Source organism: Gymnogyps californianus, chromosome Z, assembly GCF_018139145.2.
Source record: "Gymnogyps californianus isolate 813 chromosome Z, ASM1813914v2, whole genome shotgun sequence".
Taxonomy (NCBI): domain Eukaryota; kingdom Metazoa; phylum Chordata; class Aves; order Accipitriformes; family Cathartidae; genus Gymnogyps; species Gymnogyps californianus.
In genome coordinates, this window is record NC_059500.1 from 11,622,233 (window position 1) to 11,766,411 (window position 144,179).

At 42.7% G+C, this 144,179-nt stretch overlaps 3 protein-coding genes across 5 annotated transcripts; 2 read left to right on the forward strand and 1 right to left on the reverse strand.

Moving 5' to 3' along the window:
- The first annotated feature begins 8,145 nt into the window (after positions 1-8,145).
- Positions 8,146-51,684, forward strand: LOC127027225 (atrial natriuretic peptide receptor 2-like). The gene is made up of 23 exons (XM_050912817.1): positions 8,146-8,292; positions 17,026-17,122; positions 19,833-19,965; positions 22,389-22,512; positions 25,090-25,194; positions 25,820-25,922; positions 27,488-27,633; positions 30,241-30,313; positions 32,567-32,714; positions 34,186-34,272; positions 34,540-34,683; positions 35,553-35,674; positions 37,337-37,478; positions 41,039-41,087; positions 42,247-42,351; positions 43,323-43,442; positions 44,317-44,410; positions 45,220-45,307; positions 46,069-46,208; positions 47,350-47,502; positions 48,421-48,519; positions 50,882-50,973; positions 51,520-51,684. The coding sequence occupies exons 1-23, from the start codon at positions 8,146-8,148 to the stop codon at positions 51,682-51,684; spliced, it is 2,676 nt and encodes an 891-aa protein (XP_050768774.1).
- A 10,907-nt stretch (positions 51,685-62,591) lies between these two features.
- Positions 62,592-63,343, reverse strand: TMEM215 (transmembrane protein 215). Its single transcript, XM_050913569.1, has one exon. It carries the CDS (start codon positions 63,309-63,311, stop codon positions 62,592-62,594), a length of 720 nt encoding a protein of 239 aa, XP_050769526.1. The 5' UTR covers positions 63,312-63,343.
- A 41,112-nt stretch (positions 63,344-104,455) lies between these two features.
- On the forward strand, positions 104,456-109,861 carry TOPORS (TOP1 binding arginine/serine rich protein, E3 ubiquitin ligase). Of its 3 annotated transcripts, none has more exons than XM_050913648.1 (2): positions 104,456-104,644; positions 106,301-109,861. In XM_050913648.1, the coding sequence occupies exons 1-2, from the start codon at positions 104,456-104,458 to the stop codon at positions 109,304-109,306; spliced, it is 3,195 nt and encodes a 1,064-aa protein (XP_050769605.1). In that variant the 3' UTR covers positions 109,307-109,861. The 3 variants fall into 3 exon arrangements, with proteins under 3 accessions (XP_050769605.1, XP_050769606.1, XP_050769608.1); XM_050913649.1 differs by having other exon boundaries at positions 104,456-104,617; XM_050913651.1 differs by lacking the exon at positions 104,456-104,644 and adding an exon at positions 104,877-104,914.
- The last annotated feature ends 34,318 nt before the right edge of the window (positions 109,862-144,179 follow it).

Consider the following 144,179-nt stretch of genomic DNA (forward strand, 5'->3'; position numbering starts at 1 on the left):
TTAAGCATTGTCCTTGTTAGACTATTTTGAATCATATCACAGAGCCAGTGTTCAAGAAGACATTCTCAAAATGTTACCTCATGTATAGATATGCAGAACATTAATAAACGTCTTAGGATGGACACAGATGTCATATAGGTACTACAGTGGCTGAGCAGTGGTTAGCAAGCATGGCTTAATATAATGATATTGCCTTATAAAGCAGAAAGTATCCTGTTTGAAGGACAAACTCTATCATCTTGTGCACCACTAAGTCAACTGCGTACTCTAGAGAGTTATGATCTGGAGCCACCTAATTTAAAATAGAAGGGATTATCAAAGCAGGCACACCAGCCAAGAATTTGAAAGGCGGGATAAGTTGCCCTTAACTGATATTTTCAATTGTTTATGAAGGAACTTCTGCTTTCTTCCAAAATAGATAACTGGGGCCTTGCTATTTTGTATCTTTAAAGGAGACAGTGACACTAAAGCCATTATTAGAAGGCTGAAAAAGGTTACAGGTAAAGCCCTATAAAATGCAAGGAAGAGAGTTTATTCTTAATTCAGCACTGCTCACAATGTATCATGTCTTCTTAAAAAGCAAGAACCAGAACTGATATGAAATTACTAAAATAATCCTGAGGAAAGCAGGTTTTCGAATGGGGCTCTTGGAAAATGTCTAGGGCTGCAGCTTGACTCCTTGTGGGGAAAAAAGGGGTGTTTCCCAGGCACTAAAAATTGGCTTCTAAGAAGGAGTGAAAATAGATGAGAACAAACACTTGGTATCTATGTTAATGATAGCCTAGTTGGAAGCAGAAACACCTGAATTAAAACCAATATTGGGATCCTAGAAGTTGAAAATTGTGTTCAGAATCTCTGGCATTTGAGCTCATTTTTAGAAAAGATGCCAAGAGTTTATATTGGATACTGAATTTTATTTAGTGTCAGCTTGCAACCACTGTCTATAAACACACACGCACACACCTGTAAGGAGTTCCTTTATAGCATTATGAATTCATAATGCAGTTACAAATAGTTTCTGGAGAGCCAATCAAGAGTCAAATACGTAGCCATTTTTTACAATTCATGAGGATTTCTTACCTGAACATTTTCCTGCAGGACTTATGTTGAACACTAAAGTTTTCATATGAATTTTAAAAATTTCAGTGTGCAAATACATATTATAGTTATATACCATATCTCACCTTAGTTCAGAACTGAAAAGCCAGTACAGCTCAGCAGCAATCAACCTTTCACCTTTGTAAAGCGTTTGTTCTCTAGGTTGTTATTTAGTCAGTTACTTGCAGCCTTGTTTCAAAAATAGGAAAGCTGAAGACGAGCAAAGTTCAACAAATTACACTAACAAAGAGCAGGTCGACGGCAGAGTTGGAACTGTTCCTTACGTCTGCTGGCCCATAATGTTATACTAGCACAATGCCATCTACATTTTTGAGCTAGTGTGGTGGGTTGACCCTGGCTGGATGCCAGGTGCTCACCAAAGCTGCTTTATCACTGCCCCTCCTCAACTGGACAGGGGAGAGAAAATATAAAAAAAGCTCTGTGGGTCGAGATAAGGAGAGTTTAATAAAGCAAAAGTAAAGGTCACACGCAAAAGCAAAGAAAAGCAAAAGATTTTATTCTCTACTTCCCATCAGTAGGCGATGTCCGGCCACTTCCTAGGAAGCAGGGCTTCAGTACGCATAGCAGTTGCTCCAGAAGACAAACATAAATAACGAATGCCCCCCCTTCCTCCTCCTCCTCCTAGCTTTTATTGCTGAGCAGATGTCATATGGTATGGAATATCCCTTTGGTCAGTTTGGGTCAGCTGTCCCGGCTCTGTCCCCTCCCGAGATCTTGCCCACCCCCAGCCTGCTAGTGGGGGGAGAATGTTGGAGAGACAGCCCTGATGCTGTGCCAGCACTGCTCAGCAGTAGCCAAAACACTGGTGTGTCATCCACCCCTTTCTAGGTACCGATACAGAGCACAGCACTATGATGAGGGCTGCTATGGTGAAAATCAACTCCATCTCAGCCAGACCCAATACGGCTAGATAAAGTCACGGAAGTAGTGCACCAGGCCATTCAAAATCTGTTTATATAAGGATAGCAATCTCCTTTAGGTTTTCACTGGCAACGGCATCCTTGGAGCATTTTAGTTTCAATCTCCTGAATCAGTGGTAACAGCCTGTGGACTGACATGCCATTCCCCACCTCTGTTTCTTTCCTCTAAGGAGTTTTGGTCTGTCCACAATTAAAGACTTCCCTTGGTTATCAACTGTGACAGACCCCTCAACTGAGACCAGGATACGAAATTTTTAAGACTTGGGCTTTTGAAATGGCAGCTCTAGGGATCGAAATACCTGGATCGTTTAGTTAGAAAGAAAAACTCAAATGTGTATGCATGGATTAAAAAATACCTCGCTTTGAAAGAGCATTGAGTAGGTCTCCTACTTGTGGTAAATCAGGATCCATTAATTACGAGGCATTTAAGAGTCCTATTTTAAGCAACCATTGTAAGTAAGTGTATGTTAAATGTCTGCATGAGTGCTGTAAACTGCCTCCTTGGCATCAGGAGGGATTCAGTAAAAGTGTACTGCTATCACTCAACTGTGCTTATAGGGAGGTAACACAGTTTCAATAGCAGCCAAATTATTAACCCCTCCAAGTACTGTTGTTTTCTGTAATTAAATGTGATGAGCCTGGGTTTGTTTTTTTCCTCTGGGACAAAGGATTTTGTCTGTTTGTTTGTTTTCACTCTGATGCCCTAGGAGCTTCAAAGCAGATAATAGAGTCACCACCTTCCTGCCTCTTCTAGTTACTGACAATGCCCTCAGTTTTTTAGGTACCCCAGCACTTCTGAGGTCCTCTGTAAATTCACTTTCCGTTAAAAAGAAAGTCAGACAAATATGTCCCTTCCACTAGTCCCCATCTCCTAGAACTCATTTTCCTCTTTTCTGGAGAAAATGGGTCTTAGAGGAAGTGCTGCTGACGATCTTTTAAGCAGGTTACAAATCTCTCTCTCCCTGCCTGCCCCCCCTCCCCAGCTTTAAATGAAACAGTTAAAAAACAAGATGTAAGTGAAATTCATAAGACCTAAGCTGAAAACTGAGGTCTTTTAAAAATATATGACGTCCTCCAAAGAAAAGGCATTTAAGCTAGAGATAGAAAAATACTAGCAAATGAATTTTACAAGTATTTTTTTACCAAATTTTAAATGAAGGTGAAAACAATGCTGAGAAGAAAATTGAGTTAATCCTGGGAATTGAGATAGGCTATGTTTTCCCCATAATTTAGCAGACTAATAAAGTCCAACTGCCAATAAAAAAGAAGTTAGAAAGTCCTGAAATAATTATAGTGGCACAATGATGCATTCTGGGACAGCTTTGACAAAACTGATTAGCTCATGGAATCGGAAACAATTCTGAAGGAAATTGTGTGAAATATTTTTTGGTGTGCTGAATGCTTAATGCAGTCTAGGGAGGGAGAAATTCAAGTTACAGTTCTGCAGCCAATGCTAACTCAAGGCTTGTGAACCCAATAGAAAGATATAAAAACTTAGTTAGAAGTTTCTCCATTCTGATCTATCCGCATCTTATAAATCTACTGCTGTAATAGAAATTTGTTGTTTATATCTATTTCCTTTCATTCAACACTGTGACAAAGCCAGAATAAAAAACTTGTTTGTAAAGAATTCACCTTCTTGGTGGTGTTTCTTTGTATGGCTCTAACCATCAGTATTGTTACCTCTAACAAGTGAGACACGATTTGCCACTGAGGCAGAACTGAGATTCTCCAGTAACAGTAAATGAATGTCACATATACAGAATTATGTTTGTGATTCCTGCTGTCCTAGGACTAAAGGAGTTAAATGAGTGTATTCTTGAACTACCTAAAAGTAAGTATTAATAGAAAAGCAACATCTTGGCTAATGAAAACAGCACAAAAAAAAGAGAGTGTGTTAAGAATAGTAACATTTACCCTAGCTAAATTCAAGTTAGTGGGCTTTCAAAAAATTATTACAGAAAATTGATGAAGATATATCTGTGTCCTGGTTTCGGCAGGGACAGAGTTAACTCTCTTCTTAGTAGCTGGTACAGTGCTGGGTTTTGGATTTAGTGTGAGAATGATGTTGATAACATGCTGATGTTTTAGTTGTTGCTAAGTAGCGCTTATCTTAAGCCAAGGACTTTTCAGTTTCCCATGCTCTGCCAGCAAGCAGCTGTGCAAGAAGCTGGGAGGGAGCAGAGCCGGGGCAGCTGACCTGAACTAGCCAAAGGGCTATTCCATACCATGGAACGTCATGCCCAGTATATAAACAGGGGGGAGTTGGCTGGGAGGTGCGGATCGCGGCTCGGGAACTAACTGGGCATCGGTCAGCGGGTGGTGAGCAATTGCATCACTGTTTTTTTTTCCCTTTTTTCCCCCCTTCTTTTTTTGTTATATTCCTTTTCATTACTATTATTATTATTATATCTCATTATTATTATTGTTAGTATTATGTTTTACTTTAGTTATTAAACTGTTCTTATCTCAACCCATAAGTTCTACCTTCTTTCCTGACTCTCCTCCCCATCCCACTGGGAGCCGGGGGGGGGGGGAAGTGAGGGAGCAGTGGGGGCAGTGAGGGAGCGGCTGCGTGGTGCTTGGCTGCTGACTAGGGCTAAACCACGACAATCTGTAAAAATGTTGCATTACCAGAGTTCCCCACTGTGACACATTAATCACACATGGTCATTATCATCTTTATTTACAGTTTTGATTTTTCTTTACAGATCAGGTAGAAACTTGCATTGCTCTTTTGCTGTTGTGTCTAAATGTCCCTGGTGTGAATCTGGATCTTTCTCTTCCATTCTAAAAGCAAATCCCTTAGTAAGAATACAAGGCACAGGCAGAGCCAGAGATTTGTAAACACAGGTGAAAAATCTATATTAAGTACGTGACTAGAATTTCATTTACCCATAAGAAAACAATTTGCATGGCATTGCTTAAAACACATTTAAATAATACAGGCTGCTTGCTTGGATTCTGGCAGTTCGCCCTGAGAGCTGAGACTTCTGTTGTATCAACAAGTGTCTTTTTCACTAGTTCTTGTAGATCTCAGACAAGCCAATTCTTTCAGCACACCCTAAAGAAAAATGGTGACTCTGCATTCACTACAGAAGGCAGCAGTAACAAATATTGATGACAGTTCTTATGTGAGACAGAGAAGATACCCTCAATGGCATCACAAGGTAAGTCCAGACATGCTTGGCTCTTGTCGTTGTTCATTTCATATGTCTAATGAAGAGTAAATACATAATTCTGAATAGCACTTCCCCATTCCTCCCTAGCAACTGAGACTCATTCTTCCTTTAAGATCCTCTTGTCCCTCTCAACTAAATCAGGCCAAAATGGTTATTGACACCCTTTGTCAGGGAGGGCCAGTAAACCCTGCACCTCTACCTACTTCCTTGCTTGCCTGTCAAGTGTCATTCTGCATGAATTCTCATTGCCATCTCCCAGTACTTATGAAATCACAGGGCCATCTTGCAGTCTCTGCTGTGCCAGTGGCCAGCATTCAGCAAATCTGTTGTCTCTCAGCTAGTTTCATCTAGCAATCAGGGCTTCCAGTCAGGAAAAAGGGGACAGCATAACAGAGCAATTGGAGTATGTCTGCATCCCATCAAGGTCACTTTCAGCCCAGAAATCCAGTGAAACACATTTGGTCAACACAGAGGTACAAGCACTTCCTCACTGTGTGATGCCAGGCACATGTAAACCTTTGTCCTCAACAGCTCTGGTCTTTGATCCTGCCTGCTACTCTTTACTTTGCTTGCTGTCCTGGATGCTCCTTTCTCCGTTAACCACAAACATTTTGGCTATTTAAGTTCTTTTCAAATGCGTATAGCCTGTAGGACTCCACACAGTCCTATTGTTCATACAAGTCCAGGCCACTCTGAAATAAATTTTGTTTCCCTCTTTCTTCTTCCCAGACTTTAACATTTATACCCCAAAACTTTTACTTGGGCAGACTTACCAAAGCTGGTTAATCCAGGTTTCTGTGCACAGTTACAATACATACATTGCAATACTCCATATATTTGTGGGTATATTATATCATTCTCTTACATATCATGACTTCTTTTTTAAACAAAAGTGCCTCCCAAGCACACAAGAATGGAGTGAGAAGTGTTGCTTCTTGAGAAAGTCAGAGTCTGGCCCACTGGCTGCATGCTGTGAACATAGAGTAATGCAGTGAAATGGTGCTGCTAATGATAGGTCATGTTCATTCCATGGTTGGAAGTGAAAGTGATCTCAGACTGCTTTTAAGAGAGAAGAGAATCCTCTTTGTGGGACCACAAAGATCAGATTTTAAATATATCCTAGTCATAATACACAGTGATGTAGCTGTTTCACAAAAGCTCACTAACTCAGTTAGATTTGTGGGGGTTTTTTGGAACAGAAGAAGGTGTAAGTTGGTTTAAGAACCAAACTTACGCTCTGGGTATTTATCGAACCACTGGTACATCAGAGGGAACAAAAATAACCACTGAGTTATTTAAGAGAATGATCCACTTGTGTTTAACCAAAGCCACACAAGTAATCTTCTCTTCACCTTTATGCTAGCCACAGCTCCCCAATGGAATTTCAATTTATATCTCTTACATAATCAGAGCACACTTTCAGGGGAGAATTTGACCCTGAGGGAGGCAGGAGGACTGGAGAGACTTGCTAATAGTCATGTGGTAAAAATAGTCTTTTCATAAGCCCTGCATGAAGCACGGAGAATGCCTTGAAACATGCCCTAGCTAGTATCAGAAATAGCCGAGCTAGAGATGAAAAGCATCCTTCTGCTCAAATGTAAGGGGAAAAAAAACCCCTAAGATATTCTATAATAGTCCTCATGAGTCACTCCAATGTGCTAATGAGTTCATCACAAGCCACCATTAAAAATGGCATCCGTTTCTCACCAGCACAGAAGCATACCAGTTCCCTGGACATTCAGGTTCTCATGTAGCCCTTCTCTCCTTAAATGCGGAATATACTAACATTGGTCTCATTTCAGGGTCAATAGAAATCAGTCCTCACAGCGCAGGTGTTTATTCACAAAAAGAAAAGTGAATAAGCCTCATGATCCCTGGGAAGCAGCACTTTCTCCAGGAGTTGGGAGAAGAGCTATTTCTTTCCTGGTTTTGCCTATACAGCATATCTAGTTTCCCTACCCTTTCTGCAGGTAGCCTGGCTCTTTAATCCCCTGTTGTCTGACAATGGTAGGAGATTTGTCCTACGTCATGCTTGGAGGGCTAAGGATTTTGTGTATCGTTCTTCCAAATGAATTACTTGCATCTCTGAACTTTCCAATCAAGTATAGAGCTGCTTATCCAGCTTCCATGGGATATAAAGAAGGCACTAATAAGGTGGGGTTTTTTATTCCCACTGAAGTACAGAGAACAAAATATATACAAGTTAAAAGTCATCTCCTATTAATGGGATAAGCACCAGGAGCATGAGGAGAGGACATGCCTAGTTGTTTTTATGACTAGGGAAGGAGTGAAATTATGAACCAATGCAACAATTGGTGGTCAAGCATTAAGAAAAAGCTGTCATTGTTAAGAAACTAAAATGCCTGTATAAATTTTATAAAAATCTCTAAAACCACAGCCAGTCTGAAGCAGATATTTTGAAGTAGGAGTGTGCCTGGAAAAAAAACTAAATCAGTGATAATACTGTTCATTTAAACATATTATAGAAACCCCAGAAAATCCCAAGATACTGATAACGTCTGTGTTTGAAGTTAACTATGCATAGAATTCTGTCCTGATAATTACTTACTTACTGTGAAAACAACATCTTGTTTGTTTGTAAAGAGTAAGTCCTTTACAATAATCCATACCTGCAATTAGAAACAGTTTAGCAAAAGATGCTGTGGAGAGGTATCTCTGAGGTTTTGAGCAAAGCGTTTACATTTTCCTTTCTGGGTAGAATTTTGCTTTATTGCATATTTACTTGTGAACTTTTTTTTTCTTTTTTTTTTTTTCACTGCAGCATTACAGCTGAGGTGTCCTTGTCAGCAAGCAGCAAGGGCAGAGTGCTCCACAAGGGAGAGAGATCCAGGGTGACAGCAAGGCAGGCAGAGTCGTGTCACCCCAAACAGAGCCCAGGTCTACAGTGCCTGAAGAGGGCAAGCATGGCAGGTCTGGAGACAGTAAACAGCGTCAGCCAAAAGTGGACATTGACAGACAAGTCCATGGTGATGAGAGAATCCCGAGGTCAAGCCAGGAAGTCAAATCCATGTGTCAGGGTCAGGATTCAGATCAACAGGGTGGCTGGCCAGGTATGGGCATAGGTGCAACATAGCTCTGGCAGAAAACAAGTGTGAGAGCCCAGCCTAAAAGCATCTCCTAGAGAAAGATGGAGAGCCCCTGCAAGGGCTTCTCAGGCAGCTTTCCCTCACCTAACCTCAAGGCTGGAGAGCTGCACTGTCTGTGTTGGCCCTCAGACCAGGCAGCATAGCTTCCAGGAGAGGCAGGTATGCTCAGGGCCCTGATAGCCTGTGTCAGGTTGGTGAGTTCCTTTTATTACTCACTGTACACATACTTACACAAAAAATAGAGGACATTTTTCCAAGAAGTAAGTGGCAGTAAATCATGGGGAGATTCAGTGGGCATCAGGCCTCTGGCTGCTATTTATGCCTTTGAGAAATTCCTGCTTTTGGAAGTTTTAAAAACAGGAAATTGTTATATAGGAATTAAATTATAAGGGAAGTGAGGGTTCTGGAGGGAAGTATAAGATGAGAAGACACAGCTCAACTCTTAAGTAATATTTGTCAGAGCAGAGCAATGAAATACTTCATGGCAGAATCATACTGACACCCCATGCTTCTTGTTAATCAGACTGCACTAGAAACCATTAAGGATAGCATGCTGGAGTGTGCTCCCTGAAGGGAGAGAGATATCAAAAGACAGAAGAAAAAGCTAATTAGCTAGTAGCCCTAGGCAATACAAAAGTGAAATAATGGAAAATAAAAATCTTCTTTATAAATACTGACTTATGCCTACATTTCTCCTTGCAGTGTGTTCTCAAGTTCTCCATTCTGGGACTAGCATACCATTGGAAAAAGCAGAGACATGTGCCAGGGATTTCAGTCAAAGTGAGGCTGAGCCCTAAATCAGATGATAGCGGCATGTGGCTACAAAAGGATACCTTATTTTATCCCAACAGGTAAGTCACATCAAGTATTTGGGTTTCAAATTTTTCTTTTCTGTCTCTTCTTCTCTGTCAGCAATTGAGCCACTGTTTCTTGTGTCAAAGCTACAGTGCAAATCGTAGATTGATCTCTGTTTGGATGCTAAATGTGACAGGAAAAGAAGTTGCTGGCTCCCCAGTGTTCTCTGGCAGAAGGAAAGCATGTCTGACTTCAGCAGAGAAAGTAATGTACCAAAGAACCAGAGAATCCTGAATGGCAGAGAAATCTTTTCAGTTTCAGTTGCATCTGATAATCCTGAGCTTCTCCCACTAGACTAGCTCTCACAACTAGTCAGTCACAAAACAGTCTACAAAATGGCATTATGCCAAACTGGCCATTTACCAAGCTCACTCCACTTGAGGCACAGATTTAAAAAGCTTATTGAGACAAAGCCTCCATCAGCAGAAAGACTAGGATGTTAAACAAGGACTGTTTTTTACTTCTTTCTGGAAATGTGGCATTTATTTTAATTACCGTATGAGACTGGCCTTGTGATTATGATCCTGGGCTGCATTTGGGGTCACTTGCTTGCATCCAAAGATCCAAGGAGAAAGTGCTCATTCCTACTGTTGAAATATCTGTTCTACTTAGACTTACGCATTTGCTTTAATCACTCTTTATTCCTGTCTTATTTTGCTGAAAATAGGATAATCCTTTTTCCCTGTGAAGAAATGTAAGAATACATTTGTGTAAGGCATCTTGATATGTAGTAGCTGGCAGAAGCCAGAATGGTGAAGACTTCAAGCATGTAAAAAATATACAGAACATGCTAACTGTTCTCTGTGTAGCTGGGATAAGTACTGAGCTGAAATGATAGCAAGATAGAAGCAGGTGGGACCATAGAGAAAACTTTCTAACAAGGAAGGGTAGTGAAGCATTGGACTACACCACAAAGGAAGGGATAGAGGCTCCACTACTGAAGGTTATTAAAAATAGGTTAGACAAACATCTCTCTAGCCTGACATATGCAGAAATGATCATGACTTGAGGAAAGGAAATAGTTTGGACCTCTGTTTCATTTTGGGGCTGGTCCAAAGAGATGATCCAAAAGGCTAAATGATCCTTCAGTTACAAAAGTCCAAGATACCCCCTGTCTCAGTGACCTCTCAGTGTCTCTTAGGAATTCCTCATCATGGGAGACCCTAGAGATGTGGATGCAATTGTGGCTTATGAGGGTGTCTTTTTGAGGGGGAGAAAGGGTGTATGCAATGTCAATAAATGTGCAGTGCTAATGTGCATAAAAATATGGGCAGAAAATAATTCAAGAATTCTGAAAACAGAAATGAGTCATGCAATGAGAAGTGAGGAGAGGAAAAACCCATTAAGGCAAAATGCAGATTTCAATTGAACGCTGCTACAACCAGTGGAGTGACCAGTGGATCTTAGGAGCATGACATAGGTAAGAACAGAAATGTCCGTCAGCTGCCATCTGTCACTGATACCCAGATCCTCCACAGTAGATTTTAAGAGCAGCCAAGTTTGCTGTTCTTAAGCTCTGCAGACATCTATAACATTTCTGCCTGTGTGGGAGGACTGAAAGATGGGAGGCATTTGAGAACATCAGTGATGTTCTGCTCAGTTTCTTCCCAAACAGAAAACTCAAATTGTTCTGTGCTGAACTGGGACCAACTCTTGTTAAGCCTCTCAGGCAGTCATCCTATCAAATTGAGATTCATTCTCACATTCTCAGACTTGCTGAATGCCTTTTGAACAACTACAGCATTGACATGCTGCATTGTAGTAACAGAAACCCAATGATTTATTCAAGCAAATCCCTTGATGCAGAAATCTCTTTTAAGTTATGTACTTAGGCTAGGATTTTCTAAAGGTTAACCTGGATCACTTTGAAAGTGAACTTCCTGTTGGCTTCTCTGAGAACTGTGAGTTCAATTTTTCTTATCCAGTCTCTTTAGAGGTTTTCAGTCATATGTTATATCAAATTATTAAGACCAACAGCATTTTCAGCTAGAGAGATAATCATTGTTACCTGTTAGTTTTCTAGCTGTGAGTATTCTCCTTGCAAAATTCCAGATGTCATAATGCTTTCCACCTTCTCTTTAGAAGAAGAAAAATTACAGATTGTTTTACATGATGAAAATCCTGGAATGTTGTTTTTCTTCCACAACAGCTCATGTACTGGTCAATCCTCTAAAGAGAGAATAGTGCATATTCTTAGAGAGAAATATTTCTTCTTCCAGTCTGTGAAATATCCCAGATGACAGTCTTCATACAACCTGCAGGGAGTATACATGATACTTTTTGTTTCAAATTTTGATATGTTTTCTAACATTTTTGAAATTAATTAAATATTTAAGCTTGTTTAGTGCTGCAGATCAAACCCAAAGTGCAGCAACAGAACAAGCCTTCCTGTGATGCCCCATGAACTAGAGTGGTCCTGAGGAATGCACCTATAAAAGCATAAATTTGTTCAGCATTCCCAGTAACTTGAGAGTCCAGTGAAGACTACCTGCCACCTTACCAATGAATACCATTTGCATTTTTGAGGTTTCTGTGAGTTTGTGAGGTATGCATAACATCGTAGGTGGTAGTCAGAAGAAGCAGTTTCTTAGCTGTAGTTTTCAATGTCCCTAATTACCTTTTTAGAAAACTCTCTGATCTGTCATGCTTTCATACTGCCTCCCAGCTCTGTTCCTTTGTGTAAACTATGTAACTGTTTGCTCCTTCTGCTGCAATTGAGTTAAACTGTCATCAAAGATTAATCATCTAACATTAACCTTTCAGATCTTTAGTAACAAATATGTCATTACTTCTTTTTTATTTTATGATTACCATTCTTTTAGCCCAAGGCCTCTTTTGTTGGAATTCTCTCAAATTTCCAATATTTGGGAGAGCGTGTGAGAGAAATGGAGATATACTACAAAGTTAAGGGATGGTGGGTGTGCAAGGCTCAGGAGCTTGCTTACTGCTCTCCAGCATTTCACCTGACCCACACCTGTTGCCTGTTCAGCACTCCCAGCAAACTGAGGGCAGTCAGTACTTCTGAAGCTACTGATCTACTACAAAATTTATGACAATGTTTAGTCTTTTAATTAAATTATCAACAATTCTGGAGAAAATCAGATGTTGTTTTTTAATCTTGCTAATCCAGGCTCAGCTGAGGTCTGAGTCTCACTGAACCACATGAACATACATGTGTGTTACTTGAACAAGAGTTTGCACCCAGAACAGATAAGAGAAGACAAAGAGTGGGAGGAAAAAACACTGACCCAGTTAAAATTAATGCAGCAGAATAGTAATAATAATAATAAAAAGAGCAATTGTAACCAGATCAGACTTTTGATCCAATTGTCCAGTTCATCTCATAAGCAGCAGAAAGCTTGGAAGACCAACATCACAGGGAGAGCACACAAGAAGCCCACGCTGGAAGGCCTCTTTTGACACATATACTTGTTTGTGTCATCGTGGAATTACAAGACAAGGTTAGCACCCTTTGTCTGTGGGGCTGCATTACATAGCACAGCAAAGCACTTTCTGCAGGCTAAAAATGCGTAAACATATGGTTACGGCAACCCAGTGGAGATGTGATCATGTGCTGGGCTGCGGTAACATGGCCATACACCAGAGCCCTGGGAATTTCTTGCGGCTGTCCAGTGCATCACACTGCTCTTGGGAAGGGGAGGGGTAGAAGGCCACCAGCTGCTGCCACCAACCTCCCAGGTGAGAACCTGAGATCAGGCAGGTTCTCTTCACACTGCTCCTAAGCACTCCATTTGTGGCAGCTTGTGCATCGAGAGGAGGCTATCCTTAAACCAAACTGCGCACAGGGGAGAACCTGTCTGCCGTTGTTCTGCAACGAAACCACTAGAGGGAAGTGTCAGAGTGCTCTGGCCATGCCTGCTCACCACCTCTGCAAACACGGTGACTGTCGGAAGCTTTGCTGGTCTGTTGTCATCCCCGTAAGAACGGCACTCAGACTCTGTGTCATTTAAAATGCTTTTAATTAGAGCTAACACTATGAAATACGAATAGGATAGATAATCCTACATCCCTTTAGATGCTAGGAGCCCGGAGCAGTGTAGCATTGAGCAGGATGCCAACCCATGTGCAGCATGAACATACTCTGCATAGTGGAGTTTTATATTTCAAGAATTTAAGTTTTAACTACTGCTTTCACAAATGACAACACAGTTCTGATAAGTGGTATCTTTGGAATCCCATCATTTTGAAATGTCAAATGAGCTGTGGTAGTGATTTTTTGAGATTGTTTTTTGTTGAAACTAAGTGTCTTGCTAGAAAATTTAATCTAATTAAAAATGAAGTAGTTTAAACATCTCTATTTGAACTTCAGCTTGTTATCAAGATGAACCATCTGGAAAGATGGTTAATAATAAATAATCACCAGAATAAAAAAATATTTTCAAGGATATTTGAAGCTTTCATCACAGTAATTTTTGTTTTGGTATATTGCTGGAAATTGCTTTCCTAAAATACTTAGGAAATACTTAGCACATAATTAGCAAGTTTTATTCAGCAATATTTTAACCATCGTTATTATTTTCTACAAATATTGCATATTTATATTCTAGTTATAAGATTATTATCAAAACAGTAATAAAAATGCATGTTTTTACCAATATCTACAGTGATATTGCTCCTAAAACTTTGAAATATCTTTATTTTCCCTCTGTTTGGTAGTAGAAGTTATTATTGAATTAACAAATTAAATGGAAACCATGTAGCTTAAGGGACCATCTGAATACAGCCAACACAACCTAAATAAATCTGTAAACATGAAGTTATTTGATAAACTTCATTTCAATCAGTAGAAATTACCTATTTTTTTCAGATTAAGAGATCCTCCCAAAAGAAGAAGCCAAAGAACTGTGTTATTGCGCTAAGCCAGTCAAGTGGCAGTAGGCAGAATTCAGTTAATCTATGCTAGACTGAGTCTGACTGTGTTAATAAACTCATTTGTAGTGTGATGCAATGTTAAGATGTTAATGCATATTATGTGACTACATATAACTTACAAACAGAAAAAGGAGCAAATGTAAAGCAAAGATTACTAGGTTTGAGGTGACCATCTCACTTTATTCAAATCTGATCCTGATTTCCTTTATATACAGAGAGTTGTAGATAGACCTAACAAATGTATCACTCACTAAGCTGTCAATCCTTTCTTTTTACCAAGGTTCATATATTTATATTGCAAAACAGTCCTCACTGGTTTTCTTTTTAAAATTTCCAGTGCTTAAATGCAGTGGTGGGAATGTGCTTCTCAAATAGCTGGAATAGATTGTTAAATCAGATAATCACCAGCCATTCCGATCCATCCATCTTTAATTCAGGATTCCCAGACCAGCTCCTTGTACATGGCCACTCTCCAGGAATTCTGAACTTGGTGATAGACAAGTAGCTATAAAGGTAAAGTATGATCTTTACAGTCCTTGAATCATGATATTAATGTCATGTGAATATTTGACAGTCCTATTAAAGAAAATAGGATCAGTCTGGTAATCTTTTGGCTGCTGTAGGGTCTAACAAGTTGTAATCCTTAGCTTCCCTGCCAGCAAATTCCTCATTAAGCACAAGATATCCTAAAACAAATCACCAGTAAAACCCCTCCAAGATGTTGATATATGTAGAGTTCTTTTAAGCAGATAATTATAGCCCCCAAAAAAGCGTTTTTTTCTCTTCTCTTTGTACCATGTAGCCAAGCTGAAATACTCTAAAGGTTTCCATATATCGAAACCTATGATTTGGGTGAAATGGTCATAATGCAGCACAGGAAGACACAATACAAATGAGGTTTAGGATTTCACTACAAACATAAAATTCCAACCTAAAATGTTTGTATTACTTTATACAAATATGTCTTTTATGAATGAATCCAAACAGATCTTTTAATTGATCTACAACTCCTTTCAAGATGAACTGGGCACACATTGCATTTTTTTCATGCAATTTTGATGCAACAAATAGTGAAGTCCAACCATTTTGATTAAGATTCTTAATGTCAGTTTGGGCTGAGAGCCAGAATTCCAGAGAAAACACAGGGAAATATTCAGGAGAGCTGAATCACAACTGTTGTTCTGTGTTGGCAGTGACTTCAGAAAACAGAAATAGTCATGGAGACATCTATGTCTTTATCATACCAGCATGGCTAGGCAGAGGTCTTGTTTCACCTGTGTATGTAGCAGGACACTTCTCAGGTAGAAGTTGTCCTACACCTCCAGGGACTGAGAAATTGAAGTCATAGAGTTTAATACAATTCAGGTTGGAAGGAACCTCAGGAGATCACCTAGTCCAACCTCTAGTCTTACAGTTTATCTTACATAGGTGACCTTTTCTTGCCTTGGAGTTCATGCACCTCTCCTCCCCCAGGCCCAGCTATGTCTCTGTGTTTATTTCCACAGTTTCGATCCATCTGCCTAAGGGTCAGATGCTGCCCAAGTTTGACAAGGCAGTGAAATAAAATCCTCCCATTGCTTTTCCAGCTTTAAGCTGACAGGGGCACAAACTTCAATGGTGTGAGAGCAGGGCTGCCCCTAAGACAAGTGATGATTTTTCAGAGAGGTTCAGCAGAGGTGCACAGGGGTGTTTCCACCCTGCACTGAGAAGAAGTGGGGTAGGGGAGAAGAGGGAAGGAGGAGGCAGAACAGCTGCAGCAGCTGGAGTCGCCAGGATCAGCTTGCCTAGCAACCCCCCCTTCTTAGGCAAGGGCATCTGATTCAGTAACAACAGCAACATCAGAAGCAGCCCTGGCACTTGGTGAGCTGGGTGCATGTTAGGGAGCATGAGAGCTGTCAAAACACCAGCCTTAGGGCTCCGAAGCCTCCTCAGTTTATTGGTAGGTAAACTATATAGGTACGCTTACCAGAACTTATTCCTGTGGTCTGTGCATACAGAACGAACTGTGTATGGCTTATTGCAGTGAGACAGCTATTTATACCAGGCAATTGTTGAATGTTATTTTAGTAACGTAGAAAACAAGAGTAATAGAAGAATATATTGGAAAAATCAGTTGTATAATTCTATCGTATTCCATGAATACTGTGATAAGTAATTGTATAATCCAGTAGATGATTATCCTCCAATAATATATAGAAAAATAATAGCAGATTATATGAATAGAAACTATTATCTTTTACTAGAATTGGAATAAGACAAGGGTGCATTATCATAACATATTCTGTTCTGTTCGTATGTACCCTAGAGTGTATGTTTTAATACACGATTAATATATCTATTATAATATATAATATATATACAGGTATAATGTATATTCTGCTACTGTTGCAATTCAACCTGTATGCTATTATGAAGCTGTATTCTACCTGCAATAGGCTTATGCAATCTTAATATTATCTATAATTACATATTTTAACATTTATATAATTAACGGTTGTATTGTGTTATTAAAGGTATAACAAAAAATGACTCATTCAAAGAGTTAAGGTGTGAAAGATTAAAAGAAACTGAGCAGTTTGGAGTGTGGGGGGTGCCATTTTAAAAGCAAGCAAAAAACCTCTTTAAATCAAATGTCTCTGCATATAGTCCTAGAACCACCTGCTCTTTGTAGAGAAAACCTTCTGCAAGAGAAGGATTAGTTAAGTCTCCTCATTGTTTCATGGCTAATTTCTGGATAGATCATAATAATATACTGATCAAGTTTGTATACCCCTAGGAAGCTGTCATTTTTTGCTCCACAAGTTGAAGAGAGTGAAATATGCCAGGCTGTGTTTCTGCATTTGGTTTGATTTCTCTAGAAGAAATATAAACTTTGGAGATGGAGCTCATCCTTCCCCTGTTCCCATACTGTCTTTTTTGGAGTCTAGTCATATGCTTTTTTTCTGGCAGGTGATATTAGTGGAGGGGTGGCATGATTTAGATAACAAAGACTATGACTGTTGGCCCCTGGAAAAACCAGATGAGTATAACATGCTGGACTGTGGAGGTGAGTGAGTCTTAAAGCTGCTCAAGAAAGATCATCTCTTGCTTGGGGAATGGCTGAAAACCCAAAATTGAAGTACTCAGAATAATACCTAACTCATGACAAATGTTATGCATGGTGGAAAGCATCTGAATCAGTGACAATCTCTCTTTCTAGAGAAGTAAGTGAAAGAAAACAACCAAAAGATACTTCAGAGCAATTATTTGTCCAATATTCGTTGATTCCAAAAGAAGAAGTAATAGCAACAGCTGAATCCCTTCCCCCAGAAAGAAACTGATAACATTTTTTTTCTCATTAGAAAACCAAATGCAACTTAATCCAAACAAACCAGGCAGGCAGCTCTGCATTGCAGCAAATTCTATTGAGTCATTGCTGAAATTTTGTAGTGTCAGTTCAAAAGTGGACTGTGTTTAAATCCTCCAGCCAGTAAGCAAAATCACTGATTCTACATGTCATGCTTTTCTACCTTGCTCAAAACTGTGTTCCATGAGTACTTAAAAAAACATCTGAGATGTTTAACCACTTATTCCAGTCAGTTTCAAAAATGAATTTATGTGATGAGATAATAAAAAATAGAATAATTTTTTATGTTGGAAATTGATTGTTTGAGATTGAAAAATAATTAAAGAGCAACTGAAATATGGGAAATTCAATTTAAATACCAGAAAAATCTTTTATACTGTAAGGGTGATCAAACAGTAGAACAGGTTGCTCAGAAATGTTGTGGTTTCTCCCTCCTTGGAGATTTTCAAAACCCAACTAGACAAAATCTAGAGCAACCTGCTTTAGGTGACCCTGCCTTGAGCAAAACAGGGTTGGACCAAGTGATTTCCAGAGGTGTCTTCCAATTTCAACTATTCTGTGATTTTGTGACTCTATAACTGATAAATAACTGATGTAAAAGAACACTTTTGTTTATGTTGTAGAAGATCAAGACCAGAGACAATGTGTTTCAATAGAGTTTTTAGAAAAAACAAGAACACCTGAGAAACTAATACTGATAAAACACTCCAGGAAATATATTGCTGGGTCACACTCTGAGCTCAGTATTACAGTTAAACATTTTCCAGAGAGTTCCATTGGAACAGTGAAATTCAAAGACTATCTAGATGATTGTCAGCTTAGACTTGTATCCCTGTATGAATTTACTATTGCTTTAACATTGAAACAACTATTTATCAGAACAGATGACTTATTTAAAGCTATTCCTACTAATAATCAAAATGTGAACTGAGTACAAGGGAAATTAATATGAGTAGGTTGTTTAATTAACATATACCCTTTACAACCAGTTTTAGAGTGAACTCCAGGCTCTATCCTGCCTTTCTCTGTGGTTCTTCCTTGTCATCTTCTGGGCATTGCTAAAAGCAAAGCAAGAGGCATATACTGTAACCTCATTGCTGTGGATTTAACACAAGATCTTCAAAGCATTTAGATGTGGGAGTTTCTGTCGTTGAAAGAAGAGCTTTGCTTATCTTTGTGAGACCTTTAAAGGGAAATAGAAAGTAATTTAACTGAAATTTATGCTGACCTTTTGCCTTCATTCTCACACATTCTCTGAAGCTCAGCTCCCTCTTACCTTTTAGTGCAAATCACACCAGGGTTTTTTTTGTAAATGTTTGTGTTGTAGTTTCTCTCATAGTGTTAGCATTTATAATGAGTGTTTACTTTTTAAGGGAGATGTGAAATCAAGAGGTTATTTTACAATTTGCTTCTTTATATCTGAAAGGGAATTATTTTTAGGGGAAAAATAGCAGCTTCACTAACAGTGCAAGTGAAGAATACACTTGTAAAAACAACTCCAGTGTAATAAAGGAGTTTATAATTGAACAACAACAACAAAAAAGTGAGGATCTCTTGAAGGGCAGGTTTACCCATCCTCTGCAGAAGGGATTTAAACTTCCTGACAAACTGGGAGCTACATACTTGCATGATGTAAGTAATTTGATGTGTGCGAATTAAAACCTTCATCCAACAATATGGAAAGAGGTAGGTGGAGTGGCAAGATTTTGATAGTGTTGTTTAAGAATATGGATTAAAAAATTCTCCCACCTCTTATCTCACTCCATTCCCAGGCTCAGAGCAGGTAATATGGTGTCCCAGGAACAAGAGAGTTGACTGGGATAAATCACCTTTCCCAGTAAGAGTGTGGAAATGGAAAATGACAGATGTCTGAGTAGCACTCCTTCCACTGTCTTCTGTTGTACATGTGATACAGTTTTGTAAAATAAGAATGCTTTCTTAAATATATAATTATTAGTATATATAATTTATGTCTCATGAGATTAAGGGTTTTGACTGAATTTCATGTGTGCTGGAGTTATCTGTTCTTCTTCCATAATGAGATGTGCCTCAGTGAAAGCAGGCAAGAATGAAGAGCAGTGTTTATTGCCTGATCAAAGAGGAAAGCCAATATATCAGGACAAGCAGCACTGCATTATACTGGGAGCAAAGTTACTTTAGATAAGATGACCAGATTTTTTGTCATGTTTCTCCAGTTGGTTGATCTTTTCTAAGTGAGTGTCAGAATTGTTCAATTAATGTGCATTTGTGTTTACTTATACAGCCACTAAAATGGATGACTGGTTTGGGCTCATAAAAAGCAATAGAAACAATAGAAGAAAATCACTACAGAGAAAGTTTTACATTTGTATGCATCTGTAAAGTAGAAAAGTATAGCAAATATGTTGGCCCGTGATTGTGTTGTTTCTAGGCCTGGAGATGGCATGGGTGCAAAGGCCTCCAGAAAAGGCTGTGAGTGGGGAATTCTTCAACGTGACCTATGCAGTCTTTGCTTCAGACAGCTTTTATCAATATGCAGTGCAAAATGGAATCCTTTCTCACAGGTATTACCTCCTATAAAAATGCTTTCATGGTCATGAGTATACGGGGATTCTGTGTATACATTTTCAGTGACATAATTGGAACGCATACGCTGGGGCTCCTCGCTAATTCCTTGCATCTCTTGAGGTCTCTTATAGCTCTGTTTGCCCTGATATTTTCCCCTCTGCGATGGCTTTGCTGTCAGAGCAACCATCATGGCATGCTGGCCCACATGGTCAAGGATAGGGCTCATCATCCTGTATCTGCATTTCTGTCTCAGTGCAACTCTGAACATCACAAGGAATTTACAACTGAAGTTTAAGCACGAGTCCCAAACTAACTGTGTCTTAGACTCATTTTAATCATAGTGTGTTTGAAGTGCACAACAGGGATATGAAAAAGAGGCTGGCCCAACCCTGAATCTACTGAATTCAGTGATGAAATTCTTTTGATTTCTGTGGGATTGAAATCAGTTCAAAAGCTTACATATCAACTCAGAGACTGTGTTGGTAACTGTAGACAACAGAGGTTAAATACAGAATGTTTATGTGTACAACTCCAGATCAGGAGGCTAATACACCCTGATTTTACACTTTTGTCTGTACATAGCATTTCTCCATCCATATACAGCAATGTCTGGGACAGAGGCTGCAGCTGTATTTCCCCACTTTCTGTGCTGTACTTGGTTAGTGTAAGAGATGTTTATGGAGAACCTCACATTATTCTCTGCCAGTCTGAATGTTCACATTGCAAAGTTCAGATTGGAAAAGCTGTTATCCAGAGATATTTTTTTTCATATTGAAAGATGACCTATTCAATTTGCAATGGCAAAAAGTTGATTTTGTATTTTGATCATCTGTGTACTATAGTTACACAGTTTTGCAAAATTTGTTTATCACATTTTCTGAAATTCATAGCTAGTTCCAAGAACTTAACCATAAAGCAGTTTTTTCCACTGCTTGGAAATGAATCTGTTTTTCTAGTCTTTCCAGGGAGACCCACTCCCTTAAATCAGAAAGGAATTTGGAAAATTCTGCTCTTTGTGTACTTATATGTATCTTGCACATAGAAACAAATGGCAAATGTTTTAAAAGAGAGAAATCTATGCTGCAGTTTTTCAAAGGGATCAAATTTCCACCTCATTTTAACTAGAAGACTATCTGGTTGACTCTTAAGCTTACACTGGCTGACTCAAATATGGCTGAGGCTGGCAAGTCAACGTATGGGCGTCAGCATAATTGGGTGAAGCCACGATGAAGATATTGAATAGAAAATACAGAATACAGGATAAATTTAAAAAGCAGCTGTAAAGATGGAATGAGACACCAACTTGCTTAAGTATTTTTTTAACTCCCAGCATGGGCTTAAAGGCCAATAGATTTTAATATTTTATCTGTTTAGATGTCTTGGGGATTGACAAATTTGCTTATCTCAGGTTTCAGGTATGTCTATGCCTTTGTAAATCTGGCCATGAATATAATCTATGTCAACCTGATCGCCTATATTTGTGTTTATTTCTTACAATACAGTCTTCTGTCTTAAATCTACTCATTACTGGCTAGTTCTTCTTTCATTGAAAACAAACTGAAAAATAAATCCTGGTGTTCTGACATTGCTTTATAGAGATCCATCACAAGTGCATAACATTTAAACTAAACCCTACAACTAAGTCTGGCTGTATCTACTGAGTAAACCATGTTTGCGGAAAATGATTTTATTTTAAAGCCAAATTCATTAGGGTGATAACAAACTGAAAGTGTAACTGTGGAAACGGTGGGGAAAAGTGTTGCATCACACATTTCCAGGTAACTACATTCATCTTTCAGGGGTGGTTTCAAAAGGCCCACCTTGTTTTGCAGAACAGTCTATTCATAAAGTCCACTTTTTGCTCTAAATTTTTGGTTTGGGGAATTGTATCTGATATTAGTGTCCAATATAGTTATTTTCCTTGGCTGTTTGGGTTGTGGAGCAAAGACTGGAGCTGAATGATATGTATGAATCACATGCATAGATGAAGGTATATAATTGAAAACACTGAGAATGAAAGTAGCCAGGGACACATATTTCTGATAGTGGAAGTAGAGTAATAGTATCTTCTGTGCCAGGTGTAGCGGTGCCAAGTAATCCCATCTGGTCATGAAGTCAGTCTGGGGAGAGAAGTGGAGGTTGGTACCTGCTTGTGGCATAGTATCTGCCAGAAGTCCTTACCGCATGGCAGTAGACAGTGGTCCCGTTAACAGCAAACATCTTCATTGCTCTAGGAGCGCTTCAGCCAGAAGCAAAACAAAAGAGAAAGAAATGGTGTAATAGTGTTTACTTCACTGCATATGTTTTTGCTGCTAATTTTTCTGTGCAGGATAAAGAACAGGCTCTCATGTGCTTGTTGCAATTTTGGGGAATGAGGAATGAATATAAAAGTTTCTCTCTCTCTTTGCTGCTTGGCTAGCAATGCTACTGCTGCAAAGGAATTCTGTGAGGAGCATGAATGCCCTGCCAGCTGGAAAGATGCAAACGCGGAGAACTGCTGTGTCTACCACGCCAACATTCACTCCTGTCCTTTGGCCTTCATGGTTAGTATAGTGGTGCAGCATCATGTGCTCTGTTCTTGCTACTGGATGAGACATCATTGTAATAACCAGGTTCATGTTTATGAAGTCTTTCTGTGATTATAATTAGACCAAATCTATAGTTCATTACAACCACTCTGGGGATATCTGTCAGGTTTGGAATTTTTTGCTCTGGATGCTGAGGCTGTGTCCTGGTTTTGGCTGGGATAGACTTAATTTTCTTCTTAGTAGTTGATACAGTGCTGTGGTTTGGATTTAGTGTGAGAATAATGTTCATAACACACTGATGTTTTAGTTGTTGCTAAGTAGCGCTTATCCTAAGTTAAGGATTTTTCAGTTTCCCGTGCTCTGCCAGCAAGAAGGTGTGCAAGAAGCTGGGAGGGAGCAGAGCCGGGGCAGCTGACCTGAACTAGCCAAAGGGCTATTCCATACCATAGAACATCATGCTCAGTATATAAATGGGGGGCAGTTGGCCAGGAGGGGTGGATCGCTGGTCGGGCATCAGTCAGCGGGTGGTGAGGAATTGCATTGTGCATCACTTGTCTTTTCTTGGGTTTTATTTCTCTCTTTTTTAATATACATTTCTTTTCATTACTGTTATTATATTATTATTATTATTGTTAGTATATTCTATTTTACTTTAGTTATTAAACTGCTCTTATCTCAACCCACGAGTTTTATTTTTTTCCCGATTCTCCTCCCCATCCCACTGGGAGGGGGAAGGGGGTAGTGACTGCGTGGTGCTTAGTTGCTGGTTGGAGCTAAACCACGACAGGCTCCAAAGCAAATGGTTGGATTTTTGGACAAGGCAGTGTTCAGAGTCTCTCATTATGTTTAGTGGGGCCAGTTTCATCTCTTTGCGATTACTTGACTCAGATCTCTGTGCAGTCAATAGAGAAAGACAGACAGATCATTTCATTCTAAAGCAAGCAGGGCAAATTGTCGGTTGGAGGTGTTACTATCCCTGCAGCTCATAGAGAGACCCTGAATGATTTGTTTGAATTACTGAAGTTGAGTGGGGTGAGTATCACTGGCTGTGACTTGTAGAACTGAAGTCTGTATACACATGTCCTGAGATAGAATGATTTTTCTGTATTAGATCAGAGCAAAAAAAGGAATCCAAATACAGGATTACAAAATTTGTTCATGCAATGTAAGCAAGATCCATTCTTAACTTGTCTGCTTGGCTGTCCCTCTTTGAATGAATATTTAAAGTTCTAACTCTAACAATACAGTTTGGGACACCTTTTTTTTTTTCTTTTTTTATCTGTGAGGTAAGCCTTACCCTGCATAATAACCTTCATGAAGTTGCCCAGTCTTTCTAGTTGATCTCCCTTCTGGCAATCTGGCACATTCTTCATGATCAAAGATGGTGTAATAGAAAACCTAGTCTGCACGTCTTGTGGCTATTTCATGTACCCTTCTTTGTGAAGGTTTAATGTCTCCACAAGAGCTCTAGCTTATTTCTTGGCAGTCCCTTCTTAAGGAGCTGTTTTATTAATGACTCCCTGGGGGCCTTAGCTGATAGCAGGACTTTGGTTTAAAAGAGGAATCCCTGCTGGAACCATCACATCAAAACTTTTGTCTAGAACCATAGTAAAGAACTTCAACATCCCACCACTGCAGTGACCTCTCCATTATTTCTTACTTTCACAATTAGTTGTGCTTGGAATTAAGGGTACAGAAAAGGTGAAAGCATGTAGCCAACAAGCATCATCTGGCTTCCTTGTAATACTGCAAATAGTTCCTGCTTAGAAGAAGTCTAAGCAGGTTGGCTGTCATACAGCAAAAAGACCATGAGTATCATTGCATAAGATTGAACATACACTTCAAAGCAAGCTTTTTCTGTTATTCAAGAGGAGGTTTTGTTGGGGTTTTTTTTGCAGTGTCATGACTTTTAAAACATTTTGTCTCAGTTAACATGAACTCCATTTCTTTTGATTTGGTCTATGTCGTACAATGCATTGAAGGAAGTGTCTGAAGAAATATCTCAAGTTAGGAGACAGACTTAATCCTTTCAAACAAATAAAAAAATGCAAGATCTTCAGACAGCCAAAATAATCCTCTATGGTTACAATTGCTGGGAGGTTTACATCTTAACAGCTTTACTGAGAAATGCTCTGCAAACAGGCACAGAAGAGATGCCTTCCTTCCTCATTAAAGAAAAAAAACCCTGCCATATCAAAAGTGAAACTGCAATAAAACCCCTTTAGAAAAATATAAGAAGTGGGATATGATTCTGTTTCTGGTTCTAATACAGCAAATCCTGAAAAAGTGTATTAGCTTCATAGAATTACTGCGGTTAAAATTTGGGACCACATTTTGGCTTATGTATTTTAAAAAATAACAATATTTATGAGATTTTAACTCAGTGTAGGCACAATTGCTTCTCTCTTATTTTATCTTTTATTTTATCACAGAACAGTGTTGCTTGTGCTTTGGAATTTTAATAGATTTGGTTATAAAATATCACTTTATTTGCTGTTAAGGAACACAAGTCATTCTAAGAAAGTAAAAGGGGAGGAGCTAGGATTTTCATTGTGTCGTGGTTTACTGACATAACTAATATGTCTGATAAAGGGTAAAGGAGGAATATGTGGTCCATGGATCCCAGATGATGGCCAGATATTTACTCACACTTTGTCTACAGCTGGCAAAATGAGCCAAAGAAACTGGACTGCCAAGGTAAGGTATATTTATTGTATACAGTATTTTACCTGGTTTGCTCTTTTCAGAGCTTACTTGCTAGTAGTTTAGTGCAGTTCATGTACATGTTCCCCATCTAATTTAGTTGTCAGTGTTATGTGTGTAAGTGATGCATGTGGCTAAGTAATATCAATTCCCAACTGACTTGACTTGGAAGTAACAGCTTTTCACACTACTACTCCTTAGGTAGTAAGTAGAAGTAATGGGGATGGGAGGGAAGAGAATAACCTGATCTATCCATTTAAGGCCTACACTAACAATATATTGCACTACTGACTGGACTGTGTTGCAAGTTAATATGGTCATTAGGGAGCTTCTACCCAGCAGAAGTAACAGGGAAGCAAACATGGCAGAATGCATAGGCTGATAGCCCTGCTTGGTGAAAAGAATACACACCAGGAGGGGAATCAGACCTGCCTTCCCCACAAGAGTTGTCTCTCCTGCTTCTGTTTGTCTCCCCAGTCAAGGACACCTGTCCTTCCTGATTCTGAAAAAATGCACGCATTCTTTCACAAGACACCACAATTGGACAATTGTTGTTATAATAGCCTACTGTATGCACGTGAAGTTTTGATGCTTGCTGCTTTGTTCACTTGTTTGGCAGGTTGTTTTAGTTCATGTGGGTGTGACTTCTCTCATCGCACATATCAGAGTTGGGAGAATGCAAGTTGCTCTGGAAGCAAAAACCACAGTCCTTCCTGCAGTAGGTATGATATAAAATGAAGATGTGAGGGAATTGCTTACTGACTGGAGATCTCAATGCTTTTATCATTCATGTATGGTTACCAAGAGCAAAAGGGACTCCTACCCCCCACTTACTATTGAAAATACACAAAAGTCTTCCTAAAATTCTTCTTCATGGAACACTGAACATCTGAAAAAGTGTTTGAGCTTCTAACCTGTGTATGAATCTAGAACAGTAGGAAGCCACTCTTGTCAAATAGGTAAAGTCAAATGCCATGGCCAACAGCTTCAGGTAGTACAAGGCTTGTCTACAGTTGATGGGGATGTGAAAATATTCTTCCAGCTAGTAAGTTGTGAGGATCGGGACACTCTTCATCTGAAGAGGAGCAGACTAGCCTTAAGCATATTGGAAAGGTAGAAACCCATCTTGGTTCCCTTGTTCACATTAAAATTCAGTTGCTCCCAAAGGCATCAGTCTTTCATTCACGCTAGTATAGCTGTATGCAGGGAAGCAGAAATAACAGTAACAAGTCTCTTAGCAACGTAAAATTCAACAAGTGGACTTTATTTCATAAATTAAACACACAACCTGAAGAAAAATATTGGGTAAAATAGGAATGTCATCACAGTACCCTTGTTAGCTACCCTTCTGGAAGTTTGAGAATGTATTTCCCAATGTTATGGAAAAAAAAAGAACCAAAACAACTCCAGTGTGGATGGAAGTATTTAGCTATAGAATTTGCTATTCTTTTCAAGACAGCTGCAGCTGAGTTTTCCAGGAAACTTACAATTTATCAGAAATTTTAAAGATGCAGCTCTACCCGTGAGGCAGAAAGTGACTTCTGTGATTATCCTGGTATTATACTGGAATCAAATGAACTGAGGCAGAATTATTACTGAGCAGTGGATTTTGTTTTGTTGAGGCTTTTTAAAAAAAAACATATTACATGGTGACAGAATAATACCTTCAGCTCATCTCAGAAGACTGAAGTACAGCATGATATTAGTTTAGTCATAGAGGTAAAATTGAAACACCATTCAGGACACGGGAGAACGAGTTTTGTCCTTTGGGGCTTTTGTTTTAAATCACATCTGATACTGCTGATAATTTTCATAAGACCTTGGCGAAAAAGAAATCTTTGAAGTATGGGGTGCAAGGTTTCATTCTGCAGTACCCAGTGTCTTCTGCTGCTGCTGAGGAAGGGTCACTGGCTTCTGAGGATCTCAACGGCTGGATTAAGTACAAAGAATACAAAAGACAATGCCTGCCTTGAGGAGCTTTAAGTCTAGGAAAAAACAGATGGACAATGAGAAACAGAGTAGTGATGAAGTGATTTATACACAAAACATGTCAAAGGCTCTGATGTCATTAACAATTTAATCTGATCAAAGAGATCCTGTATCACTTCAGAAATTCAGATTATTCTTTCAGCTGCTGGGGTGCTATCTCTGGACTCTTCAAAATTCATTCTTTCTGGTACTCTGAGGTTTCCCAGCTCAAGAACCATGTGTTTAGATCTGAATACAACCTCGTGGATGGATGAAACTGCCTTAAAATATTCTGATATGTGTTTCCTTTTCTAATCAGTCTGTGGAGATGGCTTTTGTGAGGAAGAAGAAGGCTGTTCTATCTGTCCGGCAGATTGTGGGGAATGCCCACTGTCTGCTGATGCTAGGATAGCAATTGCCTTACCAATATGTTTAGTCTGCACTGGCTTCATTTTGACAGTCATGGTAAGTATCCTTTCTCTCCTCTTGTATTTCCTTTCTTTTACTTCCATGATTTGGTTAGTTAGAGTGGAGCTCTCTCTTCATAGAGGAACAGATTTTCTTCTGCATCCAGAACCTGTGTGCTATGGGAAAAAGCAGAAGGAAGGGAAACAACCTTTTTGGCTTCTTTATGAGGGGAGGCTCAGTGGGCTAGGAATTTTCATATGGTAAGAGAGAAGACTGAAGAGCAATGTAAGAGAGGGATGGATATATAATGGTAAAGGAAGAAGAGGTTTTTCACGACATGGGAACTAGGGGGTGCCAGTAAAGTAAGAGTACTTTTCACTCAGAGTAAAACTCTGTTACTGCTTCAAAACCCTGTGGAGGCCAGAAGTATAAATGAATTAAAAAACGAATTAGGTAAATTCGTAAAGGGATTAGCTCCACCAGAGGCCATTAAATCTCAGAGTCCAAATACAACTTATAATGGAAAACATTCAACTTGGGATATTCTCAAAAGAAATAATGAGAAGAGGATCTTTCTTTTTTTTCTGGTGGTTGTTTGTTTGGTTTTTTTAATAGCCTCATTTTCTTAGTGTAACTGAACCAGATTGGTTCAGTTCAAAGTGATTAATTTTCCATAATAGTTATCAATTATTATAACAGACTCATGGAGGAAAAGCAAAAAGGGAGTGAGGAGAGAGGAGTGTAAGAATATGGGAGAAGTAGTTTTGGATACCTTTGAATGAAAATGTCTGTATAAAGAGGAGACAGCATGCCATTATGGCTTATTACTTCACAGTGCTTCTGGGAAAGAGGATCTACGTTTCTTATGTGTCTGTATCTTGAAAAAAAATACATTTCTGAATTTCATAACAAGGTTTTAGCAGGTGAATATGGCAGTTGTAGAGTAATTATATTGACTATGTATGTAACATAATTTATTTGGGGTTTGGCTTATAAATCCTGTAAATCGATAGGCTTCTCTTTCCTCAGGGATTCCTTCTCTTTCCATCTTGTACTGCAGTTGCAGTGAGCATCTGAGGTAGGCAAGTGCCCTGAGAGGGAATGAGCAGGAGAAGGCTGATGGCCCACCGAGTAAGGTACTACAGGAGGCCTGAATCACAATTAATTTTTTTCTCTATTCTGTGCCTCTCTGTGTGGCTTTGAGTTAGGAATGGAAGCACTGTTGAAAACTATTTGAGCATTTATAATCCACAGGGCAGTTGTGACAATGTGTTTATAGTAACTGTCCTGTAAAACCATATGATCTGATAGAAATGTATAATTGGACAAATGAGAAGTTCAGACAGTTTTAAACAATCGGCATTTTAGAAAGAGCAATAGAGTTTCTTGGCCTTGCATAGGTTTGTCTAAAGGTCTTGTAGCAAAATTTACCTATTATTTCTGCTAATATTTTTGTAGGTTTTGAGGTTTATTTTTTTCTTCTTGCATTTCTGTATACTTATTCCTGCTAACTTCTGCAGTAGCATCTTCTTTTTTTTTAATGTTTGTTTAGGTGATAAGTAAACAAGATAGGAAAGATCCTTTTACCCAATTCAATAATTAATATAATGTAAAAAGGACCGTCTGGGAAACTAATGCTTTCTTTAATCATTCAAGTTGAGGAGAGGATTCCTTTGATATCAGTGTCTGTAGCAAGCCTAGTGGTCACTTCTAGCTAATATTTCTTTGTTCAGTCATACCTCTGCAAGATAAAATGTAGATGTCTTTTCTCAGAAGCCTTTTGAAATAAATGGGATGACTTAATTTTGATTCAGTGAGCTCTATATTTGTCATAAATTTCTACCAAAATATTGACACAATCTCCACACCATGTTCCTTGCATGTTATCGGGCTTTTGTTACCTGTTTCAGCGAATGCATAATTCCTAATATTAAATTCCACACTATAGAAAATGGTATAATGATGGTAAAATGCTGCTTTGGTTTGACATTTTGTCATTAACTGTGGCTATAACAGCTGTATAATTTAATCTGCTGCTTCTCTTTTGAAAGCATGTGTTTACACTTTCTATGTTAGTTTTCCATGTTGGCTCTACAGAAAATCAGCTATTAGATCGATGCCTTCTTTACAAAGTAGCCACAGATTCCCTACCTAATATTCTTTGTGCTAGAGTATTTGACATAATATGACCTCATTTGTGGATCAGAGGCTAATTCTATTACAGGGTATAAGATGTACTGCTCCTTATCTTGAGGTTGGGATGCAGTGTGTTCTTGTCATGTGCTTACATACCATAGGACATTTCCATGACATGAGGTGATGTAAACCACTCATCTGATGTCCAAGCTGAGATGTAAATAAGTAGTGCATAAGAAGTATTGACAATAATGGAGAGTTCGTAGCCAATGCAAAATATGACATGTAATTAGATTCTAGAATATAGACTGTACAGTTTTTAAGATATTTATTAGATGCTGTTTTCTTCTAAGCCTGTTATTAATACTCTTGGTTCTAATGTTACTCATAAGATATATGTTGGATGCTTAAACATCAGATTTTGTTTGGATACTTATAAACTTTCATATTTGAAAAAAATAGTCTCTGGTTTAATTCCTTCAAAAACAGTAGGGCTACATCAGGAATGAATCTGATTTATTTTTGTAGTGGTTTCAATATCAGAAACAAAAGATGTTTTGGGATGAAAGCTGGATTATAGACTTCACCTGCATCAAACAAGGTTAGTAACTTGTCATTTTGATACTATGATCAGTTTCCTTAATATAATTTTGAGAAATAATCTCAATCATAAATACATCTTCATGTTTTAAGGGTCTTACAAAACGTAAACCAATTTGTGAAACACATATCCAAAGTTTCATCCCTGTGACCTCTGTGAGCTGATCACTGATATTTTTGTTTATTGAAACTTTAGATGTCAATGTTATTTAAAATAGTTTCCTTCTTTTTTATGGTGATTTGTCAATTAAAAAAGACAGGCCTATCCCAAAATAAACAAATAACCTCTGGACTTGGGCAAAATAAATTACAGTTGCTTCAGTGGATGTATCATTCTGTATAACTGGTCTCACTAAGTTGCCCTGGATTTGCACAAATATAATGAGGGATATAATGAGATCTTAATTTCACTCAGTGAATGCTATCTGTGACAGACTTGCCGCAAAAAGTAATTCATTGTGGCCAGAGTTTTTTTCATTTTACCTTCTGGATATAAAATATGATTTAATTGGTTCTAATTAAACATGTTAAGAATAAAATCAGATGTTATTATATGCTTTACTATGCTGCACTTAAAATAGGTATAGATTATTTACTTTGCTTTTCATTGTTTTAGCATTCAGAAGGAAAGCAATGCTTAGACCCTCAGAAGGGGTAAATCTGTAGAAATCTGCTGAAGTTGACAGGTCTGTGCTGATGTACACTCATTTTCTGTCTCTGAGGAATTGCTAGAAAGATGTCTGCTTTATCTGTGTTATGTCATTGTGTTACTAGTAGAAGTGTCAAGACATTCTTGTGTTAATATATAGTAGAGATACTTTCAGAGTTGGACTTGAACATCAATTTCTATGTAGTTTTGATCTGATATCCTCGTTGCTGTAAAGAACAGATGTTGGCTTAGAAATTAATTTGAGTACATAAACAAAACCAAATTTCAATCCAGATTTGTGAAACAGAAATGGAACACTCAAGGAAAAGTGTCTTTCAATATAGCAAAAAGGAACATGAGCAAATTTTCAGCTGATAGTGAATTAGAAGAGGTCGTAAACATCACACAGGAAGAGAAATAATAGAAAGAGACTGAGTGAAATTGGAAGCATGATCAAAAAATAACACATAAAAAATTAATTTGAAAAATTCAAGATGAAAGACATAGTTCTCTTGGAGAGGAGCCTGCAAAGCAACAATACTGTTTAAGAACTAGGAGTGATAATTAACAACTTAAGAGTAATGAGGACAGATAATATGATGAGATTTGGAAACAGACAGTATGTCTCCTCTGGACAGAGCTGTCCAGAGATACCTATAGTAGCCTGAAATGTACAGTTACCTAAATGGAAACACATCAGCAGTGCTGTACCCAGGATATGTAGCCTGTACTGTGAAAAATTAGCTTTATTTTTTCAACATAACTCCTGTTTTTGGTGCATTACACCAAATATATATGTATGTACACTCTTATTCTCAAAGCTATCTCAGGGATCTCTAATATATTTCTGAGTGGAATGTGGTAGAAAGACTCCAAATGTCAATGCAATTTTGAACTGCGTATGGATAATACTACGGTGTGGGAACATGGCAGTCATGATGCAAGGTGAGACGCTGAACTTTCTCAGCAACACTTTATTGGATACTGATAGCAGCGAGAGCTGAGAGGTTTTAGCAATGCTGAGACTAATTGGCTAAATCTGGGTTTTAACTGGAGATGGTGAAATGATACGTAATTCATTAAATTTGTTTTGAAATCCATTTTGTTACCTTGAGCTGGTCAACAGAGATTAAAAAACGTAAGTTGAGATCACTGATTTTTTTTTCATCTGACTGCATTGTTGCTCTTCTCTGAATTCCCTCTGGTGTCAGAATCACTTCCCACATCCCCGTACTTTACAGTCTTCTAGGAGCCCCAAATAGACTTGTTAAAGTATGGCACAGGGCTTGCTCTTCTTCCCTGGGTTCTGTCCTTGGCATTTAACTAGTAGCAAGGGCTAATCGTCCCAAGAGCAGAGAAACAAAACTTGCATCAAATCCTGAGGATTAGTGGAAAAGATCTCTGGCAATGAATCACCTCTGGAACGTTTTTTACTTTTTATGCAGCAGTCACATTCCAAGCAATGGCTTTCTGTCTTAACTGTTAACAAGACCAGCTGAGATGCAAAGATTTGGAGAATTCCCTACATTTGTCTGCCTCTGGAGTCTCTACCTTGGCAATAATATGTATCTTCAGGTGTCTTTTCTCATCCCACATCCCATTTAGATCGCATAGTACGGACAGCAACAGGAAGCATGATGAGTGCTCCCCCAGCACCCAGTGACTCCAATGCCAGCTGTATCACTGCTCTGAGCTCCAGCACAGCAGCTGCTAACATGTCCAGGAAACAGTACTTCACCCAGACTGGGAGATAGTAAGTCAGTATATTACTCATTTATTGCAGTACCTACTATACTGTAGTTTCACCTTGCTTTCTGGTTCTTGCCACTTTACTGTTGATAGGTAGTGCAAAGGCACTACCAGTGCTCCAGTAAGTTAATACCATCATCTGACTTCTGTACCACATGCTGGCTGTGGAATATCTTATATGCCAGGCTTCTGTTTTGGTTGTCATTTCTCCTTTTCCTTCGGGGACTTGTTAAAAGGCTGTGGCTGCATAATGTGTCTTGCATTGTTAATGAATGACCCTTTCTGTTCAAATATATTTGGAACCAAGGCTTTTATGCAGCCCTTTTTTCTAAAATGCAGGCAGAGCACAGATAGGTTCTTTGCACTAAGGAGTGGCATCCTGTACAGTAGCACATTAGAAATCTTGTCATTAAACCAGCTGACGTGACTGACAATAGAGCGTTTCACCTCTGGATCACATTATAAATGTGCACATCATATAACTATATGAGCAAACAATATAGCCATATCCTGCTATCCAGAAAGCAATTTTTCCCATAAAGATAATATAAATAGGGGGTAGGGGCAGAACATGCGCAAAGATGGAAGTAATACCTACCATTTGAATACACAGGGCAGGATCTGTGATTGGCAGGGTAAAGGAGCTTACTTAGGATCATTGGCTGGGGGAGCAGCTGCCTTTTCAGCGTAGATCACTGTTCTGGAAAACCACAGCCACTTAATTGATGAGACACTGTGTCCAGCATAGATCTTTTACAGTAAGCATTTTTGCTGCTTGTTTCTGAATGTTGACATTTACGTCACCATCATCTTCCTCAGATGAATCAAGGTCAAACACATTCATCAAGGGTGAAAGATGTAAGAATGGGGCATTCAGTCTCATTGGCAAAGCACCTACATCTGCTACACCACAGACCCCGTACTCTGTATTTATATGGTGGGTATCACTTAAATTCCTGCATTATCTGTCTCCACTGGATTCCTTTATTCTTCCAAGGAAAATTGCTTTGCTGTCTATCAAACTCAGCTGCTTCATCACTGAGAATGCTTCATCCCATGAGAACAAAAGGATGTTAAATATCAGTGATGGATCTCCAAAACAGTAGACAGAAGCAACAGATAGCAGGGATGTGGCTGTATGTGTTTCACTAGCTCTGACATTTCCTTTGCTGCTACTCCATCATCCAGCTGCCTCAACTGAGTCTAACACTCTCACGTTCCAAATGTCATCCACAGATCAAGGATGCTTGAATATAATCACTCATGCTTCCCTTATCATAGAAACAGGGCCCTGTCACCTGTCATGTACTCAGATTCAGATTTACACCCACATATGGACATGCTTAAATTCTGTGCCTCATCTCTAGAGAGATGAAGCTGCCCACTGTAGAAAAAATATCCAGTCCATTTTTGTAGTCTGGCTGGCTTATGAAGTTGGCCTAAAACTCTGTGATCAGCATTTCATTTTGTTTCAGCGATGGTAGAACAGTGGCCATAAAGAAAATAATGAAGAAGGCATTCACGCTGTCCAAATCCATACGTAAAGAAGTAAAGCAAGTGAGGTAAGAAGTGAAGCCTGAGAAGTGTATATTCTTCCATTTTTACACTGTTTTTTTAGGGGTTACACTCTGTCCAAATGTGACTGTACATCCATATTCCTCTTTCTTTCAAACTTTGCTTTGACACCAGATCACAATCTCCTTATGCCTGTTTTACTTTTCTCTCTACATTGTGAGACGAGGCATTTGGTTTTCCAGTTACCCTACAAAAAGCAGGAGGGACATCCATGAAAATTGCTGATGTGCTGTGATTTCTGTTGATTTTCACAGGGAACTTGACCATCCCAATCTCTGCAAATTCATTGGAGGTTGTATAGAAGTGCCAAATGTTGCCATCGTGACAGAATACTGCCCCAAAGGCAGCCTGAGTGATGTTCTGCTCAATGAAGACATTCCTTTGAACTGGGGCTTCAGGTAGAAAAAAACTTTTGAAAAGCTAAATGACACAAACTGTGCTATGTGCTGTTTAGGACAAGATGTTAATTTTAGATAAAGTCCTTGGATAGGCAGACCTGCACTGTGATATGGAGAGAATGAAGAAGAAAGAAAGAAAGCAAATTCAAATATCCATCCCAACTTGTCTTCTGGATTTTTGAGCAATCATATGCTTAGCGCTGGTCATGCTAAGCCAATGACTTTTCAACCCACCTCTAGTTATACTGCAAAACTGTCTTTAAACCTTTTTTCCCGTATAACTTCATTTTGTTCCCAAATATCTTGGGCATCCCCATTTAATTAAAAATCACTGCTTCTCTGTTTGTGAAGACATATTGGTGAAATGATTAGCATACCTACAAACACTTTATTGTATTTATCAATACAGAAAAGTAGCTCACATTGTCAATAAAACTTCCACAAAGGCAATGACATTGTTTTTTGAGAATAATCTTGGCACACTCTTTCTACTTCTGCGTTATATTTGCCTTCAGCAAAGAAAAAGATTGTAAGGGAGGAAACCCTCCAAATAAAGTGAGAAAGTTAATAAAAAATTGTTTCTCATGTAAACATTTGAAAGCATTCTCAAGGATACAAAGGTACTGGGAATTTCTAGAAGAAACTCAACTGTCTTAAAAGAGGCTAAAGGCCTGTGGACTCAGACAACTGAGTGGGAGTTAAGGGCTTTCGGCAACCCACCTTAAGTGTTTTGGAAAAATGACCATGGGGACACAATTTTAAAGCTATTGCAGTCATAGCGAGGCTTTCTGTCAACTTCAGTAGGCTTTGGAGCCACTCTTAAGTGAAGGTTTAGTGGAAATACTAGCTCATTGATTTTTGTCTTTCAGGTTTTCTTTTGCTACTGATATTGCGCAAGGAATGGCCTATCTTCACCACCATAAAATGTATCATGGACGGTTGAAGTCTAGTAACTGTGTGATAGATGACCGATGGGTTTGTAAAATTGCAGGTAAAGAGAAGATAAGAAACAGAGTTTCAAAACTGTCCAGCTAACCCACTCATGCATATAGATTTCACACTCAACAGTCCTCCCAAGCACCTCCATGTTGACATTCATGTGGAAATGCTGACTATACCAGCCACTAGAAATGCCCTGTGCTGAAGCAAGTTTCATGTTACATTATCATGTCAAGTCATTTAACATGTGTCACTGATGCATACATCAGATCCCACAAACGATGGAGTCTAGCAACATCAGTCTGAGCAGAAACTCTGTGTCATTCTCAGTTTTAATACAGAGAGAAAATCTGAGCTATAGACAGTGCTGTAAAGACATGGAATAATGCTGACTGATTGGTAAACACAAGGTAGTTTCATGGAGAAAAGCAGACTGAACTCAGAGCTTTTCAGTCCTGTACACAAAACTGAATTGTACTCTCCCAGAGACAGAGCTACAGGTCTGGTCAGCTCCTGGTACAGGAAGACAGCCTGTGGGGACAGGAAAACCACTGGAGAGTCTAATTTAGTTTGCGGCTGCCAAAGGGAATGAAAGCAATGATCATCTCTTCTACTTCGTCCCCAAAGTAGTTATCACATTCTGTAACCCACAGCCATCTTAAAAACAGCAGTAACAGATTTGTCTGTCAATGGTCATAGTGATCCTATGACTAAGGCTCCCACGCAGGGCCATGCCTGCTTCTCCAACTCGTTTAGTATCCTGCTGCCTTCAGAACTGCCTACTTTGCTTAGAGCCTTTTCTGGAGAAAAGCATAAAAAATGGAGATAGTTGGATTACATCAACTGCATCACCTTAGCACAGCTCCTCTGAATTAAATGGGATCTCTGTGAAATTGTTCAGAAGTTAACTGGTAGCACTGCAGAGACTTCAAATATTCGTGGTTTACCTGTATGCAATTATGTTAAACAAACCTCACAAATAACCAATGTGGGACCTATTTGAAAAACTCCAATGACCTCCAACATAAAGACTGAAGCTCTAGGACCATTTTATGAGAGGTCACTCCAGGCAAAACCAGACATCTGCATCCTGCCTTCTGATACACTCAGCAGACTGCTGTTTATATCAGAAAGAAAACTGAAGTCAGTTGGTTTTTTCTCCTCTCTGATGCTGAGTCACATGCTGAGAATCTCTTCTATGTTAGGCTAAAAGTATAGCTGCAAAGATGTTTCACATTTATGCTGCCTTTGTTCTGAAGCTAGCGGTGTGCAAGTAAAGCCCACCATCTGATTTTCAGTAGTTCTAGTCTGTCTAACTTGTAATTACTCTAGCAACCTGCCACCACAGAGAAGGATCAGGGGATGAGTCGAACAGAAACCTGCATTTGCATGCTAACTCTTGCACTGAAGTGAGCCTATTCTCTGAATATAATTTTATAAAATCATAAAATAATTCTGATTGGAAGGGGCCATGTAGTTCAACTTCCCTGCTGTCACACAGTCTCACCCAAATATCTGGTTTCCAGATCCTATATTTGCAATTGGTTTAGAGGGACAAGACCACCAGGCACACACTATTTTTAGACTAAGGAAGATGTGTATTTCTAACAGGGAAAATTAATTCCTTTAGACTAGTTGTGTTACTGTCTACTAACACACATGTTTCAGAGAAGTACCCACTGAATAGTTTGCTTCCTGTTTTCTTCTGTGTTAGATTATGGTTTGCAGTCATACAGAAAAGAAGATTCTCCTGAGGAGTCAAGCTCATACCAGCAGCATTTGAAACAGATTTACACAGCTCCTGAAATCCATTCCCTTTCAGACTTTGAACCCAATTCTATGACAGACGTCTACAGGTAGTTAACTTTTCCTGTTTCTCGCACTTAATAATCTCATCTCAAGTTGAGTGTTCTTTAATCACAATTAGGCTCAGTGTAATTCTGTGATCACCCCAGGTATATGTTTGATTGTATTTTAAAAAGGATTGATCCTGGAATACAGAACAGCATAGATATCACAGGATCTTCTCTTTCAAGGTAGATAACCAAATACTGAGTTCACTGACATCATATAAATGCAGAGTTGGTCTAATGCTTTATAAGGAGTTATTCTGGACTGGTAGATAAAAAAGGTATAAAGATCTGCTATTATCTAGTAATCCTTTTTTGTTGCTGTTTCTTATGAAAAAGTAGATTATTTTCAATAATGGCAATACTTTAAAAGTTAATAGCATCAATTTTCCAGGATGTCATAAAGCACATATGCATCCCATAATTCTGTAATTAGTGTCAATACATTATTTTGCTGCATACACACAGTGACAATATTTGGTTTGCAGAGAAAAAATAGAGGTAGGAGAAGGAAGTGGATGCACTAGTGAATAGCTCCATCCCTTTCCTTTTGAAAGCCTTTATAGGAGATCACTTTGCAATGGCTTATTTGGCTGTCAGGTTTAGCCTTGCCCGTGATGGAGAGCTTCTGTCGAACCACTTTTCAGATAAGTGGGATTACAATTGAATTTTCAGAGAATAATGATCCAATGGAAAAGTCACTGAACTAGGTCTTTAAAAAAATTACCTGTATTTCTTGGTTCTTGCATTAATTTTCTGTATTAAGTAGGAAAATCACTGTGTTCTTGGTGTGGTCTATTTCATAACAATGATACTTCCTCTGTCTGCTTATTTCCAGTAGTTTGCTGAAAGCATTTGAAAGGGGAAAATGCAGAACGGTACTACAAGATGTTTTGTGGCCCTTTTCTGTTACTTTTTCTTGCCACATTCCCAGCCCAGCACAATTCTTCCATTACCTGGTGACTTTGGTAGCTAGCAGAATGTAAAGAACTGGAATTCAATTAGAGATTGAAATGCTGATAGTGCAACACAGTTGAACAGAAGAAGGCATGGTTATTAGAACTTTTTATTAACAACATTTACCAAACAGTAGCTATTATTGCCTTTTATCAAAAGCTCTGAGTTTTACTCTGGCCTGCACTAGGCCACAACAAATGCTTACTGCCTTAAGTGACTGTTGTGGGCTTTTATTGAAAATCAGTTACAGAAACAGAGAATGTTGTTTAAGTCTTCCCCTTTTTTCAATTAGGATTCATTAAAAATTATATGGACTGAAGACATGATTTTATAGATAAGATTTACTGGATTAATGCACATTATTCCCTTGTAAAGAAATGTATACCTATACAATGTGCTAGAACATTATTAATTGTAATCCATTCTATCAGATTACATACGAAAGAATTTGAGGTCTCAATAGTATTTATATCGACAGGCTTAAACAGGCCCATAGAATTTGCTTCAAAATAGCTCAGCTAAAGTCAGTTTGTCACTGTGTTGATAATTCTGGCTATTGTCATTTGTCCTGTGTCGGTCTTTTTCAACATGGACTGGTCTTAGAAAGTACTGTGCTCCAACTAAGCAGTAATTTCAGGATTGTCTTATGCATTGCAGCTGATCATTGCCCCACAGCCAAAATGCATTCCAGAAAATGTTTCCTTGGTGCTTGTCTGGTTCACAGTTTGCCCCTTGTTCAGGTTAGATATCATTACTTGACTTTGCAGGCAACCTGGCCTCCTGAAGCCATTTCTTGCCAAGGACTCCCCTTAAAATAGTGCTAAGAGCTGATTTGCTCATATCATAGAAGACTACAATGAACTTTTGTCAGATTCAGTGAATGCTTGCTCAATCTATCTTGCTGTGAGTCCACGTGTCTGCAAAATCCAAGTCTTCTTTTGTTGTACTGCAGTTAATCCTTTCTTGCTAAAAAAGAAAAAAACAGTAAGAGATGAAATCAGAAAAGGGAGAAGAGCAACGTGCAGTCGGGGCAGAAGGATAGCGATGTACCCCGTAGCATTAAAAGGGTTGTCTTTTTAACTGAGCTATTCTTCAGAACCTGCATTGTAACACAGTTTGTGTTTGATGATATGAGCAGGTGCTACGCCTTCCTGATACAAGTATGTGGGCTTGCTGGCCAAGGAGCAGTGTCCCAGTCTTGAAATCCTCAGTTTTTGTCTGTGCAAAAATTCCATTAATATTCCTGAAGGTATGGCCCAAATAAAAAATGAGTAGAAGCTGCAGGAGTGGGACTTGTAATTTTGTGTGCTTTTACAGATGAATCACTTGCTTTTAAAATTCTCCAGGGAATGTGTTGGTCAGATGGGAAAGCTAAAATGGAAATGACAACAGGAGCATGAAAGCAGCTCCTGTTTGAGCAGAAGAGGCTGTTTCCAGTCACAGTTTCTCCTAGATTGGCTCCTCTTGATTTGTAATCGTTATGTGAATTTCACTATTCACTCTGTTAGGACTTCTTTGAGCAGTGCTGCTGAAGCTGAATGAAATCAATACTGCTTCATCGGAGTTACCATCATCTAATTAGTCTCCTTGAAAATCTGTTTCAGCTTTGCTGTCTCACCAGGATTGGTATTCCTTTCTACTACCAAATCACCCGAAAATTAACATAAAAATCTCATCAGATTAATTTCTACATTATTCAGCATGGTTTATATGCATTATTTTATTTGCCAGTCCTGGTCCATGAGTGGACTGAAAGATAGATAGACATACCCCATTATACAGCTAGAATGCCCTACAGAACAGAGCAATCATTAGCAATACAACAGACTGCAATCCAACAAATAAATGTTACCAAGTAGAGATGCATGCAGGGAGTTAATTATTACACAGTTTCAATACATAAAGAAGCAAGAGCATCTTTATCAGGATTTCTGGCTGGAGGAAGTGCTAGCTTCTTAAAGATCACTGTTCTAAAAGATCTCTAGTGTGTTCAGTAAGGAGACTGAACACCCAGTTGTTACCCCATTTTCTCCATTCTTCACCCTTGATGAATGTGTTTGACCTTGGTTCATCTGAGGAAGATGATGATGAAAATATAATTCAGAAAGAATGAGCAAAAATGCTTACTGTAAAAGATCTGCTCTGGACACACTGTCTCATCCTTGACTTATGGAGATTTTCCAGAACAGTGATCTGTGCTGAAAAGAAGCCACTCCTCCAGCTGATGATCCTGATGAACCTGCTCCTGCCCCTTGATTACAGCACAGACCTGTCCTGTATGCTTAATTGGTAGGTATCATGTAAGTCCCTGCACATATCCCTTCTGGATTCCATTAATTCTTGCAGAGAAAATTGCTTTGCGGTCCATCCAACTCAAATGCTTCATCTCTGAGACTGATAACAGTGAGAAGAGACTGCTATGAAATATCAGTGACAGATCTCTGAAAACACAGAGTAGTAACAGATTGCAGAACTTTTGCAATCTTCGCTTTTAGGATACTGGGCTTTCAGTCATAGAATGCGGAAGAATAAGAAATCATGGAAAGACGAAATCACTGACTCCATTAACTGTTATTTCATTAAGATTTTGGTTTGCTTTTATTCTGCAGTTATGCCATCATTTTACTAGAAATTGCCACAAGAAGTGACCCTATGCCAGTAAGTAAACATGAACTTTGAAGTTTGCATGACAACTTTGATTCTGTTTCTGCTGAAGATACAAAACAAACTCTGAGTAACTGCATCTTTGATTTATTTTTTGAGCATGCATTTTCCTCTGTATTTTGTGGGTGCAAGTTCAGTTCCAATGGAACATGCAATCAGGGCTTCATCATGCATCTACCAGTCTTCCCTTCAGGACTTTGAAGAAGAGTGTATGACAAAAATAATGTAGCTTCAAAACTGCCTTTTGGTTACCTCTGTGGGGCTTAATGGCAGGCGGGTGGAGGAGGAAGGTATGCCATAACATCTTCCTTTTTCTCCTGTTGTTCCTTCCCTTTCCTGCCATGCACAGGCCCTTTCAGTGGAGTCTTGCAGTGGTAAGAATATGCTAGAAGAGCAAATGAGCTGCTCTCCATAAGGAAGATGTTTTCTTTGCACATGTCTTGTGATCAGTGCTAAATGGTAAACACAAAAAATGCACCTTGAAATTGAAACCGGATGTTCTGGATATGTAACCAGATATATATATATATATTTTTATATATATATATATTTATATATATAAAGCGCCTATCACCATATTGATAAACATTCTTTGGAACCACTCTGACAGCAGAGGTAAGAAGAGGAGTCAGCCTGTCAGTACCTCAGCACTTCTGTTTCCAACCAATTTAAAAAAAAAAAAAAAAAAAGCCACAAGACTTTGCTGCCAGCCTGCCTGGCTGGTGTTTAATACTGCTACTCCATCAGGGTTCGTCTGAAATAATTTGCTTAGCAAGAATTCTAACAACGAAGACCTGAAACTGCCATTCTTCCGTTTCTGACAGTTCATGATAATAGACCAATGTACGCCTTGTGGTTTCTCAAAAGTTTCCCAATATCTTGCCAGCTATTCATTTGTTTCAAAAGTTGTTGACGTCGTATAAACACTGAGATTAAAGTCTTTCAGCCATGAAAAAGCTTTTAGACAAGGCCACTCAGTTTAGACTGGGTTATATCCTTTTTTTTTTTCCTTGTACTGTCATGTAAAAAAGGTGATCTGGAAGTGACAGGGAAGACGTCATAAGAGTAACGATGATCACAGTAATATATTTTCAATGGGTGGTATGAAAAATATACCACTTGTTTCAACATCGTTTAATCACTTCTTCTCCAGAAAGATGATGTGCATTCAGCTGAATATTCTTGGTGCCCACCTTTGGCAGAATTAATTTCAGGAAAAGCTGAGAATTCTTGCCCGTGTCCCACAGATTACATAGAGGTGAGTAAGACACAATATTGTGTACAAAAATTCTTTACTGAAGTGAATTTAAGACATGTCACAGAAGTTTTATGGCAATATTACCTTTGATGAATGTAAACAACCCAGAAGTCAAGAGGTACATCTCAAACAAGGCACAATTAAATGCTTTAATATCCTTAATAAAAAAACTGTCATTCTGACAAATTGAAAGTTTCAGTTGTCCCCTCAAATTGTCAGTGTAATAAATAATTTTTTTAATATTCAATCATTGATTTTTGTGCATTTTCATTTTATTATAAAGTGTTGAATTCCATACATATTTTATATTAGTAACGTCTGTTCAGCTTACTGGCAAAGGAGTTTCAAATAGTGAACTAAGTGTCTCAGGCAAAGTATGAGTTTGGTTTGATTCTCATGCAAAAGGTCTATGTGTTCAGTAGCCTCAAACTGTCTAATAAAACAAAGTACACCCCTCCCAGTTCAGTTAAATCAGAACAAGATTGTGACATCCTTGTTTCAGCTTAAGAGCTATATAATTCACCTTTGGTGGTTTGTAGCAACCTAAATGTAACAAACTTCTCATAAGCAGCGCTGGATTTTAGTCGGCAGTTAACATTCTTAAGAAGTAGCTGAGTTTTTAATCTTTTGTGAATTTTGTGTACCGACAAGTCCTCTGAAAACAGTATGTGACTCCAACAGCATAACACTTAAAGCACAAGACAAGATCTTAAGCGGTGTTTAGCAGAAGGAACGTGAGCATCTAATTCATGATTTCCTACAGCAGCATTTTCATGAACTAATATCCTTCATTCAGCATAATCTGTAGAACTCCAGAGACCTCAGTAAAGCTCTGCCACTTTTCACCAGCTGCAGATAGGGCTTCACATGCACAGTTTGCACCAAGAAAATATTAGTATTAATTAGAAACACTTCCTGTGCTTGGAATTGCAAAAGCTATTTGCTTTTCTCACTCTCTTTCCCTGCTGCAGTTAATCAGAAGGTGCAGAAAAAATAATCCAGCCCAAAGGCCTACATTTGAACAAGTCAAGAAAATGTTGTACAAGATGAATCCTAATAAAGTTAGCCCTGTTGACATGATGATGACTCTGGTAAATTTAGTTTTTTAATCCAATCCAAGTCAATCTGCTCACTTGCAATAACTTTCACCTCTATCCTTCAGGTTTGTTTTTTGATCTCATACCCCTTGTTTGATGAGAAAATCCACAGTCATTAATTCAGCTCTGGTGGGCTGATTGTAGCTGCAGTTCTGCTTGAGACCCAGCTTTCCTTCTTATTCCATTTCTGTCAGTTTTTCTTAACTTTCTCAAATTCGTTGGGGCTGAACACTTTTGTTTCTTCAGTCAAATGTTGTTTGGTTTTTAATGCACTCGCAGGAAACTATATTCCCCTTTTCCAGTGGCTCGGTGGTGGTCTTACAGTACTGGGGGTATAGAATCCCTGCATGCTGCAAATAGCATGTTTACAGATGCATTTTGAGCAGAGTGTCTTAAGCCCATCAGCAGAGAAAAGAGACTCCTGCCTCCACAGCCTGTTGCCTCACACAGAGCAAGGATACAAAAAACATAGCATAGCATAGCATGATAGCTTACGAAACAGCATTGTGAGCTTTTGATAAAAGATTGAGACTTAGATACCTTCGGTTTTGGTAACATGTTTTAATCCATGTCTGCAGCTCAGTCTCTGCATTGGATTTGACCCCTAATGTTTACACGGACTTTGAATAGTCTGGAATTGGCTTCTGCCCTCTTACATGTAAGCAACAATCTCAAATCTAGAATCATAAGTTTACCTAGGGAGAAATCTGATCTTTGGATTTTGTAAGAAAAAATTAGCTATCTCAGACCTGAGCCTTTGCTTATCTGAATGTTTTCAAAGCAGAATCATTCAAATGCTTAAATCCTATCCAGATATGAATCTGTTTCAGTAAAAGGATTATTTTATGCAATTCTCTATATTATTTAGATGGAGAAATATAGCAAACACCTGGAGATACTGGTTTCTGAGAGAACCCAGGATTTAATGCATGAAAAACAGAAGACTGATCGTCTGTTGTATAGTAAGTTATATAGCAAAAATACTGGATATTCTTCTCAATAATAATTTGATTTTAACTGTCTAATTACAAACCGAAACCCTTTGATAGGTGATTATTTAATAGATAACATTTAGTTGGCAATGAATTAATATACTTGTTCCTTGCAAAACTGGAAAGATATTTAGCTACTTTTTATATTTTCCCCCTGAAAATCAGTGCACTCATCTGAGAGCTATGGCTCCAGAATCCATAGTGTTCTCTCTTTGATCTTGCTTGGCTGTCCTTCTGTATAGTTATAAATATTGGGGAGTTGTTTTTGGACTGAGGTTACTTTTGATGGCAGTGTATCTTCTGGAATTCTGCAAGAAAAAAGGGATAAAGGAACCGGTATAACACATAGGAGGGAAAAAGGAAAAGGCTGTGAAACTGCAAGATAGGAGAAATAAAGGAGATCAAAAAAATCAGAGAAGAGATAGTAAAGAAACCTAACACAGGAAAAAACACTAGCAAAGAGTTGACAGTGAAGGAGTTAGTGATATCCCAAGTCATACTATCAGAATCTAACCTTACTCTGACTTGGAATGTATAGTTACTGGTTTGTATGGACTAAAAGTTATGGGTTATCTGAAAAATCTGGACTTGTTATCAGTGAGATTTACTGTGAATTCTCACATTACAGCAGAACAGATTTTGATGCTAAAGAGTGCTTTCACCTTCAGAATATTTCACATTTACAAACATTGTTTTTATACCTTTAAACAAACATGTTCTGTTTATTCTGTGCTTTTATCCATGTCAAAAGAGTAACGATGCTCTTCTTTCTACAACAGGTATGTTGCCGAAGCAAGTAGCAGATGATCTCAGGCAGGGAAAACATGCACAAGCTCAAAGTTACTTAAGTGCCACCATCTTTTTCAGGTAAACAAAAATGAAAGATAGGACTAGAACTGACTCCTGCTGAAGAAACTTGTAGGGTCCTAATGGAGGTGAAGCTCCTGAGTACAGAATTTCTCTCTATCTAAACTGCCATTTATCATACCAGGTGGCAACATTTGACTCTGCAAATGAGTGTCTTTCAAAATTCTCACACCCCTCCATTTTTCATTAAAAATACTTAAATAAAAAATGAGATTACTGTGGAGCTCTAACACGCAGCAGCACATCACTTTATGTGTGATACATGCATGTATGTTTCATAAGACAGGCCTAAGTAAAGGTTGCAGCATTTAGCTGTGTAAAGGAAACATCTGTCCTTAGAGTCCACATGCATTTACAGTTTTGACTTGTTACGTGTGCGTGAAGCAACATATATTTACATATTGCCTGTCTTCACTTGTCATAAATGGACAGATATTAAGTTCCTTGTTTTCATTTGTACATAACCCAAAACTGAAGACTAAGTCTGTTGCAGATTAAAGTCTAGCTGTAAAAAATGGTTTACTGCATTGGTAAGCAAAAAGACTTAGGTCGGTCAGTCCTTTTAAATGGAAGGAGTCTGTTTTGAGTTTAAGTAAATGTTTGAAGACAAAACTATGCTGTAAGATCCTTCGTGAAAGAAATACTGAAAAAGAGAAGGTTGAGGTAGTTCCACTGAGAAATTATTACTATGTGCTTAGGATTACCAATCTGCAATGGTTAAGACAGTGGGTCAGGATGTTCTTTGTGTTGTATTTTAACAGTGACATTGTTGGCTTCACTCAGCTGTCCAGCAGCAGCACACCTTATCAAGTGGTAGATCTCTTGAACAAGCTTTATACCACTTTTGATGAAATCATAGATAACTACGATGTCTATAAGGTGGAGACAATAGGAGATGCCTGTAAGTTCCTTGAGCTGTGGACAATGATGGGGCATGGGTATATTTCATCAGGACAGAGACTGGTTTGATGACAAGGAAGAACAGATGAAGGAGATTTGGGAAGCTTATTACCACTGGGAAGACCACACAAAACAATTAGGAGAGAAGTCGTAGCAGAGCCCTAGCAAACTTTAGGAACATTTTCCTGCATACCTTTCGTCATTTCTACAATTGATGAATGTTGTGGAGGGGACAAATGAGTTGAGTAAACTACTGCTGCTGTTTATTTGCTTCCTATGACCTGTAAGGTCTGACTTTAAACATTGGCAACAGTTTAATCCCAGATGGCAACTTCTGTTTCACAGGAACACAGCTGAAAAATTTACCTTCTTCATGGGAGCATAGATGCCATTCCATAAGCTTTATCTCTGTCTTTTTTTGCAAAGACCATGACAGCCTTCTCTCTCCTAATAGTCTGTAGGGGCTTGGCTGCCTCTTCTTTTTGGATTTTTAGGAAAATTGCTTTCTATTTGCTACCATGGGAACCTGCTGGGGATTGACTACCATTAAAACTGAATTCCATCAAAAACCTAGCAGAATCTAACAGGATTTTTGGATGAGACAGACAGGAAATCCTATAAGAGATGTGGAAAAAAAAACCATGCTTTTTTTTCTGTGGCATGGTTGAGCACATTCTGGAGCATAAAATTCCTGAGCAAATGCACCCAAGGGATCCTGAAGAGACCTGTCTCTTGTCCTACACAATAAGAGTCAGTGCAGGAAGCACAGGACAGTGCCTAGTGGGAATCATTGTCTCTCTTTATAATATCTGCCCAAAGATGAAAGGTATTGAACAGCTACTTTCCCACTACCTGTCCCACTTCAAGCATCCTCAATGGAGGGAGGGAGGAAGAAAGGGTAGGAGGGAATAAATCTTATGGAAAAGTAAGAAGGAAATCCAACATTTTTCAGAGCTAGGGTAATTACACACATGAGCTGTTGCCCTATCCTTCATTTGTTTATGGCTTTCTCTGCTCAGCAGGCACAACTGTGCCACAGGATATGAAGGAATAGGGCTTTATTTTTTTCTAACTTAGGTAGCATCCTTTGGTAAATCTGTGTGTAATGCCAAAGGTTAACACAGTTGCATTGTTGTCTTAAGATATGGTGGTGTCAGGAGTACCCAAAGAGAACGGGATCCTTCATGCTGGTGAGATCGCAAGCATGGCTTTAGACCTTCTGGACGTCTGCAAGACTTTTAAGATCCCACACAAGCCCAACACCCTCCTAAAGATAAGAGCAGGAATCCATTCAGGTATGTTGAGAAGGCTGCAAAAGAGTCCTCCTCTGTTTTAACAAATGTTTCTGTAGTGGCATTTCCTCTCCATTAAAAAGGAAGTTAATTTCTTGCTGTTGGGACAGAACACCTCATAGAGGTCATCCCAACAGAATAAATTATTGGATGCCTGGAATATTGGGAACACAATGCGGAATACAACATTGGAAATGACCACATGGCCCCAGTGCCTTTGCTGATATAAGTGAGGACTGCCATTCTGTGTCTGTTACTTGTCCTTTTCAGCTGTTCTCTTCTCAAAACAGTGAGTTGCTTCTTGACTCTTTGATCTAGCCTTCACTCTCAGACTCCCAGCTCCCTGACCTAAGCTGATGTGCAATTGCAACTCCTTCTTGATAGGCAGCCAGACTTGGACATGTGCTGTGCAGCCCAGCATCTGCAAATTAAGCAGCTGACATTGTCTCAGCAAGAGAGCATATTGTGTATATTTTAAATGCCCTGGGGTTGACATGAAGGAATCAAAATGCTCATTTTCTGCCTTCAGCAGGAGCAGGTTACTTCCTGTTCCTGCTTTTCCATGTGACTAGTGGGCCTTGTGTGCACAACTCCTGTTAGCGGCATTCCTATCTCACTGCCCCTCAAAATATTCTGTTGTCGTGTTGAAACATGATTCTGCAGGTGCCTTAATTCATGCACACTACCTCCATTCCATCATCACTTTCCCCACCATTCTCCTTTGAGGCCCTTTTGCAACTCCCTCCATGGCTCTGGAAATGATCTGTAAGTCAGATGTATAACCCATATAAGACAATACCGACGCTCAGTCTTTATCTTGTTAATAAGTAAGATATAAGGTAATGTAGGAAGCGGCCATTAGGCTGTATGACTGATTGTGATTTAAAAACACAAAATATCTTGTTTTCTTTTCTTTAACAGGGGCAGTTGTAGCTGGAGTTGTTGGGACCAAAATGCCGCGGTATTGTTTATTTGGAGATACTGTGAACACAGCTTCCAGGATGGAATCCACCAGTGAAGGTAACAAGGAACAAACTGCAGATGTGATTTTGACCATCCCTTCATGAGTTCTGAAAAAATGTTATGCTGAGTTTTGAGTTCTGTCCTGTTTAAATGACTGCAAATCCTATAAGGAGGGAGTTGATTTCTGGGTCCAATTTGCCTATGGGCAATTTATGCCATGATATTCTCTACAACGTTTTTAACAAGTTCCTCTCATTCCCCAAGTGTCAGAGAGGAATTTTCATGGCTTTGAAGTTCTCTACAATAAAAAAGGGTGAGAATCAGATAAAATGAGAGGTAAGTGGGTATGTTCGCTGTTTCTATTCCTTCCTGGCACTCAGCTGAATTTATAGTAAAAACATTTTCACGACTCATCTGTTTTGCTGATAACTTCCTCTAATGGAGAACACAAAAGATGGTAGGACACCATGGGAGCTGTGTCTGTCTTTAACCAGTACAGAAGATTATATATGTGTCCTCCAGCAAAGAGATTAGACAGAAATCTCTAGAGGTTAAATCATGGAGATATCCTCACTTTCACTTCTTCCTAGGAGATAACAGAGTTCCATGTTTAGTTAGCAATCTTCATCTCTAGCCAGTACGAGCATTTGAACCTCAACTTCTGAAATATTTTAGGCTGATCTACAAGAACTGGGGAAAAAAAAAAGAATGAGGGAGTGATTCAAGGTCAAACAACCTTGATGGCTTGTTTTTGTTTCTTTCGAAACAAACGAAAGAAAATGAAATGAAGCTGAATAATGTTATGGCTCACATTGCAATGCTTTGTGAATGGATTTGAATGAGGCAAAATCCAAGGTGTTTTCAAGTTTAATTTCATGACAAAAAGAGATGCTTTCCACATCTATCATGATCCACTGAAAACAAGGCAGAAAGGCAGAGGAGTGGTCCTACACAGTGGCTGTGAAGGTTTAGCCTGGGGATTTGAGAATCAGCCAGGATCCATTACTTCTCACCATTTTATACATTTTTCCAAAGCAAATGCTAGCCTGAGTGGAACACATGCAACTTCATTTTTCTTCTGTCAGTCTCCCAGATAACTCCTTTCCTTCTCCTCCTCCTCCTTTCAGGCTCATTGTATCATCTCATCTGAACTACTTTAATGCCTTCAAAATCTGCTTCCATCATTCTTCATATTTCCTCTGTTCTGTATGTCAGTCGGTTTCTCATATGGCACATCAACACTATAAACAAGTATAAAAACAGAGCTTCTTATCTTCTAAGCCTTTCTTTTATCTCCCTCTTTCTCTGTCCATGTATGTCTGAAGATCTCAAATTACATTAACGTTTTAACCCTAAGATGGTCACTTTAAAATAGATTAATTAATTACTAGCAATGTAAATTATAATTGCTATCAGCTGGAATCTGAGTGCTAGTGTCTTGTTCCCAGGCAGGATAGCCAGTTAAAATATCATGTGTCTACTGGAAAGAATATTTCAGAGATATGTATCTGGATATGTTGAAACTTATATTTCCTGGTCTACAGGGAGTGTTTTGAGACTTTCAATAAAAAACATTTAAACAAGGAAAGAAAAAAAAAGTGGTATCACAAAACTGTCATTTCTGATATAAGAAAAATCAATAAGACAATCTTAGCCAGTCCTACTATCGTCTGGGATCTTTTTCAAACAAAGAAGCATAATGATTTACTCTGTGTCGCAGAATGTTAAAGGCAAAAAAACCCAGGGTTTTTTTTGGCAATTTTCCAAATTTTGGCAAAATTTTGCTTTCTGGCAAAAGTAGGAGTATTCAGAATTTGTTCTGTCTGTCCTCCTCCTTGATCCTTCCTCCATCATTTGCAAAAGGCAAGACAGCCAGGGTTTACATGAAGATAAATTCTCAACTAAGGAAAAATCACGTTGTTAAAAAAAAAAAAATAGTGGAGTTATGGTAATGTTGTCTCTTCCCCCTATTTTTATTTACATGTTTGGAGGCAGAGCAAGGATGGCAGTTTCTTTAATGTTTAGACTTTGCTGAAAAATGTATGTGCGAAGAAAGCTCTGGCTCTTTATTGCCCAGGAGGTAGAACTATGTATGGTTTTCTTCACAAGATGAAAGGGTGCTTGTCAGTAACTCCAGCCAGGCAGCTATGAAGAGTAGACAAATAATATTAGATGCAGGATGTGAAGAGTAGTGTTTGTTGACAGCAACGTATTTGTCCTGAGATGCTCTCACAAAAAGGCCAGGATACTGAAGCTGGTGTGCGACCATTTCAAGTAACAGAGGAAAGACAGCAAAGACATGAAAAAAGCAAGGGGGAGTTCATTAATGAATCTTGAAGTCTTTGGCACACAGAGGGGGATGGGTCTGTCTTAAACATTTAAATTGTTACGATAATGTGACAATTGTCTCTCTTTCCAGCTCTTAAAATACAGTGCAGTTCAAGTGCATACCAGCTGTTGGAGCAGATCGGAGAGTATGTGTTAGTATGCCGTGGGAATTTACAAGTCAAGGTGTGTATGCAACATTTATACTCAGCTTTTCAGAGAGGAGAGTGTGAAAGTACTTTGGAGTCCCTGAATTTTAACCCATGCAGTCCTCTATGTCTCAGAGTCCTTGCGTTAGACTATTTTCTGTCCCTGAAGAGAGCAGGCTCAAGTTTTAAACCAGGACCAGTTCCATGGGCTTGTTCATGGGACAACCCTGATAATTCAGAGATTAAAGACTTAGCCAAACTTGGAAGTACTGCATGGCACGTCACTTTGTCATAACTGCTTGAAATAAAAAAGGTCATTGAGGGACATCATAAATCATCATAAGAGTTCCATAAGAGGACTAACATACTTCTGGACCCAGTTTTGGGTGGGACTTCAAAGAATTTTTTTAATCGATAGTGCTGCCACCATCTTTTAAGGAAATGTTTTATGCCTTAGTTTTCCTGTATGTAACATGGCTGATAGGCAGATCAGTCTCCTTTTGGGACTTGCTTTGAGTTGTAATAAGATTATTACACAAATGATGGGTAGTATTATAACCCCATGACTCATTTTCTTCCTTAGGGGAAAGGAGACATGGTAACATACTGGCTTGAAGGTAAGAAAGTCTCTGCCACCCAGAAGGCAGTCACCAGCACTTCTGTGACTCTTCAAGACCCCAACAGAGCTTCGTTTAGTTTGATACCAGGTGTCCTTCCAAGTGATTCTCTCTCAAGTCCTGCTTACTAGCCACTCACTAACTCCAGCATCCATCCTGCTTTCAGTCTGTTAGGTCATCCTGCTGAATCAGAAAGTAAGAAAAGAGATCGTGTGCCCCTTTGGCCTTGTGGATGTATTAGCTCAGACTTTATTCACAGGTATCTCTCTCCCACCAGTGGCAGAAAAAATACAAAAAAGCAAAAACTCATCTTGAGGAATAATGCATGAGACTGGCCCACCAGCTACTAGGCCAGAAGGTAGCTCCTAGTGTTACTTTTGATTTGGTTTTGCTGGGTAATGCCCTGCCAGCAGCCTCCATCACTTCAAAACCAGCTGGGTGGACATTCCAGCCTGTAAGCTGCTCCCACAGGAAAGATGGAGACAGTGTAGTGTTGCTATTTAGTGGTATGATAAATTTTGTGGGTGTGATTGGTTTTGTGCTGTGAAAGGGAAAAATGAGATGTGTATTCTGTTAGAAAGCAAGGCCCATTGAAAGAGGAGGATGAAGCAGTGCAATCATAGTGGATACAAATCAAAATGAGAATTTGTGCTCCTGCTTCCGTTTCATCTCCATTGTCTGGAGCATAGAAAGAAGAATTAAGAAGAAAGTCTGGGGTATTTCCATAGAGTCAACACTTAGTGGTACCTGCCATCTTGGCACAGAGATCTGAAAATCTTGGGAGAGAAATGAAAGACATTGCATGCTGTTGTTAAACAGAAGAGAGTCCATTACGGCTATCTTGTCTTTGGCTGCTCTGGGATTTCTCTGAAAAACTGGAGTTGCTTTGACTACAGTGGCGGTGGACCTACTATTGCTGGCTAGCTGTCTGACTGTGAAATCAGGCAGCCCTCTGAGTCACTGTGTAATTTAGGACACAGTTTAGAAAAGGTCATTCCTGAGCAAGCATTTCCTGTAAAGAGAGACCCGTCACTACAAGTGGAGTAATCTGTTGATGAGCATGGGTCTGTAAGCATTGCTGGTGTTGACTTTCTTTAAAGACAAAGCATATGTACGGTGGACCCTGTTTATACTTTTTAGGGTTTTATTTGTGGCAATAAATTATCTTTCAGGGCAAATCTGTTTTGAAGAGTTTAGCCAGGTCCAGTTGAACTGCTTAACAAACAGTCTAACAGAATTAGATACGTGAAACAGAGGAAGGAAGGATACCAAGAGTCACACCAGTTCCACCATAATGTGAACTGGACTGGCCAAAGCTAACTGGGAGGAGGTAAAAAGGAAAGACTATTGAGTGACACAGCACCGTTTACTCCTCTTTATTCTGCTCCCTTACCCTCCAATCTGTCCCCAATCCTAGGTACAAGTACAAAAACACACATGTAGATGCAATTTTTATGGTATAAATTTGTGTAGCTTAAACAAGCAGCTGACTAGTTGTCCATGTTCCCATGTAGCTAGCATACTTTTAATGCTGAATATGTGCTGTGTGATAGTAATATAGGAGAGTCACACTACAGTCCTTCTTCCGCTTCTGTGGGAAGTAAATGCAGTGGTAATGTTAGATTTTTCAGAGATGCCTAATAGAGGTAGAAAGCTAAATCGTTCCAAATTATGGAAGACTTATTTGAAATCCACAGAAAAATATAGAACATTCTGAGTGAAATTCTGTCTCAGAAGTCTGTGGGAATACTGCCACTTGAATGGGACCAGAATCTCAGCAAGGGACATACACATAGCTGATCTTGTCACATGAGATCCCAACATAGAGTCCAGCCAAATTTAAAAAAAATAAAATTTTTAATTGGTTTCACATTTTTTTCTAAACTTAAAAGGTTCCTTTCTCTATTTTTGAATTTCGTATTAGTACATGCTACAGTACAGTTACCTTATTTGTAATCTTAGCAGAATAAACCTTTCAGTGATCCAGAGCCCAGATATGTCCTTTCATACAACCATTTCCTTTAACCAAATGCTACCTAGATGTTGTGAAACTCTCTGCTCTATTATAGTGCTGCATGATATATAATATAGTTTACATTATTCTTTTAATGAGTTAGCATTTTTTACATTGTTATTAGAAAGGTGCATATCATAGGGTCTTTTATCAAATTGAATGTGAAATCACGTGCTTTGTTGCATGTTCATCTGCAGCAGTACTTCAATTGTAACTCTTCTGCTTTACTTTAGTGTTGTTTTTAGAATTAAAAGCTTTAAAATTAGTGTCTTCTGAGTTTAAAGTCTTCAAAATAGAAATGAGTGATAAGTGACCATTAGCAAGCTTGTTGGATTGACAGCCTTCACCACTGACATGTCCTTGGGTAGTATTCAAATTCTGCTGAAGATAGTAGAGAGACTCTTACTGACTTCAAGAGGCTTAGAGTCTGGTGGTTATCTACAAAAGAGATACAGCTTGAAGAACACCAGTGTCAGCCTACCTCTCTGTTTTGTTGCTATCTCTTGATCCTCTCCTTGAATAGAGCATCTCCAGAATGAGAACTAGGTTATTTTCTAAGTACTGTTGAATCTGTGGTATCTCTCCTGAGACTTCAAGCAGTAGTCCTTATTAATGTCAGTTTGTCTGATGACTGTGATGATATGACTGTTCTTCCTCCAGAAGATAGAAGTACAGGGTAATGAACGTTATAGATGCAAACGGAAGTGTCCTCAGTCAACTGGCAAGTATTTAAGATTTATCTCAGGCATTTTGACAGATGTAGTCAAACACTACAGCCATATTTCATTGTCAACTACCAAAGCAATAGCCAGGTTTCAGGAACATGAGCTCTATTTGGTTACACAGATTTTTACTAGAAGTTAGATACAATGCAGCAATCATTAGAAATTGTATGACACAGCAAATTCAGCAAAGGTGGTTGCAGCATAAAGCCCGTGAGATGTGCTTTGCTTTTACCTCCTGGGGATGGCATAGCTGCAGAGATAATTTTCTTCTGCATTGTTGTGGCCACACAGGCATATGTACGTATAATAATATATCTATAGAATACATATAATATAGAGAGAATGATATATATGTAAAACATGTCTGGCTATAAATATAACTGTATAGGGAGACGTTAGTGCAAATGAATACCCTGTATAAGGACACAAAATTGTTGACAATTGTTGCCTCAGGTTTGAACTCTGCAAGCAACAGTTTTGAACCCACCAAGGGAAAGCAGAGTGGTGCTTTGCACAAAACTTCATATACAAGGGCAGACGGTCTTTGTAACACCTGCAAACCAAAACGCTGTCCCATTTCACCACTCTAAATCTATATCCTTGTGTGGGGTGGCCCTTGTGACTGATGTTACTGCAAACTCAGATCTCCAGAGAGTCCCGTTAGAGCTCCTGGTATCTCTTACTGCCCAGGAAATGCAGCAAGGAAGCTTGTTGTGGCTAACATTGTAGCTGTTGACTAAAGTCCTGACGACCTTGGCAATGCACAAAAGCATTTACCAGCTGGTAAAGCGGAAGTGTGATAACCAGCACGGTGCTCATCTGTGAGATGTTTTAAATCCACAGAGATTCACATCCCAGATGTGCAGTTAGTCAGCTAATCTAGCAAGTATTCTTTTCTAAAATGGCACTCTATACAGATAAATATGTGATGTGTTCCTCCTTTCCTAGGAGATTTCCCTACCAGAAAATAGGAAAGCAATTGTAATAATAGAGCTGAAGAACTGAAGATGATATGTACTTTATAGATCACATCAGTTCTTCACTCAGTGGCCGTTCATTGTCTACAGTCATGCAAGAAAAATGCAGAGGATACTAATACTCTATTCATGATATGGTGATTTTATGGAAAGATTGTGCATTTTGATTATTGTTTATTGCAGCTCCATCTACATACAGGTGAGGATGCAGGCAGGTACATTAAATAAATCACACAACGCAAAAATTGACTTATGAAAGTCTTTAATTAGATCGATAAACCTTCACTATATTGTTTCAGTTTGAATGTTAAGGAACAGATTGAATAACCACAATACTTAAAAAATTCCCAACAAGTAAAAAAAATGGTTAATGTATTTCCAGGTGTAAAACTTCCTAGATTTTATTCAAACCATTGGCATTGGAAAAAGACTGTGTTTTGCCACCGAAAAGTTAGTCGTTATCCCCTAGATTAGGTAGCAAACATCTTGTATTTAGCTTGTTATCGATATGTGCAGAGGGTCTTGTCTCCAGTTCCATGGTTCTTTTTGTGTAAACAGAAAAGTTACCTGCTTCTTCCTACAGCTAATTAGTCAAACCAGAAAAATGAATTTATTTAAAGAAAAGTGGAATGAAATCAGGTGTTGTTTGCAAGCAGTGCAAGGGCATAGTATGAGTGTTGAGCCTGACTGTGCAGTCAGAGGATGCAGGGTCTCTTGAAGATCTGTGTCTGAAGAAGACATTGGTATGAGGTTCTCCAGCATGTAGAACATTGCTCTTCCCCACCCCACTCAGACCCCCAAAAGTTATTAATAGCCCTTCCATCTGAATTGACCTCAATAGTAAGAGTCTTTGGTTTTTTAAGTGTCTTTCTGGGGCTGTCCTTTCAGACCAGTAAAAAGACAAGGCTATGCAAGATTATTCTGATTATTCTCCAGCTGGCTACCATCTGCTTTTCAGCTAATGAGTAGTCTGGCCTCCTAATTTCTGTCTGAATTTTCCCCTGCTTCACACCAGTCAGTGTAAAACATTGGATTGTACATTATTACATTCTAAATCGGAATTCAAGGATAAAATGATTTGCAATCCAATGTTCTCTCCAAAGAAAAGAGGGGAAAATTCCCTCTCCTCCTAATTTAAAATTTGCTAAAATGCACTTTCTGCTGTAGAGATATAAAAGAACCAGTTTGAAATGTGAGAGAGTGGGTTTTGTAGAATTTGTTTGTGTGGGAACCCTAATGACTGAAACCTTCCCATGAGCATGCATGAGTCTACATGATGCTATTTAGTTTCCCATAGTATACTAACCACGGTCCTCTGGTTCAGACGGGGAACCAAGCTACCCCATCTTCTGTATTTGTACCTCACCCTTCCACTGCACTAGGTCTTAAGCGCATATGCATCCTTTTTGGAACTAACTTCTAGTGCTGGATTTAACAGTTTGCATACAGCATTTAGGTTGACCCTGAAGCTCCACATGAAATTTTTACTGTTACACCTCTGTGAATTTTGCCTTGAATTTCAATGGCAATAGAATAGGTACTTCCTAGCCAGTGAACGCCAAATACAAAGCTACTGTAGTAGCGTCCTTATGTTCATGAGTGCACGTAATTGCTAATGATTATCACGGCATTTCATAGTAAAATACAATGGTGTGCAAATAAGTGTTTTGATGAGATGTGAAAACGAATCAGCGTTCCTGGCATCAGAACCCTACTACATGCCAGTTTTTTTCTGTAGCTCTTGCATCCTGCCTCCAGGCAGAAAAACACTCTCTGTTCCTACCTGAGGAGCCTGTTCAGGGTAAGCTACCAAAGAGAAGCTACACATATGGAAGAATGCACTAAACATATTGCCTGTGTGACCAGAATATAACACAGTTAATCTAACAAAGTAATGAAATACTGTCTGTGAAGCCTTTTTGGTCTCTTTTGCTTTCATGAATAATACCTCTTTTTCTGTTCTTGCCTCACTAGAACAAAGTACAGAGCCAGATTTTCAAAGTATTTAACCCTTTTCCACTACCTAAGTAATGAAACTGTAGGTTGAAAAAATACTAGTACTGAATCTGTCAGAATTGACCAAGGGTTCAAGGGTTTTACCAATGGTTTGGGGAAATGCTGAATGCAAAGCACTGGAAAATTTCAGTTTGTGATAGGTAACAGAGCCAGGATTTCACAGGGGTTATAATGAAACACAGTCCTGGGACATTTAAACTCTGTGTATCCTGTTGGAAGAACTGTGTGTCCTTAAAGAGTCACAATGGAGTTCTTCTTAGAAAAATTCTTTTCTCCTAAGGGACAGAAGGAATTTTAAATTGCAACGATAGGCCTGAGGCAGAAAATTTAGGTGAGGTATTGGAAAGACAGAGAGGTCCTCTGAGCAGATCTCAAATTAATGTATTGCTATGCTTGTGTTTTCTGTGACCTGCTCTTGCAAACAAATGTGTAATGTATATACACCTACGCATGGCACAGTGTTCGTAAGTAAAAACGTTAAGCATAAGCACTTCTGCGTGCATGTGACAATAGGATGGTCAGGGCTAATCCATGCAACTGTTCTGAACAGAAAATAAACTGTGATTTAAAAACCAATGATAGCTGTATCTCCTTGCCGGGTAAAGACATACAGGGTCTGGAATTCCTCCACCGAGAGGACTGATAAATTAAAGGTAATGCTTACTAATGAAAGTTTGCCAGGGAGCATTACAAGTGAATTCTAGATCCGCTGTCTGTGTTGTTTCTAAAGACCAGACATAAAAGGGCCCATAGTACCAGAGAAGTAACAAACTTGCCGACAGTTGTCCCAGTAGGGATTGCACGTTCAGGCTGGCTGCAGAGTAGAAATGGGCTCAGCATGAGCGGCTTTGCAGCTGATGCCCCATGCTGTGTGTTAAGAATGTGTTAAGAAAACTCCTCTAGTCTACATATTAGGAAACTCCTCTACAAGTTTCAATATGATTGATATTAGAAACTTACATGGAAACCTTTCAAGACTCAGAAAATCTCCCATGTGAGAACGGCATTCTCTAGCAATATGGCTTTACTGGCAACGTGTTGAGATTCAAGTTTCTGAGTGCAGCTTGTGCTCTGCATATAAATAGATCAGTCCCTAAATGCTCATGAAAATCAGGCTGGAAGTGCCTTTGAGGCCTGACAGTCACCCATCTCTACAGCACCTTTAGTGTGAAAGGTATTACATAGAGACGCAAAATCCCAGGCCTGTGCTGCAAGAACTGGCAATTGAGTTGGATGTCTCAACATAACAGATTACATAGGATGGATGATGTAGGGTCAGATTCTACCACCCTGGTCAAGAGCAGGAGTTCACTCTGCAAAAAGTCTGGTATGTATCAGGAGAGATGCTGAGAGGGGGTCATAGTGGCTGTTACTCTGCTAATTACAACATAATAAGTAGTTACTGGAGCCAGGACTGTGGAGAGGTTGAATCAGATGGGGAGGGACTGCCTGTGGAAGAACACCACATTTCTGCAGAACACAGATGAAGGATACAATACCAGTCCTGAGGGGGACACACCCTGAGCACGCTCACCTCCCACTCATTCAGTTCCAGGCAGAAAGGACCAGCTATTTTTTAGCGCTCCAGGAGCATGCTGCACTGCACACTGATTAAAACTCCCAATTTTGCGTTAAAGGCTTTGCAATGATCAGCTTGTATGACTGTAAAAATGCTATTAATGACAACAGAAATTTAAACACAGCAACACAAAATTGCCCTGTGTACAATTGATCTGTGTATCACAGTTTCTTAAAAGAAGGTAAATTCCACTGTAGCACTATGACAAATGCTGTTCTAAAACTAAATCTTATATATCTTAGGAACCCTCTCCAAATGTCCAGATCACTGGTTTTCTTCAAATGCTAATATATGCCCTGCCACCCATACTGTAGGACCAAGCAGTATGTGGCAATTGACTTCAATGAGACCAAGCGTTAAACCCACAAACAGAGCTCCACTACAACTGCATGCACTGTTTGGGGGATACCATTGAGGAGAGAAGTGGGATTTTGACCCAGACGTATTTTAAAGGTAGCAAGGACAGAAAGAAGCTCTCATCTCCGGGTCATGGCTTGGAATCACACCCCAAACTGTGGTATCCTGAAGCCAAATTCAGACCCAGGACTAGAAGCTGCCTCTGAAAAGCAACATGATTATTTCTGTTTATTCCAAGATCAGCACTGGTCCTACAAGTTCTAGAGGCCATCAGAAGAGACCACATGAGCTGAACGAAAATAAAGCCCCAGTAATTCTCTGGGCTGGGCATGGCATCTGCATAAAAAGCTTGAAGCTGCTGTCATGGCGTCTTTGATCAAATAAGCAGTAGATTTCTACTGGCAAAGCTATAGTGTCTAAAAAAGCTCACTTTAAAAAAAACAAAAAACTTTCATTTTTAAATGGACAAATTCTTATTTTTAAAATGGCCAAATTAATCCATTTCATTGTCTGCTTAACTAGCAGAAAAGAAAGGAAAAATCATAGAGAAAGAGATTTCAGAGGCAGTACTAATATATTTCTTTAACTTGAAACTCCCACATGTTCAATAAAAAACTTTAGTGGATTATAGTGGATTAGCCTAGAAATATTGCTTAAACTTGTATTTTGTTATGAAATCTTACCTCAGCTAAATGGAAGGAGGATGGACATTGCCTGTAAATATCACATTTTAAACATACTTTTTTTGTATCTCTTTCTATATTGTAGGAAATTTTCACTCCCATTAAACTTTGCTTTAATACAAACATTCTCTTGTTTTTACACTAAGAATGAAATAAAGCACATGACTCAGATCTGCGTGGATGTATCTCAAGTTATATATTTACCATTCCATTTGTCACTAGAGTTTGCTGTCTTGCCTTGTAAAACCCCCTATAACTTCTGACCGAGAATATCTAATCCTAGACAAAATGGAAAAAGTTGACCTCTTCCTATATATATGTGCAGAACTGTACAAATCTAGGTTCCCAGCGGCTGACGTTTTGCTGTCTTATGCAAGGCAAGCGATTGCTCACAACCCCGGCAAAGGCAGTATGCAGCTACCTGGCAGCCCGTTTTCTCATGGTAGGTCTGATCTTCAGGGATGCTGAGCACCCATGGGCACACTCTGAGATCCTCACCTGCTTCCCTTGGGAACAGAAAGCGATGAAAGACCCTATTCCTCATCACGTTCATCAGCAATATTTTAGCTGTTGGCTTCAGAGGTCATGAAGTAAGACTTCCCAGTGCCTTCAAAGAGCTGCTCTGTACGTTGCAGAACAAGGTCCTGCAGTGACTAAGCCTGCAGGAGACAATCTGCCTGACAACAACAGAGTGCTTTTATGTGGAAGTTGGAGTTGAACATGTCAGGGAGAGTTTTTGTGGAATTCCTTTGCTCAGTGGATAAAACTTGGGCTGTACAGAGTATAAGTGTTTGTTTATTCCCACGGTACTGTTGCTGCATGCCAGAGCAGCAAAGCTGCCTGTAACCACCTATTGAGAGGCTTTACCTGACTCAAACTAGCTAGTGTTTTTTTGAATTTATGCCAATAGCATCCTGATGCCCCACCAAAGCCTGGCCAAAGCGTTAACATCTTGTTTGGTCTGAAAGAAACTAAACTATCTTATGTAAAAAATTTTATTTCCTCCTTCTGGAAACCTCTTCAGAGACTGGTTATCTGTAACGATTTGACATAAGTTTCCAAACAAACAAACAAATAAGCGGATGCATAAAGTTTCCATTCACTTCCCAAACAATTCCATGGGCAGCAAAGAACGGCTCATTTCAGTGGAAAATTCCTTGCCACTTTCTATACGATACCTCAGGTTGCTACAAAAGAAAGGCTGTTTTTCTTCTTTCCTACCCTGGTAATTCAATACATGTCTGGTACAACTTATGGTTGACAAAAACCAGCTAAGTAAGAACACTAAGACTTCCATCACAGAGGACCTTTTTGGAGTTGTGAGAGTTTAGTTATAGGTACTGGAACTTTGTGAGATGCTAGCAAATTACTCTATGCTTTAGTAACCATTACCCTAAGAGCTTAACCCTTAGAGTAGCTGCTTAGCATGCACATTGTATTATACCACATCTCTGTTACCTACATAGTAGAGGACAGATAAGATTTTATACACAGCATGGAACACGCAATTTACTGTTGGACAGAATAGCCAGGATTTGCATTTCTATATGTAAACTGCAGGCTCAGATTTTGAATGGTTAATCCTCATTACTCACTTCATATTTCTTACTATGTATCCATAAGCTGTGAACAAAAACATCCGTCAGCCAGGTCCTCTGTTCCCTCCCCCCAGCAAAGCATGGCTTTAAGACCCCTGAGTGGACTGTAACCATTCATCACCCCTAGAGAAACATCTGGCATTTTAGAAAAGGCACATGAAAGTGACATTTTCGGAGGAGTCAGATCCAGCTCTGAGCACAACCCACAGAAGTCCATTCCCTAAGCGACTTTAGAGGTACTGAAACCTATTTTTAAGATATATATTTAAGAAATATATTTTTAAGACCTGAGTTCACTGACATCTGCTCCTAGTCTCTGCAAGAACTGTGTCATGATCATGTAATCTCCTTGTCAAGTATGCCTATAAAATCCAAAAGTGTTAGAAACATTCCAGCGAACTCAATACCAGTGGGGAATGAAGCTAAAACCTGTACATTGCATGCTATTGATGATGGATTAGCATTTGAAAACTCCCCTGAGCCTATCTGGCTCCTAGGAGACTTTCAGAAGAGCCCACAGGGTCAGCACATCAACTTCTTGAAGCAGAGGAAAATAAAATCCTGCCAGGAGGAAGAAGGAAGAGAGACAAATCACTTCTACACTCCCTAACATCAGCCAGCTATTGGAGTGCATGCTGACATCTCTCAATCCCTCCCAAAATGAAGTCACACTATTGCTAAGACCCATTCAGCCATAGAGCACCACATTCTTTCCTACAGACAGCTCCAGAGTTTTGATTCAGCTCTTGATCTCAGCTGACAGCCACTGCTGCCCTCCTACCAGTGTGTCTATGGGCTTGGGTACAATAGGCAGCAGGAAAACAAAAGGGAGGGAAAGGGAGAAAATAAAATTGAAATGTAATTTCCTTTTTCCAAAATGAAGAATTGAATTCTTTAACCTTTAAACATGCTTGTTTACTTACAGAAAGAGTATTTCAGGCACAAAAGGTTTGAGTATCAGTCACATACCAGGTTAAATTGTAATAGTATCAGGATTGTCCCATGCAGTGCAGTCAGCTATATTATCCCCTATCAAGAAGTTGAAGTTGTAGTTTTTGTATACATACATGTATATAAAGTATGCATCTTTCACACTATGGTCTCTTGGTCTGAGTTGACTCCAGTAGGGTTTATGTAACAACAGTATCTGTCATACGGGCTGTTCTCCTTGTAAGCGCAGACAATGATACTGTCTTTAGGAGCAACAAAAATGTTGTCTTCAATGTCTGGACAAGCAGCGCTGTCCCTGGTGGGAGAAGAGCTGTTCTTCTCCAAGGCACTGTATGTGGAGCCATCTCCCACGAACACATTCCCTGGCATCTCTGGGTAGCAGGTCTCCAGGTATCTCAGCATCTCCTCCTGTTCCACCTTTCTGATGAGGCTCTTGCACTCTCCCATGGTGGTGGTGGTGGTGGTAGTGCAGATGGACACGGAGTCCTCGCCCCGCAGCACTCTCCTGTCCTTCTGGTATACTTTCTTGGCCAGCTCGTCACAACTCTCCTTGCCAGATTCCAGGTCCGAGGGGGTCCTCAGCAGCTCCATGACATCCCGATCCTTGACTTGCTTGGAGCACGGACACTTGTTCTTGGGCCATTTGGTGCAGCCGTCGGTCTTTCTGGTGAGGGCGATGGCGGCGATGCCCGGCAGGCAGATGGCCGGCCCGATGGCCAGCAGCGGGATGTCCCCCAGGGTCTCTCCCTTGATGCCGGACACGGTGAACATGAAGCCGAACACCAGGAAGACGCTGACCAGAGCCACCACCAGCCCTGTCCGGGGGTTGATGTCATCGGGTCTCATGGTCCGCACCATCCTGCTGGCGTGCAAGGGACCACTTTCCTTCACCGAAGCGGGCCCTCGGGGCAGGGGCTGGATGCTCCCTGGCAAGTGGCTGAAGTTTCCCGGACAGTGAAGCGCGGAGGCCCCCGACAGCCGGCACCGCTCGGCTTCCCCTCGGCGGAGCAGCACCCGGAGGACGGGACGGGCACGGGGCCGGGGCAGGGGCCGGGCCGGGACGGCGGGCGGGAGCCGTCCTGCCTGCTCCCTCCCCCGAGCCGCTCTGAGCCGCGCTCCGCCGACCGCTCCGTTAAGGCGGGAGCGGCCCCCCCGCCGGCAGACCCGCCGCGCCCTCCCACGCGTGACGGCAGGCACGCGTGGGCACGGCCACGGGGGTGGGGGGCTCAAACCCTGCAAAAGGCCGGGGGGACGGGTCGGGGGGGAAGAGAGACGCAGGCGGTTTCTAGCAGCCGGCGGGCGGGGAGCAAGCGGCCGAAAGGGACACCTGCCCTTCCTCTTCCTCCTCCTCCTCCTTGCCCGGCCCCGCCGGAGCCCCGCAGCAGCCGTGAGTACGTGCACCGCCCACCGGTGCCGCGGCGCGGGGGTTGGGGGGTCCGGGGGGGGGGGGGGGGTGGGCTTTTATGAGCGCGGGTCGGGGAGGCTCGGGGGCGTTCCCCCCACCTGATGGCCACCGCCGCTTCGCTGGCAGCTGCTGCCGCCCCGGACAGGTTTCCCCTCCAGAAGGAGGGGAGCGGGTCTGGGAAGCCCGCGCCGGAACCCCCGACAGGCGTCCTTCCCCGGGGTGCACCGGCCCCCGCTTCGGAAAGCCGGGACTGGGCTCCCTTCGCACCGCCCCCCCCCCCCCGCCAAAGACCCTGCCTTTGTGGGGCTGGGATTTGCGGGGTAAATCCTCCTCCGGACAGAGCGCAGTCTTGCCCCAAACTCTCCTTTCCCGAGTTCGGTGCAAGCGGAGAACAAGGCTTGAGGAGATGCTGTGCTGCCGCTGAATTTCATCCCGGAGGAGGCCCTTAGAGATAACGCCTCTCCCAGTGTTATCCGCTCCCTAAGGCCCCAAGAATGAGTCCAGCTGTTGGGATGCACCTCGCAGGGTTTCCCTTGGTGTCTAAGGCTCGCCATAAATCGACTGTGATGGTGATGTTTAGCCTCTGTGTTTTCATGCACATGGGTGATGGTAATTCAAAGTAAGCCCCACCATCTGAATGAATATAGGAAAGGATCTGAAATTTGTGGGAATGTGGAAAGGCAGGAGGAGCCTTATAAGCAGCAGCATTTTCAGGCAGGTTGCTTCAACATTTAATGTGCCAGTGACATAACGGAGTACATGCTTTCACCTGGGGCAGACATACTGGGAGATAAAAAGAAGTGATACCAGAAAGCATTCAAGAGAATTAAAAGTATAAAAAAGGACATTCTGAACTACATTGTGAAACTGTGGTTTCTGTAAATTTTTTGATTAACATGATTCCTTTTCCTCGGACTAGAAATTTGGAAAGCTCAGAGAAGCCATTTTAGAAAGCACCCAAACACACCTCATCTTTCAGCCATGAAAAGGCCTGGTTTTTATTCATCCTCCCCACAGTACAACATGAACAAAGCACCTCGGTGTTGTAGATTTCCAAGTTGTCTTGCAGAGAGCAAGCCCGAGAATATCCTCTCATTAATGGGCACAACTCCTGCCTTACAGGACACTTCCTTCATGAACAGGGTGTCAGGTGATAGCCTTTGCTGTCTTAATTTGAAGGAAGAGTAAGCGTGGGAGCAGACGTACACATACTGGGGAGAGGTGTTTAAGTCGGTGGCGATGGCCTGGTTTGAGATTAAAAGTCTGTAATGGACCATGATCATCGTTTGAACTCGTCCTCCAGAAAGTTGCCCAGCAAAATCCACACTGAGCCTCTCACCTGTTGCTGAGTGGGCTGAAACAGGAGTAATTTGGACTCTGTAAGGAATACCCTCTGTCTTGACTGAAAGACTTAAAAATCAAAACCTTCCAGTTAGATTTCAGCACAAGTTAACTTCTGCTTTTGTCACTGTGCAGGATTTAGCAGGGTGAGTAACGACTGTAGCGTCTCGGCTTGTGTTTTCTGGAGTGAGACTTTGCTGCTTGTTTCCATCTGCTGTTATTCAGATATACAGCTTTTATGTCCTCACATTAGAATGAATAATGCCTTTTTTACCCGTCTGCTAAATTCTGGTTGAAGGGAAGTGATTAACCTTCAGCCAGTCTGTCTCACATAGCTAAAATGTTGTAAAGGTTATGTTATGAGCAGGGTTATGTTGGTAACTAATACCATGAAACTCACTGTTCCTGCTCCCGGGCTTTCCTTCACCTCCCCTCGTACATTTGAATAGTCTTTAAGATTTCCTGTTGGTTTGGAAATCGGTCTTTTCCTGAAAAACAAAGTATGTTGCTTGGGAATAGCAATTAGCTGTAGCTGTATTTATCAACAGTCCTTCAGAGAAAGGAAAACTGCTTCAGTAGATGACACAGAAATGTAAATATCATTAGCGGCATCAGTGGAGGGGAAAAAATACTGTAAGTACTGTAGTACATGTCAGAAGATCTAACAGAAATAAAAATGGCCCTTCAAATTTAAGCGACAGGGTTACTGAGATGGAAGAGAGAACATCTACTTTGGAATGGTAAGCTGTTAGTGGGCAGAAAAACACAGAAAATGTCAGGACAAAGGTGGAGCTAAATGCCTCCAATTTGTCCCTTTGTAAGTGGTTTCCAAGACTAACAGTATGAAGATTGTATGCTTCCTGGGGGGGATAGAAAAGGGAAACCAACCACCCCATTCTAGGAAAGCATGCTACAATTGTTAAAATTGTCTTTCCAAGGTAGAAATCAAGAGATCAGTGAGTATCCACTTACACAATTGAGGAACAATGCAAATGGTTGAATTTCTATCCTGTTCATAACTGGAGAAAAAAAATGACTCCTTTGAGGTGAAGCATGTTTCTGTTGTGGTGCCTTACACAAAAGGTTTGGATTAGCTAGCGCAACGAGTGAAAGTATTTCAGTCCAAATACATCCAAAGTATTAACTGAACAGATGATAATGGTGATTAACAATCTTTTATTGCTATTACCCATAACTCAAAGCAAAATTGGAGCTGAATTTAGGGAAAAAAATGTGTTCTTATTCTACACTGTGATTTTTTCAGCTCTTTTAGGACTGGCCTAATTGGATTAATCTCTGGAAGAGACTTTTGGGAAGATCTAGGGTTCATTAAGAGAAGGCTGTGAACGGACATCCCTTACCAGGGCAGGCAGAATGCTGATATTGGACACGGGTCATGTGTCATGCGTAAATAGGGATATTAAATGGTAAGCCGGTATGTTCTGGACTGGGACACTAATTTCAGCTTGCTCACCATGCATTTCCCCTATATACTCAGTTAGATACAAAACCCTTTTCCTGTCCCACGTAACAGTTTAGTGTAACTGATTATCAGATAGTGTATTTCATCCTCTCACGGTTTGAAATTCATAACTGAAAGTAGTGGCCACTGTTGGTAAAATATGTAAGCATTACTCAGGTTGAAAGCTGCTACAGAGGTGTCACCTACCCCAGCTCCTTATGGCTGTAGTGTGGAAGCTGGAAAACTGCAAATTAGAGCTGACTTCAAATTGAAAATAAAGATTTAAAATAAAGAGCTAATTCAAAGTACAGTGACTATTGTAGTGTTAGTCGTGTTAAATATCACGGGTGCCCAAAAGTGCTCAACCCCCTTTTTTATCATCTTGATCCATAAAACGTAAAATGTGGGACTGAGTGCACCCCCAGTGAGTTTGCCGACGACACCAAGCTGTGTGGTACGGTCGACACACTGGACAGAAGGGATGCCATCCAGAGGGACCTTGACAGGCTTGAGAGGTGGGCCTGTGTGAGCCTTATGAAGTTCAACAAGGCCAAGTGCAAGGTCCTGCACATGGGTTGGGGCAATCCCAAGCACAAATACAGGCTGGGCGATGAGTGGATTGAGAGCAGCCCTGAGGAGAAGGACTTGGCGTTGTTGGTTGATGAGAAGCTCAACATGACCTGGCAATGTGCGCTTGCAGCCCAGAAAGCCAACCATATCCTGGGCTGCATCAAAAGAATGGTGACCAGCAGGTCGAGGGAGGTGATTCTCCCCCTCTGCTCCGCTCTCGTGAGACTCCACCTGGAGTACTGCATCCAGCTCTGGGGCCCCCAACATAAGAAGGACATGGACCTGTTGGTGCGAGTCCAGAGGAGGACCATGAAGATGATCAGAAGGCTGGAGCACCTCTCCTATGAAGACAGGCTGAGACAGTTGGGGTTGTTCAGCCTGGAGAAGAGAAGGCTCCGGGGAGACCTTATTGCAGCCTTCCAGTACCTAAAGGGGCCTACAGGAAAGCTGGAGAGGGACTTTTTACAAGGGCATGTAGTGATAGGACGAGGGGTAATGGTTTTAAACTGAAAGAGAGTAGATTTAGATTAGATGTAAGGAAGAAGTTCTTTACTGTGAGGGTGGTGAGGCACTGGAACAAGTTGCCCAGAGACGTTGTGGATGCCCTCTCCCTGGAAGTGTTCAAGGCCAGGTTGGATGGGGCTTTGAGCAACCTGGTCTAGTGGAAGGTGTCCCTACCCCATGGCAGGGGTGTTGGAACTAAATGATCTTTAAGGTTGCTTCCAACCCAAACCATTCTGTGATTCTATGATAAAATATATACATTTGAATGGGTCCAAATGACTAAAACAATGTTAAGTGTTAGCTAGGAAGGTGGGAACTTTAACATGTCAAAGATCTGAGACTCTTCAGCAGCTTTGGTCTCATGCAGTGGTCTAAGCCCAGTGCATCTATATAGGAATAACTTGTCCTTCCAAAAGGGTCGGATCCCTCAGATAGGGATGACTCCATCTTCTTTTTTATCTCCACTACTTTTAGCACTTGCCACCTCAACAATGCAAATGTCCTCTAGCTTGCATTTGCTGATGAGTTGTATTGATGCTCCAATATCAAGAATCAGCCAATCGGATTGCTACTGTTTCAACTTGAAGCAATGTTTTAGCTCAATGGCAGGCTATTTCATAGAATCATAGAATCATAGAATAGTTTGGGTTGGAAGGGACCTTTAAAGGTCATCTAGTCCAACCCCCCTGCAATAAGCAGAGACATCTCCAACTAGATCAGGTTGCTCAGAGCCCCATCCAGCCTGACCTTGAACACTTCCAGGGATGGGGCATCTACCACCTCTCTGGGCAACCTGTGCCAGTGTTTCACCACCCTCATTGTAAAAAAATTTCTTCCTTATATCTAGTCTGAATCTGCCCTCTTTTAGTTTAAAACCATTACCCCTTGTCCTATCGCAACAGGCCCTGCTAAAAAGTTTGTCCCCATCTTTCTTATAAGCCCCCTTTGACTATTGAAAGGTTGCAATAAGGTCTGCCTGGAGCCTTCTCTTCTCCAGGCTGAACAACCCCACCTCCCTCAGCCTTTCTTCATAGGAGAGGTGTTCCATCCCTCTGATCATTTTTTATGGCCCTCCTCTGGACTCGCTCCAACAGGTCCATGTCTTTCCTGTGCTGAAGGCTCCAGAGCTGGACACAATACTCCAGGTGGGGTCTCATGAGAGCAGAGTAGAGGGGCAGGATCACCTCCCTTGACCTGCTAGCCACGCTTCTTTTGATGCAGCCCAGGATACGGTTGGCTTTCTGGGCTGCGAGCGCACGTTGCTGGCTCATGTCCAATTTTTCATCCACCAGCACCCCCAAGTCCTTCTCCTTGGGGCTGCTCTCCATCCCTTCATCCCCCAGCCTATCTACTGATGGGGTTGCCCCCACCCAGGTGCAGGACCTTGCACTTGGCCTTATTGAACCTCACGAGGTTCAGATGGGCCCACTTCTCGAGCTTGTTCAGGTCCTTCTGGAGGGCATCCTGTTCCTCAGGCGTGTCAACCGCACCACTCAGCTTGGTGTCATCTGCAAACTTGCTGAGAGTGCACTCGATCCCACTGTCTATGTCATTGATAAAGATACTAAACAGTACTGGTCCCAATACGGACCCCTGAGGGACAGCACTTGTCACCAATCTCCATGCGGACATTGAGCCATTGACCCTCTGGATGCAACCATCCAACCAATTCCTCATCTACTGAACAGTCCACCCATCAAATCCATCTCTCCAATTTAGAGAGAAGGATGTTGCAGGGGACCGTGTCAAAGGCATTACAGAAGTCCAGATAGATGACATCTGTAGCTCTTCCCTTGTTCACTGATGTAGTCACTCCATCATAGGCGGCCACTGGGTTGGTCAGGCAGGACTTGCCCTTGGTGAAGCCATTCTGGCTGTCTTGAATCACCTCCCTGTCCTCCATGTGCCTTGGCATAGCTTCTAGGAGGATGTGTTCCATGATCTTCCCAGGCACAGAGGTGAGGCTGACAGGTCGGTAGTTCCCAGGGTCCTCCTTCCTACCCTTTTTAAAAATGGGTGCAATGTTTCCCTTTTTCCAGTCACTGGGGACTTCACCTGACTGCCATGACTTTTCAAGTATCATGGAGAGTGGCTTGGCAACTACATCAGCCAATTCCCTCAGGACTCTGGGGTGCATCTCATCAGGTCCCATAGACTTAACGTATGTTCAGGTTCCTCAGGTAGTCACGAACCTGGTATCATCTTGCAGTGGGAGGGACTTTGCTGCCCCAGTCCCCGTCTTGTGGTCCATCCACTCGCGAGGTGTGGGAAGAGAGATTGCCAGTGAAGACTGAGGCAAAAAAGGAATACCTCAGCCTTCTCCTTGTCCATTGTTACCAGTTTGCTGGTTGTGTTTATCAGGGGGGGTATGCTTTCTTTGACCTTTCGTAATTACCATGGAGCAACCAAAACAGCTATCTAGATAAGCAACTTTAGACGTGCTACAACATTTCTTTTTAGGTAGGTTTGATGGTACAGATCAGAAAAGAATGGACCAAGATGGATGTGGTGAAAAGGGTACCAGTTGAGTGACACTTTTAGATAAATTTTTCTGGCACTTCTTTCTTAAACCCTTCTCCCTTTTGTTTTGCAGATCTGATTGTCTGCTTCAGTCAGTGGCTTTGTGTAAAAGCAAAGCCTTTCTCTGACCAGGCAGTACTGTAAAAGCCTTTCTCTGACCAGGCAGTACTGTAAAACCCATGGAAAAGTATGTGTAGCATATTTTTTAGCATCCTAAATGGAGATAGAACTGGGAGGTGGAGTTTCGAATTAATATGTTACAACTGACAGCTGGCCTATCTATAACGTCTCAGCCATACCATATGAAGACTCCACAAGTCCTTAGTAATATCACAGGTAAAATTAGACTCTCCTTTCCACCTTCCAAGCTCTATGGCAATGCTAAAACTTGACACAACTTGATACTGCTTCTGAGTATGGGATTATGTAAGTCCTACCTATAATTTGGATATTGTCCTGGTTTCGGCTGGGACAGAGTTAACTCTCTTCTTAGTAGCTGGTACAGTGCTGTGTTTTGGATTTAGTGTGAGAATGATGTTGATAACACTCTGATGTTTTAGTTGTTGCTAAGTAGCGCTTATCTTAAGCCAAGGACTTTTCAGTGTCCCATGCTCTGCCAGCAAGCAGGTGTGCAAGAAGCTGGGAGGGAGCATGGCCAGGGCAGCTGACCCGAACTAGCCAAAGGGCTATTCCATACCATGGAACGTCATGCCCAGTATATAAACAGGGGGGAGTTGGCCAGGAGGGGCAGATCGCTGCTCAGGCATTGGTCAGTGGGTGGTGAGCAATGGCATTGTGCATCACTGGGTTTTTTTCTTTTTTTTCCCCTCTTCTTTTTTTGTTATATTCCTTTTCATTACTATTATTATTATTGTTGTTATTATATTTCCTCATTATTATTGTTAGTATTATATTTTACTTTAGTTGTTAAACTGTTCTTACCTCAACCCACGAATTCTACCTTCTTTCCTGATTCTCCTCCCCATCCCAGTGGGAGCGGGGGCGGGGGGAGTGAGGGAGCGGCTGCGTGGTGCTTGGCTGCTGACTGGGATTAAACCACGACAGATATGAAACACAGGACTTGTTTTGCTGACAAGTTCTGTGTGCATTGGGATGCTCAAGTTTCAAGCTTTTACAGCAATGCTTTTGTGCGCGCATTTGAGCCACCCCATTAGCTTGAATAGACTATGTCGTTCTGCTGAGGTCACTGGCACTTCAAACCTGCTCAACAGCTGCTTCACAAAGTCCTTCCAGTTTGCTATCTATAGCAAGTACTCCTTGCTGAAGGTGGGTGCTGAATGCCACATCCATCTCCAAGCCTTCTTTAACATTGTGTCTTCTTGGCCACATCCACAAAAGGAAATACTTGCTAATTTCTTTTTGCTGTGCAAATGTGTGCTGTGATCCTCATATGCCTCAATTTACAGATTTTTTTTTCCCATTTGAAAAAGCTTGTCATTCACCCAGCTCCACATACCCAAATTACCTTATTTATATTTCTTAGAGTGTCTGTCTAGCCAGACTCTATGGGTCTTCCATCCCTCCTAACTGCTTTCAAAGCCTCAGGCAGTTCTTCATCTCTTCATGTCCTCAAGCACAAGAAGTTCACCTGAGGGAGGATTTTTGGTCTCTGGCTGTTCACTAGTGCCTCTGGGTCTTGATCTTTGCAGGCAATCATTTGTGCTTGACTGCTGCTTGCTGGCCGATTCGCCGTAGGTCAGATATGGAAGGACTCTGCTGATGAGAGAGTCCGATCAAGAAACAAGTGGCAAAAGGGAAGCAGCAGATGCCTGAAGTGCTTGTGCTTTGCCACCGAGCCATCACATCAGGAGTGGGATTCAGAAACCCTGGTAATGAGTCATGCATCAGTCTTGAGGTGACCTCGGGGACTTCAGCAGTGTTGCTGTGGAAGAGGTACAGGCTGTTGTATGAGTCACAGCATCAGACAGTGAATTTGCACCATAGAAGCAAAACCCTGCCCATATAATTCAATGGGAACTCTGTCTATCTGCATAATTCTGCCTGGTGTGCTTTTTCCCTTTAGGATACTTCTGATTAAATATACCTTATTTCTTCTATCTAGAAGTACTCAGACAAAAGATGCAATAATTTCAGGGGAGTCACCCACAGGTACTGTGTGTTATGCATAATGGTGAATAATAGGTATCTTGCTTTGTCCCAAAGAACACAGCAAACTGAAGCCCACACTTTGTAAAAAGGGGTTTCTAATTGGAGTCTCTCATCTGTGGAGGGGGAGGGAGGGAAAATAACCCATGTCAGGTTGACTTGACCTAACTCTACAGAAGAAGCTAATGATTTCAGATGTGCTGACACACCTTTAAAACAGTTTTAAGCATAATCATGTAGAAATGACCATGTATTAGGGCACTTGAAATGACTAATTCTCTCTGGGAAGCTTGCTGACACCCTTCCTGTCTGTTTAGGAAAAGTTAGTAAAAAACTAAGGGAACCGATCAAAAGAGTACCAGCAATTCATGTTACTTGCAGGCTCTGGAAGGCTGGAACTTCCCAAGCCAACTAAACTTGAAGCAAATGAAAATGGGGATGGATATCATCAAATCCCTAGTCCATAGCTCATTTAAACAATGCAAATATCTCTTTTTAAAAAATCATCCCATGTTGTGGATGTGAAAGAAACAGTGAAATCTTTGTCATAACAGTCCTGATTGCCTCCCCTCTGATTACTTTGTGCCATGTCTGCATCTTTACCAAGATGTAGCAGCTAATCCCGGAAACCATTTCCAGGCATATGAATGACAAGAAAATAATCAGGAGCAGTCAGCATGGATTCACGAAGGGGAAGTCATGCTTGACCAACTTGAACCTTCTACAATGAAATGACTGGCCTGGTGGATGAGGGGAGAGCAGTGGATATTGTCTACCTTGTCTTCAGTAAGGCCTTTGACACTGTCTTTCATAAGATCCTCATAGACAAGCTGTTGATGTATGGGTTGGATGAGCAGATAGTGAGGTGGATTGAAAACTGGCTGAATGGGCAGACCCAAAGTGTGGTGATCAGTGGCACAACATCTAGCTGGATACCAGTGACTAGCAGTGTACCCCAGGAGCCAATATGGGGTCCTTCAACATCTTCGTTAATGATCTGGAGGATGAGGCAGAGCACACCCTCAGGAATTTTGCAGATGACACAAAACTGGGAGTAATGGCTGATAACAGAGGGTCATGCTGCCATCCAGAGGGACCTCGACAGGCTGGAGAAATGGGCTGACAGGAACATGATGAAATTCAACAAGGGGAAGTGCAAAGTCCTGCACCTGGGGAGGAACAACCCCAGATGCCAATATATATGCTGAGGGCTGCCCAGCTGGGAAGTAGCTTGGCAGAATAGGACCTGGGGGTTCTGGTGGACACCAAGTTGAACATGAGCCAGCAGTGTGCCCTTGTGGCAAGGAGGGTGAATGGTATCCTGGGCTGCATTAGGAGGGGTGTTGCTGGCTGGTTGAGGGAGGTGATCCTTCCCCTCCTTCCCTGAGGCCACACCTGGAGTATTGTCTCCAGTTCTGGGCTCCTCAGTACAGTAGAGACATGGACATACTGGAGAGAGTCCATTGAAGGGTCATTAAGATGATTCAGGAACTGGAGCACCTCTGCTATGAGGAAAGGCTAAGAGAGCTGGGACTGTTCAGCCTGAAGAAGAGAAAGCTCAGGGGGATCTCACCAATGTAGATAAATATCTGCAGGGAGGGTGCAAAGAGGACAGAGCAAAGCTCTTTCCAGTGGTGCCCAGTGACAGGACCTGAGGCAGCGGGCACAAATTGAAACACAGGAGGTTCTCTCTGAACTTCAGGAAACACTTTTTCACTGTGAGGGTGACCAAGCACTGGCACAGGTTGCCCAGAGAGGTGGTGGAGTCTCCATCCTTGGAGATATTAAAAAACTGTCTGGACATGGTCCTGGGCAAGCTGCTGTAGGTGACCCTGCTTGAGCAGGGGGGTCGGACCAGATGACCTCCAGAGGTCCCTTCCAACATGCACCACTCTGTTACTCTGTAATGGCAGAGAAAATGACAGATGAGTGTGAGTGTGTGTGCGTGCATGGGCTGAGCAGCCCCTCATCACTGTGTGCAGGGGCAGTGGATGGAGGAGAAGGGCAAGGCATGTTTTACTGGAGAAGGGGATGCAAGCAGGTCTTTTTGAAGGGGGTGAAACCTGCTTGGTGCACCAGGAGTTCTGTGGAGGGAGGAGTGCAATGTGACACAAGGCACAGGGCAACTGCGTCCCTGAATAACGTGAAATCTGTTTTTTTCAGGAGGCAGCCTGTCTGATCCCCATCAAATGCTGACAGCTTCCCTCCCCTGTCTGCTCCACCGGGACCGTCTGCCATCACGTGGCTGGAGGCACCGGAGCTGCTTGCTGCAGTCCCATGGTGGCTCCCCAGCTCTTGGGCACTTCCCTGGCAGCTTCCCTTCCCACTGCCTTTGGGGGACACCTGCTGCTTCACCCGCCACGGCCCTGCCAGTCAAGTATCTCAGAGGGGTTTCCTCTGGCAATGCCCTCCAGCAGCTATGGGGCCACAGAGGCTCTCAGAGGCTCTCAGAGAACACGTCTCTTCTCAGCCCAGCTAGCTGCTTGTGGTGGCCACTACGAAGAGCTTTCAGGCCTTCTCTGAGGTCCCAGGGGAGAGTGATGCACTACAAGACAGGTATCCATCAGCTCCACTGTCTCTATGAGCGATACCCAGAGCCGGCAGTCAGGGCAGCTGAGGATCAAACCAACAGTGTGTATGCACTGTGCAATTCCCCTTCTTGTGTTTGGCCTTCAGGTGCACCAGATACCCAGAGCCGGCAGTCAGGGCAGCTGAGGATCAAACCAACAGTGTGTATGCACTGTGCAATTCCCCTTCTTGTGTTTGGCCTTCAGGTGCACCAGAGACCGAGGTCCAGGAGTGATGGAAGTCTGTCCAGGCTTCCCTCCCACACTGTGAGCTGCTGGAGACTGCCTGCAGAGGAAACACTGTTCAAGTTTGTACCCACAGGTACCAGCCGTGGCGAGTTTTGGGGGAATGAGGGGAGGAAATGTTTGCTAGGAAGATGTTGCTGTTTTCTTCCGTGGATAATGCACCAAAGGGGTGGGAAGGGGTAGTAGCTGTAAGGTCTCTGTGATGGAGTGGGGAAAAATCAGGAGATGTTCTGTTGTCCAAAGGAAAATGCCTGCGCATCACCATGGCCCTTGCATGCCACCACCTGTCTAAAAATCAAGAGTTGACTTGTACGGGCACCACTCCTAAGAGCCCTTGTTGCCTCAGTAGTGGCTAAATGTGTACCTGATTGACCTTAGTGCCCTACTGACTAATTGGGCTGTTCTGGGGGCAGCTTCACAGATTTTAACATTTCCTTTCTATAGACTCACTGCCTTTTCCTGAAGCTGTACCCACAGTATCCATTAACTAACTAAGCCATCGCAGATGGTGAGATGATGACGACCATGAGCCAGTCACAGTAGTGCCCTGTGTCAGGGAGCAGTATTTAAAGGTAGGGTTATGTGTTCATTGTGCTGGGAGCACAGCTGTGTGAATGCTTTAGGCATAAAATACATTATAGTGTTTACTAGATGAGATGTGTAACCACAAAGGGTGAAGGATGGTGATGGGGGAGGACTTTGCCAGTGTTACACGCCTTTCAGTGCAATAGGCTGTTCTTGCATTTCAAAGGCATTCGGTGCAGTGGGGGTGTTAAAGTTTTTATTGCTGTGCACTTGGACTGATTGCAACACTTAAAGCTGGTAAAAACCTTGGATGCTAATATCAGGGGATATCAAATGGCTCCTGATTGCAAGAGTGGGTGTAAATACACTGCTAATTCACTCCCTTTTTGTAGAACAGACCTGTGTCTCTGAAGAAACAGGGAAGGATGCTATAAAAACAGCTACATATGTTGTGGAGGAGGAGCAGAGCACAGGAAGGTCTCCAGCCAGCCCCCGGGAGTGAGGAGTTGGTGCAAACGAAGCCTCTGAGCACAGGCTCAAAATGGCCAAACCGGGCCCCCTGCCCACACTCACCTCCCCTGCCCTCTGCCTGACACAGTGGCAGCCTGGACCACCCAGGGCAGCTCCCTTTGGACAAAGATATTACTTACCGTCCCCCACAGATGGGCTTAACCTTGCCACTGGGTTTAGAGGGCATCAGTGAATATTTATCCAGTGCGTTTACGATTGCTGGCCCTTCCCAGCCCATCACAAGCCACTCACTGGTGAGGCCCCATCTCTGCATCCAGCATCAGGTGTGAGGTGCCCCATGTCCTCCATCGAGGGATCTCCAGCCTGCAAAGAAGGTGCTTGGGCCACATGGCAGGCTCCTTTCCTGCTCTGCAGGCTGCTGCGAGGTATTGTGCAATGCATATGTGCAAAATTTTTTAATTCACTTCCGCCAAAGAATACATCTTTCACTGACGTGGTGGTAGGGAAGGCATGGTAACAGAAGTTTTATAATACGCTTTTTTCTCCTCCCTGCAAAGTGCAGGCCTTTTCCGCAGACTCTGGTGGCGTTTTGGGTCCCCAGTGTACTGCACGTGTGGGCACTGTCTCTTCATCTGGGCTTTCACATCCCCACTCCCAGAAGCCCTGTTAGAGCAGGACAGCTATCAGAGGTCTGGCCCCAAGACCTGCAGGTGAAGATGCTGCTAAAGGAGGAGCCGGTGTGCTCTCTGCTTCCCCGACTGCGGCACCGCAAGCAGACGGGGCGCAGCTCATGCAGTGTCACTCTGATCCAGGGTCAGGACACTTAGGTAAGCACATCCTTGGGCTTCCAGTTGATCCCAAATGCCCATTTCCCAAGACTCGTTTTCATTTTCCACTCAGGAAGCAGCCTTCAGTTGAAGCCGCGGGATGTGGGCAGCAAAGACTCCTCGTCTAGACAGACAGACAGCTCATCCCAGGCACAGATGCTTGGCTTGGACACCCCCTCAACCCACCTCCCTACGGAGAGTGAGCAAAGGTCAGTCCGGGACCCTCATCTGCTGCTCTCATGGCCTCTGAAAAGGAGCAACCAGCCATCAGTGTACGCTGGGAAGTACCTTGTGCTTTGACAGAAAGCTCCAATGTGGCAAGATGAGTAATTAATTAGCCTCGTGCTGCCACAAGCATTTCCAGTCCCAGCTGACAACAGACTAATTAAGAACCTCCCTGTGGTGTCTATTTTAGATAACCATTTACTTTGGTACAAATTAACAAAGGCTTTTCTAATGGTTTGTTTCACAGGCGACTCATTAGATTAATTTATGGGGCAAATAGCAGGAACTTGAATAGACGTTCCAGCCACCAAAAGCCCAGGCAATTTTGCTGAAGAGTGCTCTAATTTTATCAAGGCAAAACACTTGCTTCCTTCTGATTTTGTGTGTCATGTCATTTGTTCTCAGACATTACCTTAGCCCAAGTCCAGAGGCTTTGAAAACTGAAGGTGACCTTGTAAGTGCTTGTTCTTAGGAACAGATTAATGTCCCAGCACCCTCGTACATCAGTTGTCCAGCAGAGTCATTTGAGGTGCTTGCAGACCGAGCACCGTGAGTGCTAAGTGCACCCCGTTATCAGAGTCATCTGTTTCAGCATCTCAGTGGAGGTTGAGGAACCAAACCTCATACTACCCCTATGATCCCTGCATCTGTGACCATGGGAAACACTGATGCATGTGCAACTCCAGGGGTTTTGCAGGATCCCCCACAAAGCCTAAGAGAATCAGAAACAGGCCCTACGTCCCTCAAATGGCAGGCAGAAGTGTCCTTCCTTTCCACATTAGCTTTCAAAGGTTAAGCTAGACCCTGCCTAACGACTGCACAGACACAGTTTGTCTTTAGGATGCTGCAGGAGTCTCAGGTGTAGTCTGGACCAGAGTAGGGACATGGGTTGACAGTGAACCCAGAAGCAACCTCATTATTTCCGCTCCAGGATCTGTCCTAATGGGAAAACACGTGCAGGAGGATTCTGCCCTCCCTTACTGCCTCTGCACTGCCTCATGTTTATAAAGTATAGCTGTGAGGGTGAAATATTTAATTTTGACCCCAAATCAAGAGTGAGTGGATGACAGCAAAGACGGCAGGTTGGACCTTATGTAGCAAGGGATCATGCAGCTTGGGAAGGGAACTGGGGCTTCAGACAGGAGAGGAGAGTGAAGAACATGAGCTAGAAGGTCTCGCTGGGGGAATAGGGTGGCACTGTGGCAGCATGAAATTCTCTGTGTGGTTTTCAGCAGGGTACAGTTCTCCAGGCGACTGAGATCAGGTACTTCCATCAGCACTAGAATTAATTGGGAAGGTCTCTTTGAAATGAATGTTTGAGCATCTAATATCTTTTCTTTTTCCTCTGTGGGGATACTAGCCAGTTTCATGTTTTCAAACACCAGTAGAAACTTAGGTTAAAGCCTCAGAGATGCATTTTTCTTCCACATTTGGTTGAAATTGGGTTGTGGATTTGCATACAGAACAATTTCATTGGAGAAATTGCTAAAGCTAGGGATGCGTCCCTACAAGTCACCTGCTCAGAGCCACCTGCTCAGAGGCATACAGGTCATCTTTGTTTGTTGATGAAGGGGAGTGTTTCCATGCTTTTCTTCCTAAAACGCTGTCCCAAACTAGAATCCCTAGATTCTTGTCGGGGTTAACTCATAGGAAGTCAAAACTCAAAACATTAGTGGGATTATCAATTTGCATTTCTCAGCACCTAATTGTGTGTGATTTTTGCTTCACTCTCCCCCTCTCCCCCCGCCCCCCGCAATTCTACGTGAGCAGAAATGGGAACATTTCCCCTGTTTCATGGCAACAGAGCTATGCTGTGGAGGCTCCACAAACGCACATGCATTACGATTTTTATCCCCTGTTGCAGGCTGGCGGCATGTAAGCTTTTCCTTCCCAGTCCTCTCTGACCCTTTTTGGATGCGAGCAGCTACAGTGAATATCAAATGTGACTTCGTTTGCTGTAGCTATCTGCCCTCCCCCTCCTAATCCTTAAGGCTGTTGGTGATTTCCTCCATGGCTGGACGCTGGGATGCTGGTGACCCACTTCCTGACTCTGAAGGCATCACGGAGCATAGGGTAGCTGCAGCACCCAGCAGCTCTGTTGAAGCTGAGTGCTGACAGCCGGGAGGCAGCAAGGGTTGAACACAATTGCTTCTGAAATGCACACTGCGCACTTCTCCCCAGCAGATGCTTCTGCCATAGCTGCGTGACAAAACGTGCGCTCGACTCACGAGGCCAGACTCCTCATAGGTATAAACTGGCTCAGCGCTACCAGCTTCAATTTCTTCCTGCCAAAGAGCTGTCCCTGTGCTCTCTGCCAAAAGCCTCTGAGGACCCTATTAAGCGGGGGGCTTCTAGACCTTTTTTCCGAGGAGTAGCTTTATATAAGTGGCCTGTGCCACATTGATGCAATCTGCACTGTTGTCCTGTTCTGGCCGATCCTCTGAGCCTTTCATTGTGGCCTCCTGAGGTCACTGGCGCTGCTAACTCCTACCTGGCACACTCCTCCCTCAGCTGAGCTGAGCCTGCCAGAATAGTAAATTTGTCTGCCAGGGGAACTCATGTCAACTGCTGGGTGTGGCTGGCAGAGCTGCAATTGTCACTCCTTTCAAAACCATCAGCTGGTTGGTTTTCTTTTTTCAACTTTAAATAGCTGTTTCCAAGAATATTGGGTGTTTTCTAAGGATGCTGTGTGCATAAGACCCCCTTCAGGTTGTAAACTCACATGTCCATTGTGCTTTGGTGTGCTAACGGATGGGATACTTGGGCATGTCTCAGCGCCTGAGAGTCTGTCTGTCCTCTGAAGCTGACCTAATGTCTGCTGCTGATTTTCCAGAGCAGAAAATCTTCATGGGACCATGAGTCTAGGCAAGGTGTTGTGGGTGAGCTAGGTCTAAACTCCAAGTGACCACAACCCACTGTGCTACATATATCTCTGCACAGGCTTGCCTAGCCCCAGCAGAAACACTGAACAGTGCTTGTACCTAATTATGCAGCTTTGTCATTTTCAGACTCTCCCCAAATATGCATCTTTGATTACTAGGTACTGTCTTGCCTCCAGGTCCCAGACAGTTGCATTCAGTTTGTTCCATAATTCTGGCTCCCTTCAGGGGCAAGGCTACTTCAGGGAGAGTGCGGTCTCCTGGTAAACACACTGGAAACAAGCCATGAGGCATGTAGTCCTTGGGCTTGAACTGGAGAGTATGATTCTATAACCAGTAAGGGTACTGGTTCCTATTGTAAATCTCTGTCCTAAATGCCACCCTATTCTGCCCAAGGGAAGCCACCAGCTGCCGTGTTATCCCATGGCTTGTTGCAGGGTCACTGTCTTCAGCAAAGCAAGTTTCTAACGGTATTTTAGCATTCATTCAGACTCTGTGTCCCTGTCAGGGTCTTTTCCACAGTTCCTACCCAGGTGCTAGCTGCAAGACATGTAATTAGGCAGTGATACAAAAACTGGATAAAAAAATTCTCAGCAATGTTTATTTGACATATTCATCTGCTGCGGTCAAAGGCCTTGGCCTGATCCAGTTGAATTTAATGGACATTTTGCTATTAACCTCAGGAGACCAGGATCGGACTTTCCCTGATTTGTGGACAAGACCATTATAGCTTCAGGAGAAATTAAATCCCTTCCCCTACTCTTTAGGCAGGGGGAAAAGGCATGCATCATGCTTCCTCTTTGGATGATGCCCATTCTCACAACTGGCAATTATCTGAGACAGTAGCTGGTGTAGCATGTGCCAGAGGAGTGTGCTGTGGCAATTTCTCTCATCATCATATATTTAGCCCTGAGTCTGGAAGATGGCTAGTACTAGACAGAGCTGAGCTAAGGTTACCTCCATGATTGTATGGTTACCTCCATGGTTATCTCCATGCATTTCTAGTCCATGCAACCGCTGATGCTGCAGAACCTGGCTTTAAACTTCCACTTCTTTTTATTCTTTCCTAGCAGACTTGGTAGAGGAAGGAGTGTTGAGATGATTTCTCTGTCTTCCCCTGGGATTTATATTTCTGCAATATGTCTCAAATGTACTTAGGGAAAAGGAACGAAATTCAGCAGTATGACTGCGCTAGCAGAGCAAATGTTTTGCTGGTGGTAGCTCTTCCCCCTTCATGTTAGCACTGAATTTGTTCTGGTATTCCTGAAATACCTTTAAACACTTCATTTCTTCTTTATAGTCAGCCAAGATGGACCCTTGTGTGAAAGTTAGCTTTGGGAAGAAAGCACTAAGCCTCTTAGGAGAGCAAAGCTGTGCCTGTGTTTAGACTCATTCCATCACCCTCTGTGGCATTTGAGCTGATTCCTCTTTTTATGCCTATCACCTTCTCATTTCCTTTGGCTGAGATCCCTCTTTCTTTCTGCTGAAATGTTTGGAGGGCAGGCAATTCCCTGGCTGCCTGCAGATGAAACGAGATCAGCTTTCAGCGTTGAGTTGTGTAACAGCTGCCCACTGTCACTACAGAGCCAATTTTGGGACAGTGTCATCAGCTTTGTCAATCCATATGTCCCAGGGAGATTTTTACTGGATCAAAGCTTAAGTGCACATTAACTGGATCAAATTCTTAAATGTACATCCAAGATCTGAAGTGACGAATGGGACACCCAACTTTCATTAACCAAACAAAACTGTAATTCATTGATGTAAGCTGAAAGGTGCCATGAATTCCAGCTATCCATAGGTACATGATCTCTGAAGATTGTCCCAGGCTCACCCTGGTCTGTATACGGATGTGTGTGTATGAGCAAGAAAAATTTTAGTATTCTCTTTGCAAGTTTTGCTTTGTTTTTTAATAAAGCTTGTAATCGTCAGGTTTGTGCTTGTGAAAAGCATATCACAAAAAGACCAGTATGAATAATATCAGGGTTTCAGTTTGACAGAGCAAGTGTAAAAAGGCCTGGTGGAAGCTTGCAAAGATATATCGTAGCTTTCTAATAATAAAAATGTCTCACTCGTCTTAGATGTGGGACGCTGTGTCCTGGAAGATGGCCTCTTGTTACCTAACAGCAGAGCCTCCTCCAGTGAGGGCATGCCCTAAATTGCTCTTTGCAATTGAATTCATTTCCGAACAAGGCGACAAGACCCCAGGGCCGGTAGGTCAGCACCACGCAAGCTGCATCAGATCCCAGGTGGCTTCTGTTAGGAGGATCAGCATCAGCCTGTCTTGTCTGCACGTGCCAGGCGGCTGATGGGCTGCCGAACAGTATGCGGAACTCTGACAGCTCATGACTTACATAGGTTTGCATAGACAGCTACATAACTGAAACACCATGTGCTTCAGATGAGTCGTCTGCAGAGACTCTGCTACTGAAAAGAAAGTCTCAGGACTGAGTTTGGGCATATTTCTCTTTGTCTAAACACAAAAGCATGATCGATTCAGCTTGCTTCACTTACCTGGTTTTTATTTTTTTTTTATTCTCCTTTCAGCCTAATAGTGGCTTAATTTCGTCCATTACCTTAATATTTCTTTAACTGACTCAATTTAAATAAGAAACCAAATGCATCTGGTGCAAAATTTGCTGACTGATTGAGATGTGGGCCTGCTCAGTAGTTCATGGTCTGACATTAGCTCTAGGTCACTTCTCAATAGGCTTCTGAGCAGCCACAACATGACAGCTGCCTTCAGGGTAGCCAAAGGAATGAAAAAATTAATGTGTATGTATTTTATTTTAAATAAGCATCTCATGTTGTAAACAAACTAATAAACATACCTTAGCCAGACGTGCAGCATTTATAAATCAGTATAAGCAGCTCTGTTCCTCTGATAAAGTCAATTGGTGTATATTGATTTGCATCTTCCACTGATCAGACCTGCCTGCATAAGATTAACCCCTTGAAATTATCTTCTCTTTGAAAAATGAATTTGGCCTATTTCTTTGCAGCACTGGGTAGCTCTTAATAGGAAATGTCAACCCAGCATTCTGGGTGCTTTTGGACAATGGGTTTCATTATGGAAGTTCCCATAATTTTTTGCAGGAATAAGCTGGATTTTCAGGCTGGATAAATTCCAGCTCAAGTAATTATGCTCTGCCTTCCTCAGTTCCCCCAAAGGTCCAATTAATTCAGGCATTCTTAGCATAAAATTGTTACATGTTGCTACTGTACATGGCTAAACAGCTGTTGTACTTCCCTGCAATGACGAATACATCTCAGTGGTGCGTGAACTGATTCCCTTCCCTCACTCTGCTGTGGTGTGCCCGAATGATTTCAATGCTTGCAGTCCTCCAAGAAAAAGCACATTGGTTACGCATACTTTTATCATGGTCTTCCTAGTTCTGCTAGTCTTGCTCGTCCTTCTTCCCTGGCTTTCTCATTCAGAAGAGAAGACGGCAAGAAGCAAAAAGTCCTGCTGGTTAAATTCACTTCTGGATCTTGAACCACCATAGGTAGGGAAGGTCTCAGAGCAAAGAGTGGCATGTTGCCAGAGGTGCCGGGCGCACCGGGAGGCTTTACTCACATGGCACATGTTGTTCTGAATACCTGAGAGGGCACCCGCTACTGAAGTAATTAGTTACGTCCGGGTTACTTAACAGACCCATGACACCGATGTGTTAGCTGTTGTCCATCTATAGTGAAAGAAGGTTTTAAAAACCCAGAGAGTTAGTGGAGATGAGAAGCCTACAGCTGCAGTAGTGCCTGTTCTGCTTTTTCTTTTGAAAGTCTTTTTACCTCTGCTTTTTTGGCCAGGTCTCAGTGCGACTGTTGCAGCAGGAGCAGGCTGCTTTGATGCCCACCGGTTCCCAGCTCTAATGATCTAGTGTGACTCCCATGGTTTGTAAAATCAGCTGTAGTGCTCATGCCTCACCCTTCTTGGCAGACAGGAGCCAGCTGTCCCATCAGGGCCTCAGAGCTTGTGAATGGAGGGCTTTCCAGGCCTTGTCCAGGTTTGGAAAGCTTGCCCCTGTCATAACCACTGTGGTAGCGAGGCTGTTTCAACTTCAAGGTTGAAAAGCACAGCCTCTTGTTTTTGTAGTTTGAACAGCTGAAAAGCAATGTGCTGCCCAAAGGTAACCCCCAGGCTGCACCGGCTGCCTGGTGGGACCTGTGCGCCCCTGGGGCAGCAGGTCATGGCAGGAGGGCTGCAACGAGAGAGGGTCTCAAGAAAATAAAGCTGGGTATGAAAAGGATGAGAGGGAGGGAAGTTTCTCTACCATGTGCTTTGCTGTTTGACCTTCAGGGATCCTGTTGGACATGCTGTAGGATTTCCAATTGTGTGTGTCAACCCCCAGCATCTGCACCCACGTCTGCAAGATACAGTGGGGACAATTTGTTTTGTGGAGCTGCAGTAGGCCAGGGTAATCCACACTTCTATCTCTTCTGCGCCTGTGGATGCATTTATCTTTCAGCCCATGAGGGGCTCAGTTCACTTTGTTGCATTGCTTGAGGGATAGGATTTCAGCTGGCAGCTTCTGGGTCAGGCTGGGTTCAGCAGGTGGAGCAGCTCTAGGAGGGAAATGGTTCAGTGCAGGGTGTCCTGCGTCGGTCTGTCTCTGATGTCCGTCGGAGTCTCACTCAGTGCCAGTTTACAGCTTCCTTCCTGCACGGCTGGCAGGGGTAGCTGTCATCCTACCAGACCCCTCTTCCGACGGTGACACTGACATCCTCCGGCCACAGCGCGAAGCGCTGGGCATGGGCTGCGGCCACAGAGGTGGCGTGTGCCCGGCCACCGGAGAGCCTGCCTTTCCTGTGTGTGCTGCCGGCATCGGCCAACTCATGTTTCATCCAAGCTCGGTCTGGAGGTGGACACATTCAGCACACGTCCTTCCTGGGGAAAGGCTGCTGGCCCTGAGACTTTGCTTCCTCCAAGCCCGTTGACTTTCAAGGGTAGAGAGCTAGTTAAAGCCATTAGGAAAACTAGTTTCATTTCACACGTGTAACTGGGCAAATTGTCTCTCTCCATAGTTCTTCACACATAAAAGTGGAATCATACCATCTTTTGCTTCATCTGCCTGTCTTCATAAACACACCTGCATGGCGCTTGGGTACCATGATGTTGCCACGTCAAAACATTTCTGATTTCTTGCTGTTAGGGATGTGGTCTGTTTGTTCTTGGAGAGCTTTGCCTCAGCACCCACGAGGTGTGAGACCAGCACTTCTCAGGGCCAGCAGTGCACTTCCCTGCCAAGAAGCAAGTTGGCCAAATTGAAGTTTGGCTGGCTGCACCCATGGTCAGGTCCTGGTCAGGTCCTTTGCTGATAGCAGTGGTTGTGAATGAAGCTGGAAGCAAGGTCCTGCCCCTCCTTTCCCTGGAAGATGCTTTGAAGCTGAGCTCTACTGCTGGCCCCCCACCGCACTGCGTCGCAGCTGCAGGCAGATGGGTCTCTGCCCAGTCTCGTACCTCCTCAATGCCAATTCTGACTCTGACCTCTGCCTCTGCCTCCAACCCTGACCCACACTTGCCGCTCTGCATCCCAGCTCCTGCTAGCGAGGTCCCTGCTCGTGCCTCCCCTGCTATTGTACCCTGCTCCCTGCTCACCGCCCTTTGCAGGGAGGCTGGCCCTCGCCGCTTCCCCACTCCTGTTTCTTCCCCACCTGATCCATAGGTTTGATTTCTGTGCTCACAGACTCCCAGAGCCTCGTGGAAGTTTGTCCTTATGGGTACAACCCGGTGACCCTTCAGCAGCCTGGGACTTTCACCGAGTCTCTCTCTGTGACAGGCTGTTGTGGTTTAACCCCAACTGGCAACTAAGCACCACGCAGCCGCTTGCTCACTCCCCCCTGGTGGGACAGGGGAGAGAATCAGAAGGGTAAAAGTGAGAAAACTCATGGGTTGAGATAAAGATAGTTTAATAGGTAAAGCAAAAGCTGCACATGCAAGGAAAGCAAAACAAAGAATTCGTTCACTCCTTCCCATCAGCAGGCAGGTGTTCAGCCATCTCCAGGAAAGCAGGGCTCCATCATGCATAATGGTTACTTGGGAAGACAAACGCCATCGCTCCAAAAGTCCCCCCCTTCCTTCTTCTTCCCCCAGCTTTATATGCTGAGCATGACATCCTATGGTATGGAATGTCCCTTTGGTCAGTTGGGGTCAGCTGTCCCGGCTGTGTCCCCTCCCAACTTCTTGTGCACCCCCAGCCTTCTCGCTGGTGGGGTGGTGTGAGAAGCAGAAAAAGCCTTGACTCTGTGTAAGCACTGCTCAGCAGTAGCGAAAACATCCCTGAATTATCAACACTGTTTTCAGCACAAATCCAAAACATAGTCCCATGCTAGCTACTATGGAGAAAATTAACTCTATCCCAGTGAAAACCAGCACACAGGCTGTCCTCTTCGCCTCGCTGTTAGATGCCTGCATAAATGATGACGAAGTTTTGCACATAACCTCAAATCTTTTTAGAGGGGGTGCCTCCCCTAAGCCGAGGTCCTGGTCTTATTTAGTGCCTCCGTAGGGGTACGCACCTCCTTAAAGGAGGGCTGTGAGTCTATGCCTGCTGGCCTCCTCCCCACACCAGCACCCGCCCCAGCAGGGGTAGCAGCCAGGGTCTTCTCTGCGAAGGAGAAGGGGCGTAAGGAGCTGATGCTGCAGTACCCTGGTGGTTGGGGTTGATGCCAGGGGCTGGCAGCTCTCAGGCCCCAGAAGGTGGCTGGTGCCCAGAGGAGCTGCTGAGAGCTTAGTTTTGGGTTACGGGCTGCTCAGCCAGAGCGTAATTTGCTCTTTACCTTGTGCCAGATAGGGAATCCCTGTAGGGAGCAGACACTGGAACCAGTCTTTCCCCCTGGGCCAAGGGTGTGGGGGTATTAAATTGCTATTTTCAGGATGACCTCCTGCCTCTGTGCAACAGTCACAAGAGTCCAGTGGAGATGCAGCTCCCCTTGTCCTCTTCCTCAGCTTTCCCACTCTGTTGCCTCAGTTTTCTTCATCTCCCTGTCCTCTTCTCCTTTCTCCTTAGCGTCTGCATGACACAGATCCTTGTGGCTTTAACGGCATATCATTAACCTGCAGCACTACAGAAGGCTGATGCCTTCTTAAAATCATGCCACTTTCTATTTTTACCCTCTCTGAAGTACAGGCACTTCAGACCAAGCTGAGGAGGTCTGACCCGTGGCTGTGCACTGATCTCGACTGCTGTCTCCCTGCACAAGTCTTATCCTGCCAGTGCTTCAGAGATGGCTTGGGCTCCAGGTTGTGTCTGTTCAGACTGTGGCCCCGTTACAAATTTGTAACAATACTGCACCTAAAAAGGGTAGGAGGAAACTTGCATTTTCAGATACGCATATGCAAATGAGGATGCTGGGAAATTTAAAGAAGAGTATGGGGTTTTTTCTGTTTCTGTATTTCAAATTCCCTTCTTCCCCCACCCTCATCTATTTTTTCTCCTTCTGTTTTCACAAGTGCTGCAAGAATTGAGATCACTTGCCTTATGACACTATGAATTTGATGTGGTACAACACGAGTGTGCTTGTGCTCCCCTCCCAGTGCATTGTACGTTTGTCTTGTTCACAGGGCTTTTTTAAGCAGGAGTCTGATAAGAGTTTGTGTCATAAGAAAAAAAAGGACTCTCCATTTTTGTCTCCCTCAATCTAGGTTGTATTTTCCTTATTTAATGGCTGGATAAGCAAATATTTACTGCATTTATTTCATGTGGTTGCTTTTCTGCTCAATGATAATGATATCCTTTTATGTAGTACTTTGGCATATAAATTTGGGAGTGGGAGGTGTAGTTTGTTTTACCTTGCAGGCTGATTGCAAACCTTCTTAGCATTTACCAGCCATTGTGCTGGCAGCCAGTTTAATCACATGTCCATTGTAGGCACCGAAGGTCCAGCACTTCCAATGGGAAGCACATGGGGCTTTGAAGCTGTTTGTAAACTGCATTGTTGTGAATGTCAAAATAAGTTATTTTGCCTGAGAATTAAAAAAAAGTCTAACACTGTGGGATCCAGCTGGACACCTAACTTTCCAAACTCCAGGAATTCTAAAATTAAAATTTGAAATGAAATAAAAATCAAAGTTTGAAACCTTCCTAAGGCCCCACGTTTCACCTTGAAAGGCCTTCTTAGCTTCTCAAATGTCCAAAGCTCAAAGCATGTGGATTGTACTGGTGTGACTGAAAAACGCATTTTTTGAAGCAGTTTTTCACTTAGGTGTTCAAACTCTGAAGCAGAGGAACATAAGGCATAGAACCAGATTTGGGCGTTTAATATATTCTCTAGGGAAAATCGCTTGCATAACTTAAATATATGTAATCAATGCAGTTCATGCCTTGCAGCATCAGCCTGATTCTGAGAACTCACCGTGGCTGCAGAGCATGCTGGCTCCCAAAACCGGGCTGTTCCAAATTGGCTGTTTAAATATCTAAAGTATATTTCCGTTAAAAAAAAAAAAAAAGAATTAATTGGGCAGGTGGCAGATCTCTGCTGCTTACCTGGAAATACTCTGTGCTGATAGAGAGCTGCGGTTGGAGTGTGACCTCATAATTTATTGCGATTTATTTCTGTCATGGCCTAGTCATTCACAGATAGGTAAGAAACGAGCTTCTTTTTTTCTCTCTCCAGCCGCAATGTAATGAGGTGACATACACCAAAATCTGCATTTCCACTGCGTACAAGGAGCAGGGGGGGAGCCCCAAAAGCCTTGCTGTGCACAGGGCTCAGCTGTCGTGGAAGCAAGACAGGATGCGAGTGGCCACACACCCTTGTTATTCTCTCCCTGTGGTCTCTGCTGGACCTAGTGCATCCTTTTTATAAGGAGCTGCTATTACAGTGAGGTGTCACTTCAATCCCTCTTCATAGGTGTTATTTCACAGTTGTTGGTTGGGGTTTTTTTTGCCATGAGATAATCAAGACATAAGGACAGATAATTTTAGGATGACTCTGGCTAAGGCTTCTGGTAAAATCATTGTGCCCTTTGTATTTCTGTACAAATTTCCAGGTAAATTCTTCAGTGAAGAGTTCTGCTCTTGCCTCAGGATCTTACTCCAGTTCCTGCAGTTCCAGGGATGGGATGCTTTTTCTGACTTCACCCCACCAGGGAAAGCATGGGTGACTCAGCGGTGTTCACGCCTGCCATGCACCTCCTATTCCAAGGCCCTGCGTTTCTGCACTTAGGGCTGTGTGCTCTGAACACATTCCATTCAAGCACCTGACACTGCCCAGGATCACACACAGTGATGCCTTGTAAGTCTTGAAATGCAGTACCAAAGGGTACTGCAAGGAGCCTTGTAAGTACCATCCTGCTAGCATCCCTGTCTGAGGAGGATGGAGTCATTGCTGGTTTTATTCCTCTCCTTTTGAGGCATTAGGCGCAGTCATTGTGTGGGTAGGCTGGAAGCTGAGATGTTGTGACTTAAAAGGACAATCTGCATGAAATTCTTGGAAGGTGAAAAGTTCTGTATGTGTGGTTTTACCTGTTAGTGAGTGTGGAAGGTTTTCACTGCTGTCCTTGCCTATCTTTGAAAGCATGTGATTTAATTTCTTCCCCTTATCAGGATAGTTTCTCTTGCTTTTTCCTCCTCACCTTCCTGCTTTTGTATATGGCTGCTGCTCCCGATGCAGCTTGTGTCTACTTTATACAACCCCTGCTGTCTTGCAATTCAAAACTGCCTTTGGTCTTGAGCAGAGCACAATGAAAAGCAAAGCACATCATGGCCACAAAGCAATATTGCCTCATGGAACAGCTTTGAAATAACAACCTTGGTTTCTCACTTTGCTTAACAGCTTCTGTTTCAGACCCTTTTGACCCAGTTTTTCCAGAGCCTGAGAACTCATTGCCTGCTTTACTTGGTGTCTGCTGTATGGCTCACTCTGTTCAGTGATTTCCGCTTGACCTTTCCAGTTTTTCTCGCTTCTTTGCGACCAGCCAACCAAAGGGCAGGTGTTGAATATGTTTAAGGCAGCAGGCTGCTAATGCAGGAACTGTTCAGCCAGTGCATGTGCATCCCTGCAGCAGTGTGAGGAATGACGGGAGGATGTACAGCTTGCTGGTAGAAGGCGGCTGATCTCAGAGAGCCTGAAGGATTTGCATAGGAGAGCCTGTGCCAGGAAATATTAAATATTACTCCATGTCCAGAAAAAAAACTCTGCAGCTAATATCATGCTGAAAGGTATTTGTCTGTATCTTCCCTTCCAGTTGCTACCCAGAGAACTCCTCAAGGCCAGCATGTAATTTTGCAAACATTCAATCCCTTCTGTAAGTGACTGCATGCTGTACACATCTTGTCTTTTTGATTATTATGCTGCTGTAGACTTCATATGTCCTTTCATGTCCAGGAGACTGAAGCTGTGTGGTTTTGCTTAGAGAATAATAATTTTTACAGTTAAAGAATAATTCTATTTTTAAATCCATTTAATTTTATCCTTTTCCCTCCAGAACATGAATATTTTTAAAGGTAAAATAGCTGACTAGATTCTAGGGACTGGGCAGCTTAAAGGAGCAGTTATGGAAGCTAAACCTTTACTTTCCAGGTTGCTGACTCAATTCCCATTCACATATTAGTGAGCAATGTTGCCATCTGACAGCTGCCTGCAGCTCACATCAAAATGAGATGGTGGTTCAAGTCCAGCCCTCAAGGCTGAAGGGAAACCAAAGGAAAAGAAAAAAAATAAGCCCCTCTAATTTGTCCTGCAGGTTGGGACCCTGTGGGCACCCTTGGCTGAGTGCCAATAACAGAGATGGGAGATGCACACGTGGCACGCTCTGCCTGGAAAGCCTCCTTATCTCAGTGAGTAAACTCACCCCGTCCTTCATAGGTCAGGATGTGACTCATCTTCCAAGGTGCTTCTCAGCAGGGATGACCTGACAAGCCAAATGGTAACCTTAAAATGTGGTGGGTGCTGGGTGCTTTCTGTTAGCTTAGAGATGTGTACCTGGTGGCTCAATTTTCTTTGAAAAGACTAATTTTTAAAGAAGTCTGTAATTTCTGCAAAAATGCATGCAATTACTTTGGCATTCCTGAAAGTCCTTACGTCTTCCAAGTGTAACACACTTCAAGGCCTTGCAGGAATAAGGAAACAAAATTTGACCTCTTAGATGAATCAGCTCCTATGTTTGCAGAGGCAATACCAGATTTGTAGATTGATACAGTGCTAACGTGGTGCCATTATAAGCCCACATGTGTTGCCTTCAGAGCTTGCCTGTAATCTGAATATTGCTGATTTCATACCTTGATTTCAAGTTACTAAAAAGCTGCATATGCCCTCTAGGAGCTAAGAAGATTGGAAAGGAAAGATTGGAATGGGCAACACAGGGGAAATAATCAGCGATGCCCGAGTTCCAGGAAACAGAAACCCCCCTGGGAAAATGTCTTTTCAATCACTTATAGTTACAGCTGCCCACTGATAACCCCAGAGCCAGGGTGAGACATTAGATTACACCCATCAGGTGTGCTGGATGGCATGACCTGGCTGATTTAATGAGTTGCTTCAATAGGTATTATAACTGATGTGAATTAATCTCTTCACTGCATGACTGGATCTCACTGTTAGAAGTCACATTGCCTGGTCTGGCAGACGGTGCAGCCTGGAAGATCAGCTCAGCCAGCAAGGCTAAGCCATTGGAAAGCACCTTTTCTTGGGCAGAGATGTGGTTCTACCTGCTACTTCAATACTAATATATTCATTCTTTCTCTAATTCATGAGGGTGTACGGGGATGCTGCCCAGTCTTCAGAGACAAACAACATTAGAGGTTGTTACAGTGTTGGTCTCCTCTGGGTGAAAAAACAGCAGAAAAACCCACCTCACATGGAGTTTGCCCATCTCCTCACTCCTGTGTCCTCACAAGTTTTATTTAGAGATACACAATTCACATGCCAGCTGTCCCTTGCGAATGGTTAGTGGCAAATGCAAGTCACCCCACATAAGCACTCATGATATCTCCTTTTTATGCTAACTCTGTCCTCACACAGGAAAAGCCAAACATGGCACCTCTCGTGTGCACAGGAGGATTTGAGAGCGGAGGGATCTGCAGTCAGTGTTGGGAAGGAGAGGTGTGGGATGAGTCCAAGAAGCTAAGGACATGCCTTTTTGTTCAACTACAGTCCTACTATAGCATCAGCAGACCCTGATGAGCAGGTAAAAAAAGCAAGGGGGTTGATTTTTTCACTGTGAGTTCAGACTCTGTTCAGGAAACTAAACATATTTTGTAAAACATGCCTGTGTAGGTACTTGAGCATGTTGGAATATGTTGGGCTTGGTTAGTGCTAAAAAATACCTCCTTGATTCTTTGTTACCTTTGTTCTCATTATAAAGTAATTGATGAGTTTGTCTTTGAACAATGAAGTTCTCCTGATAATTTTGCAGCATTTAGGCAGCTTTGTTGCCAGTTGCATTTTTTCAATGTTAATAGGAGGATATGAAGTACATATTGACTGACGCATAACTCTTGGGGTGAGGCACCAGAAGCAAGTCAAGAAGGCAAACTGAAGAGCTAAGTTGCTGATTATACTTCATATGTCAAATGTTCTTCTCAAAAACAAAAGAAATTAGACATGAACAGGAAAAATGTCTGTACTCTCACACCATGCACAGGTTAAATTCTATGTTGGTCTCTTCCTCTTCACATATTCTGTTTAATAAAGGCCATTGTTTAAGGTTAATTAGATTAGTTTCACACATCTTAGAAGCCATGGAAAGATGAAGAGCAGCAAAGAGTTGAGATGCTCAGGAGAACCTCACTTTCTATTTCTGGCTTTGAGGTTTCCCCATCCCAGTGGCATCTCTCTGCCTTATGTTCCTTCTGAAAAATTCATTAATTCAGATCACTTTTTTGGTAAAAGCTTTTGTCTCAGAAGACATAAAACCTCAGCACTGAGCCTGTGCAAGGAGAAGTCCATGATCTTTGCCTGTCAAAATGTAACCCTCTTGCCTTGCAGCTTGTGTACATGCAATGCTGGGCAGTTTCAGGGAGAAAAAGTACAGATGATGTCCTAAACTCAGACAGTGGTTAACACATATTTTCCCACCACTGCTTAAACTGAAATCACTGATAGGTTTTGGAGTTAGCATTGCTCTGGTGTAGCAAGATCCCCTTAGAGCTCTTGCCCTTGGATGTCTGTACTCTCATGCAGGCATAAATGCACTGATGATTTATGCGTGATTCACATTTTTAAGGCACTCCCAGGAAATTAGAGAAGAAAGCAGTAATTCATTGAGCTGCCTGCTGTAAGCCAGCTGAGGCTGGTCCATGGGTGAAAACCAAGACACCAGATCATCCAGTAAAAATTAGATGGCCTGGGATGTGGTTGTGAAACGTAGCTGGCTAATTTAAGCTAGATACCTAACTCTTGGATGGCTTATGTTATGAGACACAATGCCTGTCTTGGTTCTCATATGTTGGCCTAATCAGTTTCATACCAGAGTAATTCAACTTATCCATGCAGGTGTGAGAGGAGAATGAGGTCTTTAAATAGTTAAAGATTTGTAAACATGGAGTATAAAATAGGTGCTATCTTGTGGCTTTTAATTGCTGTGTTAATTCTGTGTGCTGCTTGAATGCTTCATTCAAGGCTTTTAATAGCAGTAAAAGACATCATCACCTCTGAGTGAGGCTAAATATGACTGCTACACTGTAGAGTAAGAGTTTGTGGCCTCTGTCCTTCTTACTTGCACTTCAAAACTTTTACTTTACTATTTTCAAAGGAACATTTTATGAACTTAGCAAAAACCTGACTTCAATTTGAGTTTTTAAATTTAAATTTGTGGCAAGATGTGCTTAAACTTATTATAAATACAGTGAAGTAAGGAACAGGTTTTTTTCTTATTCTTTTCAAAGGCGTGACTTTGTGTGTGCTGAGCTGATCATGTCAGGAAAGAGAGTCAAACTTTAGCTGGTGGAGGTGGCCTCATTTTCTCAGGGGCAAGGGGTTTCAGAAGTCTCTACTGGTGCACTTTGTCCACTGGCAGGGACGGGGAGACGTGCCTGATTTAATGCTGACAGTTCTCTACATTTATATGCATACCATCAGTCTTACTCTTTCTTCATTTGGGCCTTTCACACAACACTAGCAGGGAAAGAAGCATTTCTTTTAATGAAAAATGTGATTGTGAAAATGTAAATTATCAGCAGTCTGCAGGCATAGCTTGCTCTCTTCTAAAACTAATTGTAACTCACTTTTATTTAGCACTTGACATTGTCCATTTAATTCAGCACTGAAGTTTTATACAGGTTTCTAAAGCGTCACTTACAGTTTCATTATCTGACTTCAACAGCAAGAAACCAACATAGGTGAGCTATGTTTAACTCTAAAGAAGCAATAAAAGAACATACGCTTATTAAGCAATAATAGAGGAATCCTACTAAGCTATTTCTAAAATTGCTTCCCAAACTAGAAGTATGTATTCTTCAAATGAGTATTGGATACTCTTTTCCCAGAAGGAGCCAGTTAGTATTTATTATTGACATTAATGTGGCTGAGAGAGATATGTTGGCCAATGACAGATTGCAGTATGAGCAAAGTGGTTTTGAGATGTAGTTATGTATCTTTCTTCTTGTTGAATAAAGACTTCCTAATCTGAATTTATGTAAAGAAAAATTGACAGAGCAATCAATATACTTATTCACAGACTAACTGTGGGTGAATCTTGCACAGAAAACACAACCAGGAGTTTATACCAAAGTCTACTGAGATCTGTGTTAAGAAATTGTGTTTTTCTGAGCTTTTACTATTTTGACAAAATTGAAAATTGTATTTATTATCCATTCAAATGAAGAGTTAGTGATCTGAGATACAACCACTTTATAAAGCATATTAAATTACATATTTGTACATAGACTTTGTGCTAATACATATTAATATACCCTGTTGTATCTGGAAAAGTAATGAAATAGTTGTTTCTGAATTCTCAACTCTGTGCTAACATTTGTTGTAAAACCTTTCTTTTTATCCAGAAAGAAAATTCCCTGTGCAGTATGTTTTTTTTCCTCTCCCCGCCCCACCCCCGAAGGAAGAATTAATGGACCATTCAGAAAGAAACAATCTCTGCGAGGAAAGATGCAAATCAATCATCTGTGAGTGGCTGATGTCCCCGCACACTCACTTGTGCTGGGCAGCCTACGGGGGATGGAAGAACACCCCTCCCTGCCGACCTGCTTCATCCTGAGGAAGGCAGTTTGCCATTGCCTGCCGGGTGGAGTTGTCTCCCCTCCTATCCTACCCCTCAGACCAGGATTGTCCCTCTGTCCGTCTTGCTCTCCAGCATACTCCCGGCTCAGAACAAAAGGCAAGGAAAATGGTAGAGGAAAAGACTCACTGGGGGCAGAGAGAGCACCTGGAGAGACCCGGGACTGACAAATGTCAGTGGCTGTAATAACCACCTAGGATTCACAGACTACTTAAAAGGAATGCAGAACAAGTGTTTGCAAAAGATGAAATTTGCTCCTTTCACTGTGAAGTACAGGTGAGCTGGCAGTTGTAAAAAAAATCTGCAGAAGTTCTTGAGGAAAAGGAAAAATTTGCCAGTAGGTTTGATAAAATGGCTAGACTGGTCTTGGGACAGCAGCACAACTCTCCTGCTACAGACTGCTGGTTCAGGAGCAAAACCTACGTAAGCTGTGATAAACTGATCCTGCTCCACTTCTGTTGGGCCCACTCCTGCGAGAGCTGGATGGCATGATCACGAGCGTTTGTCTCCTGCACACATGTAGTGCAAAGAGCCCTTCTGCAGAAAGAGGCAGATGACTGCAGATTTCAAGGGAACAAATTTATTTCTTTGCTCTTCCAGTTTATTGCAGTGGTAGCCATCAAATAACTATTGCCTCAGGTTTTGAAACATCAGACTCATCACCTTTCAATCTGGGGCAATCCACTGTGACACTACAGGGTTTTTTTCTGTTAATCTCTACATTCCGCCACTGTCATCCATTTGTAGCCCACCATTCCCATCACAGCTGTGGCTGTTTTAGTAGAGTTTCAGAAGGCTTTAGTAAAAAGTATATTAGCTGTTTTTTTAAAGGCTCTTTAAAACCCTGTCTGGCCTGGTAAGATGCTCCGGTATGGGGCCCTCAGAAGGACTGCAGTCAGTTGCTACCTCTCTGCTTGCTTGTGAGCACAGCCAACTTTCTTACCAGCTCTTCTCTCCTCAGCTCCTACTCAGGGAAACAGGCATGACTGTATTTCCCTTCACTTGTTCTTTTTGCAGCAGTTGTACATAAGACAGTAAACTCCACGGGATGTATGCTCTCTTTTACACTCCTACAAAAATGTGGCTATCTCAATGTTATGATTACATGTGCCCCCAACACAACAGTGCTGACAGACCTCCTTAAACTCATTACCTGCGCCGTGCTTTGGATCAAGGCCTAATGAACTGCAATTATTTGAGGAGGGGTTTCTTATTAAGCTGACACCTTTATCACTAGACCAAATCCCTCGGTTCTTTACTGAGGCAAAACCCTCCTGGTTACAGTCAATAAAATCTGTAGGCTGTGGCTGGATGCTGCATGTCTGAAGCAAAGCATAATAGTTTAATTGACTACCTTTAGAATTGAATTTCTGTCAGCACAGAAATGGAAACAAGGACTGAAATGTTAACATTGCTTAGTTTAGTTCTGTGGAGGTGAAATACCCAAACAGCTTCTCTCTATGGAGAAGAGAGCTCAGCATTACCAACACAGGGGTTGTTGATTTGAAGTCATGGACTTTCTTCTTTTAATCAGTGATGGAATGATAATGGACAAATGCATTCAGCTGCAAATTTCACACAATATGTGGTCCACAAGCCTTTGGTATACAAATACTGTAAAAATCCATTTTGAAGCGGGTTTGCTGCAAGCAGAGACCAGCTGAATCCTGCACGCCGTCAGGACCTCGGGGCCCACTGCTACGTGCAGTACTGTGCGTTAGAGTACTAGCCCTTCTTGGAGAGATACAGTACTTGGGCAAATCTTTTCCCTATGGTCTGATCCTGCAAACAGGGTATGGTATGTGAATTTAAGATACCCAATTAGAAGATACCACAAAGTGATACACAAATACTGATTAATAAATAGCAGCCCTGCAAGGATTTTAGTCTGGAGCTTGTTTGTAGCTAGACTGAATTAATTGGCTTTACATTTCAATTCTGGAAGTTCAGCATGCGCTTTTGTATGTGAATAGTCCCCTTGAAATCACTGGGAACAACTGTCAAGGTCGTAGCAAGCTTCATGTCTGCCACTGATCTGAAGCCCACTGCAGGTGTTTACACAGAGCACGATTTTTTAAATTGCATGCTTTCATTGACTTTGATAGGATTCTTTGCCCCAAGTCATGGTGAGTTGTTTGTATGGATCTGGGATTTAATCTCCTAGGGGAAGTCTCCTTTTCAATTCCTTCCCCTTTTCCTGCACTACAGATTTCTCCTTCTTGCATTAGGCATTTCTTCCTGCTGCAAATTGTATTGTCCACCCACAGTTACATCTGAAAAATGACAATAGAGAAGACATGTTATCCTGTGCTTGAGAGCCTCTGTAGAAATGTGGAGTGACAGCAGGATGACTGCAGCTGATGAAAAATGATAAGGCATGGTTATCAAGCTTGCGTAGCTAGCAAATTGTTTCAATAGTTTGGGTTTAAATCTTTTCACCTTTTGGGCTCTATTGCTGGCACTGAGCTTTTGGTTCATGATGAAAAACAATGTACGTTTAGTCTTAATTACAGTTCATCACTTCATTATTTTAGTAATTTTGATTACTTTGCTATTTGAATCAGCACAAGGATAGAGTAAAAATATCATTTGGAATAGAGGACTAGGAAAATAACTCTATCAAAAAACTAGTATGTTGGGTAAAAATATGTCATATTGACTGTAATCAGTAACACCCAAAGTGTGAAGGAAGTAAACGCTGTCCCTATCTGCTGGCAATGTTGTGCTCTCAGCTGCTGTTACCATTTCAAAATAATCCTCATCTGAGTGGAAGAGAATTCCTTCTGCTTTTCCTTGGAGTGACTGTTGTCCTCCTGTTCTCCAGTGTGATGTGTGCCACTGAGGAAGGAACTAAAGGAACTTACTGCATGTGTTTTTCCATCTTACCAAGTCCAGAAATCACTTTCAGAGCAATTCTGTATAGTCACAAAGCTGTGCCCGGTTAAAAGATTATTGTGACACTATTATTAGAAATCGCTGCAGCAACAACTTGCCAAATGAACCGTTAAAAGCAAACCAGACTCACTGAACCACAATAAAATTCATTAAAGGCTGCTTGGGGCAACATACGGTCTTTGAAGGTCTTTATCTTTTTAACCATTCGTCTCTTCCAGTATCTGTGGCAGAGCACTCCACCTCTCTTTTTATCTCATTTGAATGTAAATGGCTGTTTCAAAAACTGCGACTTCCTTTTAGTGACAAGCTCATTTGGTAGCGTGTCACTGTTAAATTGGATGATCTACTGACATGCAGAAACGTGAATTGGGAGGGGGGCGAAATGCCTTTTTACTATTAAAGAAAAGGATATGTTCTTTCTGCTTTGGGAACTTTGCTTGAGTCTTTTTGACTGTTGCTTTCTCCCATGCACTCTGAGTACCTCTTTTGTGGTTGTTGGTCTTGAGGCTGAAGTTTCAGAGATCCTAAACCATTTTTAGTTCAGATGACAAAAAAGAAGGTCCAAAACTGATTCCTGTAAACGGAGGACCCACAATTACAGCCCACTGTGCAAAACAGGAGCAGTAGCTTGCCTGTGCCTTAGAGCATGTGCCAACACTGCCGTCTAGCTTCTGCAAAGGTTTTGTATGCTTTTGCTTCGCTTTAGTTGCTCACGTTCATGTGTTAGACAGATTTGTCGAGCCTCCGATGGCGAGTCAAGGTCCTGTAGCATTGAATTCTGTTCAGATACATGTGTTCTTTTCCACAGAAACATTTGAAGTGGTCGCAGCACGGGATTAGTGATGGCAGATGGCTGCAGCAAACAGTAGAGGAGACCTGAAATGGCAACGCAGCAAGCAAACTCCCAGCTTCTGTTTGCAAATAGGGAACTGAAACCTATCTATCCAAACTCTTACAGGACTTTTGGCAGCACCACAACTCAGGCAATCCGGTCCTAGGTCTGTTCAGTGTTTCTAATCACAAAGCACTGGTAATGTCCTTGGACAGGGTCTTGTGACATGTCACCCTCCTTTGGGCTCAGTGTTGTCTTCTGCTTTCCTGTGTCTCTCTCTTACCCTTATCCTTCTGTGTCACCATGCATACATCTTTTTTCCTCTTTCACCACAAAATTTGTAGCTTTTGCTTCTTGGTCTGTGGTGACCTGGGAGCTACTTGTAGTCTGAACTACGGTCTTTAGTTTTATATGCATTTTATGTCTGGTCACCACTGGGATTTTAAAAGATTGTTAAGTTTCCATTTACCATGAACTTGTGTGTATTTACCAAAATCTGTATTTATACAGCTTTTAGGTTATAGGTGGTCTTGCATAAATAATAGAGAGGATAATGAAAGCATGTAATTATTATTAAGCAGGCAGAGGGCTCTATTAAATTCTAGTTTGAACTTGCGTAATTCCTCCATTTTCAAACAGCATGTAATGCAGAAATGAAGCAATTATGTTCCAGCTTCTTTGCTGGTGTAATATCAGAGAAATTAATTTTCATCAGTATGTTAAAGTGATTTAAAGCCGAATTTAGCCCACAGTTGCCTGGCTAATGGTTTTGTTTCTGGTTTTGACTGTTTTCAATAGCCTTCATTAAATAACTCAGCTACAACATTAGGTATCCTTACATATTCTTATCAGCCTTATAATTAATATGTATCCATGGGTACTGCCTCATGTTAGTGAGGCAAGGTCGTATTTGAAGGAGAATCCTTTGTATGTGTTGAAGCAGCTGTTAGTGTGGCTGCATACCTGGCTGAATCAATTAATCATTTCATTAAACAAAAGTCCTCTTAGCTATGCTAATCAAAAGCATGCTGATCACAATTTTTCCAAACAACCCCGAAACCTAAACAAACAAACCACTTCAAGACTAATAAACCAGCCTTGCTCTGATAAATAAGCTATGCTTTATTAAAAAGGATTAAAAAGAAGAAAAAAGATCTGAGGGGGATTTCATCAGCATTATGAATATATTCCTTTAGGGATGATAGCATTGGCAAAATAGCCGTCTCTGGTGATCTCATCTGAATGGTTAATGCTGCCTAAACATAGTTATTTGCTGTACCATTTTGAATGTGACAGGAAACACATGCTTTCTGCTATGCACTGCATCTTCGTGGGCGAGGAGAGGATGATAGATGCAGAGCACTGGGTCCAAGCCCTTCTTGTGACATCCCAGAAGCAAGTTGAGGGGGTTTGCATGTGCTTCTTGACTTCCATGAGCAAGCACATGAGCACAAGCTGAACAGTGAGTTTGAAAGGGAAGGGGAGGTGGAACATATAACATGGGTGATAACACTGTAAGTGAGCAGCTTCAGAGACAGTTTCTTCAGAGAGAGGTAGCTCAGTGTATTAAGAAATGAGACAACTGGCATCAAAACTGCATAGGAAGTAAATTTTTAATACTGCTATTGACGATACTCTGAGCTTATATTCTCTTATGTCTAATGACTAGATATCTACTAGAGATCTTCTTGGATTACTTTCAATCCATGTCTCAGGAGCTTGATCCTGGACAATGATTCTTATGGCCTTGTCTTCAAGACAATGCATAACTTCTGTGCAGAGACGTCAGTGAAGATTTACTCCAATGTGGGAAACTGAGCTGAATCTAAACCTCAAGTTTCTGGGATTTCTCTGGTTACCTAGAGCTCTCCAGTGTATGTTTTATGATGATTTTAGTGGCACAATGCAGAGACTTTTCTTGCTGAGGTGGCAGTTTCAAATCCTTGGGATGCACATGTTTTTAATTCTTGCTTTCCTGAAAGAGCTACTGTTATTGGGCAAGTAGCAGAGGCAAGCAGAAGAATGAGCTGCAGAGAGAGAAGCTGCAAGCTGTGTCCTCCCCACTAGACTTGAAGGAGGTATTTCCCAACCTCTGTGGGGGCTTTGATCCCACTCCTGTGTTACCCAGGAGAAAAAAGTTGCCTCTTGCTGCTGCCATCATCCTGACATGGCTTCAGGCAAACGTCAGGATGTGGAGCTGAGGATGTTTCTTAGACCCTTTACACAGACTCTGGCATGGTGCTGTGACAGCAGCACCGGAGAGGGAAGGAGGAGAATAGTCAGGGCAGGGCAGAGAAGAACACTTAGTATCTGCAGAAACGTCACACGGTTCTCTCAGTTAGCTAAGGAGCAAGTTCTCTTTCTGCCTCTTTGCTGTCACTGTGCAAGGTCCTACTCAGCAGCAGGGACATTTTTGGGTGTTTCATCTCTCTTGTGAGCAGTCGTAGGCTCTGCCTTGGACTTCCAGGGACCAGAGACAACGGGCAGGTCTTGGTCCTCCGGAGGCTGTTGGAGAGGCACCCCTGAACACGCCGAGAAGCAGCTAACCCCAGGGGAGAGAAAGTCAGCCGGTGCTGCCGCTTCCCTGCAGCCCTGCACGGCTGCAGCCTGCGGTGCTGGCAAGCAGGCTTGGGAGCGATGCTGGGGAGTATTTTGCCATCTCGTGGCAGCTCGCAGGTAAAGCAGCTCTGCGTGATCACGAACACTCGCTACCCAGAAGGAACAAAGCCAGAATGGGTGATTTCCGTCGCGGTGGCTGCAAAATGGCACTTGGAAGGTTTGCAGCAGAGCGGAGCAACCCGAAACCCTGCAGTGACCGATCCGTGCCCACCTGCAGCTATCGGTGCACGCCAGCGGTGGCACTTGAAACGAAGGCGGAGAAGCTAACAGTGAGAGGCCACAGCCTGGGGCAGGATGGTGGTCAGAGACTGTTTCTAACACGGCCGGCCAGCCCCGCGCCCGTCACTCCTGCTCTTGGCGCCGTGCTGCTGGAGGTGCCCAGCTGGCCAGGAGAGGGAGAAGATAACTGCGCCTGCCAACTACTTGAACACCACGCCGAGGACAACAGCGCACTGAAGCTGAGCTCTTACTGCATGGACAGCGAAGGACGATCCAGCCACTCAGCTTTGGCTCAGAGAAAGTCAGTGGAGAAACCTTTGTAGGGGCACTGCCGGGATCTATGACAATTTTCATGTATTTGTGGGGTGATGCAGCTAGCATGGGAGATGCTAAAAAAAAACAGGAATTGAATAGCCTGAGCCTCCTGCTGACCTCCTTCTCCAGAGGAGCTGTTGCTGCCATGCCCGAGAGGGCATTGTCCCTGGTGCCAGGGTGAGCCAGAGAGAGGGCTGTGGGTTGTGTCCCCCCCCCAGGGACTTTGGGTCCCACTGTCAACAGTTTGGGCACTGCTGATGCTGTGGCTGCTGCTCAGGAGGACACGAGACCAAGGCCACTCCACGCTCTCACTCCCACAAAGCTGCCAGTGGGGAAAACCCCTGCCGCTGACCAAAGGACCCCAGAGGACCCAACGGCCCAGGAAGCAGGGCCAGGCCTCCCCAGGGGAAAGCTTTTCTCCAGCTTCAAGAGGTCTGTGGATGGGATGAGGTGCTGCCAGTCTGTGCGGGCTGTGGGAGAGGAGCCGCAAGACTTCTGTTCTTCCCAGCTGTGTAGAAAACCAGCACCCCAAACCAGATCCGTTTCACTTCCAGAATTGCTTCTTTTCAGCTCATGAATGAAAATCCCCCTGTGAAGATCCTGGGGCACCTTCCACCTTCCCATTTCGGTGACTCGGGGAGTTCCAGAGATGGACTCTCCAAGTGGATCCCACCTCGCCTAAGAGCCGACACAGTCACACAGCATTTAGGAAGTCGACCAAGTAGGACCACTCTGGACACAGATCCCTCCTGTCGTGCCAGCAATGGGAGTGGGTAAGGGTCTTGGTGCCAGCAAAGGGCACAGGCGACAGTGAGGGTCTCAGCCTCAGCTGCTGGGACAGGACCGGTATGCACCCTAGGTGCAGCTGCTGGGGGAACTGGGGTAAGTAAAGCGAGTGAGTCTCAGCACCAGGAGGCAAAGCAGAACTGCACGTTGCAGCCCACGTGCCTGGTGCTGCCTGCTGGGGAGCCAAAGTGGTGGCATCTCCTCCAAACACCAGGGAAAAGTGTTTAGGGTGGAGACGTAACTCCTTGACACATTTCAAGGTGGGCTAGCTGGGGAGTAAGAGGCCCTGGGTCCAGGCAGGGTATTGGGCACAGGCCCATGCTGGTATCTGGGGAGATCTGCAGCTGTGGAGTGCCTGTTGGCTAGGCGTGTCAGTGCATGCATGAGTGTTTGCTCATGACCAAGAAGCTGGACCAGCTAGCGCGTAGCAGTGAGTAAGAGGGCTCAGGATATGCAGCAGGGTTATCAGACACACAGCAGGGCTGTGCTGGTACTCAGGGGATCTGTGAACCCATGTGTGCTTTCGCTAGTGAACTTCAATCCTTACCGGCTGTAGAGGAGAAAAGGGACATGGCTGGCTGTACTCATGTTTTATGTGAGTCCTGGCAGTACTACATGCAGCTGCTGTGGAAGGCAGCGCCTAGTCTGTGGCAGTCTGTAGAACTGGCTGCGTGTCTTTTTTTTCGCACATACGGTACGTGCGTCTCTTGCAGATACACACTAGTACAAATCAGTAAGGAGAGATCTTTTTCCTAACAACTGTTTATGCTTTATTTACCTTTTCTTTCCTAAGAGCTATTTATGCTTTATTTGCCCAACTGACCACAGGGCTCCTCCAGCCTTCCAATGGATCGCTCCGTACCCTCAGAGACAACGCCAAGCTCCTAGCGGTGTCCCACGGGCTCTGCCATTGCCTAGAGCAGTCCCTGGGCCAGAAGGCGGCTCTCCAGCTGCCGCTGGGCGGCCACCCGTGCCCCGTAGAGGACGAAGCCCCAGGAAAGCAGCAGCAGCACGGCAACCAGGACCTGCGGGACAAAACACTGCGCGTTGGCGGCGGCAGCACCGTGACCTCCCCCCCCGCCGCGTTATCCCCCAGGTCCCGGTGTCCGCTGCCTCCACCAAGAGGTACACCTAGCCCGCTCCCCCCCTGCCCCGGGCGGCCTCGGGCCTACACCTCCTGGGCGGCACACCCGGGCCTGCCCCCCGCCGCGGTTCCCGACAGCCCCCCCAGGCCGCGCAGTCGGCCCCGGCACGCATCAGGCGGCAAAGCGGGAGCGGGTCCCGCCGTTCCGGCGGAGCCATGCCGGCCTCGGCCGCCCTCCCCCGGCCTCCGCTCAGCAGCGCCTCCGCCCGCCTGCAAAATGTCGCCACCGAGAGGGGAAGTGACGCCAGACAACGGCGCCCACTCTTCGCTCCCGGCAGGCAGCGCGGCTGCCTGGCGCTGCCCCGCTGGTGGCGGGGGGCAACCGTTCCCGTGGCAACGCCGCCGCCGATGGCAGAGCCGTTACGGCGCCTGGCGGACGGCGCCCACCGCCGCCGCCGCCCGCCGGGGGAGGAGCGGCGGGAGGCTCCCGGCTCCGGACGCTGCCGGGAGCGCCACAGGCTGAAGGCGGCCGCGGCCCCAGCCCGTACGGGGACCGAGGGCCCGGCAGGGGTGAGTGCGGGCGTGGGGGCCGGGAGCGCCCGGTGGGCCGCCGGCGGCTGCCGGGCTGGCGGCCCGAGACGAGGGGGGCTGGAGGCGCGGAGGGAGGGAGCCGGGCGGGGAGGCGACCCGCGGCGGGCGGGAGGGCGGTGTGGCAGCGGTGGGGCGCGATGCCCTTCCTCCTTCGTGCCTGCGTGCGCTTGTCCCCCCCCGGTGCGCCCGTGCCCGTGTCTCGCTTGTCTGCAGGGCACACTTCGTGGCCGGTGTCCCGCGGGTGGTTATGACGTGCTCCTGGGCTTGCTGCAAAAGGTGGGCTGTTGAGTTTTGAAGTAGCACGGTTAACTTATTTCCGCTGAATGAGAGGGTAATGCTGATAGCCAGCATGACTTTAAAATAGATGGATTTGTTGCTAACCACCCTTGACAGCCTGACTAGATACAAAGGCAGTGTGTACCTGAGGATGAGTGTAGGAACGACACCTGGCTGTTTCTGCTTCAGTCATAAAGACAAAGACTGATTTAGTCTGGAACACATCCCTGGAGGTTGTCTAGTCCAGCAAGCTGTATGTGGTCCAGCATGAGTGCCCAGCAGAACACAGGCAGAGGGTGCAGGAACAGGACATGTCCAGCAGAACTTGGAAACTGGTAGTTTAGTTCAAGTACAATTACTTGTTTTGAGTTTTTTTCTTGAAGGACAGAACTAACTGTTCTCATATTTTTCGTCTGTAAACACTGGTCTCTCTTGGAAGTGTGTTTCGGAGGATAGCGTGTTACTCATAAACTTACTGACCATGTGTCCTGGTTTCGGCTGGGACAGAGTTAAATCTCTTCTTAGTAGCTGGTACAGTGCTGGGTTTTGGATTTAGTGTGAGAATACTGTTGATAACACACTGATGTTTTAGTTGTTGCTAAGTAACGCTTATCTTAAGCCAAGGACTTTTCAGTTCCCCATGCTCTGCCAGCAAGCAGGTGGGCAAGAAGCTGGGAGGGAGCAGAGCCGGGGCAGCTGACCCGAACTAGCCAAAGGGCTATTCCATACCATAGAACGTCATGCCCAGTATATAAACAGGGGGGAGTTGGCCGGGAGGGGTGGATTGCGGCTCTGGCATAGGTCAGTGGGTGGTGAGCAATTGCATTGTGCATCACTGGGATTTTTTTTCTTTTTTTCCCCTCTTCTCTTTTTTTTTGTTATATTCCTTTTTATTTCTATTGTTATTATTATTATATTTCATTATTACTATTGTTAGTATTATATTTTACTTTAGTTATTAAACTGTTCTTATCTCAACCCACGAGTTTTACCCTCTTTCCTGATTCTCCTCCCCATCCCGCTGGGAGTGGTGGGGCAGTGAGGGAGCAGCTGTGTGGTGCTTAGCTGCTGACTGGGGTTAAACGACGACACCATGTCAAAGCACTTATTTATGAGCGGGAAAGAAGACAGTCCTGCCTGTTACCTTCGTATACGCCAGCATGATTCAAGCTCTGTTTAAAACTTGCAACACTGAAGAGCCAGATCTCACTGTGAAGAGAAGCCAAGCAAAGTAGTTAGGTCGTGCTGCCTCTTCATTCGGTGTTCTCTCAGTGCTAATGCTGGGTTTTGCAACCTTGAAGGCGACCGTTATGGGTTTCTGTGTCTAGACTTTAACATTTGTGTCTCTCGGAGATAGCAATGATCTTTTGTCTCTTTCTTTTATAGAACATGACTTCAGCAGATAAGGATGTTTCCGAAGATAGCAACTTTTCGCCAAAAGCCAGCACCAGCAAGCTGCCAACAGATGCGTCTCCTGACTCTAAATGCCCCATCTGCTTGGATAGATTTGACAATGTTGCATGTCTAGATCGCTGCTTGCATAGGTTCTGTTTCCGCTGTGTCCAGGAGTGGTCAAAAAACAAAGCAGAATGCCCTCTTTGCAAGCAACCCTTTTTTTCCATTTTCCATACAATTCGTGCTGAAGATGACTTTAAGGAGTACATACTCAGCCCTTCAGAAAATAGCTCTTTTGCCAGCCCTGATGGCCAGAGGTTTCGTTACCGTACCACCTTAACAGGGGAACGCCGCACTGGCAGTTCCCCTTCCCGAAGGACGCTGTCCCCTCCAGATAATGGGGTATTGTTTGAAGCGTTGTTAAACGAACCAGTGCGGCAGAGAGACGGAGAGATTCAGCAGATGATAAGGAGGCTGGCCTCAAGAAGGCAGGCTAGCGCAGAGGGCAGATCTCTGCGGCAGATTCAGGAGGAGGACATGATCAACTTCCGCAGAGCTCTGTACCGTACTGGTTTGCGTATTCGTAGTATTCAGGATGGTGGCCGCTATCGAGACATTTCAGCAGAGTTTTTCCGCCGCAACCCTGCTTGCCTTCACAGGTTGGTTCCTTGGTTGAAGCGAGAACTTACAGTCCTGTTTGGTGGCAATGGATCTTTGGTTAATGTTGTACAGCACATTGTCATGAGTAATGTGACTAGGTACGATATGGAAAGTCAGGCCTTTGCTGATGATTTAAAGCCATTTTTGCTGAATCTGACTGAACACTTCTTACATGAATTCATCAGTTTTGCCCGTTGTCCTTTTAACTTAGAAGCATATGATCAACACGCCAATTATGACTGTCCTGCTCCATCATATGATGAAGGAAGCCACTCAGACTCGTCAATTATTACAATATCTCCAGATATGGCATATTCTCAAGGGCGAGATAACAGTTTGTCTGTGACTGGTCTTGGTCAGGCCCCCTGGGATGATGAAACTCCGGGGCCTTCCTATTCCATTTCAGAAGAGGTTCGTGCAACCATAGCTTCTCTGGAGACGTCAGAAAGTTCTGATGAGGTCTCTGCTACAAAGAGTCGAAGAAGCAAACTGCAAACTCAGTTACAGGCTACTTTTGACTCAAACGACAGTGACTCTTCCTCGGACAATTGTGTTATTGTTGGGTATGTTAAGCCGTTAGCTGAGAGGACACCAGAACTGGTTGAGCTGTCCTCAGACTCTGAGGTGTCCATCAGAGAAGAGAATAGGGAAGATGTGAAGAAACAGCAGCCAATCCAGTGTCGCAGCTGGAGTGACAGTGAACGAAGCAGGAGTTTCTCGCCACGTTCCCCCACATATAAGGAGGATGTAGGTAGTTGTAGAAGCTGCTTATCTCCTGCAGTTGAGAAGACTGAGTCAAAAGATGATGAGAAGAACAAATGTAAGGTAAAAGATCTGTCTCTGCAGGACTTGAGCTGGAGCCCCTCTCCGGGGAGTGACACAGTGTGCTCCCCTTGGAATCACAGATTGTCTAGAAAGGGAAAGTCCAGGAGCCCACAATCCTGTTCACGGAACAGTCGAGGCAGTCATGGCCATCGGTCTAGGAGGGAGCATCGTAGTAGCAAAAGCCAACTTAAAAAGAGACGATCGAGAAGCAGAGATAGTAGCAAACATAGGAGCAAAAGAAGCAGCAGGAGGTCGAGGGCTCATGACACCAGAGTCTCTCTAAAAAGCCAGAGAGGCTCTCTAAATCGTGAGAGCACTCCATCCAGAGAAGTAAGCAGATCACGATCACGTAGCAAAGGCCACGGCAAAAGGAGATCAAGAAGCAGAGACAGCGATCGTTATTATGTAAGAGACGGTTATCAAAGTAGATACCAGTGGGGTTATGCTTTCTGTAGTCGAAAGGCGATGGGAGATGCCTATGAATCCTCCAGCAGAAGGAGGACTCAGTCTAATGCTCTCTGTTCAAGGCAATCTGCTGGTCCAGAGTACAGGATACGATCATTTATTGAAAGGACAGATCCGCATAGCCAGAGGGGACTCCGTGAGAGACACTATTGCTGTTGTGAAAGATGCAGGTCAAGGAGTCGATCAAGCAACAGGTCAAGGACCCCTTCTGGAGGAACTGACAGAATGAAAAGTGAAAAGCCTGGCGGAAAAAGGAAGTACAAAACTCGCCACTTGGAGAATGCATTCATGGAGAGCACAAGTCTAGAAAGAGAAAATGACCCCAAGAAAACTTTCCCAAAATTCAGTGACTGCTACAGAAATGAAGACACCCTTTCAGACAATCGAGCAAGCAGCGAGACAAAGCATAAGAAAAAGAAAAAAAAGGTGAGGAGTCCAAGTGTGGAGATAATCTATGAAGGAAAAGCAACAGATGCAACAAGGCATCTGAAAAAGAAAAAGAAAAAGCATAGGAAGAAACACCGGAAACATCACATGAGTAACTCAGCACATTCTTCTCCGGTGGTGATTACAATTGACAGTGATAGTAGCAAGGAGCCAGAAAGTACCGAACGTGACAGCAGTATTACTTGGACAGGCACAACTCAGATAAATGAGAGAGAAAACAAATCTCCATCTTCTTTTCTGGGAAGGACAGGATGTGAAGATGTTTACAGAGTTGGTGAGGAAACTGAAGGAGCAGCCAAAAAGTACAGTATTCCTACCGGAAGGGGAGACTTAGATGGTGACGTTAGAAATGCTGATGTCGAACTTCGAGAAACAGCAGCTGATCAGAATCTTACCATAGCGGATACCAGCAGTAACGCCCCTCACACAGAAACTGTAACCAGCTACGTTCAAGAAGCACCAGCAGCGCCTTCCAGTCAACTGCCTTCCCCCAGGATTTCCTTCCTGGAGTATCCAGACAGACAACCATTGATGCTAAGACTGCCAAAGAGACTTGTCAACAGATCCTCTTGGTTTGATTTCCCAGAAGAAAAAATGTAGCACGCTTTCAACGGAACACTTCTTAAAATTGTGAATTTGTTTTAACTACTTTTTTCCCCTTGAGAGTAAAAACACCTGATGTGATTTGTGTATGTTAAAAGATGTCTGGGAAATGTGTAAAACCTTTGAATGTGTATGCACTTTGAAGTCAAAGAAGATAGAATATGACTAGTACGTAAGTTTTAAAGTTTCTCAGAAGACTGTTTGGAAGTTCTAATTTCATAAAGCCATCCTGTATTCTTGTAGTAGGTAAATTATATCCACAAAGTATTTCAAAGTTTTGTTTAAAACAAATAACAAAAAAGGACCCCGAACCAAAAGCCAGAAAATGCGTTTTATGAGGATTGCTCTTCTTAGACAAAGGAAAAATTGCTTAGTTCATAAGAAATTATTCAGGCTGAATTCTACCGTCATTTTAATCTATTTAAGATAAGGTTTAAGATGTTCTCTGCTGAAAAGCAGTCAGCGATTTCTATATAGATCTTCAACAGAACTTTCAGTAACGTAGAAGTGAGCTATGTCAAAATCTGAATAAAGCAATAAGACTTTTTTTTTTTAAAATGAATTTCAATGTGTGGACTGTGTACTTTGCAAACAGAACACTTATCTTTCAGTTTTGGGTGTCTTACCAGTACAGAACATTGGATGTTTGTGCTGTCACAAGTACTCCAGGTTGGAAGGGGCCTCTGGAGGTCATCAGGTCCCAGCCTTCACTGAAAGCAGGAACAACTTTGACTAGATTGCTCGGGATTTGTTCAGGTTTGAATATTCCCAAAGCTGGATGGCCTCTCTGTGTTACGTCTTCTAATGTTTGAGTATTCCCATGGGAAACATTTTTTTTCCAAATTTCTTCTTTGTATTCCACTTGTTGCAGTCTGTGTCTTCTACCTCATGTCTTATTGCTGTGCAACTGTCAGAGATCCTGTTTTCCTCTTCTGTATGCCCTACCACTTGAAGACATCTGTCTTGTCTGTAGCCTTGGCAATAGAGCAGCTCCTCCTGACCTTGCTTTAGGCAACATTCACCCTGCTCAGTTCACCCTAGGTGTCCTGCTGCATGTATGTACAAGGCACAGGGCTCAGGCAGGGTCTTGTTCTCCAGGTTTGGGCCTTCTCTGCGCACAGCAGTAGCTTTCAGGGCTGAACCAGGAAGTTGCCTTCTGTCTCTCCTGTATTACTGCCTCTATGAGTGGTGGGTTTGACCTTTGCTGGTTGCCTGCCAGATCCCCACCAAGCTGCTCTGTCACTTCCCCTCCTCCACAGGATGGGGGAGAAAATAAGATGGGAAAGGTCATGGGTTGAGATAAGGACAGGGAGATCACGTAACGATTACTGTCACAGGCCAAATAGACTCAGGGATAATTAATTTAATTTATTGCCAATTAAAAATTTAGTAGGATGATGAGAAAGACAAAACTAAACCCACCTTCCCCTCCCTTCTTAGGCTCAACTTCACTCCTTCATTCCTGACTCTTCTACCGCCTCCTCCCCAGCAGTGCAGGGGGATGGGGAATGGGAGTTGTGGTCAGTCCATAACACTCTGTCTCTGCTGCTCCTTCCTCCTCACACTGTTCCTCTGCTCTAACATGGGTCCTTTCTACAGGGTGCAATCCTTCAGGAACAGACTGCTCCAGCATGGGTCCCCCACAGGGTCACAGGTCCTGCCAGAAAGCCTGTTCCTGCGTGGGCTCCTAAACACAGGCTGCAGCTCCAGCCGGGAGCCCGCTTCTGTGTGGGGTCTCCATGGGCTGTGCCTTCCTTCAGGGCATCTCCACGTGCTCCAGCGTGGGGTCTTCCACAGGCTGCAGTGTGGATATCTGCTCCACTGTCGTCCTCCACAGGCTGCAGGGGGACAGCCTGCCTCACCATGGTCTTCTCCAGGGGCTGCAGGGGAATCTCTGCTCTGGAGTCTGGAGCACCTCCTCCTCCCCCCCTCCTCCTTCTCTGACCTGCAGGGCTGTTTCTGTCATGTTTTTCTCACTCCTTTCACAGCTGCCCTGCAGTGTTTTTTACCCTTTCTGTTTTCACCAAGGCACCACCAGCATGGCTGATGGGCTCGGCTGTGTCCTGCAGTGGGTCTGTTTTGGAGCCAGCTGGAGCAGTCTGCGTCTGACACGGCACAGCCCCGGGTCTCTTCTCACAGAGGCCACCCTGCAGCACCCCTTGCTACCAAAACCTTGCCATGTAAACCCAGTACACCCTGGCTTGACAGATGTGGGTCCCATGTGTCAGCTCTTGATTGTGTGTGCAAAGATAGTGATGAGCACATCTGGCAGCACTGAAGACTTGGTATCTAAATCCCAAAGTGAGTCATTTCAGCAAGCTACTGAACATGTGTTGCAGTCTCCTTCATTACCTGCAAGGGATGGCAATTTCATAACCATTCTGGATTAACGAGGTGACACCACACCTTCTAAGGTTTTCCTCACTTCCAAGGGTGCTATTCTCTCTGGAGCATGGGGGATTTTTGGAGAGGTTGTTGAGCCATTTGCTGCAATGGCAGAGGGATGGAAGGATTCACATGAGAATGAATGTCCTCACAGAATGTCAGGCTGGTGTGGAAGAACAGTCTTTGGGGCTGGTAGAGGAAGAGACCGTGACTGATGTGTACAGAGCTCTGTATTGCCAAGGTCTGTCTGTCTGTTCAGTGTTACCAACCACGGATCACAGAACTGGAGGCACCACACCTGAGGGAGGGGAAACTGTTCCTGATACCCAGGCCTGAGCTTCCACCACCAGGGACCTTGCCAGTGTTATGGAGGAGGTGCTGTCCTCCTAGGAGGCTGCTGTCTGTGCTGCTGGATGGACTGAGGTGAGCTTTGTAGCTCCCAGGATGATGGAAGAGGAGGGAGCAAGACCTGGCCTAGGGTGGGGAGTGGCCATCACCCTGCCTCCTCCAGCCCCGGAAGAGGGATTCGCACATCCCAGGCAGGAAGCGCAACATGTTCATGTAGGTGGCCATGGATCAAACTATTATTTCTTGCAACTACGTTCGCCAGGTGAATGACCTGTGCATGTTATGTGTTTATGGGGAGAGGAGAGGGAGAGAGGGAGAGAGCATGAGTGAGCTATCAGATGCCTATTGTACTCTGGAAGAGCAGAGCAGAAAAGCAAAGGCAGATACTGTGCATCTCCTGCATGCACATTTAGTTTTTTTGGACATATGAGAAAGACCTTGTCATGGTTTAACCCCAGCCAGCAACTAAGCACCAGACCTGAAAGAAAGGAGCAAAAAAAAAACCCACTGGATGGGCTGGTGTCTTGTAAGATTTAGGAACTTCTAAATTTAGGAGTCATTTTGCTGTTGCTGGTGTATTGCAGGCTCTTGTGCGTGAGTCAATGAGAAAAAAACCAAGTCACTTCCTCTGTGAGAGCATGTACAAGTAACATAAAACAGGCTCAATTAATCTTTTTAACCACTGAATTCACTCTGGATAAACAAAGTGTGTATCAAATGATATGCCCTAGAAAGGTAATCAGCCTTATAAAATGCTTCTCTTCACAGCTCTGCTTTTCTCATTATTGTATTGCAAATAGTTTTCTGAAAGGAAAAACTGTTCAAGCAAAATGTTAAACAGCATTCGTCATTTTCCTGCACGGACCAGGCAACAGCCTGCTCGATCTCAAAATATGTGGTCGTTATGAAGCTTGTATTGAACTGTTTGTCTTTTTTTGTTCCTTCTTTTTCTCTGGTGGTGTTCCTTTGTGACTGGTAATTTCCAGCACTCCTGCTTGAATTGGCACAGGTGAAAAGTCTGCAGGAATCACAGAGATAATTAAGTATAACGGATCATCACAAGCTAATGATCGGGCTGTGTTCTGGTACTGTACAGGTGATCTCTACTGCTTTAGCTGTAGCCATAGATGTTTTTTCATGGGGGCCAGCTGTGCTCCAAACCACATGACCAGGATCATTACAGAAGAAACCAGTAATTTTGGGCTGAGGCATTAATGAGTGGAAATAGATTTTATCAATCCCTTTGTATTGTTTATTTTTTGCAAGAACAAAAAAGGAAATCTCTACAGTTCATTTTTCATGGCAAGTTGTAGGTTTGGTGCAGAAATAACTCGGTAAGGCTCTTTGGCTTTTGCTATGGAGTGGATCATAGTAAACAATTAGACTAAATTGTCCCTTCCAGCTTAAAAAAAAGGGGCAAAATAAAGCTATGAAGATAAAGAGTTCAGCCACAAAGCAGAACCTCATGTTGTTTAATGGCAAGGTCTTTTGTGCTGGCATCTCGATTTCAGAGTGTGAGAGATTACGATCATCATTGCACACTAGGTGCGGTTGCTAGCTTTAAAATTAATGCAAGAACTCCAGCACTCTGCAGTATGATTAAAGACCATCAATTTATTATATTTTCATTCCAAATTTTCATTTGCTTTATGTGAGCTTTAATATTTGCTATCAGATTTACCTGGCTGTATTTTATTATACTTTACAGTTGGCTAAACTAGGTTAGGGTGATAATCCCTGGGAATATTAATAATCCTTGTTTTAACAAGCCAAAATTTATACTATTGTCAGAAATTAATTGCACTGTTCCTCTCTTTTTGCACAGGATTACTGATTGCTACAGGGCAGTGGTGGAAAACAATACTGTTTGGTGTACAATACATAAGAAAACAGCCTTATTCAGATGCTAACAGCTGGCACCACAATGAAGATTGCCAAAGAACAAATCAATGTCACAAAATACCCATACCATGTCATATAGGTGAAACAGGTCACTAATGATGCCATCCCCCACACAGGACTGGACAGATGTGTTGAAATAGTATGCAGCATATTATCCGTGTTGTAACCACTGCTGCCAGTGAGATAGTTTCTTATAACAATGGCTCGTTGTCACCAATTAGAGATTATCATTATCAGTGCCACTTTGCGTTGGGTTTGTGTAGCAGGGAACGGCTACAGGGGTGGCTCCTGTGAGAAGCTGCTAGAAGCTTCACCAGCTCCAAGTCAGACCCGCTGCTAGCCAAGGCTGAGCCCATCAGTGATGGTGGTTGCGCCTCTGGGATAGCGTATTTAAGAAGGGGAAAGACAGCTGAAAAACCTGCAGCAGAGAGAGGAGAGGGATGTGAGAGAAACAGCCATGCAGACCCCGAGGTCAGTGAGGAAGGCGAGGGAGGAGGTGCGGGGGAGCAGAGATTCCCCTGCAGCCCGTGGTGAGAGGGCAGGCTGTCCCCCGGCAGCCCATGGAGGTTAACGGTGGAGCAGAGATTCCCCTGCAGCCCCTGGAGGACCCCACGCCGGAGCAGGTGGCTGGGCCCGGAGGAGGCCATGACTCTGTGGGAGAGCCCACGCTGGAGCAGTTTGCAGAGGACTGCAGTGCATGGAAAGGACTTGAGTTGGAGAAACTCATGGAGGGCTGACCCCCGTGAGAGGGACCCCACGCTGGAGCAGGGGACGAGTGTGAGGAGCCTTCCCCTGAGGAGGAAGGAGCAGCAGAGACAATATGTAGGATGAACTGACCGCAACCCCCATTCCCCATCCCCTGCGCCACTGTGGGGGAAGGAGGTAGAGGTATTGGGAGCAAAGCTGAGCTCAGGAAGAAGGTAGGGGCGGGGGGAAGGTGTGTTTTTAAGATATGGCTCTATTTCTCATCATCCTACTCTGATTTGGTTGTTAACCAATTAAAGTGGTTTATTTTTCCCCAAAATCGAGTCTGTTTTGCCTGTAACTATAAGTGGTGAGTGATCCATCCCTGTCCTTCTCTCGACCCAAGAGCTTTTTTGCTGTATTTTCTCCTCCCCATCCCGCCGGGGGGGAGGAGTGAGTCAGCGGCTGCGTGGTGCTTTGTGGCCGGCTGGGCTTAAACCACGATACGCTTCCATATATAGTTCCTCCAGCGATATTAATGTAATTTAGAAAATGAAGGTCAGCCTTTGCCCATGCAGAACTACTCTGTGATAGCAACTCAGTTGTTCTGAGTAATCGTGCTTAACTAGATCCCTGCCATCGTTAGCATACTTCCTGGGCATGCTTCCTCCTTGCCCCGTGTCCTCAGGCTGCTGATTTCTAAATTTGAAGAACATACATTTCTTGTCTGGAGTGAATTTGGATCAGGTGTGGGTATATAGGAGGGTGTAGAAGTAGGAAGGAGCATTTCTTTCCTTATGCACGGCATGGGACAAGTAGATGAATTTGGGTACCTTTCCTTCCTAAAAAGGGTGGCCTCGAGAGCCAAGGTTTTATAAGTTTAAGTTGATTTGGGATGAGTGGTGGCCTCATGTTTAACTGACTGCCTTGGCCTATTTCCCCTGTTTGAGTGTTCATCACATGGATATTGTGCTGTTTAGTGTGATCCTAGATGGATGTAGGTGTCTAGGCTTTCAGCTGAGTGGAAGTTATATACGTATCTTGGAAGACCTGGGCTTCTTCGTTACAAGAAATGACTTGTTACAGTTTGGGAGTGTGAAGCTATCATTCTGCTTCCCAGAGCTTGAGATACAGAATGGAGACCAGCAGCAAAGCCCTGCTTCTTGCCAGAAGATCATAGGCTCTTCTGCAAGGTCCATGTACTTAGAGTGCTTAATGATGATCTTAAAAACCTAAAATGACAGTTCATAATCTAAGCTCTGACAGTTCCCAAAAGTGGTTACCTAGTCTCCATGGATACTAAAACAGAATTGGTTAGCTGAGAGTAACGCAAGAATGAGGAAAGTTGATGGTATCCTGGGCATCTGCAGCACAAGAGCATCCCAAGCCAGAGTTACGAAATAGAAATAGCTGAATAACTGTTGTATGCTCATCACCCCGCCTGGCCTGTTTGTTTTTAATAGCATTTGACAGATTTCTTTTCTATAAAGGTCATGATTCAGGCAGAGTGACACATCCATCCAGCCACGGTCTCAGATGCAGAGCGAAGCTAGAATAAATAGAGTAATAATAACCTAACTGGTTATATTTTCTCTGTTGTAATAGAATTCAAAATGACATCTGTCGAGATTAAACCTTGCTAATATCTATAGGCATATGCTTTGCACAAACTGTTTTTATATGGATCTAAAAAATCTAATTTTCAGTCTTCTTCCTGAAAATAACTTTAATTAGAGTCCAAATTGCATCCCAAATTAATAGAAATTCTTGAGAAATATGCCAGTCATGAAAACGAATTCTTTTAATTCTTTTGAAATTACCAAGAATAGAGGGGAAGAAAAGTTGGGGCTGTTGAAGTAGAAGCAACATCTCCCTAAGCGTTGAGGTGAAGGAAATGAGGTTAAAAGCTGTGGCACATTCTTACCTTTCTAGGGATAATAAACTGTACAATGATGTTGATATCCCTTTGAATTCCCTGCAGAAATATGTTATAAAAGTGAGGGGGAGCTGGCAAGTAATTTTTAGAAAAATGAACAGTGCTAGAGTTTGTATGTGATTTCCATGTGCTTAGAAACGTAGCAATTCTAAAATCTTATGTTCGTCCCTCTCTCTGAAACACCTTTTTTGTCCAGATCAATCGTTGCTTATTTAAGTCCTTCAAGCAGCCCATATTTGCAGGAGACGAAAGAAAAGATATCATGGGGTCATCCTCCTTCACCAGGTGTTATAGTATCTTATCTGAAAATTGAAATTCTCATCTAATTGGAAGACTCAGGGATACTGGATGAGATGGCTGTAGAAGAAGTTGAGAGGATTTAGCCGCTGGTACTGTGAGTATGAAATTTGTGGTTTTAATACTGTGCAAAGCCCAAGAATTTATAAATAACGTGCTTTCCCGCCAAAAGCTTCCTCCATATTCTGTTTCATCTGCTGTCCTATGATGTCTGTCTTCTTATTTCTTCAGGCTGCAAATTGTGGGTTGAGAACCATCAACAACTTCTGTGGTTAAGAAGTGTCTTGCACACTTGGGATGATAATTCAGAATATGAACATTGTCGTCTATGTCGAGTACTGTCATCCACAGTATGAATTGCACAAATACTCTGAAAGGTTAGCAATCACTTCCTCAGAAAAGGTAGAAGCAAAATGTATTTACCAGCATTATGCAATGAGATGTGATGGCATTTTTTTAAATCTCATCCTAAGAAGATGTTAACTTGGCACAGAGGAAAACACTTGGGATTTCCACAAGCCGTAGTTAGTTGGACTATTGTGATAAGACGAGATATTAGCAACTAGGAAAAGAGAGTATTTAAATTACCGGTCAGAAGAACTAACAAACATATACTACATATGGCAATTATGCAATGTTTTAAAGGTAATCTCCAAAGTCTTGTATGAAGCTTTTTGCTGTCACGCACCCATTCTTCCAGGGCTCTTGGGGACACTGGAACTCCATTGCAACCACGTTTACAATGTGTACTTTAAACTGGAGTGAAGCTCTCTAAAATTTCCCAGTGTGACTGGCAAGCTTACTCTGAATGTATCTATTTAATTGAAATTTCCCCAGGATGCACACTGTTTTTTTCAAATAATTAACTTCCCTCTCTCCCGGGACACAGACATAAAACAGATGAGTGATATTTAGGATGCTTCCTAATAATTCCAGATACTTTGAATGATTATGTTATTTTTAGTTACAGCACAACTTCCTAATAAAACAACTGGCTTGTTTTTAAATTACACACATGAAAATAATTGGGCTTACGGTGCTTTTCTGAAAGCAACATACAGCTGTTGTTCTAGGAAGCTGTTGTTCCTTGAAAGGAAAAGGAAGTGCTGTCAATCCAGCAAACTCCTATAAAATGGGTGGTAGACAGTTTTGGGTAGTAACTACATCAGTGCCTTATAAAGTGTCTCTCGTTACAGAGATGACATTTCATACCTGCTGCTGATTAATGCTGTCTGTGCTACCATCTTGTGGTAGCTGTTATTTTTCAAAAGCAGAAGGTACAGCTGTGTTTGCTCATGGCAGAAACAGTGAGAAAGCTACAGGGATGGCTGTGTTTTTGGTGGTTTGCACTTTCCTTCTACCTTGCAGTACTAAAAGAAAATACTATTAATTCAAGATTTTGTGCAAAAGTTCTGGTATTTTCTGATGTATTGGGTGTCTGTGTCCAAGTTTTGGCAGAGGTGGGCTATAGGGCTGGCCTCTGAGAGAAGAGGACACAGGTGGTTCCAGCCAGCTCCACAACAGGCCCGCTGCAGGACACAGCTGGGCCCATCAGCCAAGATGGTGGCACTTCTATGAAAATATATTTAAGAAAGGGCAAAACATCACACAGCAGTGTGAGGAGTGAGGAAAAAAGTGTGAAATGCAGCCCTGTGAACACCAAGGTCAGAGAAGGAGGAGAGGAGGAGGTGCTCCAGGCATCGGAGCAGAAGCTCCTCTGAAGCCTGTGGAGAGACCATGATGGAGTAGCCTTTTCCCTGCCATCCGTGGAGGCGACCATGGTGGAGCAGGTATTTCCCTGCAGCCCGTGGAATTAGAATTCACTACAGAAACACATTTTTCTGAGATATATCTCAATTTTTTTCCATCCTGTGTGGATTCAAAAGGTATTGGAAGAAGTAGCTTGAACCTTAATCTAGAAGTATATGAGAGGTCACCACAAAGGTTCTTGCAAATGAATTAACAGAAGCTTTTCTAGAAAGTCTCAAAAATCATAGTGTAATTTTTTGGGAACACTCTTAATTCTGAGTTTTTTCCTGTCCCATGAGGGTTTAACTGGGGTGAACTGCACAGCACATGCCCCACACCCAGAGTTATCAAAATAAGCTGGAGGTGACATGTACAGCATGTCAATTTTCTTTCTTATGTACAAGAAATGCAAGCTTGGAATGCCAAATAAAAGGATTTCAAGTCGTCTTCCCACAGACTAATCCACAATAATTTTAGGATTACAAAGTTCATTTCTTCCTACCGTTTCAGATGTGGAAAGAAACATTAGTACAAGGCTGCTGGCATCTTGCCGGGCACCGTTTAGCTAGTGCTGAACCTTCAGTGGGAGTAGCAAAGTTCAGCTGTAGCACTGGCGGATAGAGTTGATGGAGCGGTTAATGAGTCTGACATTCTTTCTCTTGTGTTCCTTGCTTCGGACACCACAGCAGCTCTGTTTGCATGTCACTGCTTCATCTGTGCTGCCTGTCACCCTCTGGAAATTTCTTGGAAATGCCTTTGCTGGTAGCTGTACTATGGTTCTGAGGTGTGTGCCTGCCGGTGAGGAAGGGTCAGGCCCCACAGGCAGGGTGCCAGCATGTGGTGTTGGTGGTCACAGTAGGGCTGCAGGGTGCAGAGGGGCATGGGTGTGCTGCTGGGGATTATGTGGGGCTGCTTGGAGACTGCGACGTGATGGTCTCAGTACGGTGCAAGGCATGCTTTCTGCCACCAGTGGTGCAGGTGCCCTGGCTTTTGGCAACAGTGGGAAGGCTTCTGCTCCACCTCTAGATCTGCAACTGCAGAACAGGCACAGTGTCCTGCACTGGAGAGGACAAACACCGAACAGGGGATGCATCAGAGCCAGCCGAGACTGCACCTCATGCCTGCAAAAAAGGGAAAGGCAATCAGCAGTGATGGGAGGCTTCCCCCTGCAGGGTATGGAGGCACCCATCTACTGACATGACCTGGTATCTTGGGAGGTTGATGTCTGCTGGAGGCCAGGATCCAGGATGCCACTGGGAGACTGCCAAGGCTTGCCTGGCCTTCAGACTATTATCTTGCTACTCTTCCACGTGCGCATCAATGATACTGCCAAGGAAGTCCTGGGGAGTATCAAGAGTGATTAGAAAGTTCTGGGTGCAAGGGTGAAGGGCCCAGGTGGTGTTTTTTTGATGCCAGCAAAGCAAAAACACTTGAGTAGAAGGGGGCTCATCAAATGGGTCAGCAACTTGCTGCATGGCTGGTTTTGCAGGCAGGACATTGGCATCTATTCATTTTGCCAAAAATCAAGATTCTTTTACCCGGTGTGCAAAAAAGCTGATTAACACACAGAGTTGAGATATTTGTTTATTTTATGTCTGCACAGAGAAGGGTGCTAGGTGGTAACTCCACAAAGCTAGCACACCCAGTTAACACATGGTAAAGCATTTTATACATTTTGGGCAACAGTTATCAGTACTTTCATAGTTTCGCTTAGTTACTCTCGTTCCTGCAAGTCTCATCTCCACTTAAAGTCACAGCGTCCTCCTTTTTTACTGCACGTGCTCTGTGAGGAAGGGGCTTCTGTTGGTAGGGGGCTCTCCCTACCCGAGTGTGGGTTTTCTGTTATGTTAATTAGGATAGTTCACTCCCAGTTCAAGTAGTTCTATGGTTGCCCTTGTGCTTATTTTGGTGTTTCTTTACCCAGCTGACTTATGGTGTCATCTTGTTTCTCTTCTCAAGGTTGTGCCTCATTAACTAAGTAGCATCCTTTGTTTTGTTTCTTGCATATCTCCAACATATTGACTACAGGACCCTCTTTGAGGAGCAAGAGCTACTAAGCAGGGGTGGGATAAGCCTGACAAAGCAGCGCTGGAATGTCTTTTCAAACGAGCTTGCTAAAATAGTGAGGAGGACTTTAAACTAGCTATGTGGGGGAATGGCTTCCACAGTCTCAAGAGAAGTGAGAGCACCAGGGCAGAGCAGAGGTGTCCAGATGACAGCATGACCTGCAAAAGCAGAACAACTTATGGCCCATCTCAAACGCCTGCACATGAATTCAGATAGCCCTATGGACAAGGGGGAGGCATTAGCAGTGGGTACACAGTGGCAGAGCTGTGACCCCAGCGGAATGGCAGCGACATGGTGGGGCAGCTCTCACACCTGCAGAGAGCTGGAGTGGTGGGATACAGGTGCTTCAGGAAAGGCAGGGTGGGCAGTCATGGAGGGGGGTGTGTACTCTCTGCAAAGAGGTGGCTCGAATGTGTGGGGCTTCAGTGTGGGGCAGGTGTTGAACCAGCAGAGAGCCTGTGGGTAAGGGTAAGAGGACAGAACAGCACCAGTGATGTAGCAGTAGGTATCTGCTCCGATCTCCGAATCAGAAAGAGGAAGTAGAAGAAGCCACCTTCTTCATCACTGTCACAAGCCTTGATGTTTGTAGGTAACCTGAATCACCCAGTGTCTGTTGGAAAGGCAATACAGCTGAGCATAGGCAATCCAGGAGTCATCTGGAACTTACTGAAGATAATTTCCTGATGCAGAGGATCAACAAACCAAATCAGAGAGATTCTCTGTTGGACCTGCTACTCACAAATAAGAAAGAACTTGTTGTAGACATGAAGGTCAAGGGAATCCTTGGCTGCACTGACCATCAGATTTTGCAATTTAAAATCCTGAGAGGTATGAGCAAGTCAAACAGTAGAATTACAACTCTGAACTTCAGAAGATCAGATTTTGGCCTGCTCAGGGACTTGCTTGACTGAATCCTGTGGGAGACTGCCTTGGAGGCAAAGGAACTAAGGACAGCTGGCTGATCTTCAAGGATGACCTCGTCAGAGCACAAGAGTGGTCCATTGCAATGTACAGAAAGTCAAACAAGTGCAGCAGAAGCCCTGCTTGGATGAACATGGAGCTCCTGCCTGAGCTTAAACACAGAAAGGAAGTACACAGGAGGTGGAAGCAGGAGCAAGGTCCTTGGGAGCACATGGAGCAGCAGAGTTCAGCAGTCCAAAACTCAGCTGGAGTTGAAACTGGCAAGGAAGGTGAAGGACAGCAAGAGAGGTTTCTGTTAGTACACCATCAGCAAAAGGAAGGCTAAGGAAAGCATAGTCGTATTGCTTACCAGGGTGGGGGACCTAGCGACAAAGGGCATGGAAAAGGATGATGTAGTCAATGCCTTTTTTGTGTCAGTTTTTGCTGGTAAGGTTTGCCCTCAGGCTGCCCAGGTGTAGGTGAACTAGCACAGTCTAGGGGAGTGAGGCAGGGCAGGCAGGAGATAATTGAGTTAAGAGAGGACTTAAGCCAGTGAGACAAACACAAGTCTGTGGGACCTGGTGGGATGTACCCAAAGGTGCTGAGGTAGCTGGCTAGTCTCATTGGAGGCAGCTCTCTGTTGCCTTTGACCAGTCCTCTTTAGTGTCTTTAATGACAGAGGGCACTCCCAGCAAGATATTGGCGGACACCAGATTAAGGGGAATGGTTAGTGGCCTGGAGGGCAGCACTGTTATTGAGAGAGACTTGGACAGGCTACAGCAATGGATTGATGGGAACCCCATGGGGTTTCCCAAAGGCCGAGGCAAAGCCCATCCCCTGGGACAGACTCACCCCCAGAGCAGGACATGCTGGAATCAAGTGGCCAGGAGCAGCAGCTCTGTGGAAAAGCCCTGAGGAGCTGCAAGTTGCCAGGAGGCAGCAGTGCTCCTGGGCAGCAAAGCTGGTGCAGACCCACACCTGGGTCTGCACCAGCATGGGTGCAGCAGCAGGGCCAGGCACTGATCCTGCCCTGCTGCTCAGCACCGGTGAGACTGCACCAGGAGTGCTGGGTCCAGGTCTGGGCTCCTGGCGCAGGACAGACCCTGATGTCCAGGAGCGAGTCCAGTGGAGGGTCCCTGCGATGGCTGAGGCTGGGGCTTGGGACATATGAGGGGAGGTGGAGGGTGCTGGGCTGGTTTCTTCCTGGGGAAGAGGAGGGCAAGGGGAGACCTCACTGCTCTCTGCAGCTGCCTGGTGGGACAGTATAAGAAGAGGGAGCCAGACTCTTCTAGGAATTACATAATGACAGCAAGAGGTAACAGATACACGCTGCAATGTGGGAAATTCCACTTAGATATTGGTGACAAATTTTTTATGATGTTGGTGGTGTAGTACTGGAATAGGTTGCCCAGAGCAGCTGTTGGATCTTTGGATCCTCGGAGGTGTTCAAGACTCATCTTGAGGGGGGATTAACCGGGCAAAATCAGGCTGAAACTAAAACATACTTCAGTATTGTCCAGAAGACTATTCCTATTGTACATGTATACGGTTCTGTGCTAATTACCGCATGCATATGTAAATAGGCTGCAGGCTAATTATATACTGTTTTCACAGAATGTGATAAACTTATGGGCGTGCTCTTAAAATTTCATACGTCTATACATACTGGAATATTGTAGATCTGAGGAAATGACATTTATTTTAGAAGAACAGAGACAAATCAGGACAGGGTAAGTAAATTTTCAGCCTTCTGTCTCCTCAAAACATTCATGCCTTGAGTTGAACCCCACAGCATCCTACCTTCTAAAGGTGGAAAATAAGAAAACATGGACAAAATGTATAGCAATATTTGGCCAGCATGTATTGTGTGATTCTGAGTTGATACATTACTATAAACACAAACAATATTTAGGTTTCTTCTGCAGGCCTGCTAAAGTGGAAACCCTGCTATGTTCTTTGTTGCTGCCTTGCAGCTCTCCTGGCTCCAGGGTAACTCTTATGGAAAATGTAGGATCCAGAACAGAATAAGAGAACTTCATAATTACATGATAACAGGGTATTTGGACAGCAGTATGACTTTTAAGCCTAATCTCATCAATTTTTTTGTGAAGCTATTGCTTCTGTGAATTTTCACTGAGTGTCCCTTATGTGGGCATTTGCATGTACAAAAGTAGATCAGACTTATAAAACTTTCTTTCTGGTGAATATCTGTAGGATTTATTAGTGAATTATTTTATTTCTACAGATTCTGTGAACTATCCTGTAGAACAGCATTTTTGTTGATACAGAATTTGTGAATAGCTTAATACAGGGGAATAAAAATGTAAAAATTCTAAAGGTCTTTAGGGTATTTCCTTTGAAGTCCAATTAAAAATAGAGTTTTCCTAAGACCTCAGTTACGGTTGAGGTGATTCTAGATAAGCCACTCCTTCTGAATTACAGCCTCTTATGGGAATGTTAGGAATATTTGTTTCGTTTCAGCACTTTCTGGAGACCTCAGAAATTCCCTTTTTTATGCCTTTTCCTTCGTCAAAGCTCTTCCAGTCTCTTGACCCCAGACTCTCTCCTACCTTACCACGTTAGTGAGTTTAGTCACACCTACTGATGTGAAGGGGCTTAAGAGGGGCTTTGAGCAAAGTGGAAGTACTGAGAGTGCCCTCAGCCTTCCTGAGGCATGGATAAGAGCCAGCGATGCCCTGTGCACCGTTAGCAGTACCAAAACTTGTCATCAGCAATGGAAAATCGTCCAACAACTTTTGATGGTGTCTAGAGTCTGGCAAGTACACTAGTCAGACATTATTTTCACTTTTTCTTTGCCTGCCTGGGCTGGGTTTCTGCCTGGCTTTGGAGTGCAGAAAAAAACCCCAAATGTGTGGAGAACCCTAAATCCTCTACTGCACCTTTTCATAGCATTTCATGAATTCTTGCTGTTGTTTTTATTTTAAGTTTACATATACCTTGAATAGAAAACTTGAAAGGCCTTTTTCTTTAAATTGTGTGGAATTGCACAGCATTTTTGTAGGACATTTTCTTCTCTTTCAGTATGTTCTGTGATGTTTGCACACTGCAAGATAACAATGGGTCTCCTCTGTCTTCACACCTCCTTCTGCTGCATGGACACAGACACACATGCATGCCTACCTTCATATGTAGTTTTCATCTCCATCTCCTTCTCTTAGGCCTGCTCATGTTTCCTGGTCCCAGTACAGCCTCTGCATGGCTAACTGAACCATCTTCAACAGTTTTCCATCTGATTAACTGATTGTCACAATGTATAAATATACTGCTTATGGGACACTAGCATTTTAAGAGGTGTTGCACACTTTGGATTTATAATAGCTGCTTTTTATAACAATCTGTATTAATCTTCACTCTGTTTGGCTGTGTTTTTCTTTCAGACAAACTAGAAACAGACCTGAAAGCTTTATCTCCAGGATAGTTTTGAGCTCCTTGTTTCCACAGTTTTGCAGTCTGAGACTATGGTTATTATGTGTGCAGTCTGGGTATGTGGCTAGTGAATTCTGGCAGATTGGCTATCTGGGAAATTGTAGACGGCTTTCTGATACACTCTGTGTGCCTCTGACTGTACTGGTATGCAGACTTCCAAGCCTTTTTAGGAGTATTTTGAGTTTTAACTGAGGTCTTCATGGTCATGGACTAGTGACTGGTGGATGACTTGGGTTTTGATGGTGCTGAAGTCACGAACAGAGCTGGCCAGAGGCTGGCAATTCTGTTTCCCAGCAAGAAGTTTCCAAGTTTGGTTTTACCATACATTTAAGAAAAACAGTGATTTTTTGCAGGGCTTTCATCTATCTGAGCACTTCAGCTGTGCAGTGATGCAGACAGCACCTTTTCTTTTGCCAAAGGGATACGTATCTAGTACTAAAACTGTTTTTCCTCAGTCTACCTAAGCCTCCACTGGGAGCAGTTAGGGCTTGGACTGGCATACAAGAGAGACATGCTGATGTGCTTCCTTCTGAATAGCTCCGGAGCTAGGACCAGGAATGGGGAAACAAGAAGGCCATTCCCATTCGTAAGTGTGTGAAGAGGTGGCAGAGATAGATCAGGACTCCCAAATCCATGCCTTACAGCACAGGGAAGGAGAAAGGCAAGCTGATTTCTTAGCCAAGCCCTGACAGCCTGCCTTCAGGAGGGGAGGCTGGGAAACTGTGATTTTAACAGGGATTCAGTGGCACCGTCTCCAGCCCAGCCCCAACTCAAGTTACCTATCAGCCTGGACCGAGTCAGGAAGAAATCCTTATCCCAAATTTCTTGCATTAGTGAGGAATGAAGTTCATGTCTCCTCTATGGCTTTCCATGGGTTATAGAGCTATGGCTTTGCCTTCTCCCCCAAGACTGCAGCACTGCTTACATTGCAGCTTTTACAAAATTTTAATTACTTTGAAAATGGTCTTGCTAATTCTGATCACTCTTGAAAATGTAAGCAAGCAGCAGTATCATCTGCCAAAACAAAAGTCAGTCAGCCAGCCTTTGCTGCTCAGCTTTTGCTACCCAATCTGTTACGCCTGTCACAACAAGTTGTCAGACTGTCACAATAAATGGCCCAAGTTTAGGATGTTGTTTTGTTGTAGCAGCTTATAATTAAATTATAGCAAATGAATTCCCAAAGAGGGGAATAAGTTACACAGTAGTTTAAAATTACTAGAATAGGATTTTCTATTTGGTTTTTGGTTACTTGGAGTGACTGTAAATTGCCACAGTTGGTTCCAGTTGGGAATACTGAGCGAATAAATATTGATGAGGAAATTATTGCCTGAAAATCAGCAAACTAGGAATGTGAAGATTTCATTTGCTTATTCAAATTACTTAATTGATAATTACTACTTTTATACAAGTTAAGCTAGTGCAGCCTGCCAAATATTCACCCCATTAGAGGAAGAAAACCTGGTGTTTGTTCCAAGAAATGACAATGCCTAACCATTAGTACATTTTTCATTAGGTATTCCTCTTGTGTCTGATTTTCCATAGAGGTCTGTAATTTTTCTCCTTCTCCTTTTTTTACAGCGTGGAGTTGTCTCTGAGCAGAGATGTTAATTTGGTTTCAGTTCTCACTCCTCTTACAGACCCTGATGGCCCTTTGGCCCTTTATAAGGTCTGTCACCATCTATCCAGCCCTCTATGTCAACCGACTCTACAGCCATCCTTAGTGCATTTCGACATCACTCAGCAGGGTCAAAACCAAACCCTTCTGAAACCATACTTCTCAAGCCTGCCTTCATCTCCCAAGCCATCACCGTCAGCAGCATGGGCCACTCGTCATTCAGACCTATGACCTTGGTCATCCTTGACCTCTCCTCATCTTCAATCATAGCTACATCTTCTTGTTCCACTCTAATGCTTTCGGAGGGACTATCCTTTCCCTCACCATACACAGAGAACTTCCCACCCATGTCCTTGTGTTTCTCTGTCTTGGCTTCCTTCGCATGCACATTTTTCTTTCACACAGGAGATGAATGCCCACCGATTTCCCATCCTTCTGACTGTGTCATTGTTAGTGTTTTGAATAATTTTATTAGCTTCCATCTCATTCTTTTCCTTTGACTACTTCATGACCATGTCTTTGCTTCTTCCCACTGACCTGCTGGTCATCCTCTGCCCTGTCTGGTACTCCACTAACATGCTGTGGTGCCAATTTCAGTATACCTCTCTCTGCTTTGTTCTTACTCAGTTTTCCATGCTAGTACACAGCCCCTAGAGTATAGTGCTTTGATTAAATTTCACGGAAATTTTTAATTTTCAAAGATGTCGGCAAGATTTCCAGATCAGCGAGTGGTTAAAATACAGACTATCAGAGTATCAGTAGATTCTGACAGGGTCAAAAGGTCACAGAATGCCCACCCCAGTCTTTAACTCCTTCCCTAAATGTCAACTTCTAAGCACTTGCTGAGAAGAGTCATCACTGTGAGCCAGGGTGTCCATGCCACTGTAACCAGTGTCAAATCTGCAGGCCAGACAGAGAAAAGAGCTGCCAATAGTCTGCAGCTGATACAACTGGACAAGTGTTCTTGGAGTGCATAGTCATCCTAACTCCTTTCCTGAAATGCTTGCATTTCACACGTGCCAGCCAGACTGCATGCGATTTGAGAGTGGAAAGCTTTTGCCTTTTAGGACCTGGCATATTGAAGAAGTTACCAGAAGTGATGAAATAACAGTATTTCATACGGAAAATTTTATCATTTATACTAGGTTTTCATATATGCTTACATCGCAGAACATTGCAGAAGCAAGAAAATATTATGGTGTTTTTCAAAATTAAAGAGGAAAGATTACTAATTATTTTTGTGTAAGAAAGGGACAGAAAGTGGTGAGTACACCACATAATGTAGTTAACTTTAAAAATCAATGCACTTTGTTTTGAAATTAACATAAGTGAATTAATATTATCATTGTTTATGTATACATACACAGAGATTCATTTTCTAGCCACGTAATTGCATCACAAACAAAGATTTAGAGTTCCCTTGGATATTTTGTGTTTTAGCGAAGAACAAAAATGAGGACTGGGTCAGGCAACCTGTATACACATAGCACTGTTAATGAGCCTACTCGTGCCAGAGAGGTTGCTGCTGTGAATAGGCCTTGCAGAAGCTGACCATTAGGTAAAATTTGTGAAGATATCTCCTCATGGAATCAAGTCAGTCTGCATGTGTTAGCGTACAGGATAGATCACCCTGCTCAGCACTGCTGTAAGCTTCAGAAATTTGGACAAATGCTTCCAGGGACCTACTTTGTCTTGGTTAAACACAGGCCATCTCTCTGCACTGAGTCAAACAGCTGCAGTGTGGCCTCTCAGTCGTTTTGTTCAAGAACTTACAGGCCATATTGTGGCATGTACCACACAAAAAGAGAGGTGGTCCCTATTGCAGAGGTGTTGCCCTCCTGATAGGCAAGAATCAAGGTCAGGAGAAAAGACGTATTGTCACCGGCCTTTTGATGTGGAACCGAAAGATGAAAACCACGCTGGTAAGCGAAAGTCACACAGCATTGAGCCACATCCTTCTGGTGCCTTGGCCAGGATCTGAACCAGAAGCCTTCCTTCTGGTTTGTCTCAAAGAGACACTGCAGCCTTCTTGGAAATGAGGGCCAGCAGAAACACTGGGATTCAGCTTAGTAAAACTATTACACTTAGTAAAATTATTTCCACTGGCAATAACATGCTCAGTGTGACAGAACAGCAAGAGAAAAACATGGTTTGTGGATAAAGGAATCTAAGGAAATAGGTAGAGAATCAAATGTATTAATTTAAAAACTCATGTAAGAGTTAAAGCTAACTAATCTCTTAGGAAAAAATGAACTACAGGCAATGGCATATAATCTTCAGTGGTGGTAGCTTTCTAAAAGAATTATTTTTAAGAAAGTATTTGAATGAAAAACATTAATGCTCAGTGGAAAGGCAGAGGATGGCTCTTCAGAGCTGATGCTTAGATTTCTGAAATCAGTGGAAAAGGTGCTGTGTAATAACTATTGTGGTGTTGGCTTGGTTTCACACTGGGACAAGCAGTGTGATCTGCAAGCTGGCAGAGACCAGAAGGTGCACTGGACCCCAACAGGCCAGGTATTTAGCTCACATCAGTAGAGCAAAACTTTTTTACATATTTAGCTCACATTAGTAAAGCAAAACTTTTTTACAAACTTGAGAATCTGACTAGTTCCCTGTGTTAGTATTTATAGCCTTTGGATATCCAGAAGGACCGTTTTTGACATGTGAAGTCTTTATACAATTCCCATGATATTTGTCAGACATGCTTGCAGAATTGATCTGCAATGCATCCAGTGTCATCTGTTTTACCCACCTACTAATGATATTATCCTCATGGTGCCATATATTGGATTTTCAAATGACATAGTTAGCCTTAGATAAACAGCAAGGCTTACCTTACAAGACAAGACATTGTTTATAGAAAGACACAGATGTTCACAGAGCTCTGTGACTGTGCGTTGTGTTGAGCAGTGTTCAGAGCTCAGGAGAGCTTCCGTTGCTTTACATTTGCTGAATCATTAGCTCCCATAAAATCTCCCTTTTTCTTCTTCCCTACTAGTTTTCTCTCTTCTAAGCAGCCTTTCCCCCACCCCATACTTTCTTCCTGCTAGCCCTAAGGCATATGTAGACAGGACAAGGCAGAACAGTGATCTAAACATTTAGATTAGCATTTTCTACATTAAATGCAATTTAATCTTAGAATATATTTGCCTTCTGTATTTTGGATTTCTTTATCCTAATCTCTGTTTTTTTTAACTAAGGGTATTCATTTACAGAATTACAGAATTGCTGCAGCTGGCGGGCACCTCTGGAGACCATCTAGCTGACCCATCAAAGCGGAGTCTCTTGGAGCAGGTTGCCCAGGACCAAGACCAGTCAGGTTTTTAATATCTCCAGGGATGGAGACTCCATGACATCTCTGAGCAACCTGCTCAACTGCTTGACAACCCTCGCAGCAAAAAGTGAAGGTTTTCTAAACATTTAAGTGGAATTTACTGTGATTCAATTTGTGCTTGTTGCCTCTTATTTGCTCACTGGATACCCCTGAGAAGAGTCTGCCTCTGTCTTCTTTACTTCCATCTGGTTTATATACACATGTGTATGTGTATATCCCCCCCCCACCTCACCTTCTCTTCTCCAGACCAAACAATTGCAGCTTTTGCAGCCTCTCCTGACAGACAAGTTAGCTAAGTCATTGCACAAGATCATGTATCATTCTGAAATGATATTAACCCGAAGTGTATTAATTTAATTTTTGCATGTTATAAACAGTGTGAAGAGACACCAGAATAAGCCACAGTCATGTTGAAAAATGATGGAATAACCTATCTGGATATCAATTCAGACTATTTTGGATTAAGACTTCTCTGTTTAAATGAAATTGATGCCATTTCTGAAGTTTGAATTGGCCTCAATTTCCTTGGAAAATGGTTTTCTGTATTTTGTTTTCTCTCATCTCCTTTTGTCTACTACAGCCCAGTGTTTGACATTTGTATGATTTTAATCCTTAATCATGGCTTCATTGTGACTCTGTCAGAGACTGAGAGATGGTGGGTTTCTTTCCTGTGTTCCTCACATGCTCCTTGCGTAGCTGTGATAACTGAAAACATTGTCATTAAGATTCACTTTTGTTTCACTTTGCAAAGGTGAAAATTACCAGCCAACCTTTTAAGAAGTTAAAAATGAAGCATTTTTCTCATTGTCTCTGTGCACTGTCATGAAAACAAACTCAGGGACATACGCACACTTCAGTCTGAAGCTGCTGACTAAATTTGACCAAACTTTTGATTTATTTTGGTTATTCCAAAGCTTTCTTTCTTGACTATTAGGATATAAGCAATCCACATTACATTAAAATTGCCTCTCCATAGCTAAGAGCTTATACCTCTAATGATTCTTATGCAAATGCAAATTAAATATCTAAAAGTGCAGGCACCTGTACTCCTAAACACTATCCATTCTGTTTGTAAGAAGAGGGGAGAGCTGACCTCAAGAAAACCTGCTCCTTAATCTTCTCTGTACTGGGCAGTGTGTCATAGAGTTTTTGGCTGGGCAGGCTGGTTGTTTGCTTTTCAGTGCAATGAAAATATTTTATGAATTGAGTGCAAAAGCTCCTTAAGCAGCAAGGTCTGCCGTTCTGCCTTTCAGCAAGGAGGAACATTGTTTTATCAAAGAGAATCTACTTGCGTTTGACTAGATACGATGTGAGGTCAAAGGACATTTTATGGCATCAGAAGGACAGAGGAGAGAGAAAGAAGCACAGCAGCAACAATACTTTTCTGCTGCTGGCATTGTGAGGCAGACGGAGAAAAGGAGAGAAAGGAAAATTTGGAAGCTTCAACAATACAAGTTTAAAAAGGCAAAACCAAAAAATGTCATTACCAGCACTCCCATATTTTTTAAACAAACCTTACATTGCAGGTTTGCTCTTCAAAACTTATACCATAGCTGATGACCCAAAGAAGCTTAATTGCTGGAGAAACCCTTTATTTCTTCTGCCTGGTGCTCCAAATCATTTCATAACATGTGTTACATTGAGAGACAGAGGAGCTATGTGAGTGGAAGGGAGAAGTCATGAGCCACATGCTTATTCATTATATGAGCAGTGGACCAGAACAAGACTCCTAGAGGATATTAGCAAGTGTAGTTGCTTCCTTTCCTAACTGTTGACTGGTAAACTTCTTAGAAGTGGATTATTAGCATGTTTCTGGAAAGCCAGGCATTTTTGAAGTGTGTCAGACTGCACATTAAGAAATCTGGAAACACTGGAAATATTTACTGGAGTGTCTCAAAGTTTTAACAAAAATTTAGCAAACCTTTTTTAGTGAAATCTGGCCTTTGTTCAGAGATGGTGAGGGGAATTCCTTAATCACAGTAATCCATGGCTTAGCGAAACTCTAATGGATGACACAGTCCAAAGTCCAGCTGCTGTGGGAGGTGTGAGAAAACCAAGGTCCTAATCGCTTCCTAACAACTCTGACTGACAATCTCTTGTTAATATTGGTGTCCTCACTAAATTCCCCTTGAAAGTCATATACGAGCTTGGAAAAGTCGCTGGATTGTTTCTGCGAAATACCAAGAATTTAGACAAACTCCTAAAGTATGAGGACTACTAAGGTGCTACCATTTTTAAGGTTTCTAAAGTCAGTGGTAATAACTGTATGTTAGTAATAGTATTTTTGTTGTTTTATAGAAGATACTGTCTTTTTTTCTGTACTATTATTTTGAACATGTAATGCTGGTAAGTTATTGCAAAGGACCATTGCTAGCAGTAGCTTTATGCTTCTTTACATTTCTTTACCTGACAAACAACATCAATATGATCTTTTATGTGATCCACTTGGATGGGACAAAAGTTTTCTGCTATTTGTCCAACAGAAAATTTGTGAAACATTGTGTAACTCATGGGAACCTCTCCTTCCCTCCCACCCCCAAATAATGACTGCTCTAAATCCACGCATGTAGACTTCAAGGAATATCACCATTTTTGATGTGGAAAGGAATTAATGAAGTGGAAGCTGGCATCTTCCCTCCATGCTCTGTTACTAGCTGATGTGTTCTGCTGCATGTGTTGTTATGGTAGCTGGTGTCTCCGACAGGATACTCAGATGGCTGCTTTGGATAAGTGAGGCTATGCTTATATCTCTGAGCTCTTACTTATGTCTTTCTACAGGTTAAACTTGTTACCTTCACCTGCTCACTCCTCTCCAGCTAAGTCAAGCAGTGCAGGCTTCCTGAAACGTGGTGGAAGGAAACGATTGATTAGAGACGCCAAACTGTGACTGTGGCTATTCCATAGCAGCATATTAACTAAGAGGCTTATAGAAACGTCCTTTGCCAGACCACACAGAGGTGCGTCTCTCCAGGAAGAGCACTGGGAGGCGAAATAGCTCTCTGTCCCTCTCCAGTTGCATACCACCGTGGACTCACCCACAAAATACATATGCCATGGTCCCAGGCTGAAAGTTTTGTCCTCTTTCCCATCCTCTCTTTGACTTGCTCTCTTGCACAGCAGAGGTGTGCTCAGGGACACAGAGAAGCAATTTCACTTGGTCTTTGCAGCTGCAGATGGGACGGTAGACGAGGCTGCTCGCAGAGCCCTGCACTAGCATTTCCCACCCAGCCCCTCAGTGCCACTTCTGGACCTGCTCAGGCTGAACTTTTACTGGGGTACAAAGGGGAGTGAGGAACCTGAGAAACAAAACCCTGTGCACCGCATGCACTTCTGCTGACAGCAGCACCCGCACTGCTGCATGTCCCAGCTTCAGCGTGACACCTCGCACCAGCGCGCAGCCGCACCATTGTCTCAGCCGGAAAGCTGTCTTGAATAGAAAATAAAACATCTCCAGGGCCCTCCTTCCCGATTTCAGTTCCTGTAGCATTATTTTAATTACTGGAACTTGTTTTGCAATTAATTAGGTAATTTTATTTTCTAGCTTATTCAGTTTTAAAAATTTTTTGACTGCTCTTATTTTTCTTTCTTTACTAAATGTGGGAGCAAACTGCTGTGATACCAATACTCTGTATAAAAAGTAGGCCTGAGATATAGGTCCCCATCAATTTTTATTCCATCCAAACAAAAAAGGCAAAAAAAGTACCTATAATTTTTTGGAAGTTCAAACAATTGACAGAAGTCAGTCTATTGTAAAGAAGTTTCAGTGGAATGACCTTACATCACTTTTTTGCTAAACAAGTACTATTTTTATTTTCCCAAACATATTACCATTACAAAGGAAAATAAATTGTAATTCTCAGGTGTCGGCTCTGGGATTGTTTGGTATCTTATCTGCATTTAATACTGTTCTGATGCATGCATACACATGTCTTCGTGCATCCGTGTGTGTGACAGGTGTGGGGGAAGACTTTGCTATGCCTCTTGCAGTGAAAGAAAAGAAGGCAGGTTGTCACCAGCAAAAAACTAGCCTTTCCACTAACATTAAAGTTGCAGACCTCCATGGATTTGAACTGAGGATCTGGCCCAGTGTGTTTGTTATCTCCAAATCAATCTGCCTGGTATAAGCCTGCTCTGTACAAATGAGCGTGAAACTGAGTGGTCCCCAAAAGCAAAAGGTCTATGATGGGCCTGCAACAGCTAAAAGCCTGTGACTAGGTGGATGTGAACTTTGGCCTGGTATACTATGATTTGCTGTGTGGGATGTGCAGCATCAGCCCTGTGAGAGTTGCTCAGGGAGAAAATAACATCTGCTGTATGGCTGGCTGGCAAAACCTTTTTGTAGTTATAATCAAGCAGCAATTATTTTGTTGGAGGGTAAACACGATAAAGAGTCCGTGAATTAACAACTGCAACATCATTGCTTATTTCACCACCTGGAGGTGTACAGCAGGGCCTAAAATACATCTACTGCTTGCTTTTAAAGCAGCTCTAGTGAAAGCTGAACCAGAAGAGATTCTTCTGGATTCACCAGAGCTAATGCTGCTACTCTTAATCTCCGCAGAGCTCAGAGCCTTGTGCCCTGACCGGAGCTTCCCCCCTGCTGTTTTCCAGCTTGCCTCCACCTCTCTCAAACCTCAGGGTCAAAACAAACCCTCTACTGACCCCAGCAATTTCTATGCAGCTTGTTTTGAGAAGAATTTAGTTTCCACCAAGTTTGGCTTTTTCACACCATGCCCCACTGAGAAGCATTTTCTATGATCATTTGGCACTCAGTGGTTATGAACTGCTGTTGTGCCATTTCCCTCGGCTGACTGCAGTGCTCGTGACCTGAATGAGGACTACAGGGCTCCCTGCAAGTCCTTGCACAAGGACTGAGCATCACTGACAGCAGGTTCAAATGGCAGTCTTGAGAAACACTTTTAAAAATTAAAGCTGACCTCTTCACTTGGCTACTTAAGCCCGCAGCACCTGTTGGTCTATCATCTATTTCAGCCTGAAATAGATGACACTGAAAGACACTGAAAGTGTCTTTGGTGTATTTCTTCATGCTTCATATTTGTTGAGGATCTGCTTGAACCGTTTTGCTTTGACTGCACAGACAAATGTTTTGGTATGAGTCATCTGGCACTTTAACACATTTTATTAATACTGCTTTGTAAGTGTGAAACTCCTTATCTGCTGCCAGTAGATCTCTCCTTCTATCTTTTGCTTTTCACTTTGTTTTGCTTTAAACTTTCTCCAGTTCCCACCTTCTGCTTTATATTCTTTACCAGCAACTTTCCTTTTCTTCCAAGTAACGCACATGTATTACACCTCCCACCATCTACAGCTTTCCCTGTTTCTTCACTCAGTTGGATTTTTTAACTACTTTGGCCTATGAGAGTGTAACATTTATAGAAGGGTGGTACAGGTGGGTTCTGGAGTGGATGCTGCAAGCGTGCTGTAACTTTGCTTTACACTGGAGGTTAAACTAGGTGAAATAATGGTCCCTCCTTGCCTGAATATGTGTGAAGGAAGCACAGGGGGGAACAAAAGCATTCAGAAACAAAATGCTGTACATCAGCTGACATGATTCCACTAACTTTTCTGGAACTAAACAATTTACCCAAGCTGAGTATAGGTCCTAGATGTTTCAGTTTCTGAAGTGAGAATAGAGCACTCTTTGAAGCCTGCATATTTGAGTAGGTATTTTATGCCATTAACACAGTGAAGCATCTTCTTGATGAATGAACATCCCAGAGACAAGTCTGAAGCAAATTGTCCAGTAAAAAAAAGTGAGTTTGTGGGACAGATTCTTCAAAGTGAGAGTAGTAACAATATTTTAATTTTTCATGCTGTAACTGGTGTCATATGCTCAGTTAACACTTAGTAATTCATATTCTAATGACCATATTTGATTATTTTAGAAGATCCTTATGCATTTTGTCCATTAGAAAAACATTTAACAAACAAGTATCGAGTCATTATCACTAGAATTCCTAGTTTACCTGCTTGTAATATCTAAAACAGGCTAATCTTTTTTGAGATTAAAAATTTAAAACTGCAGAAGAAAAGGTGCTTGGATATGCATTGGGAATCAGTTCAAATTTGCTCTAGAATACATCTCTGTTTTCTTAAAATAGATCAAGGTTTTCTGAGCCAAACATTTTATCTGCTACAGAACCTGGGAGCACAGAAGGTAGTGGCAGTGATCCATCCAGCTCAGTAACACGTTTCCAAACCTGGGCACTATCAGCTGCACCAGAAGAGTGTAAAAACCCATCCCACAGGACAAATGTGAGACTGCATAAAAAATGTTCCGTTTCATCAAATCTGATTTGATTATGGACAAAAGGATGACAGCTTGCTCCCTTTGTCATGTTCAGAATGACCATGAGTGTTCTTACAGCCCAAAGAGATGAACGCCTTTAAGTGCTACACAGCTTCTGACCTCAGTAATGTTTCTTGGCAATGAGTTTCACAAGTTAATTATGCACTAACAAAATGCATTTCCTTCCATTAGTCTGAAATGTATTGTCTGTCAGTTGCATAGGCTATTTCCTTTTCTTTTCTTTTTTGCTGTTGCTGGTGGAGATGGTGGTGGTTCAACCTCTTGTCCCCGACTGATGCCTGCCCAGCTCACCAGAGACCCTTTCGGGGTCTTAGGAGGCTGGTGAGGAAATTTAGCCTGTTAAATCCTAGCTGTCTTTTATGTACGTTGAGTCATTATATAATTGCTTTATACTTTAAAGTTCTTTGTATCTTACATGCAGCGTCTCTGCGTGCAGAACTAAAAGCAGCTGTACAAACAGATACAAGAGGAGGTGCTAATAAGCCCTCAACAGACAGGAAAATAAATACTGGAAGAAAATATTTCTCCGAAACAATTTGTCACTACTATATCTGTTGAAATAAAATGCAAAGCTACCTGAAATGACATTTGGCAAACAAACACTTAAAAATCTGAAGTAATCTTACGAGGCATTTTCCATGAAAAGAACATGCAATACTCGTTGTACAAACAGTATTCAAGCGGATAGAACAGTGCCGTGATAAGGTAGTTCCTCTTGACGTTTCCTGGTAAGCCTGTGCCATCCGTGACAACCATACTACTGTTACTGTACTTGCTCTGAATCTCTTCAGTGTGATTCTGTAATTCTGCACTTCATTTTTTTTTAGGATTAGAGGGGCTAGAAGGAACAGCTTGTGTTTCCTTCTGTCTACCTTTGATGTACTATAGCCACTAAATAACTGTGCTTTTAAGTTGGCTATATTCTGCTTGCAAAGTATCTCTGAATGATTAAATTGGCCCAGAAGAGGGGCGGTAATATGCTATTAAGCCCTTTCACCCCATCTGTTTGTCACAGCTATTTGGGAGTACTTTGGCTAGCGATAGTAACAATGCTGACGCCAGGTTCTGCAGTCATTGTCTTTACCATATGCAGCAAAATGCCAGGACAAATAAGTCTGAATACTGGCAAGACCATCAGCATTAAACTTCCTGGTGAACTACAAGCTTCCTTTAGGTGCCAATATTTTACTCATAACGAGTGTAGAGGAATTGAGTGAACTATTAGTGTTCTGGAGTCCAGAAATAATTATCGTTTTGTGCTTCATTCTGACTGCTGCTAGTTAAATGGTATCATGCAAATAGCACCACATGGGAGAAACCGGTAGAGATGACAAATATTGAAGTGATTTGTTCAGTGTTGGGTCTGTATGGACAGATTTCTCTTACTGGCCATGTAGATTCCCAGTAGGTTTAATAAATTTATATTTCGCTCAGGGTTTATTTTCCTCCCTGCCTGGTTCCACTGTTGCTGTTTAGCTGTGCTGATGGAAAACAATGAAAAAAGTGTAAAAATTCTAAGGCAAAATGCTCTGAAATGTCTTTTACCAGCTAGTTAATAAATATTTCATTCAGAATGGAAGCTCTAATTGCTTGCTGAGCAGTTCTGGTGTCAAATTTGGAGACTAAAAGTTATCACTGAAAAGACAACTGGTCCAGAGTTATGTGCATTTCTCAGAGCAATGTTTATCATATAGTTACTCATACCATCTCCAATACATCATTACTAGAACACTGTCTAGAGCCCCTGATTCAAAATTTAATATCTGGAATAGATCTGATACTATATCTACATGTAACTCTGTCTAAATTCATCACCAATATAAGATTCCTGATTTGATACCAGAGAGACAACAAATGCAGACAAAATAATAAAGGAGTTTCTAATAAATGTATGGAAAACTATCTCAATATTTTATTGTATTTACTTTAAATTAGCTGGTATGGGCTACAATCTGATCTCTGAAAGTCCATTATAGCTAGAATTTGGAGGATATTTATGCTGTAGTAATTATTGACAACTGAGATATGTATCCTTCATATTCTCTAATCTCCATCCCAAACAAACTGGATGATAAGGATATACAGATATATTTACTATTAAAATATATAATAGTCCTTTGTTATTGAACAAAGATTTCTAAACCCCTCATTCGTTATGATGATTCTACAATTTTCTTAAGTTCTCTGTAAAGAAGCAGCGTTGCATTGTCTTAGATCATTGTGACATACTGAACAGTTAATGTATAGCATCATGAACAAATCTGTTTATAAATACAAACAATGCACACAGGACCTCTATAAAATGTTCAGTCAGACAAATGATGTTTATAGCTTACTGTATTTAAAGAACATTGCTTTTACAAGCTTATAATGTTAATAATTTATTTAAAAACAACTTGCTCACTTGGAGAAAAATGTTCTGCTCTGAGCATTATCCATTGAAAAATCCCCCACACTGATTTTGGACACTGACTGCAAACCTCCAGAATGACTTGGTTTTGTTAGTGTTGATTGTGTCATGCAGTTGTGGCAGAGGATGATTTTCTCAGCTGCAAATCTTGCAGTCATGCTTGACTGACTTAGGTGGAAGAATTATTATGAGGAGTGTTTTCCTTACTTAAAACGTCCTACTCTTATAGTGAAAGTGTAAGATACGGTTCTATTTGTAAACAGCTGAAGCGTAGTATCTGCAATACATCATGTAAAGGTATAATCACTGTCAAAATGACAAGGCAACATCACAGAAAGTGACTGCTGTAATTGACAGAGATGGTGATCAGGCTCTGAAACTGTTTTCTGATTGCATATTCATGATTCGTCTCTATAATATGCTACAGTTACTGTGTGAGTTATTCTAAGCGGATGTTTTAACATGACTAGACTGACACCTTGTACTTTGAGATTTGCAAGTCTAAACTTTAACACTGTTCCCTCCACCTTTTTTCCAAATGTCTAACTCTTGACATGCGGACTTAGTTGTGGGACACATCAAAGAACACATGCATGCAGGAGTAAACCAAGCAGTTGCATCCATGTTGCCACACTGGTGATGGTGGTTTACTGGTAAAGCAATACCCCAGTGTCTGCCACCATACAGCCCAGCCCACCAGTAGCTGTGAGTAGTTGGTGAACACTCATTCAGCAGTTGCAGAGAAACACGCTTTAATACGTGCCTGTGAACAGATCATTTGTCTGAGTTGCCCTCTGGCCTTGGGTAGCTCTTTGTAAGCTGCCTCTTCTATTAGCTAATTATTTGACTCATTTGGCTTTTAGGCAGCTACTTCCAACCTGCTGTGCCATAACCACAGCAGTTACTGGTGACTGAATGGTAAAGCTGCGGAGACTTGCAGAAATAAACTCCTATGTCTGTCTTGTGCATAAGTAGAAGGCAATGATCTCTCTCCTTTTCTGATGGTGAATATTACATTTTCATTCAAGCTCAGAGAGAAGTTTGGAGGGAACAAGGCAAAGACATATCTGTTCCTATTCTTCCTTTCACTGTTTGTATTTCTGACACAGTCACTAGAGTTGGGCAATTTTCCAAATAAAAGTTGATTTTTTTTCTTTTCCCAGGAAGTGACAGTTTATCAAAAACTGAAGCTCTATGCAACAAGTACCTTCCTGGAGTTCTTCCACGTTGTATAAATACCTTACTCAATGGGCCAGAAAGGAAGTGACTGTAAGGGGCATTTGTGAAGAATGCGCAGGAAGATAGATGAGAGAATTGCACATTAGTGCCTGTTTGCTCCTTTTTCTGGTCCTACTGTTAAACATACACAGAAAAGTTCTAACTTGATCCCAGTGCAAAAGAAGAGAGGATGGGTTTTATAATCTTAAAAATATCTTGTGCAATGAGAAACTACTAATTCCTACCCACTTGCATTCAGGCGCAAAGAAAGTGTATACTAAAGGGTGTAATTCAAGACTCAAAGGCATGTGAGGGATCCCAAATTTACTGTTGCTTTGTCCATAGAATCATGGAATCATAGAATGGTTTGGGTTGGAAGGGACCTTAAAGATCACCTAGTTACAACCTCCCTGCCGTGGGCAGGGACACCTTCCACTAGATCAGGTTGCTCAAAGCCCCATCCAGCCTGGCCTTGAACACTTCCAGGGAGGGGGCATCCACAGGCTCTCTGGGCAGCCACTTACTGTCTTGTCTTATCTTTGACCTTCCTCAAATCACATCCTTTCCATCAGCTTCCTGGGTGCTTCTGCCTGTGTTTTCATGGCAGAAAATCCAGAAATCTTACATCCTCTAGAGTTGCTTTCCATGCAGTTCACATCCAAAATCCAGCATGCACTGCAGCCATAAGGATTTGAATATTCTTTTTTGACTTAAATATGCTTCTGATTCAAAGAGAGAGGCCTCTGCCTGCAGAGTGGACAAGCTTGCAAAATGCTGCATGAACTGCTGAAAACTCACTTTTGTGCATGAGGGACAGTGGCCAAGATAAAAGGCCACTTTGATTTTGCTCTCTTTGTGCATCTACTGGAAACACTTCTGTATTTGTTGCACATTAGGCATGACTAAATCACATGACTGGAGGATCTGCTGTACCTAAGGTTAAGGCAGTAGGTCCTGGTATTTTGACAAAACTAGTCAACTGCAAACCTAGACTTTCAGACCAGTTAACCTGCATTTAAGATATTTGAAGAGAGCCAGCCAGCCAGACAACACTGTTGAGTCTGGTCTTCTAATGGGGAAAAATTCATATGGTAACACCATAGACTGCTTGCAGCATTTCTACAGTTCCAGCTCAGCTTGCAGCAGCAGCCACAAAAGTATTCAGCCAACCAGAAAGCTTTGCTTGTTAAGCTCGTTTTTGATGCATGCCTAAATGGGAGAATGCATTTAAGAAGATGGATGGAACTCCAAAAAATCTGCTCCTTTCAGGACACAGCATGCAGCCTTTCAAATGTCTCCCTGTCCTCCCAAACTCAAGACCAACTGGCAGCTGGATAGAAAGAGTGAAATCACATAAGATGGCCAAGCTGATGAAACCTTGCTGTTAACAGAGAGAAGATCTGAATGACTTTTCCGTCTGCCTATCCCCTGCTGTAGAAACCTACCCCCTCTTTTGCACCTGCTGTGAGAGCCTTCAGTAAGGTCCGTGTCCAGTGGTGACATCTACTCAATTCTGAGCATTTGTGTCCTTCAGTGCCTCAGAGAGTGGCTTCCTCTCATTTTCTCAATAGGATAGTGTCTGTGGCACGCTGCTTAGCTGCTGCTCTCCTTACATTCTCCTCTACTAGTCACATGACAATGACCAGAAGTGCTCGTCACAGCTCCTGTCACTCAAAGGGCTTTTTCCAAAACCCAACAGTCCCGCGATCTCCACTGTGGAATGGACACCAGGATGCAGCTGGCAGGGCAGAAAGTCTGTGACCCTGCCATATTTACATTAAACTGTGTGAAGCAGGAAAGGTTCCGCTCAGAGCCTGCATGGATATTTCCCTGGAAACAGTCCGGATAGGTGAGACAGCAGCTTTTAGCTAAGGATGCACACCTCTCTGCTTGCTCTCTCCAGATTCAGTATTTTCAGTGTCTTTCCTGGGAGCAAAGCCACCCTGGACTTCTGGGTTGCCTTCTTTTAGCCAGCAGCACAGGTATGTGGAAACAGGCTCTGCAGCCAGCAGGTGACCTTTCAATGTAGGTGCAGCCCAGGCTGAGGTACACTCTCTAGGGCTGATAGTTCCCAAAATAGTTTGAAGTTATATTGTGGCTTGCAGGGGACGGTTGTTGTCATCCCTTTAGTACTACTACTATGAAATAAACAAATGGAGCTGGGCAGGCACTGGAGTTTCTGTTTCACACTAAATGTGTTACTTTTCCAAACCCAGGCAAAACATCAGCTTTCCAGTTGGGTGATGAAGCTTCAAAAAAGTGTAAACCCCCCCCATGTTCTATCTAAAATGTTTAGTTGTATTTTATGTTTGGATGTTATGCTTTGACTTTTTTTTTAATTTTTAAATTTTACTTCTTTGTGAATAAATACATATGTAAATATTAAAGAATGTCAAAAGGAGTGATAATTCCTGATTAGCACTGAGACTGGCCTCCCTCAAAACAGACTGTACTTACACCACATAGTTATGATTGTCCATCACAACTACTGTCATTCCAGTATTTCATCCAAGCACCTCATTTCACTACTGTTAGCACAATGTGTTGTGAAAGATGCCTGGAATATGGGTTCCAAACATCCTGATGAGGTCAGTAATACAACTAGACTGGTAGGGGATGTTTCTCCTATAATTCCATAAATAACAAGAAACAATTTATGTGTTGGTAGATCCTCCCAGTAACTCTAAGATAGTGCTAATTCAAGGTTTTCCTCTCTGCTCAATATGGTCACATTCATTGTGTAGAAATTGGTCTGGAGAGTGTGTTTATTATCCAGAAACCCACATGGTAACACGTGCTCCTGTGTATCTTGGGGATCAGGACAGATAAGCTGCACCGAACACTGCCCGATTCCCCGTTCCTTCCTACATGTTTCTGTTTCTGGACTTCACAAGCTAATTCATCTCACAGTTCTTTAACTTTTGTGATCATAATGCAGTCTTTGTTCTCATCTGACCCTGTTTTTCTGAGCTGCAGGAGGTAGGGAAGAGAAATAATACACTAGTGAATTTCATGCTCAGATTACAGGCTGGGTTGTCTTTTCAGACACACAAGGCATCAACTGTAGTTAATAGTACAGGAATTTGAGTGTTTGCATCACTGGATCCATTTTGAAGATGTGAAGCCAGAAGTTTGCAGAACTTTCACCTGGGGAAACCAAAAGTTTACCCTTCTGGTTTGCAGGTTAGCATCTTCCAGAGAGCCTCTTCTCTCAGGCAGAACAATCCTTGTAGCTGCTTTGGCTGAAGAACTGACTCCAGCATTTGGAAGGAGGACTTGCCTGGTTTCCTTCTCTTCTGTGACTGCTGTGGGCACTGCAGGGCCTGATGGCGTGTGTCCAAGGACTTCATGTGCTCTCAGTGCTGCTATCAAATCTTGCCATTCTCCCAGTAGACCAGACCCTATATAAGGACTTCATCAACTTTTGGGGGCTCTGCATATATGTTAAATCTAGTTCTCCTTTGTTTAAGTGATGTTTTAAGGACACTGTACTAGAAAGACTTAGGCATCCCTTTCCAGGTGAAGCTTGGCTGTTATGTTGCCTGGGGGTGGGGCATTAAAGTCCTCTTAAAGGACTTGGCTGTCCCTTTTCAGGCTTCAGGTGGAACAATGTGTCTGCATTCACAGACATCCTGATAAGATAGGAAAAGTACTATTATAAAAGGGAAAAAGTGTTACACATGAAAAGGCTGCTGTGTCTAAAAAGCATAATCCAGCAAATTCCAAACAGAAGACTACCCCTTAATGTTGCTCATTGAGAGACAGCCTGACGATGTTGTTGGTTATTGCCAAAAAGTATCAAACTTCTATTGTGAAAGAAGATCACTGTAAGCACCATTGTAACACAGACTCTCCAAGGTTGTGGTATGTATCAGTACATCTGGAACATTCATGAAGCACAGCAGTACATCATATAACACAAACCAGAATGATATTATGCCATAGCTTGGGTACAATAACTCTTGCATCATGTGAGGGGGCAGCCAGTCGTTTATACTGCAACTGTTGACCTCGAAACAAACATGAAGATATTCTTTTTCCCCTATCTGCGTGGTCTAGAAAGTATTTGTGATCATGCACATTTTGGAAGAGATGAAAACAAGGAAGATAATTTTTATTAGATCATAATGTATTTTTGCAATTCTACCACTTTTTAAAGATGTCATATGTTGATGTGAAACATTGTACATTTTGAAATTATGACCTGATAAAGTTTGTTCTGTTAGTGTTAATAGCCTTATCAATTT

Excerpts from the sequence above, each read along its gene's own strand:
- LOC127027225 (XM_050912817.1), top strand. The coding sequence starts at position 8,146 with ATGGCAGGTCTGGAGACAGTAAACAGCGTCAGCCAAAAGTGGACATTG. Across the intron at positions 19,966-22,388 it reads AATGGAATCCTTTCTCACAG|CAATGCTACTGCTGCAAAGG; the intron begins GTATTACCTCCT and ends CTGCTTGGCTAG. Across the intron at positions 34,684-35,552 it reads CCTTTGAACTGGGGCTTCAG|GTTTTCTTTTGCTACTGATA; the intron begins GTAGAAAAAAAC and ends TTTGTCTTTCAG.
- TMEM215 (XM_050913569.1), bottom strand. The coding sequence starts at position 63,311 with ATGGTGCGGACCATGAGACCCGATGACATCAACCCCCGGACAGGGCTG.
- TOPORS (XM_050913648.1), top strand. The coding sequence starts at position 104,456 with ATGGCAGAGCCGTTACGGCGCCTGGCGGACGGCGCCCACCGCCGCCGC. Across the intron at positions 104,645-106,300 it reads CGGGCGTGGGGGCCGGGAGC|AACATGACTTCAGCAGATAA; the intron begins GCCCGGTGGGCC and ends TTTCTTTTATAG.